General features: G+C 39.6%; 6 protein-coding genes and 1 pseudogene across 12 annotated transcripts; 5 read left to right on the top strand and 2 right to left on the bottom strand.

Moving 5' to 3' along the window:
* The first annotated feature begins 20,585 nt into the window (after nucleotides 1–20,585).
* LOC133527128 (uncharacterized) lies at nucleotides 20,586–24,170 on the top strand (annotated as a pseudogene).
* Nucleotides 24,171–44,583: 20,413 nt separating this feature from the next.
* On the bottom strand, nucleotides 44,584–58,571 carry LOC133526884 (E3 ubiquitin-protein ligase RNF126-like). Its single transcript, XM_061863721.1, has 7 exons — nucleotides 58,336–58,571; nucleotides 57,648–57,782; nucleotides 51,704–51,762; nucleotides 51,018–51,160; nucleotides 50,428–50,589; nucleotides 49,403–49,582; nucleotides 44,584–46,820 (listed from the first exon to the last, which is right to left on the bottom strand). The coding sequence occupies exons 1-7, from the start codon at nucleotides 58,417–58,419 to the stop codon at nucleotides 46,594–46,596; spliced, it is 990 nt and encodes a 329-aa protein (XP_061719705.1). The 5' UTR covers nucleotides 58,420–58,571; the 3' UTR covers nucleotides 44,584–46,593.
* A 387-nt stretch (nucleotides 58,572–58,958) lies between these two features.
* On the top strand, nucleotides 58,959–92,706 carry LOC133526881 (myotubularin-related protein 10-B). 2 transcript variants are annotated; one of them, XM_061863716.1, is made up of 14 exons: nucleotides 58,960–59,352; nucleotides 59,671–59,725; nucleotides 76,314–76,450; nucleotides 76,939–77,097; nucleotides 78,355–78,692; nucleotides 78,933–79,050; nucleotides 79,376–79,564; nucleotides 80,334–80,463; nucleotides 85,116–85,251; nucleotides 85,770–86,004; nucleotides 86,390–86,510; nucleotides 86,947–87,119; nucleotides 88,074–88,232; nucleotides 88,663–92,706. In XM_061863716.1, exons 1-14 carry the CDS (start codon nucleotides 59,293–59,295, stop codon nucleotides 88,723–88,725), a joined length of 2,073 nt encoding a protein of 690 aa, XP_061719700.1. In that variant the 5' UTR covers nucleotides 58,960–59,292; the 3' UTR covers nucleotides 88,726–92,706. The 2 variants fall into 2 exon arrangements, with proteins under 2 accessions (XP_061719701.1, XP_061719700.1); XM_061863717.1 differs by lacking the exons at nucleotides 86,947–87,119; nucleotides 88,074–88,232; nucleotides 88,663–92,706 and adding an exon at nucleotides 86,696–86,936 and having other exon boundaries at nucleotides 58,959–59,352; nucleotides 86,390–86,572.
* Nucleotides 80,628–82,483, top strand: LOC133526882 (lipase 1-like). The gene has a single exon (XM_061863718.1). The coding sequence runs from the start codon at nucleotides 81,149–81,151 to the stop codon at nucleotides 82,373–82,375; it is 1,227 nt and encodes a 408-aa protein (XP_061719702.1). The 5' UTR covers nucleotides 80,628–81,148; the 3' UTR covers nucleotides 82,376–82,483.
* Nucleotides 92,707–93,926: 1,220 nt separating the features above from the next.
* LOC133526883 (metaxin-1) lies at nucleotides 93,927–103,233 on the bottom strand. Of its 2 annotated transcripts, none has more exons than XM_061863719.1 (6): nucleotides 103,041–103,233; nucleotides 102,804–102,950; nucleotides 102,420–102,689; nucleotides 99,944–100,178; nucleotides 98,668–98,822; nucleotides 93,927–95,408 (listed from the first exon to the last, which is right to left on the bottom strand). In XM_061863719.1, exons 1-6 carry the CDS (start codon nucleotides 103,116–103,118, stop codon nucleotides 95,289–95,291), a joined length of 1,005 nt encoding a protein of 334 aa, XP_061719703.1. In that variant the 5' UTR covers nucleotides 103,119–103,233; the 3' UTR covers nucleotides 93,927–95,288. The 2 variants fall into 2 exon arrangements, with proteins under 2 accessions (XP_061719703.1, XP_061719704.1); XM_061863720.1 differs by lacking the exon at nucleotides 93,927–95,408 and adding an exon at nucleotides 96,358–97,849.
* Nucleotides 103,234–103,412: 179 nt separating this feature from the next.
* Nucleotides 103,413–104,392, top strand: LOC133526880 (B-cell receptor-associated protein 31-like). The gene has a single exon (XM_061863715.1). It carries the CDS (start codon nucleotides 103,603–103,605, stop codon nucleotides 104,209–104,211), a length of 609 nt encoding a protein of 202 aa, XP_061719699.1. The 5' UTR covers nucleotides 103,413–103,602; the 3' UTR covers nucleotides 104,212–104,392.
* A 5,008-nt stretch (nucleotides 104,393–109,400) lies between these two features.
* On the top strand, nucleotides 109,401–143,224 carry LOC133526879 (ral GTPase-activating protein subunit beta). 5 transcript variants are annotated; one of them, XM_061863710.1, is made up of 29 exons: nucleotides 109,401–109,740; nucleotides 112,695–112,865; nucleotides 113,560–113,797; nucleotides 115,142–115,171; nucleotides 116,748–116,982; nucleotides 117,365–117,525; nucleotides 118,262–118,404; nucleotides 118,738–118,855; nucleotides 122,477–122,614; nucleotides 123,612–123,707; nucleotides 124,800–124,928; nucleotides 125,227–125,304; nucleotides 127,272–127,437; nucleotides 127,732–127,941; nucleotides 128,533–128,741; nucleotides 130,464–130,541; nucleotides 131,710–131,844; nucleotides 132,887–133,108; nucleotides 134,032–134,138; nucleotides 134,405–134,570; nucleotides 135,031–135,208; nucleotides 137,783–137,912; nucleotides 138,491–138,592; nucleotides 139,325–139,524; nucleotides 139,651–139,798; nucleotides 140,792–140,916; nucleotides 141,628–141,806; nucleotides 141,968–142,054; nucleotides 142,990–143,224. In XM_061863710.1, the coding sequence occupies exons 1-29, from the start codon at nucleotides 109,705–109,707 to the stop codon at nucleotides 143,214–143,216; spliced, it is 4,242 nt and encodes a 1,413-aa protein (XP_061719694.1). In that variant the 5' UTR covers nucleotides 109,401–109,704; the 3' UTR covers nucleotides 143,217–143,224. The 5 variants fall into 5 exon arrangements, with proteins under 5 accessions (XP_061719694.1, XP_061719693.1, XP_061719696.1 ...); XM_061863709.1 differs by lacking the exon at nucleotides 142,990–143,224 and adding an exon at nucleotides 142,749–142,983 and having other exon boundaries at nucleotides 109,402–109,740; XM_061863712.1 differs by lacking the exons at nucleotides 130,464–130,541; nucleotides 142,990–143,224 and adding an exon at nucleotides 142,749–142,983 and having other exon boundaries at nucleotides 109,402–109,740.
* Nucleotides 143,225–144,179: the final 955 nt, after the last annotated feature.

The following is a 144,179-nucleotide window of genomic DNA, read 5'->3' as shown; positions in this document are numbered from 1 at the left end:
TATGATATAACGACACATTCTGAGAATAGGCGCATTGTTAGATACATTGTTATTAGGGACCATAGGCAAGGCATACTATTCTAGATTCCGTGTTCTATTATTGTTGGTATGAGGTTACTGTCGAGACTTAACCATATCAACGACGTCGCGGTGGGACGATAGTGTTTGTAAATTATATGCTGAAAGCAGGGCCGGATTTAGGGGAGGGCAACCGGGGCTACTGCCCCGGGCCTCCACAAAAGAGGGCCCCCCCACAATAGAGAATTCGGTAAATTTACCATTTTATTTGGAAAAAATTTGGGGCAAGGGGGCCTCCACTCCTTTATTGCCCGAGGCCTCCAGACCTCTAAATCCGGCATTGGCTGAAAGTCTATCTGTATACTTGGGAAGCGCTCGGCATATTTTATTTTTAGCGGAAAGATAGCGATACATTTGTTTATGTCACAAAAATAACCCACCCTCATCCATGTTTACACGAGTAGACATTTATACTTATACTTACCTCAGTATACTTGTGGTATATATTATACAATACAATACAAATACTCTTTATTGCACACCTCAAAACAGAAAACAATACAAAAAATACAGAAAATAAAGAAGAGGTAAAACAACATAGTGTTTTATTGCTAAAACGCTAGGTATTATATATGTATGATAAATTTATTAATGACGAATCAATTGTAATTATACCTACCGTCGAAATATACAAACCTACATTCGCAGGGAATTCTTCAAGCTTTGTATATAAACATAATATATATCTACTAGTCACGTTATATTTATAATTAAAAAATACACAACAAACACCAACGCAACATACCATAATCAAATCAAAATCAACATAATTATGACCGAATAAATAGCTATACAAAATTGAGACAATAGAGGAAACGGAAACAGTCGTAGTGGCGTATCGTGCTGATATTCATATTATTTCTCTCTCTCTTCATTTAAGAGCATGGCTCTTGTCGGTAGAGTAGACGCCAGTTTCCGCGGTCCTCGGCCAAGTTCTTTAGGTCCCTGTAAGACACGACATTTGCTTCTCTTTTTAGTTGCTGCGTGTAACTTGCTCGTGGTTTTCCTCTTCTACCTTCGATCTTGCCTTCAAAAATAGTTTTAAAGAAAGTGTCGGGTCTTATCAAGTGACCTATCATTTTGCCTCGTTTATTCTCTATGGTCCTTAGTAGGTTTTTCTTATCTCCAACAATTCATATTATATCATATGAAATATATATATAATAAAAACAAACAAAACGCAATATACTATAATCAAATCAGAATGACGATGACCTCATAAATAGCTATACAACATTAAAACAATAAAGGAAGCTACAGCTGTTGCTTCGTACCGGGCTACTACCTAAATGGCTCTCTTTGTTCGCCTTAATGAAACTTATTTAAAAAAAAAACAGTGATATGATAAGTTACAATGACCGTATTTCTAGACAGCGCAATCTACTATTTTTGCCAAAAACTTGTCTCAAACAAACAGCTAGAAGTTCGTTTTATATGTGCATAAAAATATTTAACAGGTTGCCAGCTGACATAAAAGACCTTCCAATCAACAAGTTTAAAAAAAAATATTTTTATGGCTTTGTGACATGTGTTTTTATTCCATACATGAATACTTTGATTATGAAATTGAACAGTTATAGAAATTTGAAATTGTAATAAATCTCTGCATGATTTTTCTAATGTTAATAATTAATCTGACATGTTATTTTTAATATTTTCATGTTATTTTATGTTATAGTGCGACTATACCTACTTCAAATTTGCATGCTACACTAAGCAGAGTATGGTTGAACTAAAATATATTATTGTACACCTTTGTAAACCCATATTCAGCAAATAAAATAAATACAAAATACTAATAGCATCATGTAACATAACATTATATAATAGTGTTTATACTATCGTGATATAATAGCGAGCTTAGGGTCGGCAACGCGAATGTAATATCTCTGGTGTTGCAGGCGTCCATAGGTTACGGTGACTGCTGCTTGCCACCAGGAGGGCCGTATGCTTGTTTGCCACCGACGTGGTATAAAAAAAAAGAGCTTTTCAGTCGAGTACCGTGTTTAGGCAACGAAACTTGCTGAGTTACCTAAGTAAGGTACGATATTGAAAAGCTTGATTATATCACTATTGTATACAATAGTCATCTAAAATAATACTTTTTTACTATAAAACCTAAATAATTAATGAAAATTGGTTAGTATAGCAAAAATTTTGTACAAAAGACATAAACTTCGCGTGACCCCCGTGCCCCTCGGCCCTTTAGTCGTTTCTATGGGAGCGCGGCGGCACGTTATTGGTCAATTTTTTATAGTTGACTATAGCGTATCGAAAAGAATCTTATAGTTGAGTTGGGAGCCCATACATTAAAAGTACGCAATAATAATTTGCTATACGAAATCTTAATTCATTACAGTCGACGAGTAGAAAAATATGTAAAACAAACGAAACGCAGTACTATAATCAAACAAAAATCATGATGATTTGTATAGCTATTTATGAGGTCATAAATAGCTATACAAAATAAAAACTGTAGAGAATGCTACATCCGTAACGGCGTAGCGGGCTACTATTCGCATTGTATAACTTAAAATTAAATACATATTAAAAACAAACGAAACGCAATACTATACTCAAATAAAATCAAGATAGCCTAATAAATAGCTATTCAAAATGAAAATTATAGAGGAAGCTTCAGTGGTGTCGGCGTAGCGGACTACTATTTACATTACATGAAAGAAATATTAAAAACAAACAAAACGCAGTAAATGAAAACTGTAGAGGAAGCTACAGCCGTAGCAGCGTAGCAGGCTACTATTCGCATTGTATAACATAACATTCAGCCCGTCTAATCTAACTTTGCACCGACTTGAACAGAATAAACTGAGGAAGTGCCATTTTAAACGTCATAAATTCGTAAAAATTTGACATAAATGATGACATGGCCACATTTTATCAATGTGAATTTCCCGTAGAGTAAGCATGATCCCACTCTATAAACCAAAGAAAATCTCGATGATCTTATGAATAGCTATTAAAATTAAAACAATAGAGGAAACTACAGCAAAAACCCAAACTTAATAAGTATTATTTTATCACAGAATTCTTGTGGTCTTCTCCAGTATCTGTCATAATTAGATCAAATCGTTGGTACCTCCCTTAAGATTGAATTGTCAGTCAACTTACATTTGTATATGAAATTTCAGCTAAATCGAATAATGGGAAGTAGATCTAATTTTGCTATAATTAAATCATAATCACGTTGACCTAATAAATTGCTATATGAAATGAAAGCAATAGAGGAAGGTACAGACGTAGCAGGCTAGCAGCGTAACAGACTGCTCTTCGAGCTTTAATTAGTTTTATGTTATTACTATATAACTTAAAATTAAATAAATATTAGAAATATACTATAATCAAATCAAGATGACCTAATAAATAGCAATATAAAATGATAGGAAGTTACAGCCGTAGCGGCGCAGCGGCGAACTTTAATTAGTTTTATGTTATTAGTATTTAACATAAAATTAAATAAATTTAATGCAATACAATACAAATATTCTTATATAATATTATATATAATATATAAATTGAATGCAATACAATACGAATATAAAAAGAACATAATGAATGACATACAAATTAAACACACAACTTAGACTATTGTAGACAACGGGCGGTAAATATTAGAAATATACTATAAAAAAATCAAGATGACCTAATAAATAGCTATATAAAAGTAAAACAATAGAGGAAGCTACAGCCGTAGCGGCGTAGCGGGGTTACGGCGCCGGGCGCGGTCGGCGACCCCTGGCCGTGAACGGGGTGGTGGGGGCCACGTGCGCCCCTCCCACATACAGGCTGCTCTGCGCCCGGACGAGATATATACATCGATTTGTTTTTGTAGAGAGCCTCGTTTGTATTTAAGTGGACGCTATTTTATAGTTACAAAAAATCAATAATATTTATTATTGATTAAATCACATTTACACGCAACGAATACGCTTTAATTCTTTAATAACTAATGCGATCATGAAATTACAGTAGGAGCTCGGTGATCCAGCACCGGACAATTTTCCCCCATTCCGAATAATTGAATGTGCCGGATTATGAATCTCTATCGAAATAAAATGTTTATATAGAAAACTTAGTTTAATCAATAATGGCAACATGTTTGGTCTCATTATTATTATTGTTAACATGTAAAACATTTTCAGTTGCGGAAGAGGAGAGGCGGCTATGTTACTGCCGGATTACAGAACGGGCCATCCAAACTGCTGGATTGGCAAGCGCCGGATTACCGAGCGTCTACGATATTTAGATTCGTTTATACGTAAAAAGTAGTTGCTATTTTAAAATTTAAATTACAGTAAACGGTCTGGTTCGAAAAATGAGATACGTTAAAGAAAGGATAATGATAAGTTCTGGTTTAGATAAGTTATCATTTAGATACAGAAGTAGCTCAATTCGGGCAATCAATGTCACTTTGACGTTAGAAATATCGTAGATAGATCTTATTGGGATCACAACGGAATCGAAATAAATGTCAATTTTGACGTGTCCTTTAGCTATCGATCTTTCCAATATCTTAAACGTGTCTTAACCATTCTTCGAATCGGGCCGTTAATTGGATTTTTTTAGCATCGATACCAAACTAAACTTCAAACACCGGTTCGTACCAAAGACTTTCTTAGAATTTATTGTCAAAATATCAATTAGTATTAGCCAATAGATTTAAAAACTAGAAAACAACATCAAAGGTACCATAACAGAAGACTAAATAAGTCTAGTTCAGAACTTCATTAAAAATATACTCAACTAAAATAACACAATACTTTCATTAGATCTCACTTTAACTACCTTCGGGGAGATTGTTTCCGCTGCGCACAAACTGTTTTTAATAAGCCCCTTTTCAGGGAAGTTCTATTCTTAGTAATTCCTGTTAAGGATGAAACAACCAACAGTTTTCACAGAAAATATTGCATTTACTTTGAAAGCAAATAATGAATAAACTTTTATCTGGCGAACAACAGTATTTGTTTGTGCCACGTGACTAACAATAAATCATACAGATCCTAATTTAAGTGAATAACCATGTTCTAATATAAGTAATCTAATCTACATTTATTTTATTAAAAAAAAAATAGATGTAATGAGCTGAAATTTAAACACGTATAAAAATAATAAGTCTATTTATAAATACTACCCCTTGAAACTTCTAATACTTATTTTTCAGTATAATTTAAAAATAGCATATACACACAAATTAAATCGGCACGAGACAAACCTTTGAGCCGGTTACTTAAGGAGCAGCCTGTACCACACGTACACAAACATCCCTGCACACATGCGCACCCACCCAGTTCCTGCAGCCGCCGGGCCTGCGTATATACGCCACACCTCCCTTATCACTACACGGCGGCACGCACACACCCAAACCCCCGGGAAAATTTGTGCAACTGTGTGCATTCGCGCCTAGTAAGAAAGGTAGTTGTGTGCGTGGAAAAACTGTGTTAATGTGAGACTTCCGTGTTTTACTGTATTTGTGTCACTTGCAGTGTGTGTGTGTGCTGAGGGTGTGTGCGAGGGTGCACTGACTCTGGTTCCGCTTCCGCAGGGTACAACGCCCTAGGCTTGATTTATGGGCAAAAGGTTTGCGTGTGACGCTATTATGGAAACGCTAGTAATCAGCCTAGTAATGATAGTCAAATAGTATTGATTTAATAAAGGGTGCAGTACAGGGTGGAACATATTTCTTCTATCGATTGTTTGCATTTAGGAACTACTAGGTACTTACGTCGCCCTATTTTCGTAAACTTATTCTATTTTGATCGTTCCATTTTTTGGTATAACAGATTATCAGAAACGCCCTTAAAATCTTGTCATTTAAAAAAATATTTGAATGTACATGCAGGTTTAATTATCAGCAAGTTTTTTCGTTGATTCTGAAAACACTAAAAAAAGCATGTTCATTATACAATTATGTTTGTAGCGTTTCTCTGCGAACCGTCGCCTTATTTATTTATTTAATCTTTATTGCACAAAAGAAAAACAATCTTATAGTACAAAAGGCGGACTTAATGCCACGAGGCATTCTCTACCAGTCAACCTTATCATACTAACCTATCCTAACTATTTTAAATCTACGCCAACAAAAGCAAAACAAAGCAAACAATATAAAGTGTAGCTCGATATCAAGCAAGTATACTTGCGTAAGCCCGCTGCAGCCTGCAGTGTTGCGGACGGTTGCGTCACCGCCGCGCCGCCCGCTGCCGCCGCCGCCGCCGCCGCCGCCGCCCGGGCAACGCTCCGAGCCCAAAACAACGTGGCGCGTGTTTCAGTACCGTGAAATGTGATGTTGATTTGATTTCAATGTGTAGGTATACGTCACACTATACACACTGTGGACATATATTGAATTAAACGAAATATACGTATATCATCAAGATTGTTGTCATTATACTAGTTCAATTAATACTATTTTAAGATACCCAGACCTGAGGCCTATAAAAAAAAACTAAGTGAATATCGGCGGGAGTGTTAGGTATTCGAACCTCTAGAATTTTTTTTTATATTAATATAGTGAAATTACGTTTATGCTGACTGGCCACAAAGCATTAGGTAGGTACATATGTTACCGACCAAGTGCCGTTATATACCTTTTTATAACTTCAATTGAGACCGTGCGAAGTGCATGGTGGGGGTAAGTAAAGCGATCCCAGCGCATAAGGTGGTAAAAATTAGAACTAACTGCGGATAGCGTCTTTAACATTTCGTACAAGTTATATGGCTCGAATGAAACTTTAATTGACGATTACTCCTGAAATATTCATTTAAATTGTATGGTGTAAGGGACCATTGTAATTTGCATGAAATGCTTAATATAACTAACGTATTTAATTTGATAATTATTAATACTGTATCCGTGTAAATAGCTTTGCAAATGCCACATACTATATGATCTTTCTCTAGAAGTTAAGAATGGGTATAGTAAATTATCCTTAAAAGATAGACATTCAACATCGCGGACTTTTTTGTAGACCCATGAAAGAGAGACAACCCCACCATACATTGTGTTGTTATAGCTCAAACGGGTTAGGAAGCGTTTTCGATTAAAGCTCCTAGCCAGCGTGATTTTTTCCGACAACATCGTTATATTTCAACCAATTTACACAAAACCTTAACCTTATAAGTTGTATACCTAAACCTTCCTCGAGGATCACTCGATGAAAATCCGTTCCGGACGTAAAATCCGAGCCGGCCATCTTAGCCCTACAGGTCACATTTATACTGGTCTGATTATAACATAGGAATAACTGCTCTAGTGCAACGATATTTCCGGCAACTACCTACTGAGGAAACCGGACGCGCTCCTGAAATATGATTTATTCATTATGTAAATACCACTACCTCGCGATTTTAAATTAAACAGATTTAAAGGAAACGAAGATGTAAAACATCCTTATTATCGTTAAATAAACAAAGTCGTCGTTCGTTATATAATCTACAAACAGATGAATTTGTAGATTATTCGTATCTTGTTAGTAATTTAAATTTATGAGTGGTTTCGATTAAAAAGTAACTTATTGGCGGTTGCCATTAAGTTATTATTAAGTTACATATAATTTAGAAATTGGCTACTTGATAGTTTTTTGTAAATAATGTCAATCGATCTAGGACTCATGGCATTTAAGTAACACAAAGGTCAGAAATGGTTAAAGTGTGACACTCTCACTCGACGATTGAAACGCCTCTAACAAAATGATACTATTGTAATTTGACGTCACATTACATTAGTCTGTCCAAAACGTATGGAAGATCATGAAAATTGCTGTAGTATTGCGTTTATGTATAAAGTTGATGTACAATTAATTTTTCAATAAAATGTAAGGAATCGAATGGTATCATTTTCTTTTTTCTTTTTGAAAGTTTCATTTTTTTATTGTTGTTGTATTTTTTATAATCTCAATATGTATTTTTAAATTTTTTTATACTACGTCGGTGGCAAACTGGCATACGGCCCGGCTGATGGTAAGCAGTCACCGTTGCGTATGTACGCCTGCAACTCCAGAGGAGCTACATGCACGTTGCCGAGCCTAACACTCCGCACCCTCGTTGAGCTCTGGCAACGTCACTCACCGGCAGGAACACAACACTATGCGTAGGGTCTAGAACACTAGACCCAAACCACCACCGCAGCCAAATAACAATTTGGCTACGGTTTTCTGTAAGGTGGAGGTACTTCCCCAGTTGGGCTCTGCTTTAGATCTGGAATGACATCCGCTGTGCTATGCCCTACCACACAAAGCGAGATGACATTCACAATGCCCATACCTCTCTTTTGGACGTAGTTTAAAGACGTACCCGGGTCCACTCACACTCACAAATTCAACTTGTTTTTATAATGGATGGCTCATTTTCTATCTTTTTAGCTAAAGATTGTTATAATATTCAACATGAGTCAAGTACCCAATGTCCTCATTGACGCTCAATGTACTGTTTGTTCAGAGGATGAATCAGGCTGAACAGCGCTTATTCCTGATACGACCGCATAATCAAATGCTAGTTAGTTTAGGCATTAAAGAACACTTTCATAGGTTTTGTAAAAATCTTCTTCTTCTTATGGGGCCATATCCTATCGGATGTCGGCGATCATCATGCGAAAGTTTTCTCTAATCTTTGCCGTTCTAGAAAGAGTGGCGGCGTTCTTGGTACCGGTCCAATCCCTAATATTTTTACTCCATGTTGTTCTAGGTCTTCTTTTACCTCTTTTACCTTCTATTTTACCTTCTATAATAATACTTTATCTACCCAAGATATTTTTAGCATTCTTCTATAAAGCCACATTTCAAAAGCATTTATTTTTTTGATTATCGACTTATTTAGAGCCATACATAAGAATCGACAGTACGTAACATTTGACTAACCTCCATCTCAATTTTATTCCTATGTCTTTATTTATGTATAGTTTATTCATTTTCATAAACGCACTTCTGGCCACCTCTATTCTTGTACGTATCTCTCCATTTCTGGGTCCCATCTCTCGTTGGTTAGGCCGTACCCGAGGTATTTGTACTTATTTACTCTCTCCACTGTGTTCCCGTTTATACTTACCTAGGTGTTCACTATCTACATGTTTTTTGCGATTTAGTAGGATATTCAGCTCATTCATGTTATTTATTGTTTGTTCGTTGTAAAAAATGGACGACAATTATTTTTCCATATAAAAAAATTCAGCAAGCAATGTATCACTTAGTTTAACTCAAGACTTCGCATTTAATTACGGCGACGTCACAATTGTCACAATCACAAGTGACCATGATATATGAAATACATTGCCGGTTTATAATTATAGAACATAATTTTTCAAAAGACTAAATTTAAAATATCTTTTAGAATTGTTTCTTAGCACTAAACCCTACGTCAAGTTTGCGGTTATATCAAAAATACACGCTGTATATTTTCTAGTACCCACATCACAAGCCTTAATTCGATTACTGTGGGACTACGCAGGTCTTTCTGTGTAAAATTGTCTAATAATATTTATTTATTTGTATAAAAAAAGTGAAGTTGTGTTTGTCTCTCCTTTACCAGCGTGTTGCCGTGACAAAATGGAGCAAGTATCAATATAAACCACTGGCACACATCGTGGCAATTCTTAAGCCCGTCACGTACTGTCAAAGTTTCCCGCCACTTTCCTCCCGCGACAAATTGGAAACTAATGAGAATAAATCATGTCACATATATATACCTATATACCTATGGCGGATTATGTGGTGCAGAATAATTATTTTTAAATAATAGGAATCCTGTGGGTAATTTAAAAATGATTCTACTGCCTGATAAAAAATAGTGTGCAATTTATTGGTACCAGATTTCTTGATCTCTCAAAAAGACCTGATCTTTGTTCCGAAGCTGGGGTATTTTTGATACAAACTCGAGATCAAATAGAGCTATCACCAAAAAACTAAATATTCTTAGAGTAGAATGAGTATTAAAATAATGTTGAATTTATTTAGGAATCTCTTTTTGGGAAGTGGTCTCAAAAAACAATTAGCAAAAGAGCAATGCCGCGGCAAAAAATGAAACTTTCGTGGGCAGACAGTGATGTCCATACTGTTTGACATAACCTACCTAGTATTGAATTGTCCTAGTCACTAGCCAATGTACTTAATTCTTAGGAATCTCTTTTTGGGAAGTGGTCTCAAAAAACAATTAGCAAAAGAGCAATGCCGCGGCAAAAAATGAAACTTTCGTGGGCAGACAGTGATGTCCATACTGTTTGACATAACCTGCCTAGTATTGAATTGTCCTAGTCACTAGCCAATGTACTTAATTCTAAGTTCTAATAATGTAAACGTCTTAGTGACCGACATACTAATATGCCAGGAAGATACCACCCTGCTGTCATCTCTTGCTTGTCAATGCCTTGAGTTTAATGATGACATTACTGGGGCAGTGAGGAACGTTCGGACTATTCGTCTACCTTACATTTACTACATAAAGTCCTTAGGTTCGTTAGGTGTTTATGACATAGGTAAGTAGGCGACTAGACTTATATTGATTGAGATATAGACCATGATATTTAGACGCAGTTACATGCATCTTTGTTCACAGGTAACTGAAGACAGCGGGTGGGTGTCAAAGTTGTGTAGACTGCGCTCAGTTTACCCTCTTTCGTGCGCGTCGTCTCTATAAGGTCAGTAAAAATCTAGTGAAACTAAACGAGAATCATTTAAAACTGTTAAGTAGGTGACATGAAACAATAATAAGGGTAAACCAGGCTACCCTGACCTGCTATACGTTCATATAAGATTCTATCACTGTTTTGTTAATATATCCTTTCTCTCCCCGTCGTCAGCTAATAAAGCGCCCCATAGTTCGCCGAGAAGGGGTATTAAATATTTAATTTCCCGTTTTTCAGCGGAGCGACGACTAGGCGCGCAAATTGATCTGTCTGTCCATCTGTCTATACTCTATACATTAACTTTGCACCGTCTATGTAGTACGAGAGATAGATGCATTCTCTGATGTGTCATCAAGTATTACAATAGACGAAATAATATCGTTGATTATTTTTAACAATCGTATTGTAGACGTTATTCGTTTTTATCTATTTTTTCTTTTGATCTGTAAATAACATTTCTTTATTAATTAATTTAATAAAATATTTATTTTTAAGAAATCACTCATCACAATAATGATTATGTACATACCTATACTGTCTACAATACAGGAAACTTAAGCGTACACCATTTCTACTTACAATTCTAAAGGGAAACTCGACATTTACGAGTAAGTATAGTAGTTATTAAGTACTTTTTATTAAGGTAAGGACAGGGTACAAATACGTCTCTCCCTTCACTTACATGATCTTATTGTGGCATACAGACAAAAACTCGCAAATATTATGAGGTTGGTTGGGTGCCATACTAAGTTTGCACTTTTGGGTTTTTCACGCATGTAGTTATTATCACTGACCTATCACACATAGACAGTTAGTGCTCATAAGGCTAATCTGCCAAAAGTGAAGCCGAAACTCGATCGATGTGTGCGTGCGACGCTCGTGTCTTACGCTCAGCGACACACACATATATATACAAAAATGGGTTGCCAGAGTTCATTTATTCCCCTTAAAGTAGATGGATTTTAACCACATCCTTATACTTGGCTATCAATCATTTGGGAGTGTGTATGTAGATATTAAATTTGTGGCAAAAGCTTTCAAGGTTTCTTTTAAGGACTTTGCACTGCAGGACTGTACTTTGTGAAATAATGTTTAAATAAAAAAACGTTTATTTTTTTTATTTTACAAATGTGCACAGATAATAGCTGGTAGAATTGACTTTGGAATAATGATTTTAAATGACAAATATTTAATGACGATCATTTGGATTTGATTTGGTTTGATTTTATTTGACTAAGTAATATTTTCTTCGGGTTGGTGTGGTGAAAAGTTTTGTGTTTCACTTGGGGCAAAATTTGTTTAACTCTCGTAACTTGAAACCCTCGCAACGCTCAAGATTCCATTTTTCGACATTTTGAATCTTTATTTAGCTCGAGTAGCAATATTAGCACGAGCGGTTAAACAACAACTTTTCCACTTGTAAAACAAATAACTATTTATCGTCAGTACTAGTAATTGTACCTGCAGGCCTAGCCAAGGTGGCAATCGCTATTGCTTCGAACAAAGAAACGCTTTGTGTCTCTCTATCAGTCTTCCATATAAGTGCGACAGTGACAGTTGCGTTTCGTTTTTACAGACCTTAACTGTAACACCTGTGTTCCACAAATAAAATTTACTTTACTTTCTCATCAAAATGGCGAGAGCATATTCGACTATGTTTAGTCGGTTTCCATATTGCATCGTTCCTATTTAATCTAATTTTTTCTGTCCATCTCGCAGACAGAAGCGGATCAGTCGGAAATCTAAAACGAATATCACACAAAATAAAAATATGAATTTAAACTGTAATTTTATAAAAGACAAAACATAATTTGAAATAAAAGGATGAAAAACTATAAAAGAATATTTTCTATAGTCATACAAGGAACTTAAAGTAAGCATATTAATTTTATCAATGTAATCGTCATGCCTCATTTGGAGGAAAAAAGATTCATATCACCTGGCAACATTTATAAGTAATGGCGGCTGACGAAAATTTGGATTATTGTATTTACAATTACGTAAAAATATCACATTAAACTGGATACTTACGCGTGAAATGTTATATCAGGCGGTTTGTTTTTATTCACTGATGTGTTGTAACACCAATTCACCGCACAAACAACCATCTTTCTTGTATTTTTTAATTTATAACCGGGAGGTGTACACAAACCAACTCGACCTTGAGTACTGCGAGGGCCGTTCGGATACGATGACACGAGGGCGACATAATGTCGTACTCGAAATGGCTTCACTAGGGATGTACAGACTAGGCATCTAGGCTAGTTATAAATCTATGGTTATTATAGTTACATGTCTCAATAAGTATTCAAATGTGTGCTCATTGTTACCATACTATGCGCACGCATTTAATGCGACATGTCATAATAACTATATGTAACTGGAACAAACGCAACGTTGACGCTGCGACGACGCTTGCGACGAAATAACGCAACGCACCAGTAGGGCCCCTCTCTAACTGAAATCTGTCTCTCAGACTATACGCTCCCGCGTTCTATACTCTATATCTATACCAACCGTATAGAGCGCGGTGCGCCAGACGGGGCATGTTTTGATTTATTTTCCGAGGGCTCTCAATAAAGGCTTTGAGTCTGATGGCTACAGCCGTGATAACGTTTCTGGATGCAGGCGGGAAACTTTGTCCGCATGCATTTGTTTTTAAAACGTGTGCTATGTATTGTCAAAAAGGAATATGATAGGGTATTTCTAGGATTCCGTACTTGAAAAGCATAAAACGGAACCCTTATAAGATCACTCATGCGTCTGTTTGTCCGTTTGTCTATTTGCTCCGAAACTACTGGACTAATTAAGTTGAAATTTGATACATAATATTGTATCTATGTCTATAACCCAAAGACGGACATGTAACTTTTGGGGGGCAAATGAGAAAATTCTCTCTATTAGAAGTTTCGAAAAAACACAAAAAATAGTTCTTTACCTATACAGATACAGATAAGAAGTCTACGATCAAGCGTGAGTCAGACTGAAGAAAAAACGGCTCACGTTCACTTGGGTTGAGGCCGTCAAAGAGGACGCATCGCAATGAACTGGTTAGGTCAGAGTACCTGCAAGTATCCCGATTGTTGTAGTAGTAATAGTTTAGAGTAACCATGCGAGAAGAAGTACTACAATACATAATTTACAACTAAAAAAGATTGAGCAACAGGACTACACTAAGTAGCCCTGTATTAAGTATTTAGGTGTGTTAAGACTTTAAGTAAGTGTGTTTGTGAAAGTTTCCGTCCCTGTTCTTTTATTTAAGATTTATTTTTTATGATTACGCCTCACAATTTATCCTATTTTTCTAGTAACAGGTTACGTAATTTTCTCTATTCTTTATTTATTTTCACGCTCAGATATCTTAGGTACAAATGATGTTGTTACGCAATCTAAAATTAAATGACACGAAGACCTCCAGACGTTTTGGTAAATTCTAGAATATTTTGTCTCAAATCTTTATTTTATTCCAATTCGGCATTTATTTTAAATCCATGTCGGGCAGCGATATACAGGCCAATTCCAACGTATAGGTACTGACATCAGAATGATATCTGAATCATGTTATTTAGCGACCTATCGTGCATTGCGCTCGTACTTGTCGGTGCATGTATCGGCGCGGGCGAGACGCAGGATAATAAATAACATGATTATGTATTCATAACAGTGTACGTTCGAATTGGCCTAATAGTTAATTCATTTCACAATTCACAATGCCGTTGACACTGACACTTATTAAACACGTTCCTTAAGATTTTATTTATTTTCAAAAGTTCCTTTGGAAAATCTTATTTATTTATTTTATCTTATCATATACCTTTATAATGAGCAATTCTTGTATATACATATATATATATTTCGGGGATCTCAGAAAGGGCTCTAACGATTTCGATGAAATTTGCTATATGGTGATTTTCGGGGGCGAAAGATCGATCTAGCTAGGTCTTAACTCTGGGAAAACGCGCATTTCTGAGTTTTTTATTTTCCGGGCAGAGCTCGGTCACCTGGATATAGTAATAATAATAATGTAGCAAAAAAATAGCTGAAACCTGGGCATTTTTGTTTAAATGTGTACCCCCAACTTGCATTTTCGATTTTAGAATTTTTATATTATTTCCACTCAGAATCACGAGCTCTTTCGATCCTAATACGAGAAAAAAAGTGGCCCCAAAATTTCATACAATATTTTTTTGGCTATTTTGTTACGGTCATGGAAGGTTGTATTGAAAACTGTAACCAAACGGACCAAATATTATGCGGACACTTTTTTTCTTAGTAAAAATAGAAATAGCTCGTGATTTTGAGTAGATACAATACAAACATTTCCAATTCTAACACGAAAAATGTTAGTACAACTTTGAATAGAAAAGCCCACCGAACAGCTAATTGTTTGGAATTAAGCCGATGTTTTTTTTCCCTTTACCCCTTACCTAATTCAAAACAGAGGTTCTCAATGTGGCGGGATGCTATTTTTTAAATATCGGCCACCTCATTCATTATGTTGGTCCCACGCGGGCTGTTAATATAACGATTAAAACATAATAAAACACTATCAATAAATACTGTACTATCACGTTGTACCTGTGGTTCTATATGACTTTATATGACAACCAGTGTGGTACCGGTATTAATCGGTGGTTTCGACACTACGATGGAACACACAACCGAAATAAATACCTACTTAGACTTACCATGGCTGACTTAGCAGTGCCTTATTCACTAACGACTGCGTAACTGAATCTATATTATATTGGTGCACACGCATATTGGAGTACGTACGCGTGGTACAGTCAGCATCAATAGTAGCGGATGAAACAACGCGCCAAAAGTATCTGATATTCGGGATAACTTTTCCAAATATAGATAAATCTCTCAAATTTACGTTCAAAAGTATGTCATTTATAGTCTTAATTGTTCTACATATAGAACTATCACTTTTTGTTAAGCTGTTACAGAATGGTAGATACTTTTGAAACCTTGTTTGATCCGCTACTTTTGATGCTGACTGTACCACCACGTCTGTGTCAAACTGGAGGTAGCCGTACAATTACCAAAATCGCGAGTCCCAATAAGTAAGATGAAAGATTGATGTGAAATGGATATTAATCAACCCTATTTCTACGAGGATCTTCACCCTTTAATGCATGTCATATAAAATCTTTTGTTTAATTTTGAACTTTAATAGCTATCAATAAAAGTTGAATATTGTAACTGCCATATTTTACGTATGCGGTAAGGGGTAGATCTGACATATCTATAAGTACGAGTACATATTAAATACCAGTACTAGAAAAACAACAAATCAAAGCAAAAGATTCGCATAGCCTAGCACAGACTGTGCCAGTTTTATTTTGAACATCATCATTTCATAGAAATTTCACAGACTGTTCTGTGCTATCAAAATCGCTGCATAGTTAGCTTGGTCTAGGTCTACATATAGGCGCGTGACATATCCAGTTGTTTGTCTTATCTACTGTTTTTTTGTTTGCTCAATCTTATTAAATCCAACCAAGCCTTACTCCATCGATCGACCAGGCAAGCAGCAATCACAAATAGATTTCCCATAATACCAGTGAGTCATAGTGCATCGGCCGCACCGTATACGCTCCAAAAGGACTTGTTGACTGTGGAAAAATCAGTACGCGTATAACCTTTTCGTGTGGTGTGTTTGGAGTGCGGGGGCAGACGACGAGCTAATATTTGATCTGCTACGAGCACCGATTCCGGGCCTAGGGTACAGTTGGAGCGAGGCGAATTTCTCATATATAAGTACCTGTTTTTGGTGATACTTTTATTTTGCCTGTGTAGAAATAAAAAATACGTGAGTATCGTGGAACACTCGGTTGGAACGAAGTCAAGAAAGGGTCATGATGGAAATTATCCTCATCCTCATTATTTCTCATTTTACACGTAGTGTACGCATAAAAAAAAACCTCAATTCGATGTACTTACAGTTTAGCCATTTGGCACACGCATGCTAGAGGTAACAACAAAATTTTTGACCCGCAGTTCCTAAAAAAAATCCCTTAGGAGGGGAGTGCTGAGTCATTATCCTTTTGTATGGGATTTTTACCGGATTCGAACCGGCGTATTTAGGTAACCGGGCTACCACTGGAGGGCTTCACCACTTTATCTTTAATATATGATATCCATTTCATGTGACTAGTTAAAAAAATACAAATGAAAATATTTGATATAATAATTTGATTTATACCCAAAGTTGTGTATGCCTATTTTTTTCTATAGACAGTCTCGCGATACCTAAGTAAATGTAACTTTCCCACAGTGTGGGATTTTCGATCAGATTTGACTATTTTCATTGTTTAATTCATCGCATTAGTCTCGTCAAATAAAAGCTTAGAATGAAACTCCAAAATTTCTATCATGCGTAGTTTTGGAGATAATCATAAACTTGAGAAATGTCCATAGAAAACATAGAAACGAAATTTCTTATTTTATGTGCATCTTTTTTGTGTCAATCTAATTTATATCTATTAGGGATATATTGAAGTATACATTTCATCAAAATAAAGTTAAAATTTCTTATTCTGGGTGGCGATATAATTTTTTTTAATATATTGAAAAACTTTTTTTTGCTCGATAATCCTACATTTCTAGCATTTTATTTCTAAACGAAACTGTTCTATGCTATAAAAGGCGGTACTGAAAAAAAAATTGAATTAAAATAACACAGGATTGCCGAGATATGCATTTTTAAATATTTGGGTCAGGGCTGTCACATAACTCCGGTGGTGTACCTAGGTGAATACCTACATAGTTACAATGTCTGGAAATACAATGATTTATAATGATCTTTATTGTTTTGATATTTAAGCATTTATTCAGTACATTAAGTATTTATAAGATAAATTGTTACACCACAACGGATGTGTTGTTATGTTACTAACCAACATAGTCTTGCCTAAAAGCCTTAACTCTACAGTAGAACGAACGGTCATATCAGCACTGTGTTATATCTCTGATGAAGTGAAGGATATCATGTGGTATTGGGAAGGGGTCCGCCCTCGTAAAGCAATTGCTGAAACCCAATACTTATACATTATATCTGGAGGAGCGGGGGTGAGGCGTCATGGTGCCGGTAAAGACCCATGACGCTGCTTTGCCCCGGCAGGAGCTGACCCAGGCCGGTGAATCCAGGAACAAATTCTGGCGTTATGACAGAGAGCACCACACGAGGAAAATCAATAAGCAAATTACAATCCTAGATCTTTTTCGGTGTGCGTTAGAGTCATCTGATTCTTATATTTCACATTTCTCCCTGAAAGACCGTTTAAGTAAACAAAAGCGTCAGGCTATTCCGACAAAAGTTTTGGCCATTTTAAAACCAATCGAACCAAATTCTTCCATTGCAACAGAGGAGTCAGATTTGTCGGAATTGGAGTTAAGCACGGATTTAATTCTCCCTACAGAAGAAATTCTACTTCATTCAGATGATGATGATAATGATGTTGACGACTGAAGACGATTCTCATTTAACTAGTTAATTCAAATTATCTGTTAAAAACTATATTACTGTATCATGTCTTAAAGTCAATCTTGACAACCCTATTTCCATAGAAATCGGTAAAAAACTTAGAAATGTTATAAATCCTAAATCCCGCAAGATTAGCTTTTGAAATTTTGAGTAATTATAGTTAACCATATTTTAAATACATTTAATAAAAAATAAAACGCTAATATCGGAAAATATAGGAGATATAAAAAAAATATTTGAAAACTTTAGTAACTTCTAACTTTTAACTGAATGGCACTAAAATGCTGGATTTTTCGTACAATTAATGAGTATCTCTTACTAAAACTCAGAAATAAAAATTGGAACTATATTGACGGTACTTTAGTAATTATGCCAATAAACATGTTTTCTTAAGATCATTGACCTAATCAACAAAAAAATATTGAGCATTAACTACGCAAGATAATCATTCGGGAGTTTTACACTGGGATGCAGGATATTATAATGCGTATTATAAAAATATAAAACGAGGGTGGTCAAAACTGATCGAAAATCCCACACTGTGTTTCCGTATCTAGTAGTATTTTCCTCACTGCCCTATTCAAATAAACATCTTGTACAATTTTAAGTACGTAAGTAGGCAACGATTCTCAGCATAGTGGTCGCCCGGCTTTAGACGAATTGCAATCTATCGTCATTCAAAGGGCCGACAACGCTTACAAAGCCCGTTTGCTTTCTAAACTTTTGCAGACGCGCCTTAGATATACCCTAGATATCGATATTCCCAGTCACACCTGTCCACGAAATACCTACTCTTACCTTCCTTAACAAGAAAGAGAGCGCACAGTGCAAGTGTTATTTTAAACGTCAAACGTTTCCTTAACACTTGCACGGGCTGGGCTATCAAAATCGCTGCCAACTTAGCGTGGTCTAACTCTATCTACATATTGAAACTTTTGCGGCTTAGGTTTACAATAGCACGAATAAATGGTTTATCTATCTACAAAAACACATTTTATAAAGCTACAGCTTACAGATTACAAATTTGCATTTTTCAGCGGCATCCCTGGGGAAAAGGCGGCCCAATTCGAACAATGCTTATAAAATGTCACAGCGATACGATACCGATCTGTCATTGTCAAAAGTGACATTTCTTCAACCAAAAACGTCACTTTTGGCACCGATCTGTCGGTGATCGCTGTGTCATTTTTTAGCATTGATCGAATTGGGCCGATGGTCATTGGTCAAGCTCGTGTCAAATGTTGCCGGTTTACACTTGTAAACTTTATAGGTTTATAATCTGGCTTTTCCAATTCTTCAGTTGGAAAAGGCGTGTAATTCAGAATTTGTAGGAGAGCTTGATTCTTCGCAGCATTTTCTATAACGAAATTGGGAACTGGGTCATGTTGTTTGTTAATACTCGATTAACAATACAGGTTCATTTATAAAATATACATATTAAATAGTAACTAACTTAATTGACCGACCGTGCGTTAGCGAAGGTCTCCGTTTGAGTTTAGACCAAAATCCTTTTGTGTGGTCAGATGTTCTCCTCTCCAAGTTTGTAAGCAAGTTATATACATTTTTATCCTTTGTTTTTACAAAAGTTATCCTAAACAATTTTATTTTAAACAAATAGCGGATTATTGGGGCCCTTAGGTACTCCGAAATATGTCTCGCGAGTAACTAAAATACATGAGTGACAAATTATGGCTTACGACAGTTTAAATTCGAAAGTATCATTTGCACTAAATAATACATCATTTATGCGAAATTTAGTTTTCTAAGTTACAGATGTGAACTTATGCCACATGCTTTGAAAAAATCCGCGAGTATGTTCTCACAGACTTTCATAGACTAACTTACTGCGCGCAGTAACCAATGATATTATAACTCAAGTTAGGTCATAGGTGTTCCAAAATTGAAACACTTACCTTGTACAAATTGTACAAGTTGCCTTTAGTGGTGCCTTGACAAGCAAGAAATGTGCACGTGCTAACGGGAGCTCGTTAGCACACCGAAAAGAAAGCTTATGTTTAACAACGAGTAAGACAAAAATGAATGGAATGCGAAAGTTAATCAAAAATAACAGATTATTTCGTTTATAAAAATAAATATGGAAATATTTTATGTGCTCCTTATGTATGAGTATAACCATTAGCAGTAACAGTAAATTTGGATATTTTTATTCTAGCATCTAGTTGTTTAATAATTAGCACAGTGTTAATTTTTACTACATATACCTCGCTGTAGTTAAGTGTTACATAAATTAAAAAAATGTGTGAAGTAGGTATTTTTGTTACCGGTTTAGTCATAACATGCATGTGACACCTAAAAATCGCACTTTGAAAATAAACCCACATACCTACCTACATCAATATCACCAAGCAAGCTGGATTATGACCCTATGGATCATGCACGGATCAGGTCAACACACTGCGTATCATTTTGGAACAGGCTACTGAATGGCAGAGGGATTCTAACATTTGTAGACTTCGAAAAAGCCTTTGATACGCTAAAGTGGGCTTGTCTCTGGAACCGATTGCGTGAAATTGGTTCACGCAGAAAGTCCCCCGAGAAAATCACCAACCTGATTAAGGCTATCTACAAGAATTACTCTTGTAGAGTGACGCACAATGGCCTCGTCTCGGAGGATATTCCAGTGAATGCGGCTGTGCGACAAGGGTGTCTTCTTTCTCCTCTCCTCTTCCTTGTTGTTCTCGATGGCATCATGCATCACACGATTGACAATAAGCGCCGCGGCATAGAGTGGGGACTCTCCAACGTCTTAGAAGATCTGGACTATGCCGATGACCTATGCCTGCTGAGCCACACACGCACTGATATGCAAGCCAAGCTGGACGACCTTCGAAGTGAGGCAATGAAGACGGAACTCAAAGTTAACACCCGGAATACCCAGGAGATGAGGTGCAGAGCGGCAAGTACCGTGCCGCTCCTTATTGGCACAGAGGCTATGGAACACGTCCATAAATTTACTTACCTCGGGAACGTCGTGTCGGAAACTGGAGGGACCGAAGAGGACATCGCTTCGAGAATATCCAAAGCAAGAGCAACCTTCGCACAGCTCCGCCCCGTATGGCAATCAAGTAAACTGACTCGGAGAGTCAAGCTCAGAATATTCCGATCAAACGTAAAAACCGTATTGCGGAATGGGTGCGAGACGTGGAAGGTCACAAAAGACATCTCGCGCCAGCTACAAGTCTGTGTTAACCGCTGCCTCCGCCGCATTCTCGGTATATACTAGCCCGAGAAAATCTCTAGTGCCAGCCTCTGAAGATGCTGCAATGAGATCCCGATCGACCAACAGATCAAGCGCCGGAAATGGAGTTGGATTGGGCATACACTCAGTGCCGGATTAACCATTAAGCAAAATAAGCACTTGCTTAGGGCACCACGTGTAGGGGGGCACCAAAATCGTAGGAAAAAAAAAACGGGCAGGCTGCATCAGCATCGCAGTCGTCGTACACGAAACAATTTTATGTGCAAGTACCCATCTAATAACGAAGGGTCGTAAGAGAGTGAGGACACGTAAGCACATCTCCAACCTTACGCGGAGGCCATCAAAGCTCATGGCCAAAAAATCTTACCGTCGGGCTTGTGGCCAACTGATTTTCTCAACGTAAATTACCGATTTTGTAGCGTATGTTCCCTTGCACACGAGATATATCGGCCAGGCCGAGTTGCTGCAGAGCCGCGACCTAATTGTCAAAGTGTAATAAAGGGCCCTGCGAAGGCCGAAAAATAAAAGAATCTTATCAAGTTGCGCTTTCGAGTTAAGGCAAAGGCCAAGCAGTAGGAGGACTGTGATTACGAGTACATAGGTTCGATTTCAAGCCACTCTTTTGCAGTTCGGCGGTATGTCTTATGCGACGCCAGGCCTATTACTTTATGCAAACTGCCTCACTTTCGCTTGGCCATGGATCCAAATCCATGCTGTCCTCTTTCGCAGCTGGGCTGCCTTGCTCACACCTCGCCATTGGTTGTATTATATGATAACGCGCCGCGATCGGACGCTGCGGACGTCCAGCTATTCATACCTCGCCATTGGTCAAATTCAAGCCTTGCTTTCTTCCAGCTCGATCTTTGGCCTCATCCGTAAGCGCCGATCGAACGGTCCGCGCATTCAGCCTTAGACTTTGCCTTTAAAAACACTGATTTAAACCTTCACGATTTAGGCCAATCAAATTAGATCCAAAAATAGCGTTTTGAGGAATTAATTCCCAGCAAGCTGGAAATTGTTTTAATACATTTATTTGATCCTAAATGCGTATAATCCGAGTTTGCTCTATCTCCTATGGATCCTTAGGAGATAATTTTTTCCTTTGGATTGCCAAACCACTCGATGTAGAAGGCACCCACTATCAATTACAATAGCACTTGGTGGATCCGACACTGGTAAGAAAGCGTTTTCGGATTATTAACAAGATTTTACCAAAAATAAAAAATGTTGACCTGTTTTTACAATTTACTACGAATACATATTAAGGTACCTTAAATCAATCAATCAATCAATATATTTTATTGCAAGAACATAGTTAAATTACATTTCGGATCCTCAGATATCAATTTTAATAATACTCGTAATTAGAACAAATTTTCGGTCGGCCGTACCGTTTTCGATTTATAAGCAAAAAAACTGAAAAAGAGGAAACATTTATGCACACCTCCTGGAATGGAGCAAACTCGGATTACACGTATTTTTAGGTCGAAAAAATGTAATTGTATTGGCCTAATTGTGACACATTATTATTTAAGAAAACGGGACTTAGTCGCGTTTGATTAAGTTCTAAAATTACCTCCAACGTCAAAATAATGATGTCGACTTTACACAGTCTTCTCCGAGACCATGGGGACAACGCCGTCCTTGAAACGTCGGGTCAGAGGTAATTTTAAAACTTACCCTGTTAAGTCCCATTTTCGTAAACAATAATTTGTTATTTAAGACATTTGTGGCCATTGGTAAATGGTCTGACAAGAACCAATGGCCAATGGTTAAACCCCTACTGAAGCTCGACCTTTGCCCTCACATTAATGAGCTTCGCAGGAAAGCTGTGCGGAGTACGGCCTATGTCTTACGTCTTCGCTTACACTTGGACAATGGTTGGCTTGGCCTCCGGACTTATGCGAAGAACGGTCTTCGAATTTCCTTCCACTTCACCTTACCTACTCTTGGAACATTACTGCTGCAGTACTGTCAATTTCCGTGATAAAATGATGTGACGGATTGATAATTCTATTCTCAGCAGTAATGCGGCAATAAACGTCACTCAATTTACCAAGAAAATAAAATGTAATCTTGGTGAGGGGGCACCATGGTCTAGAAATGCTTAGGGCACCAAAATGTCTTAATCCGGCACTGCATACACTCCGAAGGGATCCTGACCACATACCGAGGCAAGCCCTAGACTGGAATCTCCAAGGAAAGAGGAAACGTTGCCGTCCAAAGCAGACCTGGCGCCGGACTATAATTGCAGAGGCGAAGGCTATTGGGAAGACTTGGAGTGAACTCAAGCACGAAGCTAAAGACCGAGCCAGATGGCGGCGCACTGTGGACGCCCTCTGCCCCATCTAGCGGACAATAAGTCAAAATTCAAGACAATTATTAAGTAATTTAAATAATCAATTCACATCAACGATCCCAGATAATTTCTGTTTAACACACACACGGCCCGATTCGAAGAATGATTAAGACACGTTTAAGATCTCGGAAAGATCTTTAAAAGATCGATAACTAAACGACATGTCAAAATTGACATTTATTTCGATTCCGCTGTGATCCCAATAAGATCTATCTACGATATTTTTAACGTCAAAGTGACATTGGTTGCCCGAATTGAGCTGCTTCTGTCAATTATACGACAACATACAAACGATATCTTGATGAGAACTTATCTAAACCAGAACTTGTCGTTATCGTATTTCATTCTTCGAATCGGGCCGACAGACGTCTCCAGAATTGATCGGGAACCCTGCCTTACGCTTCTGTGCTCCTGGTACCTGAGCTTGTACGACAACATGATTCCGGTATGACATGCAAGTGACGCAAGCCTGTCATTACTTTTCGTTTTGTATGTTTTGTATTTGTTAAATATAACCAACACACCCACTTTGTCAGTACAAAAAACGCGCGAAATTTATTTTTTCTATGGGACATCATCCCTTTTTTAAATTTTCCGCCTTTTTTTACTGACAAGCTGGGTATGCCACATTATATAATACTTACAGTTACTTGACATGAATTCTTGAATAAAGTCTTCGGGTCTGTAAACCTTGGATTGCTGTCAAGGGGATCATTAAAAAGGAAGTGACTTTAAAATCACATACTTAATTTCCCGCCAATTTTCGTTGGTTAGAAAGACCATGAAAATCAGTTTAAATCCATAAAATAAAGTACGTACGAACCCATAAGAGTCACATCACTAATTGAAGTATGACTTCACTTATAAATGCATCGTGGCTGCATTTTTATATGTGAGTGAACTGAAATTGGCTCGAGGTCGATTGAATCGTTCACTAAAGAGTTTGAGGACAACGACTTACCTTGGCCAGTTGAACCCTCCACTTGCTTGCTGAAATTAGAAGTAATTTACAGACCTTAGTTTATTTCAGCCATTCTCAAAAAATATGTCTACCGAATGTGGAATAAAAGAAGAAGTATAATAAAACCAAAAATTATTAGTTTTATTAATTTTTTTTTAATCATAGAGAAATTTAGTGGACGAGCTAACATATCAATTTTATAAAATATTTTACAGTACATATGGTGCTACTTTACCGCACTAGTGCGAAAATTAGCATATTACGTCACTGTTTCGAACATTTAAAGGGCCATATGTACTGTAAAACGTTGTACGATACATGTGCGAATAGGTAATTCGCAACTCGTGTCGATTTAAAACACTCCCTTCGGTCGTGTTTTAATTTAGCGCCACTCCTTTCGAATTTCCTATTTTTCGCACTTGTATCGTAATGTACTATTGTTATCGTCCACGGCCGGAAGAAAACTCAAATAGCTCAAGTAATTACTAATTATATACTCGTATAATGTTTAATTTTGAACAGATAGGTATTTACAATTGTATTTTATAATTGTTGATGTTTTATTTTTATTGCTTGCAAATTGCATTTCGACGCGTAAAATTAAATGCTCTTGTGGGCTATTTCCATAGGATCCTATTTGCTATTTCCGTCGCTTCCGTTAATACCAAGTGTTTAATTGTATTACTCGCGTGTCATAGTGCCCTGGTACGTGGGTGACATGGGCGAGGGGCGTAATGGGGTCGAGGACTTTCACACCCTTGCTGCGTTAGGTACCCAACAGACCAAGGTAAACTAGGTTTAAAATTTTACAGGAAATAATCGGTTTAAGGTTTGTAAGTTTACAATTTTTTAACGTAAGTAATATTGGTACATTATTATTATTATAATCACATGTCGTCGTATCATCCGCTCGTGCGTTTCTCTCGCACCAATACGTGTACGAGAGAATAATATCTAAATGACAGTCAAAATGTAGTTAGTTACGTCCGAATTGGCCTCCAGCTCGTATTCCAAAACTTTTAAAGATGTAAAAAAGTTGTAGGGGTCGTGTTCTGATTAGTAATAAGTAGTAGAAAAAAAAGAATAATAATATAATTATATAATTTCCCTTTGTATGGAAATGGCCCCATAGAAAAAAATATTTTTTTCGCTTCAAAGAAAATTTACTTCTACTTTTTACACGATACCGAATTTGCCCTTAAACGGATCCCCACTACTTTTGTTACATCCTGTCACAGACCTATCATACGCTAACGCTTGTCATCTAGTTCTATGCATGCTGTATAGGTAGGAACGACCTCAGTGCTAGTGTCAATTACATCCATACTACATCAAGCCTGATATCAGGCTCGACGTCGGGCCTCAGCAAGAGTATTTTTCTGTTTCACCAAATATCAGCACATCGTTAACAATATTTGAAATGTAATAAATGGTTCATATGCAAAAATATCAAAGTATGAACATTTTTGGCAAATAAAGACAAAGTATTTTTTACATTTCAAATATTGTTAAGGATGTGCTGATATTCCGTGAAATCGATTATCAGGCCCCACATCGGTACTGATTTCAGGCCCGATATCGGGAAGTGTGGATGTATTTGGCCCATAGATGTGAGACCCAGTTAGCTGCAAAATTATCTCCAGTAGTTCACTTATTGTTTTCATTTAAGTACTCGTTCTACAGTGCAGTGCAGTTCTACAGCTGAACAATCATTTTTTTTGTACACAATTCGTTCGTTTTTAATTGTATAAATACATCTTGTTCATAATATTGAATTTCCATTATTAAAAGCACGGACCGTAATACCAATAAAAATATTTTTGCTTTATCCTAAAACAATACGAGTATGGGGACCAATAATCATTCGCCAGAATTAAAAGTTAAAAGCTAAAGCGCAGTAAGAGATCACGATTTTCATATATTTTTAGCCATTTTACTTTCCACAACACTCTCGGTAAAGTGAAAAGGGACAATGCTACTGCTAAATAAAACAAACAAGTTCACTTTTTAGGGTTCCGTAAGCAACTTAGGGAACATAATAGTCTGCATGTCTGTCCGTCTGTCCGACCGCGGCTTAGCTCACTGACCGGTTATGCTGCAATTCATGAATATAGAAATAGCTACGCTAACAAAGTATAAAATAATATAAACTCGGAAATAATAGGGTATCCCATACAAGTAAAGTGAGTATGAATTTTATTTCGCTTTTACAGTTTATTGTGTGTGTGTGTGTGTGTGTGTGTGTGTGTGTGTGTGTGTGTGTGTGTGTGTGTGTGTGTGTGTGTGTGTGTGTGTGTTTATTACGACCGGTCTGGCCTAGTGGGTAGTGGCCCTGCCTATGAAGCCGATGGTCCCGGGTTCAAATCCTGGTAAGGTATTTATTCGTGTGATGAACACGGATATTTGTTCCTGTGTCAAGGATGTTTTCTATGTATTTATGTATGTACCAAGACTATGGGATGTCAAGGGAAAGTACCTTAAATATTGTAGATAGGATATTTTGCTGAAAGAAGACTTTACGTTATTTTGAACAGTCAGTAATTCTGCATTTAAAGATTTTCTAAGAATTACTTGCTTCATCTGGGAATCGAACCGAGCGTATAGGGACAGACGCGTAACTACGGAACCCCACACTGAGCTTGATCCGACATGCTCTTGGCCGGTTTTATTTGTGGGGCTCTATTTTGCAGTCAGATTTTTAAACATAGCCTTACTTCTACTGCTGACTGCTAGATATACCTACAATTGTAGTACATTTATAATCGTTGATATCATCGAATAACTTTTTTTTATTTCCAGCCCGAAATAACTGTGTAAAATGTTAAAAATTGCGGAAGGCACCGATTCCAGCTATCAACGAAGAACAGGTACTTGAAACCGCTAAGTTTTTATAGCTATCATTATGCAGCGGATCCGCAGTGACAATCCTGCTTGTTTATTTAAAGCGAGCGCTACCCGAGCCCTGGCAGCCTGGTACCCAGCAAGGGTGCGCTATGGGGGAACCTGACCTACTTACCCGAGGGTGCTGCGCTGCCGACCACCATCGATCCAGCTTTCCCCTATGCCATCACGTAATCGCCGTTGATTTATAAGTGGACGTGTTCCAGAGAAACGACGTTTTATCTCGCAGATTATGTGTTATTTTGAATGTAATTAAAGACCGCTGTTACTGTTAAGAAGCGTAAAATTACACAGGAAAATGCGCAATATTTTTCCGTGTACATATCTAGATTGCCATATTAGACGTGTAAATTCTAAGATAAATTCCTATTACGAATTCGGCTAATATATATGTCGCTGAACAACATCGCCAAATTTTTAACAGCCAAACTCGGAGACAATTTTTATTAAACTTTATACCTGTACTACAAACAATCATTCTTTACTTATGTGAATAAACAATTTACGTACTTATTACATCCTTCAATAAGAAAGAGCGTGGTTCCAAAACATCGACAGTCAGACAGACAGGCAATGCCTACGGATTTGGTGAAGTTAATCGTTCTTAGTTGACTACGACACCCTAAAACGTGCCCCAATAAAAAAAAAACCCGCACTTATCACCCCAGATAAATTGAGCAACGTATAAATATACCTAAGCATAATTATGTTATTAAGTGTTCGTCGCAGCCGACGGGTTTGACAGGTGTCTAGCGGGGCCCTGACCTTCCGTTCCAAGGAATTTTGTTTTATTTGGACAGTAGGTAATCGTCGCAAACAGCAAGGGCGATGCCCCCCAACCAGGAAAGGCTTCAAATCACAAACAAAACATACTTTTAAGGGTTCCATACCAAAAAGGTAAAAAGGAACCTTTATGAAGCCCGGATTCAGAGATCTATAGGGCCCCTAGGCCCCTTTTCGATCTCAAAACCATTGCTAAGTTTGCCTGGGCCCCAAGGCCGACTGGTGCGATTCTGTCCGTCCGTCGGTCTGTCGCATCACTATATAACTCGAGAACTACTCAAGCTATCGATAGCTTGACTTAATACTGTGTAGACTGTGATTTCAAATTTGGAATGGTTACTAACAAAGCTAACCCAAACACATATAGTGTTATTTTTTTTAAATAAAACTACCTAAGAAAACCAACTACATATCTATACATATAATAAAGCTGAAGGGGGTCGAAAGTCTGTACATGGAAGATATTCGAAAAAAGTAGGCTGGGGATACTAAGAATCGTGAACAGAACACGTTCCAACAGTTTTTAGAATTTTTGTCTGTTTGTCTGTTTCTCTGTTTGTCTGTTTATTTGACCTCGCATCACGTGAAAACGGCTGAACGGATTTTGATGCAAACTTTACTAATCTGTCGAGAAAATGCCCGGCCAAGTTATAGGCTATAAAAATTCAACCCCTAAAAGGGGGGGTAGCCACTACACTCGATTGAGTTAAGTTTGCACCTGAATCTTATGGCGCTACTTAGGAAGGAGGTGCAAACTTTTACAACAAATATGTGCTACGAGTATCGAGTACCCTGCTAAACTAACAGATATGGTGCTGACATTAAGCCACCGAGGAAGGATTTTGCCAAATTAACTCTAAAGTTAGAAGAGGGGGGGTACGGATATCAATTCAATTTCAATTGTGTTGATGTAATAATACAACGACATTAAACGACAGTAAATTAATTGCCATGCATTGCACAGTGCCATCTTTTGGGAAACTGAGTAAAAATTTAGTAATCAAGTAAACTAATAATTTTTAAGAATAAAAAACCGACTTCAATGGGGTAGACCGGTGAAAGAACGATTATTGTTGATTTTTGATTTCATACAATTAAATTAAAAAGACAGCGTCCTACGCCTAATTATGTAGAAAAGGAGGTAACATGTTTTTTTTTGTCACTGCACCCAACTTGACACATTTCAGATTTGCCCTATGGTTGACTGGTAAGATACCCGCAATAGGGTATTCGACTGTATTTAAGATAAATTATTTCACACCATGCATGAAATAAAGCACCAGATAATTATTTAAAAAAACTAAATAGGATAGAAATATAAAAATGTATCTTGAAAACCTAACTGCTTGACAAACATGCACAGAAAACAAATTGCCAAACGTGAACTATGCATCGTTGAAGAGTTCCATTCTGTTCATCATGAACAGTTCCACTTCATCAAATGTCACTTCTATAAATGTAAATACTTGATTTATTGATGAAAATACAAAAATCACTATATGTATGCCTTTCACATTTGAAGAGTTCCCTCGATTCCTCATGGACCCCATCGTCAGAACTCGAACTTGACAAAAATTTGTCTTGAAAATCTAATTTACTTAACAAACACAGCGAAGAGGACAAATCGTCAAACGTGTACTGGGTATCGTTGAAGAGTTCCCTTCTGATCATCACCAGCAGTTCCACTTCATGAAATGTCACTTTTTTAAATGTAAATGCTAGATTTGTTAAAGAAAATACAAAAATCATTATATGTATGACTTTCATATTTGAAGAGTTCCCTCGATTCTCCTCCTTTTGAAATCTTGAAGTCGGTTAAAATGAGTTTACTTACATAGTTAAGTAGTGGCAAAATCAACACACATATCAACACGCGTATAACTGTATAATTATTTAAAAAAATATTTTCTCCCTCATGAATGTACCTGATGTATACCTAATCGTAATTTTATCGTATCCATATTCATACGTATCGCCTCTTTTAAGCACTTAATAATGGCTACGAAAGTGGGTACTATGAAAAAAAAAACTCTGATGTTTGCGGTGTAAATGTCAAACGATTTGGGACTCGCATTTTATACGCGTTAAAATGCCATAAGAACTAAAAACTGAAAATGCCTTCCCGAAAAAAAGCGAACCTTTCACGAAAGTCTCGCAACGCATTGAGGTTACGAAACTATAGCGACGATCGTGATTTTAGGCGTCGCCACAACTACCAGAGACGTTATGCAGGATCGTTCTATCCATTGAAAACCTCATTCGTAGCATGTACGGAGACCTGAGCCATTCTTGGGTTTGTGAGAGATCCATACTCACGCCCATAGAGGAACGGTCCATGCTCACGCAGAAAAATGAGCAGGCGTAAATCGAAGGTGAACATGCAGTATATAATTCCATTAACACTGTCTTGGATGAAGGCAATGTCACAACATACCCGGTAGAGTTCCTTAGTTCCTTAGCTCATTGAGTGCTTCAGGACTCCCAGCACACACATTTACCCTGAAAGTTGGAGTTCCAATCATGCTTCTTCGGAATTTGTCGCCTCCGAAATTATGCAACGGAACCCAGCTAAAAGTAGTGCAGCTGCAGCGAAACCTCATTGAGGTGCAGATCCTGACGGGGTGCGGCGCCGCAAAAGTCGTGTTCATCCCGCGCATCCCCCTTATCCTGAGCAATTTCCCGTTCCACTTCAAGCGCTTACAGTTCTCCGTGAGCGTCTGCTTCGCCATGAACATCAACAAGTCGAAGAGGCAGACGCTGCGCGCCGCTGGCGTGGACCTGCGCACGGGCTGCTTCTCGCACGGGCAGCTCTATGTGGCGTGCTCGCGCGTTACCAGCTGCACGGAGCTATTCGTGCTGATGCTCACCGGGTAGACTCGCAATGTGGTGTACAAATAAATATTGTAAAATATCAATGTTATGTAAATATACTATTACATACCTACTTATTAGTATGTAACTGTAGATATAATTATATGTATACATTTAGTTGTGCATACATAAACATAGCTGTAAACAAAATGTAAATACTCGGCCTCAAGTTTTTGATATCTACGAGTATTCTCCTTTCCTCTAATCCTACTTCTAACTAATAGGTATTACACCTAAATTCGATAGAGTTCGGAAGCATGGATTTCTATGGGTATATTTCTTACCTTTTCATGCTTAGACTGATTTGTATAGGTACAGTCAAAGACGTAAAAAAAATAATACAAAAGTGGAACTGTATTGTCCGATATACATATCTACTACTCTATGTCGTTTAAATCACGTCAAAAATTTGAATAAGGACGAATTTGAAAAAAATAACAATTGATTTTGGAGTGTAGTTTTATTAAGTGGTACCTAATTGTAAAATATTTAATCTAGACTACAGTCCTCTAGCGTATCCATCTGTCAACTTTACTTCAAGTTCCACCTCCAGGGGAGAGGCAGAGAAATTAGCGGTGAATGAGCCGGTTACTGACACAGACCGAATACCACGCGGGCGGAGCCGCGGGCACAGCTAGTATTCCAATATGCCTACTGTGTTCAACAAATTCAATACGTGATCAAAGAGCATATAATCACTACGTTTTACGTGATTAGGTAATAAGTATCAATACGTATAGTACGTTTGTTTTGGTTTTGTATAGGTTTCTTCTTCGTAAGTACAGTCACCTGCAATAATATGTTACACAATAAAGGCCGCAAATAATCTGACATTATCTTATTTGTAGAGCCGTATTATTGCGGCCTTTGAGGAGTAACATATTATTGCAGGTACTGTACGTCATTGAAATAAAATTTTAATATTTTAGTTTAATATTTGGTTTGGTCATTTAATACATTGTTTTACTATTATTCATGCGAAGACCGGTCTGGCCTAGTGACCCTGCCTATGAAGCCGATGGTCCCGGGTTCAAATCCTGGTAAGGGCATTTATTTGTGTGATGAGCACGGATATTTGTTCCCGAGTCATGGGTGTTTTCTATGTAAGTAATTATAAATATTTATAAATATTTATATATTATATATATCGTTGTCTAAGTACCCTCAACACAAGCCTTATTTTGCTTACTGTGGGACAGTCAATTTGTATAATAATGTCCTATAATATTTATTTATCTAAAAAAAGTCTCAAAATAAGGTTCTATAATAATATAATATTTACAGGTGTAAATATCTTCGTTTAGGTAAACGAAGATATTAGAGCTAGTCTTGAATGTAGTGACATGAAACTTAGCATTAACATTAAAGTAAAATTATTATACTGTTACTATCAAAATTAGCGAATCAAATAACGCGTCAAAAGTTCTACCATTCTGTAACAGCTAGCTTCACAAAAAAAGATAAGTAGAGAATAAATAAGTAGTGAATGTTGTATTACACTTTTTGATTCTTTAAAACGCCTTGAGTTCACTAAAGCCTAGAAACTTAACGTTAAGTAGAGTATATAGAGATATGTAAAACAATTTGACTGTAAAATATGCTTTTGAACGCGAATTCTAGAGATATATCTTTATTCGGAAAAGTTATACAGGGTGGTAGATACTTTTGGCGCGTTATTTCATCTGCTACTATTGATGCTAACAGTACTAGTTTTCTAGGAATTGTAATAAATAGAAAAAAAATATAGCGAATCATACATCAGAACTTCTAAACACTTTTTTATTTGTATTAATTTTTTTTGCTACTAAAACTAATATCAGACTATGATACACTACACATAGGTAAGTATGTTATTTAAATGTTCATGCTAAGTTTCATATTATTTCAGGCTTATCGTTTTAAAATGATAGTATAACTTCGATTGTACAGGCGTGGTTTTTCGGGGGAGAATTCATGACTCTTTATAGTTATAAACATCGTTCAACTTCTCTACTCTATATATAAGTAGTGAAGTGGCATACCATATGTTTAGTCTAGAAATAAAGTAAATAAAGTTATAAACATCACTGAAACCAATTTAAAACAATGCTGCAGTGCAATGAAAGGTGAGTGGTGTCCCTTTGCGATTGCGATAACACGTTACAGTTGTATAGGACACCATTCTTAAATTAAACTGAAAGGCGCCATTCATTTATTATGTAAGACGATTTAGAGGGGGGGGGGGGGGCTTAAATATGTCTTATTTTTTCTTACAAAGGGGTGTGAGGGGGTTTTCATAGTTCTTACGTAAGATCACAAAGATGCGAAAATGTTCAAATTTATATAAAATTATGACACCTAAAATAATATTTCCACACTATTATGCTATCAAACACGGTACAGAGTTAGCTTAGACGGACCCCAGTCCTTTGTAGGAACAAATAAACGACCCAAAAATATTTTTTGAAACATTAAGACAAACGAAACTTGTATTATTTTTTTCCTTTACATTCTTACGTAATATAGGGGGGAGGGGGTCGACCTATTCTATTTTTTCTTACATAGGGGTGGAAGGGGGTCAAAAACTGGCAAAAACCGTCTTACGTAATAAATGAATAGCCTAAATACAGAAGTCCTTCAGAACAAGTCCTTTCGATTTTGCTTTGAGCAAAGCAGTTTAAAGGTTTTAGGTCAAAGTGCAGTCGCAGGGGTATTTTAAATGTTTAATTAAACTTGTACTCTCAGGTCCAATCTAACAGATGCAATTCCCAAGCAAAATCATCACAGCTAAAGCATTCAAGCAAGGAATTAATATTCACAGTTTCGCAATAACTACGTTGTGCGCTTTTGACAAGGGTCATAGTCGAAAGGCAAAAGAAGAAAGGACCTTGTTTGCGTCGGTGATGCAAAATACATAGCGGATTCCTGGATTGGAAAGATTGTTTAGCAAGTTGGATTGGTTTGGTCTAGCGGGATCGTTTAAGTTACAGCGGCGGTTATGAGTAAAATTTACTAAAGTCGACGGTTAAGATAAAACCAAAGTCTAATGCAAAGTTTACGAAGTTTGGCTTTTGGATCAAGTAATAATCACTCAAACAATAAAATACAATTTTAAATTACATAAGTGTAAGGAAATTACGGTTAATTACGTAAATATGCCACTTTCACTGATAACAAAGGATGTTGTCGAGGTGCCGCCATTACAATTGCAAGTCAAACCATAACTCTTGCACTCCGCTGCCTTATTAATCAAGTCAATGTAAACAAAACCTCGCCGCTCGGTGATAAAGTTTACATTCCGCAGGTGTGTGCAAAAGCGATGAGAGTTTGCATAAGTTATGCGTTTGGCCCTGGATAAAGGCTAATGTTCGGGGCACAAAAGGAAACAAAAGCGATGTGTTTGACCGCGGCAGCAGGCCGGCCATTATGGCGGCTGCCCGAAAGCGCGTAAGTGCCCTGCGGCCGTGAATACACTTAAGCCGTTTTAAGGAGTGGCACTGCGGGCCAAGGTGCGCTCACAGCTGGCGGCGCACCTGCCATCTTTAACATTTCTTTAAGTTTTTTTCGCATGGAATTATTGGCCTATTTTTTACGACGCAAGCTGGCGGGCAGCTGACGCCTTTGTTAACCCGCGTGCGGTTGAGGTAGAAGCGCCTAGGATAATAACCTTCTTAAGGCAGCTGTCTTAGATTGAAAGCTTTGGCCCGGTGTGGGTGCCACGTGGCTATCTATTAAACTTTTTTCTATCATTCCGCTTTGATTATTTTTTAATCACCCATAAAACTTCCTTTATCGTCAAACGTATTTATTTTTACAGTGAAGAATCATTTGTGTCGTCAGCAAACGTAAACGAGACAAAAAGGACTTAAGCTCAGATTCTAATCATTCAAAGCTATATTAAAATCAATATTAGCAATATAAAAAAGTTTACAACTTACGCAACCGTAAATCTAGCTTATAAACTCATCGAGAAACAGACATCTATGATTCCTTCGTAAATGTTTAAATGACATAATTGCTTTAGCCAATAACTAGTCTGCGCGGAAAGAGAAGAGTCGTGGAATATAAAGGAACCGATACATGCTATGACTATGACTCTTCTCTTTCCGCACAGACTACATGAATGGTAGCAGGTGGTGTGTCAGATTTATTACATGCATGTTTACTCACTGATACGATGCTAAGATTATTTTGAGTGGTTCGGGCTCAGCTGCTTGTTGCGTTCTCAATGAGTGTGGCCGGCTTGTGAGGTTTTAGAAGTATACCTACTTACGCGCAGTGGCTTTCAGCGACGGTGGTGGAGTCCAAATCCACTACAATCACTGACCATTGGTACGATTATGATATATTACACCACAATACTATTATATTATCACAACTGAAAAATCTTTCGAAATAAGTACCTACACTGCCACTGACACGACTGTCAAACTCTCGTGAATCTCTATGAAAAAAGGCCGTTTATAATGGACACTTCCATTTTTAGGGTTCCGTAGTTAATGAATGAATATTTATTCGAATCAGAAAAAGCGTATCGAGAAATGGTAGGTAGTGCCTTTGCGCTTCGCTTTACTCGTCTTGGCGGAGGCACTCCCTGGCCTCCCGACATACAGTACCCCTAGTGTAAATATTTTCGACAGCGAAACGTGACGTACGCGTTTGCATTAAGTGTCATTTGTATGAGATTTTTGACTTTCCAAAACGTCCCGCTTGGCGCGCTGTTCAAAAACCCATACAAAATGAGACTTAACGCAAACGCGTACGTCACGTTTCGCTATCGACTAAATTTACACTAGGGGTACTGATGTCACTTTTTTGTTTTTCGATCGATCAAGTAAGAGTAAGAACCCTTAGTTTCGCCATGTCCGTCTGTCTGTCTCTCTGATTTACAGCCAGAGGTTAGCCCAGAAAACGATCTAATATTGAAACTAAAGTTGAAGAAATATCGTGCTTAGAATTTGGCAACTGGTGTAGAAACTGTAGATGGCGCTATAGGTACATCTGCATAGACTATGCGGTAACTCCATTCGTTGGCAGCACCATCATCTTTAACGATTCATTCTTGGACTACAATTCTTCTACACCTATTCAATAATTCAGTAGTAGGTAAGTAAAAAAGAGTAGGTACGTAAAGTAAGTAGGTAATTAACTTCAAATATGAGTTGAAGTTTAAGTCAAGCGAGGCAAGTACGCGCATGGAGCCCTTCCACCGACCGCCTTCGCTTTCTTTAATTTACACCCTCCGCGGTTCAAAGGAGTGCTGCTGTGCAAACCGTTGGGGTCCCCAGGGGCTCATTTTGCTAACTGAAGTCACTAGCCGAATATTATTAATAAGTGCGGTATTTTTTACACTACACGCTAAAACAGATGTATCCGAGCAAGTATTTCAATAGAAACTTATTGCGGTAACGTAAGTATCATTATCAACAGAAGGAGAATCACAGTTTATTTTCCTCATACAACACAATACCATAAACTCTGTTCTAATGAAATACGATAACGATAAGTTCTGGTTTAGATAAGTTCTCATTTAGATATCGTTTTTATGTCGTATAATTGATAGAACCACCTCGATTCGGGCAACCCATGTCACTTTGACGTTAGAAATATCGTAGATAGATCTTATTGGGATCATAATGGAATCGAAACAATTTTGACATGTCGTTTAGTTATCGTTCTTTTAAAGATCTTTCCAAGATCTTAAACATGTCTTAATCATTCTTCGAATCGGGCCGATATACCTACAATCTAATTTTAGAAGCCTAAACCGGCAACAGCGGCAACAAGCAGTCTTGGTGTTTTTTTAGGGTTCCGTACCCAAAGGGTAAATTCGGCAAAACTCTGCGAAGAGGGCGCCACTACCACATTCTTACCATGAAACACGAAAATCGAAATATCGTTATCTGCCTCTCTATCACTCTTGTATATTTGAGCAATAAAGAGGCCAGATACCGAAATTTCGATTTTCGCGTTTCGCGGTAGGCCTCTGTAAACAAACCGCTTTGATGCATCAATGTCATAGTGAAAACTTCTCAATAAACCGTTTAAGGCTTAGTATGTATAAGTTACAATATGGTTTATGTGATGTGATAGTGCTGTTCTCTGGCGGCAGAACATTGCAGCAATACTCCCTATTACTAAGAGTCAGCTGTCCGTCCGTCTGTCGCCATGCTGTATGTCATAAACCGTGAATATAAAAAAATATTTTTTGGATTTCAGTTCTAAGTATGGAGAACCCCCAAAATATATTGTTTTTTTTTTCTATTTTTGTGTGAAAATCTTAATGCGGTTCACATAATACATCTACTCTACTCACCAAGTTTCAACAGTACCTATAGTTCTTATAGTTTCGGAAAAAAGTGGCTGTGACATACGGACGGACAGACAGACAGACATGACGAATCCATAGGGCTTCCGTTTTTTGCCATTTGGCTACGGAACCCTAAAACAGAATAAAATAAATATTTAGGGAGCCCACACAACAAACGTGATTTTTTTGCCGTTTTTATAGATAATGGTACGGGACCCTTCGTGTGCGACTCCGACTCGCACTTGGCCGGCTTTTATTTCTCGTTTTTGGGTAAATATATTGATCTGTATCACTTTTATTTTTCTTTAGGGTTTAACTTGTCCTTCAGTCAGTTCTTCAATTTTACTAACCAATTTTATCACCAGTAGTGCATGAAACAACGCGCCAAAAGTATCGAGGCAGGTACAGTCAAGGTATTAAATATCGATACGGACAAAGTACCAAAAAAATGTATACACGACCTTATTGCCCATACATTAAAGTAGTGTGTACATATTTTTGGCACTTTGTCCGTGTCGCTATTTAATACCTTGACTGTATCTCGTATCTGATGCTACCCTCCAATACTTTTCTAAATAGAGATGCTACATCTATATCTGAAAAGTTCGCGTTCAAAGTATCTGCAATCGTTTAATTGTTGTATAGTAATTTCTCTTTTTGTAAGCTATCAGAGAATGGTAGACACTTTTGACGCTTAGGGCCACTGGCATTAACCAATGGTTAACCGGTTAAACCTGGAATTACCATGGTTAACGGTTTAACCGGTTAACCTCGGGTTAGTGGGATGGTGCAAGTGGCCCTTAGTGTGATATAAATGTAAGTAGATGCCAACTGTATGTTGGTAGTTGCCAAATAAATACCTGTAGTAGTAGGTACAGTCAGCATCAATAGTGGCAGATCAAACAACGAGCCCAAACTACTTCTATCCCTCAATAATATTTGAACATGCACTCTAACGCCTTAACAATAGAGTCGTGTTTAGTTGTTCGTGAGCACCTTGTTAGCTCCGATGTAATCACTACTACACCTTATAAAACAAAGTCCCCCGCCGCGTTTATCTGTTTATATGTATGTATGTTCGCTATAAACTCATTATAATTAGTTGTGTTGGAAGTGATAAGGACGATGGACCATAAATTCGACGAATACCAATATAACGAGAAAAAATGCGTAAAACTAAGCTAAAATGGCCCTTCTATCGTTAAAAAGAATTAGGAGGGCAATCCATTGCTTGTAGATACGGAAATAAAAGTTCCCCAAAAATGTTTTCATGATGATGACGATTGTTGGGTTTCAGTTGGAACCAATATATTGTGAGTTTTAATCTCATTACAATTATTTTTTAATATGCGAGAATGAACTCTGGTGTGGGTAAGTGCACACGAAAATCAGCGGTCAGCATGTTTTTTTAAGGCAACAGGCACGCGTTACCCGCGCGTGTCCGTGCATCTGTCCGCTCATTAAGTTTACATTTACCTGCAGGCCTTTCCGTTCCACTCTTTTAAATCATTTCGGCGGACTTCGAAATAATGGGATTAATTTTGTGTTTATTTTATATTTTTTATTAGAGCCGGTTGCACAAAACCTTATCTAAGTGCATTAAGCTTTGCTTGTATGAATGTTAGATATTTACGTAGATAGTATCTGACATTTACATTTTTTTCTTTTCCTTTTCATCTTGGCTAGGCCCCAGGATGACAGTTGCAGCATTTATCAGGCTCTTCTCTCACTCCTGCCTTCCTTCCTCATCTTCCCCTCCATAATATTTTTTATTGTTCGTCAGCATCATTGGTCCAAGCTAGCAAATAAGTATCTTCCTTGAATGTAGGTATGACACATTCACAGAGGATTTTGAGGTCTGGTGGTACAAATTCACTCGACTATGTTCCGCAGCAAATACGTATGTAAGGGTCGGCAACGCGCATGTAACACCTCTGGAGTTGCAGGCGTCCATAGGCTGCGGTGACTGCTTACAATCAGGCGGGCCGTATGCTTGTTTGCCACCGTCGTGGTATAAAAATGAAAATAAATAAATAAATATTATAGGACATTATTACACAAATTGACTAAGTCCCACAGTAAGCTCAATAAGGCTTGTGTTGAGGGTACTTAGACAACGATATATATAATATATAAATATTTATAAATACTTAAATACATAGAAAACACCCATGACTCGGGAACAAATATCCATACTCATCACACGAATAAACGCCCTTACCAGGATTTGAACCCGGGACTATCAGCTTCGTAGGTAGGGTCACTACCCACTAGGTCAAACCTGGCGTCCGTCCGTAACCGCAACCCGTCTCACGTGACGTAGTGAAAAAAAGGTTAAATGTTTGAAAACCTAACTTTTTTTGAGGTAAGTGCAATTTATTTGGGTTTAATGCGTATCTTGTAATGCGGACAGTTTGAAAATTATTTGACGAGCGTTTTTATAATGTTCGCTCGAAAAGTAAAAATATAAGCCTTTACCTTGCTACCAGCCCTTCTGCCATCCCCAGCCCAACGTCTTAAGTCTCGCCGCCCAGCACGCGTTACTAGCAGGGATTTTGACGTCAAACAGAGCTGGAAGTACGAGTGGAGAAAAAATTACTGCTGGAACTACCTTAGAAGCCCTATGGCTTGTAAGGTAGTTCCAGCGTAAGGACTTCTGTGGGATTTATATCCCACAGCGAAACTAGACGGTTTTGGCCTGCCACGGAAGCTCTGGTGTCGTGTAAACATACTGAGGTCAGGTCACGGACGCTGTAACTATTCTTTTCAATTATCCCTTCTCCATACCATATATATACACCCCCACTGACAGGTTTAAAACTTGGATTTTGTGATTGATCACTAAAGTCAACCAAGATAAGTTGGCAGCGATTTTGATAGCCCAGAGGTGCACGGGTTATTTTAAACGTCAAATTTCTATGGAATTATGACGTTTACTTGACACTTGCACCAACTGGGCTATCAAAATCGCTGCTAACTTATCTTGGTCTGACTCTAAAAGTTTTGATAGACTACAATAAAGTTCTACATATATGTCAAAAATCTTGCGCGGCAATAGGGAATATTACGCGAAACTCTGCGTAAGGGGCGCCACTAGCACAATCCATCACAATCTGAGGGTCTACCGCGAAACAAGAAAATCGAAATTTCTTTATCTATTCCTCTATCACTCTTGCTAATTCTAGCGACAAAGAGAAATAACTTAATTTCGATTTTCGCGTTTCCCGGTAAACAAACCGCCTTGATGCATCAATGTCATATTTTATTATCTTTGAAAACAGTTCAAGACACTACTGTGTATAAGTTACTCTATGGTTTTACTACAGGTGCTAGTGCTGCACTCTGGCGGCAGAACATTGCAGTAATACTCCCTATTATCAAGCTGCGCGCAATACAGATGAGTCGCTCGCGGATCGAATCCCCTTCTAAGGGTGCCTTTCGACCAGACCAGCTCCAGCTGCAGCTACGTTTCAAATGTATGAAAACATAGCATAGCACAGCATATCACATATCTGGTCGAAAGGCACCCTAAGGCTCACGGTCCTACCTACCTGTAGTACTTATTAAGGTCAATGAAATTTAAATCATGTAGTTACATTTGTCTTGTTTGAACAAAACAATATCAACTTTATTTGCCACTCTTTAGCTTCAAATTTCACTGGCAAATTTTGGATTTTATACTTGTATGGCTGGTGTCATTATCATACACGTGGGGTCATTTTTGAGCTTTAGTCAAACTGGTATAGTTATTCTAGTATTAGGAAAACTCGGTAGATGGGTGACCGAAGTAGTTTATTTTACATTGCCTCAAACTTGGTGCCGCATGCAGCACATACACAGCAGTCTCTCACAATTATTACAATTCTTCCGATTTCGGTATTTTCAGTAACAAACACGCGAATATCAACTTTATTGCAAAGAACTTTGTTTGCGTTTTCCAACGCGCTTCTTCTTAAATCTTCGGGTATATTTCGTTCAATCAGACAACTTCTCATTAGTTTCAAGGAAACCCGGTAATACTATAAGATTCATCCAGATCCAGTGAATATAAATAAATATTATGTGAAAAATATGCAACAACATGCCGTCAAGCGGCAACCAAAACTCACTCCCCCAAGTTCAGAGCCATAGTTAACTGTACAGTACCAAATCAAGGTTGTTTTTTTTTATACTATAAGTGAATTTTAGTTGTCACGATACGTTCGTTTTACGTATAATTGTGTATATTGTTCCTTTTTATTTAATTTCAACACTTCCTTGTCGGAATGTAGGTAATGCACGCTAGCAGCTAAAAAATTGGGCCTTCGCCAGATCTGGAGCCTATTTCTCGTACGTTACAAGTTCACAAGTCTACAAGCTTACATTTAAAATTTCATTGTACAAGTGTGTTTTAATTCTGTTTCTCGTAGGAATGATTACTACAAGTGCTACAAGGCGGCTGTCTAAAGTTAGAAAATAGGTTTGTTTACACTTTATTGAATTTAAGTGACAATCAATCTCATCAACTCGTCCTCAACAAAATGGCTGACTTGTGTTTTCGGAATATACAAGCGTATAATAATATTATTAGCCGGCCAGCCAGAGTGGAGTCGTTAGAGCTATAAGCTCCAGGGGTGGAAGTGAAAAATTGCATAAGACGCGAGTTGGCACAGTGGCTGCTCGCAGCCACTGGGTAGAAAGCGGCGTACACCTCTCGACACCCCTGAGCCGCTCACACCGGTGTTGCCCTCGAGCCATCCTAGATGTCGCTTTTTGTGGGGGCCCATCTTGGGGGGCGAGTCACCGTCTGCCGGAAATAAAATTGAATACCGTTTTATTAGGCAGGCGTCCGGTTTTTTTATCCCATAGCCCAGTATTTAGTCCATCGCTTTCACCCAATAGCCCAGTTCATTTTAGATTCCATCAACTCTCAAATAGTCCTTACACCCTGGCGGGTGCTGCCTCTGCGTGCGTCCCATGACACGGGCAAGGGCAACATCCGCTAGGTGTACCCCTTACATTTCATTAAAGTGTCAAAAGGGCCTCTACGTGTTGGCTTCGGCTCCGCGCACGCCTCCCAAAGGTCCGGAACACCATTGTTCCGTGATGGGAAAGACATTTAATAATACAAGTAGTAATGAAAAGCGTTTCTCAAAATTATCAATTACAAGTGTAAAATCAAACTCAGTTTCGTCAATCACTCTATGAATGTTTACAAGCTTCAGGGTGGGTCAGTTTTTTTTTTACAATACGGGTGAATTCGTTACAAAATTATTATGTTATTGGTCATTTACTGGTTCTTTCCCAATTATAATAATTTCATAGGAATGAGTTTACTGTTTTTTTTTTTGGAGAATAAAAGCTAAATTTAAATAATATTACTGATTTTAACGAAGTGCATTCAAAACTTACACGTTTGAGATCATAAAAATGCAATATCTTCATTTATTTATTAATCGATTTTTACCAAAAACGCATATTACCAGTTTATAGAGACTCCTCATTATTTCGTGATAAGTCACAAGCTACAAGTATAAAGTACAGCTTTTGAGAAACGAAATTACTATTTTAGTATATAATATCTACTAGTGTTTGTCAACTTGTGAAACAACAACACTTGTGAAAACTCTTTTATCCCCGCTCTTGTAACAATTATACATTTACGTGAAACGGAAACTTGTAAAAAATATTGAAATACAAGCGTTACCATAGATACACACTTGTATTACAAGACTTGTAACGTACGTGAAATAGGCCCCAGGACGCACCCTACCTAACGGCCCTATTCTAATTTTAATATACGTCAAAAAATAGTTCTAGATACGATATGGATCGGATCTGTCAGTGTCAAAAGTGACGTTTCCTCAAACAAAAACGATTCATGTCGTATTCAGATCAAATTTTAGACGTACATTAAAATTAGAATTACATATCCAGACAAAGTATAATTTCCCTGAAACTACTGAAAAGTATCCTCAAACAGATTAAAAATAATATAACTAATGATACAGGTTCATAGAGATGTTAAAATCACGCTTTCACGCAGTTTACAGCGCCAATGACAATTTTTTATTGTCCGTGAGTACAAATTCAAAACTCAAATGTGTTTTTATCCTCCAACAAAGGCATTGGGGATGACTCACGGCTTATGCAATCGACATCGGATACATCAGAGCAGCCAAGGACCTTAAAAATATGTGAACATCATTGACATATATCTAAGGAGGAAGGGCCTTCGGTACAGCGGTGTCACGCAAACGAATTCGAGCCAATCGTGCAGTCTAACGCCACGACGCGATTGGTTGATGACTTCGCATCATACTCGTAATTGCGACCAATCAAATTAGATTGCACGATTGGCTCGAATTCGTGAGCGACACCGCTGAACTAGCGCCATTCTTAGTGCCCGTCCTTACATATATCTCAATGATGAACATGAACTCTTACTTTTTAGATTAGATTAGGTCCTTGGCCGGTCCGACATGTCCGAATGCGACTGTAAGGGCCCTTTCCCACTAAAAATCCAGTGTTTTGGGGTACGGTTTTCTGCAGGATCCCGTTTTAATAGTATGCATGCAGTATCCCACAAACAGAATGCTCATGTGAACATTACTATATTAGCACGTATACTACAAAAACGGGATCCTGCAGAAAACCATACCCACAAAAGGCTGGATTTTCAGTGGGAAAGAGCCCGAACTTTCGTACTCGGGTTAATGTAAAATGCACACTTTGTTGTGTGGAAGGCAATAAGGTGCTAGTGGCATAAAGATACTATTGGAAATCGACCGTATTGACATCCGACAAAGCGGCATTTCTTGCCTAATAATAGTGACAATGTCTCGCATTGTACAGCGAGCTGCAAAAGTACATACTCACTTTATAAATGAATTCCGATCATAGAGTGGGTATGCACTTTTACAGCTGTGTAAATTTTCATCACACTCGTTCGTAAAAAAATATTCCACACAGATATTTCCACATTAGGGAATAATTATTTATATTTTTTCTGTGGGTTCATTCATTGTGTCACTAAAATGTGACGAAAATAGGTTTTGGCCTTTTATGCGTCAAAACACAAATTAACATAAGACCATTTGTGATTTTTGTTGTAATTAGATTTGCTTAAAACTAGTATTTTCCTCGCAAGTGTGATGAAAAACATCGCCTGTATCACGGGCGATAGTGAAATATTACCTACTCGTTAACAATTTTGTCTATATCGCCCTTATGTATTAACGTTCGGCGTTCAAAATGTAAGAATATATTAATAAAAGATACCCCACAAGCTCTGTGGACTACATTCTAACCCCTCATTCATAAAAGTTTACAAGCCTCAATTTATTCAATTACTTATGTTTTATCTCCTTCTTACAGTCAAATAATTTAATTTCAGTACCATTTTGCACCTTATCTCTGTGGCAATAAATATGAAAGTCACTAGGGACCTTATACTATTTTCACTGCGACAAGGTACAGTCACGTCTAATAATATAGATACGAACAAAGTGCCAAAAATATGTATACACGATATTATTGCCCATATATTAAGGTAGGTAGTGTATACATATTTTGGTACTTCGTTCGTATCGATATATTCAGAACGTGACCGTACGAAATGTTACTGAAATAAAATTCCACAAGCCAAAATTACAGATAAGACACACGATCAATTGGTAACTGGGGCTTGTAGCTTGTTTATGAACAACGCCATAAGTGTCTGGCACTCAAGGCAATGCAAGTATACCCATAAATTTATTATACGCAACAAAGGCTTACAATTACATTTATTTACAAAATTTACACGAAAATAACGCATTAAACAATTTGTTACAGCTGAAAGTCTATACACAAAGATAATTTTGCAGTTCTGCAGCTATATAAGAAACGGAACTTTTTCAAAGTCCACTCTGTTACTAGGTATTTAAATAATAACTGTGTTAATAATATTACCTCTATGAAGAGGTAAACATAAGTTTCCGATCGCACAACGGTATTAAGGCAGATAATCATAGTCCAGCATTCGTTAATTTAAATAACTTTAATTTTAACTATGAATCTTCTTTCATTTAATCCTAAAGTACCAGCAGCGGAGCGGTCGACGTAGGCCTGCGCGACATTTGTACTTTACTATTCTTTTTAGACTTTACCTCCTTGAACATTCTACATGATTTTCAATCTTAAACAAGAAGGGAAAGCATTAAAAAATAAAAGAGCAGAGAGTTCTCAAGGAGAGCGGCTAAATAAATAAATAATCGTCAGTTCACAATTTTTAAGAAATCTCCATTATAATTACAAGACATATGCAAATGTTCTGTAATTATAATGTGTTTCTGTTGTATATCTAGAGTGATATTAAAATTAGCCCTAGCCCTAGTGAGCTGACGTTTGCAGACGTGTATTTAATAGATTGTACAAAGAAAACATAACATACGAAGCTTATGTTTTGTTTATCAAATCTTTTCTCGTAATTTTTTGGTTATCGGTCTAAGCAAAGGTTTCCAATTTAGGTTGGGCAAAAAACATTTTCATCTACAGGTCGCATTTTTTGATTTGAACCATGGGGATTCACGTGGGCCACAGCTCACAGAGCCACTAGTAATTCAAAGTAGTTGTCTAATTCAGGTTTTTGTGTGAATTTCTTATAGTGACCTACTGCCTGAGGGCACCGCTGGATAAGGCTCAGTTTGATAGTATGTTGCAGTTTGCCGGTATTAGGCTGAGTCCATCAGTGTTTCGTCGCGATTATAAAGCGTACGTTTCTTTTGCGAGATTTTTCGTTAGGAGGCTCGCCAAGTAAAACGTATAATGAGTTTCTAGTTTTTAATATTATTTCAACGATTACGATTACAACTTTAACCACTTTTTTCGATTCGCTTTCACCTCCGACTGGACGTCAGAACTCTCTACTCTCAAAATAAAGCGAATATTTAGTCGGGTCCGTCTCCCGAACGTACCAGGGGAGCATCACACGCGCACAGGTGTCTGGTCGCCGGCGGCTCGGCGCGGGCCGCGCGGCCGCGGCGGCCCCTAGTCGAAGTCGATGTCCATGTTGTACATGTTGTCGCGCGACGCGTCCGTGGCGGCGGAGTTGAGCGACGACGTGGAGGTGGAGTCCCCGCGCGGGCCGGCCCACAGCCCGCCGGCCGTGACGGACGCGTCGGACGACGACGACGAGTCCGCCGCCGCGTCCCACGCCGCGCCCGGCGCCCGGCGCCGCGCCAGCCGCCGCAGCCGCACCGTCGGCATGCCGCCCACTGTCCACAAACCACCCGCTTACTTACATACCGATAACAATTTAAGCGATAAGGCTCTACACGCATCGAGCCGAGTTTCAGTTGCGACCGCAACTCGTAGCTTAGTCGACCTTAACACGCCCGAGACACCATGATGCTTCGATCGTGGAATGCACGTTTCGGCGCTGGTCAACCGGCAAACTCACGTGTAAAGCTCGGCCGGGGCGGCGTTAGGCCGGCTCCCGTTCCGCACAGAGTTTCAGAGCGGCGAACGTCGACATATAAGGAAAGTAGCACGTAGCTTGCACAGCTCTATACACACCGAGTCGAGTTTCAGTCGCAACCGCAACTCGTAGCCTAGTCGCCCGAAACAACATGATGCTTCGGGCCGTGAAATGCACGCTCTAAGGGCGAGTTGCACCAATCACACTCAGCGGCGTAGCGTAAACTAATCTGCCCACTGGGTACTCACTCGTGGAGGGCCCACTTCGCCCACGTTTAGCTACGCCACTGACCTCACTTCACAGGCTGATCAACGTCACCCACTGGGTACTCACTCGTGGAGCTGGGCCGGGGCGGCGGCGCGGGCGGCTCGCGCTCGGCGCCGGGCTCGGCCGGGGGCTCCTCCGTGCGGGGTGCTGGGTACTCACTCGTGGAGCTGGGCCGGGGCGGCGGCGCGGGCGGCTCGCGCTCGGCGCCGGGCTCGGCCGGGGGCTCCTCCGTGCGGGGTGCTGGGTACTCACTCGTGGAGCTGGGCCGGGGCGGCGGCGCGGGCGGCTCGCGCTCGGCGCCGGGCTCGGCCGGGGGCTCCTCCGTGCGGGGTGCTGGGTACTCACTCGTGGAGCTGGGCCGGGGCGGCGGCGCGGGCGGCTCGCGCTCGGCGCCGGGCTCGGCCGGGGGCTCCTCCGTGCGGGGTGCTGGGTACTCACTCGTGGAGCTGGGCCGGGGCGGCGGCGCGGGCGGCTCGCGCTCGGCGCCGGGCTCGGCCGGGGGCTCCTCCGTGCGGGGTGCTGGGTACTCACTCGTGGAGCTGGGCCGGGGCGGCGGCGCGGGCGGCTCGCGCTCGGCGCCGGGCTCGGCCGGGGGCTCCTCCGTGCGGGGTGCTGGGTACTCACTCGTGGAGCTGGGCCGGGGCGGCGGCGCGGGCGGCTCGCGCTCGGCGCCGGGCTCGGCCGGGGGCTCCTCCGTGCGGGGTGCTGGGTACTCACTCGTGGAGCTGGGCCGGGGCGGCGGCGCGGGCGGCTCGCGCTCGGCGCCGGGCTCGGCCGGGGGCTCCTCCGTGCGGGGTGCTGGGTACTCACTCGTGGAGCTGGGCCGGGGCGGCGGCGCGGGCGGCTCGCGCTCGGCGCCGGGCTCGGCCGGGGGCTCCTCCGTGCGGGGTGCTGGGTACTCACTCGTGGAGCTGGGCCGGGGCGGCGGCGCGGGCGGCTCGCGCTCGGCGCCGGGCTCGGCCGGGGGCTCCTCCGTGCGGGGTGCTGGGTACTCACTCGTGGAGCTGGGCCGGGGCGGCGGCGCGGGCGGCTCGCGCTCGGCGCCGGGCTCGGCCGGGGGCTCCTCCGTGCGGGGTGCTGGGTACTCACTCGTGGAGCTGGGCCGGGGCGGCGGCGCGGGCGGCTCGCGCTCGGCGCCGGGCTCGGCCGGGGGCTCCTCCGTGCGGGGTGCTGGGTACTCACTCGTGGAGCTGGGCCGGGGCGGCGGCGCGGGCGGCTCGCGCTCGGCGCCGGGCTCGGCCGGGGGCTCCTCCGTGCGGGGTGCTGGGTACTCACTCGTGGAGCTGGGCCGGGGCGGCGGCGCGGGCGGCTCGCGCTCGGCGCCGGGCTCGGCCGGGGGCTCCTCCGTGCGGGGTGCTGGGTACTCACTCGTGGAGCTGGGCCGGGGCGGCGGCGCGGGCGGCTCGCGCTCGGCGCCGGGCTCGGCCGGGGGCTCCTCCGTGCGGGGTGCTGGGTACTCACTCGTGGAGCTGGGCCGGGGCGGCGGCGCGGGCGGCTCGCGCTCGGCGCCGGGCTCAGCCGGGGGCTCCTCCGTGCGGGGTGCTGGGTACTCACTCGTGGAGCTGGGCCGGGGCGGCGGCGCGGGCGGCTCGCGCTCGGCGCCGGGCTCAGCCGGGGGCTCCTCCGTGCGGGGTGCTGGGTACTCACTCGTGGAGCTGGGCCGGGGCGGCGGCGCGGGCGGCTCGCGCTCGGCGCCGGGCTCAGCCGGGGGCTCCTCCGTGCGGGGTGCTGGGTACTCACTCGTGGAGCTGGGCCGGGGCGGCGGCGCGGGCGGCTCGCGCTCGGCGCCGGGCTCGGCCGGGGGCTCCTCCGTGCGGGGTGCTGGGTACTCACTCGTGGAGCTGGGCCGGGGCGGCGGCGCGGGCGGCTCGCGCTCGGCGCCGGGCTCAGCCGGGGGCTCCTCCGTGCGGGGTGCTGGGTACTCACTCGTGGAGCTGGGCCGGGGCGGCGGCGCGGGCGGCTCGCGCTCGGCGCCGGGCTCAGCCGGGGGCTCCTCCGTGCGGGGTGCTGGGTACTCACTCGTGGAGCTGGGCCGGGGCGGCGGCGCGGGCGGCTCGCGCTCGGCGCCGGGCTCGGCCGGGGGCTCCTCCGTGCGGGGTGCTGGGTACTCACTCGTGGAGCTGGGCCGGGGCGGCGGCGCGGGCGGCTCGCGCTCGGCGCCGGGCTCGGCCGGGGGCTCCTCCGTGAGCAGCGAGCGCCGGCAGATGGGGCACGTGGCGTGCAGCTGCAGCCACGGCTCTATGCACGTCGAGTGGAATATGTGCTCGCACTGCAGCTTAGACACCATCTCGCCTGGAAACAACACGGCATCATTTCAACAAATGTACTAATTATGAAACAGCAGACATCGTGTCAGCAGACCCAGTAATCGATCCGACAAAATCGTAGTAACTATTATACCATAAACAAAGTAATAATTACACGAAATCATTCCCACACCGAAAACCCCGATGATAATAGACGGGTCCACACAGAGCGAGCATACGCGCAATTTCCTCGCGCACAAAACGGCCAGTGTAGACGACCGGCCAATAAGTTACCGCAGCGCAGTTAATCTACCACTGTGTCAATAAACATACTCCTGATTTGACGGTTTTAGAACACATTTTGACCGTTGACGACCGGTTTGGCCTAGTGGGTAGCGACCCTGCCTACGAAGCTGATGGTCCCGGGTTCAAATCCTGGTAAGGGCATTTATTCGTGTGATGAGCATGGATATTTGTTCCTGAGTCATGGGTGTTTTCATCATACATATTTATATATTATATATATCGTTGTCTAAGTACCCTCAACACAAGCCTTATTGAGCTTACTGTGGGACTTAGTCAATTTGTGTAATAATGTCCTATAATATTTATTTATTTATTTATTTGCCACGACTTGCTATGTTGTATTCTAATTTTGGAGATTTTTTCTCTAACATATCGAAGATATCGGATGTATCAGCAAATTAAAAAGTACCAGGCATACAAATGTAATAAAGAATCTCACTCTACTGGTAGTTCTCCCAACACACTGAACAAGATGTATTTACCGTGGCTTGTTCTTCCATGACTGACCACACTGAGGTAAATAGCAGCGATCCCCCTTGACAATGATAAAAGTACCAGGCACACATAAATCACCAAGAGACTCACCCATCTGGAAGTTCTCCCAACACACTGAACATGATGTGTTGGCTGCGGCCTGTTCTTCTGTGACGGCCTCACTGGGTATGGCGGCGATTTGTTCCCGAGGCAGCGGCGGAGGCCCCGCGTTCTCGAGCTGTCCTAGTAACTGTGTCACCACCGCGTCTAAACCTGGGAAATGAAAATTATCATAATGTTTTAAGAAAACTGAACATGGTCATCGTAACTTAGAGGGCGTGCCATGCGAGGGGGAGCAACACAGTATTATTTTATTCGCACAAAATATCAATGTCAAATTTCAGTTTGGCACAAGACCCTCTAAAGCAAAGAACAATTGAGAACTGTAGAGGGTAGCACCTGCATTGGCGTAAAATGATAATTTAAAGTTTAAGCTGTTTATTTAGACCACAGTGTGGCATACACTTGACACGAACAGTCCGTACCTATGTGGACAATGTAATGATGTGGTCCTGTTGTGACGTCACCAGAGCTCCCGAGCTCATATAGGGTGATTTTGTTGAAATTTGTTAAGTAACCTACATATTCACCCCATAAGAGTACGGTCATACAATAAAATCACTATCAATTTTTTAACTCACCCTCGCCGCCGAAGACGTAGTCGCCGGGCGCGCCGACGAGCACGAACGGCGCGCCGGCGGTGACGGCGGCGCCGCCGAGCGGGCCGCTGCCGCTGATGGAGTACACCAGCTGTTCCAGGAGGGTCTCCGGCCGCCCGCCGCCGCTGCAACAACATAATGAGAATAAGGGTCTATTGCACCAAACCGTTTTTTTACAGTCAAAGCGTTCAAAACATTTAAGTAAGTAAGTAAGTAAATATTCTTTATTGCACCAACAATTATACATTTTACATACATGTAAAACTACAAATGAATTTTAAAGGAAAATAGAACCAGGTAACAACAGGCGGTCTTATCGCTAAAAAGCGATCTCTCATCATCATCATTCATCATTTAATTGTATGGGAATTTTTAAAGTTATCATGCCGAGTGACTTTGATAGGTCCGCTAATTTTGGTTGCTGCACTTGCCCAAAAAATTCGTAAAATGCGTCCATAATTGGCGAAATCGCTACAAAAGCGATTGCTTGGGTTTGCGGAAGGCTCCCTTACTGCTCGCGTGAAATAGATTTACAGGGCGCATGCAGTGCAGGCACTATAGCGCATTTGCCAGATTTGGACGCACCTATATATCATTTACACTCATCGCTGAACAATAAATCTCAATTAAATTATTTTTAATTTAGTTTTTATGTCTGTAACGCTTACCGGTGTCGCCCTCCTGACATAAGAAACGCCAAGTCGCTCAGCATCGGGTGGCTGGCACTCTGGAAATACAGCATACGAGAATATTAGTAACATATACATGTTTATATTCACTTTTTCAACTCTAATACAGTCAAAAGGTGGCCTTGTGTACCCCTCCACGAAAAAGAACAACCACATTAAGCTTGGGTTCAATGTCTCGTGGAGGAAAGAATTCAAAGACGTGCAGAGAACAGGACGTGCAGGCAATAATGAAAGCATGTATCCAAAAAAAAGTTACTTGTGAAATCTGTACGTGGCTCAAGACACAGTCGGTGAAGTAAGAACGCTAAGCATAAAGAATTACTCGCACAGTGGCATTGACCGCCGGCATTATGGGCAGGACAGCTATATAATTAGGTACGCGTATGCGATAGAGATAGGAAATGGCACTTTGAAATAAAGTGTGAAAGTTGCCCAAGAATGGTTTCTTTTTCTGAAATCTGCGGCGCACTTAATGGTGTTATTGTAACTCTAATTAATTACTTCCATTTTTTTTCCTTTGTTTTTGTCTTTGTCTCTCAACGCCCGGGAGTATGCTGCGAACGCTACTTTTGATTAATGTTAAATCAATATATTCCTAATCAATAGCTAAACGCAGCCGTTGGGCTCCAATAACAGCGCTCCTCATATACACGGTGCCCGTGAGCATTGCGAGATTTTAACAGTATATTCCTGATCATATTTAAGGTGGATATCTACGGATGTCCTGCCGACTAGCCACCAAAAGATGGCGTGATTGTGCACAATTTGCGGATTATCAATATTTTTTCCAAAACCCAAACATTTTCCTAAGACGTGTTGATACTTGCGTAAACAATAAAAAATATTACGTCTAAATCGAAACATATTTAAACTCAACAGTGTCAGATTTCATCAAACATCTCTGAAAACTGGATAATAGTGCAATTTCTTGTATTCACGCACACTACCATATCTCCTAAAATGTCCTATAAACTTTTATGGAATTCGCCTAATTTTAGAAAGTCACTTACAAAAAAAAACATATGTTATTGTTACTTAGTGCAAAACGCCTTTTTGATAAGGTCCGACCGAGAACGTTTTTCTTGTCTCGGCCGAGAACGATACCGAGACCGAGATTCAATGGGATTCTCGGTCGAGCCCGAGACCGAGACCGAAAATTTATAAAATATAAGAAAAATCACGAATATTGCACTAACAAAATTTTAATTATCAAAAACGACGATTTATCTGAATAAAAAGTTATTATAATTAATTCGTACTGTAGAATAACAATAATCAACATAAAACAGTTCTACATTGTAACCCAAAGAACGTAATTTTTCAGCGTTATGGCCCGTTAAATTGTGATAACACTCGTTGTTTAACTGGCTAGCATTGCCAAAACGTTGTTCGCTGGCCACATAAGCCACATTAAATGAAAATCAACCCATGACCCAACAACTCGCCGCGATTTTTGTCAAAATTGCATAGAACAGCATCCGCCAAGTTCGCACGAAATTATGTCCAATATTCCACAACAGTAATCTGCCACAGGTATCGTCTTGTTCCTACCTACTGCTTTGCTTTTTCCCTTAAACACAAATATAATTAATATCAAACTAATCAGTAACATCTTTCACTCATATCAAGTTAAATTAAGTTACCAATGATAACTCATTACATATTCTCGGTCTCGGCAAGAATCTCGGCCCATTTTGGCCGAGAACCGAGACCAAGATCTCGTCTCGATTTTTGGCCGAGAATGCCGATACCCAGACCGAAATCTCGGGCGAACCTTACTTTTTGATGGCGATGTTGCCACTATGGGACCTAGTCCTAATATCCTTATCGATAGGTGTCAAAAAGTGACAAGTAACACACAAAAACAAATACATACAAAAATAAGCAAAAAAAAAATTTGTTTTGTGAAATTGACCTAAACTCATGTAACATTTTTTACAACATTCCTTCTTTTGGCCTCAGAAATGCTTGGTTAAAATATCTCTGATTCCTCGTGGGCACCTTGTATTGTATCGCATCTAATTAGAACACCTAAATTTAAAACCATTTTTGTACTGATAAGAGATGTAACAGATATATTCATCGTCAGACATAATCCATGAAGATGTTTAGTCATGCATTATTGTATTGACAACACAATTCAAATAGATACATTGTACGTATGTGTAATACATACAACAGAATAGTAGAACAACAAACGTATCAGTTAATCAGTGACGTAGCCGTGATGCGAAATGATAAGCAAAAGCCAAGGTCGCGACAATAATTCCGTTTACGCCGTAGGTTTGTGGTGTGTCTTATACAATTTTAGTCTGTCTTCTGTCGTAGTTGTTGCTTTTACAGTGGCCATCAGATATATCGGAGCGGCCGAGGTGCTCACAAATATCTGAACACGCCTGTATTAACAAGAAGTTAGAGTGCATGTTCATATATTTTTGAGCACCTCGGCCACTCCTATATATGTGATGGCGAAAGTACTAGTTGTATTAAACACGCTTATCTGACCATCGGGCGGCGGCGCAAACTGAAAGTTTTTAGAATAGAGAAAACTGCAATAAATAAGTAATAAAGCCATCACTATTCATATTACGGCGCGCTTTAACTCTTTGTACGTGGTGCAAATTTTCATTAGGATATAATCACCCTGAAACGCACACGCTAACGCTAAAACCCTTTATGTAAGGCGATTTTGGGTCTTGAGCTTTCAAGACAGACCGCGGGCCAGGCGAAAATTTCGTCAGTCATCGCATCACAGGCGATAACTCGTACAGTGTCGTGTACGTCAACTGCCGCTCTGTTAGTGGATTGAAGATCGACAGCCACAACACGTTAATTATTCATAGACTTTGTATGACGGCAATGAAAGAAACAAAAAATGTTTGTAAATTTTGGGATTGGGACACTTTATCTCCTATTTGGATACTAAGTAAAAATAACAAAAAATTCCAAATAAAAAAGTGTAGCCGTAAAAGTGCATGGCGACTTTATCAATGAATTTAACTTTCAATAAAATAGCCCATATATGAGTATGTATCTGCATTATGTACGCATATATATCTTTGTCATGTCACGTGTTCCATTGTAGCATAGACTTCCAAGCCGATTTTGATGAATGAGGTGTCGATTGATTTTATAACGCTTACTCATCCATCCTCTCAAACTGTCTCATACATTGTGTAGACAACTAATAGACAATACTTGACGCTATGTCAAGGGTAATGAAACTAATGAATATTTAAGAACTTACCTACCAATCATTCTCGAACAATGCAAATCATATTAAAATCAATAACAGGAGTTTACCCTATTATGGGTAATTCTCGTTAGATAAGTCCAATGAAGTAGTTGCGAACGTCGTACAACCTTCATTGCATAGTAGTAGGTTCACAGTGGCTAAGTTAGTTTCTGAGAACGATGGAATAGTGGGTATAACCCACACACAGAACCGCTACTGTTTTTTTTACAATGTACTCAATTTAGTTTTAGTTTTTTTTTTTTTGAATCAAAAGAAGATTACAAAAAGCCTTAAACTACTAATCTGCCAAACTGCAGTACAATTTGTTGGCAGAAAAAAAAAAACTAAATCTACCCTCCATCAACTAGTAGGTATTGTAAATATTAATAACTATAGCCGCTTTTGCATACGTATGTATTTTGAAACCTTGGTATGTTAAAACTTAAACTTCAGAGTGGTTATCACATACTGTTATTGATCACAGGTCATTGTATTATGTAATTCAAGCTAACATTAACATTGAAAATTATAATAACTGCTAAGTTTAAGCTAGTTATTGGTTTAGTTTAGTCGCTGTAGAACCCTTGTCAATAAATGATTTTACACATATAAGCAAAACAAGCCTGTCCATAGACCCACCACAGAACATTCCCACAGAAATTGTCGTAGTAATCTTAACTTTTTTAAATATACGTGATGCTAATGACGTTTTTAATATGGAAAGGCTCCACACCGGGTCTGGGTTAAAGTGCAATAATAATAAATAATCTTTTTTCTCATTGATAAATCTTATTGCAAAAAGATAAGGTCGACTTTCGAACAATTAGGTCCATATTAACATGAGTCAGTCAAGTTATTCGCGTAACAGAGCGGCCGCTGCCCTCTCAAGGTCGCGTGTCCGTGACCAATATGTGGGCCCCATGTGTCAAACTACAATGCTCACCCATTCGGAGTGTCGTTCCGGACTTACGAAATCTAATTTTGAATACATCTATACAAAATGTGGGACATATCAAAAAGTCTAAAAAAATATTTTGTCTAAACCCTAACGTTAACTAGATTGTTTATGAGAATTATGAGTTTGACTTCAGTTTGTGAATAAAGTAAAATATATGGAACAGCTAGTTCTAGATCAAATAAATGTAATGAATTTTTCTCCATTGCTTAATTTTAATTTAGTTTGAGAGTTTCAATTTATTCTTCTTTCAATTAGAATATTTATGTCACTTATATGAATTATTTGGGATATAAATTTGTTGACAGCGGGGACAAATGGGAATGATTTATATGCAGTTTACAGCTTATTATACAGTTGAGTTCATAAATATATAAACAGTTTTTTACCTTAATCCATTGCTATAAGGTAAAAAAATTTACACATAATTATGAACTCTACTGTATAAACGGCATCAAAAGGTGCTTCATAAACTCTTTGCATTTTTAGGAATTTTCCACAAGCCTAATTCTTATTTCACTTTGCACTAGTTAGCTCATTGTCTGAACATAACATTTTAAAGAAACTTGACATATTTCATACACACAAGTGAGCCAAATTACTAGAAAATTGGGATTACTAAAAGTTAGAGCAGATCTGCATATTATATGTAGAATGTTTTGGGATGTCGTAAATATATACTAAAATACTAACTTCAAATAAAATTCTACTGTTATCTGGAACTTAGCCATTTATAAAGAGATTGAAGTGCAATAATGTAAGCGGACATAGTAAATTAGGACATGGAATGATCATTTATACCCCAATTTTAGTGCCAGATTACTGGGTATACCCGACCATCGAAGTGCTGGATTATAGAGATTTCACTGTAGTATGAACTTGACAGACAAGAATTTGGTTAAAATAACTGTTCTCAAATTGTTTTATCCATTTGTGAGCTATTATGTTAACTTCACGTATGCCACAATGTGGATCCATGTATGGGGAAACTATTTGAAAAAAATACTTGCTACACACACTAAGTTAAAAATTGTATACAAATCCAGTTCCTTCAGAAATTACAAAACTATTCAATGTGGCACAGAAAATGCAAACATGCATATGTATGATAGATAAGGAACTGCTGTTAGGTATTTATTTTTTGTTACTGATAACAAAAAGCATGGACCTGTTATAATGTGAAATGTTGTGGGTAAATTGGCAAGTGTAGGTATGTTTATATTTTCATGATTATAATGACTGTCATTTAATACAAACATTGTTTTTTTAATAAAAACATATTTCTAGAAAATACTTGGAATTCATGTGTCAATTAATTTCTTGTTTGAGAGCATAGAATTTATCAGATTTTAAAGGCCACATAAGAGTAGAAATCCTAATTTAATTTTTATAATAAGAATAATAACCCTATGATACTGTTTAAGAATAGGATTATCTGTTTGTAATAACTGTATTGCGAGGTAGTAATGTCTATATTTAGATTACTATCTCAGAACTCTGTGTAGTCAGAAGCAACCCTAGGGTGGTGCAACACGCCGCACTGCCGAATTTGGCAGTTCAGAAAGAATTGAGCACCTGACAGTTGAAACAAAATCAATACCTGCACCACTTAAAGAAATTGCTAGGGCCACCTCTGTGTACTAGTTATGTTTGCTTAATCTTAATTGCTAAGTTTACCTTGTAGACTTTGAGAAAGTCCTGCAAGGAAAATAATCAGTAATATTTGGTCATACTTGATGTGTATCATCTGAATCATCTAAATTGCTCATGTCTGCATCACTGAAGTCATCTCCGGAGAGTGCCGATCCCTCCGTCTCACTCTCAAGCTGTTCAATGAACCCACTCGCACAATACGGACATCTGTAATCCTGGAAAGCAAGATAGTTTTGTTGAAATAACAAAAAAGAAAACAGTAGCAGTTACCATAAACAACATTTACATTATTTTCGTTTTAATTCCATTCTGTCCAATATAATCCTATAACATTAAAAAAGAAAGCAGTAGCAGTTACCATGAACAACATTTACATTATTTTCGTTTTAATTCCATTCCGTCCAATATTAAGGTTTTAATTTAGCAGTTCTAATATGAAGAAATGTTCTGAATTTCCTTCTTTATCCATAAATAGTTTTTATTGAGTATTGACATTTTCATCATGATGTAATTTTTCCAATAATTATGATAACGATCGTGATAACTCAGGGCCTATAGAGACCAGTGGCTTAGTTTGTCTCAGCAGATGCAGGGATCTGCCAAGGATTTGCAGACGTTACTCATACAACCAAGTAGACTTTACCGACATAATAACAATCGGATATTCGTTCAATATGACCTTGGCCGGTACTGCTATAAGCCCCGGATGAGGCGGTGTGAATTTAGAACAAAATACAATGGTAAAAATAACTTTACTATTGATTTTACCTGCAAAACATCCTCAAATTCTATGTTACACCTGTGGCAAAAGAAGCGAGCGGGAGGTCTCCGCTCCACCACAGCGTCAGCCATTCCCTGGTTTGGTTCGCAGCTTTACAACCAGATAATAAACGATTTAATTGTATATCCTAGGACTGTGCTTTCAAATAATGAACAAAAATTTATCAATCGCCATTTTTCTGAGACATGCACAGTCCAACTTTTTTTGAATTGATGAAAAGTGATGGACTATAGAGGTTGGCTGAATATAGGCAAGAACATGATGTAAAAAAAAGTCATTTAATGTTCTGTGATGGCGCTATTGAGACATACGTAATTTGTATAAGAGTAAAAGAGAAAAATGATACATGTTGAAAAATATGCACTACTTTTTCATTTGCTTACATAATGCTTACATTTCTGGTCTATGGTGGTATAATCAAGAAAAATGTGATGATAAATATAAATAATTTGGTCAAGCATATATAAATAAAATGTCTCTCCTTGGAACGGTTCTCTTTAAAGATATTGTTATCAAATTACTTTATCTTTAATTTCTAGACAAATACAATGCGACAAATGACCACCCTTTCAATTTCGCATCTGGCAATTATTGAGTTATCTGTCGCTGTCGTTTCGTTTTCGTTGCATATTGGGGCATGGGAATGAGGATTCGGAGAAATATTATTTATCCCTGCTTACAATTAGGAAATTCCCCTTTGGGGATTAATTATTAGAGTTATTTTGATAATAATTATGTTTAGATTAATGTTTCGGCCAGCACTAAGGACTAGAAGGACTGTCGAAGTGTGAGTGAAGAGTGTTTCGGGTTGATTGTTATCAAATCTATGTGAATTCTACACAAATCATGTGAATTATTGTAAACACTGTCTTATTATAGCCAGAGGCGTTATGACCTGCGTTTGTGTGTGTGTCCAGTGAATAAACTATATTAAGTATTTAAAAATGAATGAGAAGAAAATTGAGAAAACCTTCAAGAGCTACATCAATGTGTCTCCATCAAAGGTAACATTTTCTACATAGGTACATAGAAAACAGTTTCGTTGGTATCCGATTTTAACCTCCCGCAGAGTTAAAACCCAACTCTTATTGTGTCTTTATATATCTTTATTTATTTAATTTGTGCTAATTATTGAAGTCAATATACATAATGGAAATGTTTAGTTTAACAAGTGTTTTTCATCAATAAGCTCGAGACTTTATATATTTATTCAATTATTTTTGTATATTTTCACAGTCCATTGTATTGTATATAAAATATACACATTGTGTAACATAGGTTTCATAAAATATAAAAGATATGAGTCTGAATTATTTTTGCAGAACAACGGAGACAGAAATGGATCAGTTCAAGAAGTAAAGCCCAAGCTGCTGAATGGTGAGTCTTATTGATTTTCTATCTATTATAATATCTTCTGATAAATCTAGTTTTTATGCTTAGTTGTTAGCTGTTCAAAGTTTATTCATTATAACATTATCCCATATAGACTCATCTAAATATTAATATGTTAAGGCAAAATACACAAATTGTAATACATATTTTCTTTATAATGTTTATTCTAAAATTCTAATTGACTTCCTATTGACATGAGACAATTGCAACAGAGCTTCTCTGAAAGCTAACAAGACCGGTATTCACCAATATATATCGGTGAATTATTATTCACCTGCTTAGGCTTGTTTTTACACAATTTTTATTTCTTTACTTACTAAGATGACTGCTTGATTTCTCAAAACAATCTGTTATTTTAGTTCAAAATTGGTTGGTGATTGGGTAGCAGAGTAGGTAATTAAATCTAGGATTAAAATAACTTATTTATATTGTAGTTAAAATTCAATCACAAATGATATCTTGTCTGTCTTAAATGAAAATTTAAATTTTTTAACTATTGGGAGTGTGCACGACTGTCACGCAACCTAGTGTCCGCAAGTCTAGGGGAAAACGTCAATTCACTACATCTTAGTAGTTTTTAGTTTTGGAGTAGTTTTACTCCAAAACTAAAAACTACTGAACGGATTTTCATACGACTTTCATCTATCAATAGAATGATTCTTGAGGAAGGCTTAAGTATATAACTTGTTAAGGTTTTGTGTAAATTGTTTGAAATATAACAATGTTGTCGGAAAAAATCACGCTGGCTAGGAGCTTTAATCGAAAACGCTGCCTAATCCGTTTGAGCTATAACAACACAATGTATGGTGGGGTTGTTTCTCATTCATAGGTCTACAAAAAAGTCCGCGATGTGAAATGTCTATCTTTTAAGGATAACTTACTATATCCATTCTTAACTTCTAGAAAAAGATCACGTAATATGTGGCATTTGCAAAGCTATTTACATGGATACATTATTAACAATTATCATAATAAATACGTTAGTTATATTAAGCATTTCATACAGATTACAATGGTCCCTTACACCATTCAATTTAAATGAATATTTCAGGAGTAATCGTAAATCAAAGTTTCATTTCGAGTCATATAATTGTACGAAATGTTAAAGACACTATCCGCAGTTAGTTCAAATTTTTACCACCTTATGCGCTGGGATCGCTTTACTTACCCCCACCATGCACTTCGCACGGTCCCAATATGACATTGATGTTTCAACAATATTGTCTTCCTTGATTGATATGGTCTGGAAATATAGATACGGAAGATAAAGTTCCAAAAATATGTATACACCTTAATATATGAGCAATAAGGTTGTGTATACATATTTTTGGGGCTTTGTATTTTCAGACATGACTGTACTATAATTTTTAGCAAACATTTATCTCATTTATATACAAATTTTGTCATCGGAAACCCTACTGACACATATAGAGCTACTTTCAAAAATATTTCCCACCATCCTGTGGCAGTCAGTACACAGTAAACATGGAAAAGTAATCAGTTTATAGTAAATAGTCTTGTAAGTTATGTTGTGTAATACTAACACTTTTATGGGTTTTTTGCCTGAAATAAAGGATTTAATAAAAAAATAAAAAAATAAAAATAGGAACAATCTTTACATTACCCTTTATCTGCTATACAGCTTATTCTGTAGCATATTCAGTTTCTGTACTCAGAGATATTTATAAAGAAATATTCAAAGTATAAACTAGTTTATTTGGACATCTAGATTTCGACAACTGGTTTGGCCTAGTGGGTAGTGACTCTGCCTACGAAGCCGATGGTCCCGGGTTCAAATCCTAGTAAGGCCATTTATTCATGTGATGAGCATGGATATTTGTTCCAGAGCCATGGTTGTTTTCTATGTATTTAAGTATTTATAAATATTTATATATTATATATATTGTTGTCTAAGTACACAACCCTCAACACAAGCCTTATTGAGCTTACTGTGGGACTTCGTCAATTTGTGTAATAATGTCCTATAATATTTATTTATTTATTATTATTATTTATGTATCTAGGGCAAATCCATCACTGTTGAGGATGGCGTATTGCAGTATTGTAACTTTATGTTATGATGCAAGTTGCTTATAGTGTAATCTGTTTCTTTGTCATAGTACTAACTAATTAGGTAAAAAGAAAGAGCTGGGAAATCTATTTATAACTCATTCGCATGTGCTAGGGGGCCAGATATTTTAGTTGCCTGCAATTACATAGAACAATCTTGAAATTCATCACTAAAAAATTGTAGGAAAATTTAGTTTTAGTAATAATACCCATGTCAATAAACTTGCGAATTCAACCACAAAACATTAAACTATAAACCAGTATTCAGAATAAAATAAAAACACCAACTTGTAGATACAAGCTCTTTTGTCATAATGTTTTCTTGCAACAGATCTCCATGTTTTATCCTTTCAATGGGATGATGATGTAAATGAATGATTCATACTGATATTAAAATTGCTATAATCAATCGAACCGTGATAATTTTACGCCTAACTGACCATTGGTAGCCCTTATCTCATTGTAATAAGGTCTGAGAATCAGTTATCTGTCAATGATAGTATAAATGTTATAGTAACTATTGACTTTTTATCATTATGCAGATTTGCAGACTAGAGTCACTAGATTTCCTGATTATTTTTACAGTACAGTACTTAACCACACTAGTGCGATAATTAGTACATTATGTAACTATGTCAAAAATTTAAAGGGCCATATATACTGTAAAACGTAGTACGATACATGTGCAAATAGGGGGTTAGTATCATATTGTCAGAAACGCAGTTCGTCTACAGGGTCAACTCACCTAAAAATCATTTGGGCAAATTGGCAGATAGTCTAAAACGTAAGCGGTCCATGAAGCAACTCGTCGCAAAATCATATTATTAACAAATCGTCTTACATGCATATAGTCTAAATAGCCGACAAAGCAATTCGTCTAAAATTTATGTGGTCTAAATAGCATGTCGCCCAAGAAGCAACTCGTCTTAAATCGGGTAAAAGTTATTTAAGTTAAGATTTTCGATTAATCTAACTTAGTTTTAATGGAATAACTAAATTAAATGTTCATTACTACTACTACAAACTATACTTAAGCTATTATATATATATTGTTTTGTCTGTGGTTACGCAGCAAAACTAATGTGAAGTTTTGCCAAGCCTAATAATACTTGTAAGTAGTAGGGTTCTAACCCTTACTAAATAGGTTTCAAATGGATTAAGTTAATATTATCTTACTCTTTTCTGTGCACCTCTTTGCAATGTCTCTGTTTAGCCCTATGGCACTAAGTCCGCCATTTGTACACTTTTGTTGTGCAATAAAGTTTAAATAAATAAATAATTTATTGTATTAAACGACTTGTACGAATCAAATTTAAGACGAGTTGCTTTATCGACCAATAACTTTTTTAACCTATTTGTGTATTGGTCTAGATGATCCTAAGGCAAGTAGCTAAAGTGACTGGTTACATATCGGACAAACCACTTATTTATCGGGTTGATTTTAGACGAGTTGCTTTATAGGCAGCTTACGTTTTTGACTATCTGCCAATTTGCCCAAATGATTTTTAGGTGAGTTGACCCTGTAGACGACCTGCGTTTCTGACAATATGATACTAACCCCAAATAGGTAACTCGCAACTCGTGTCGATGTAAAACACTCCCTTCGGTTTTGTTTTAATTTATCGCCCCGAACAAACATATAACAAACAAACATTGCAAGTTAAATAAAAGCTTGTACCTGACAACAACAAAGATTTATATCTAAATGCGTCGCGCTCGCTATACGCGTTAGCGTAAGCGGATGCAGGACGTGTCCAATACGCTTCCAATACTTACGTCAACTTCTCACTGGAAAATTGACCCCTTAAATGACGTCAAAGCTCAATGCTGTGTGGCTGCCAAAATGTGTACCTACTGTGATGATCAAAATCAACGCACAAACAAATGTTGCGTTCTGTGCCTGGGGCTTTTCCTCCGAAATACGAAGTCGTTTTGTTTAACTCTTTAATCGTTTTCTATGTAAATTTTTAAACCCAAATATAACGTACCTACAAATACATATAAAAAAATGCATACTTTCGAAAAATAGTAAACATGCAAGTATATTTTCTATAAACTCGTAAGACTCTAGAATGTCCAAAGACTAAAAAAAAAACCGCAAAGAAGGCGTAACAAATAATAAATTATAGGTACATATTCAACAAAGGCAACGGTTGTCGTCCACAGAACTCGATTCTCACTGGTTTGCCTTAATTGACCACAAAATCCTACAACTCTTAAGGATAAAGCAGGCCAATATACTCCGGCTTGCCTCGCTTTGCTTGCGAGAGTTGCGAGTATACATCACGCGCGGTCACGATGCAAACATACATATAAATTTATAAATATATATTACAGTTAATTAACATCACCTTCTTAATTTTGAGACTCCTTGGTTAGATCAGCGTTTCGGTGATGCAATTCCCGATAATGCGCTCATTGCGTATGCGTTACGTGCTCTTAACTGTATCGCCATCTATGGCCTTGTACTTCTTATTAGTAATGTGAACCTTATGTAGTCGCAGTAAGGTTGCCGAATGGTAAGTTAACTGTCGATGGGGCCGAGGTACAGGCCGCAGAAGTACGGGAAGCGTTCCAACATCCGTTTTGTCAGTTTATCGGGACTATGCAAGTGTGATGGGCGTTTTGAGACCAGGTAGGACATTTTTTATTCTGCCTAACGTCGTATAATCGTCTTAACTGTATCGCCAATGTCGCCACCTGGTCAGCTGTCGTCTGATTCGGCCGCGACAGCAAGGAAGGCGTCCCATTGACATACAGTTTATCCTCGAACCGTCATCTAGTTTTATTATCATCAGGTCATCAAAACTTTATTGGTGTGATGGGCGTGAGACCAGTAATAGGAGTGTTCTTTACCCTGATATGTATCTTATAATCCTCATTAACTAAATCGTCATCTGTTGTCACTGGTCATCTCGTTCCTCAGTTGTGGAAGTAGAGGAAACTTCTCATTCACTTGAGTTTTGTGATTTGTCAGTTTATCGGGACTGTGCAAGTGTATATAGCGTTTGGAAATCACGTATGGGGTCTTTTACTTTCGTCCATCCTCTTATACCCGCTGAGTACTTCAGCCTTGGAGCCAGGAGAAAAATCCTATTGCCATCCGTTTGGACTTTTGGACTCGAAGTCATTATAGAACCATAAGAGCGTTTCATATATATTTGCACGTTTTGTTGTGCAAGATATTATTATGTCCTTTATTTATCTCTTTTCTTAGGCTAGGCTTTTTACAATATGTATATAAAAGTAAAATATAAAAACACTTACGAAACAATACAAAAGATATAAACACATATTCGACGACCGGTTTGGCCTAGTGGGTAGTGACCCTGCCTACGAAGCTGATGGTCCCGGGTTCAAATCCTGGTAAGGGCATTTGTTCGTGTGATGAGCATTGATATTTGTTCCTGAGTCATGGGTGTTTTCTATGTATTTAAGTATTTATAAATATTTATATATTATATATATCGTTGTCTAAGTACCCTCAACACAAGCCTTATTGAGCTTACTGTGGGACTTAGTCAATTTGTGTAATATTGTCCTATTAAAAAAAATAATAATTAAAAAACCTAACCTAGGGTGGGTCGCCAGCAGCGAGGCAGGGCCCAAGCTTATATATATATATTTTATTATCCTATTTGTGTGTCCCACTGCTGGGCAAAGGCCTCCCCTCTAACTTTCCAATCCTCCCTGTGCTGAGCAAAATCCCGCCAATCCCGCTGAAACGCATCCAAGTCGTCCCGCCATCTCTTTCTCGGTCTGCCTCTGCCACGACTACACTGGGGATGCCAGCTAGTGGCTATTTGAACCCATCTGTCATCATTCATATTATATCATTGTACAAACTTGTACAAAGCCATCTATTGTAACTTTCGAAACTGTGGCTTAAATATTTTTGATTACTTTCCGCATAATTTAGTATTCCTTTCTCTGCTGCATGCATATACATATACATATGTACATTGTATTATAGCAACTATAAATAGAGAACACGACAATAATTTACTGTGTTAAAAGTTATCTAAAGTCGACGGACAATATTGTCCATAATCCGCAACACTGTTTACTCTTGGAGATGTTTTTGTTTGTTCAGAAATGAGTCAATGCAAACTTTTCACGGTCGCGGCTACTACGCAAGCGCCGAATGATAAAAGAAGTTAACGGTCCAGCGCGTTCGTGCCCCTGACGCTAAGAAATGTTAGACATGTAACCAGTAAAGACTGATAATCTCTTTACAAACTCGCGTGCTTCAAATCCGGTTAGATTTATTTAAAGTATATGAATTTCAAAAAGACAAAAACTACCACCGGTGCGTTAAGACGAAACAAGAGCTGAGCCCGAACAATAATTTGAGATTTTTAGGAAAGTAATGCCGTCGCGCTGACGGGGGCGGCGAGAAACTATCCCTGTGTGTGTGGTGCGCGCACACAGACGCGAACGCTATTTGCGCTCGCGCCGCCCTGTGTTGCCAGGCGTACGATAATTGTCGTACACGCACGATAATTTGGGCTCTGGTACGTCGTACGTTCCAAGGAGTATTATCGTACGCAAAAGTACGTTAATTTCAGCCCTTAGACAATGCCACCAAAAAAGTCTAGTTTTTGAAGCAAAGTATGACACTTGCGAAATAGGCTACAATTAGCACCTTTTTGTGCACCAATTAAATCGTGTTTTACTTACTTTTTGACGTTTTAAAGAGCGGGCCAAGATATCCAGAGTTTTCGCCAAGATTACCCACGTCAATTTGGTGCTCAAATACAGCTCGTATAATGATGATATCTAAAAATTACCTTGCCTTCATTTTTCAACAAGTTTTTTTCCCGTAGAAATATACCCTTTATTTGACAACTGGTTCAACATTCACAAGTCAAGTTAAGTACACATGCACTTATATAGTTTTATCACGAATATAACCATTTTGCTGCTAAAATTAATAGTGTTACTATATAACTGTTATACGAACACTGAATACTGTGGTGTGCGTTAACCCATTCATGGCCAAGACCCGTCGAGCGTACACAATACGCCGGGCCACCATACAAACCGTTTTTAGCTAAAACGTATGACTTAGCTTATGGGTCTCTGGCCTGGCGCGCACGGTAAATAAATCGCCGCTTATGAATCCGGCCAGTTGAACAACATTATGCAACATTTTTACTAACCAACTTTTTTCTGTGCCTATCAAAAAAAAGATGTAGGAATTAACATTTTTATTTTTTACATATTTAACTTGCTGTGTTTGTTGTTGTTTTATGGGTCAAATCTCGGAAGTTCAATTTGACCCATTTCCCTTGCCTTACCCCACACACAAAACAAAATATATTTTTTTAACTTATAAATATTTGTCACACACTATTATGATAATACAATATTAGTTAGTGGTGACTGTTTCAACTGCCTTGTTATTATTGAAATGAAAAAAAAATGGATATTAACATCATTGTTAGTAGATAATTGCCTAAGATATAATACAACGATCACCAAAATATTATGACATAAAAGTACAGTGGGAGAAAATCCTCGTTGCCTTACCCCTCACACAAAACAAAATATTATATCCAAACAGTAATCGGTTGTAAAATGGTACAATATCAAACAGCTTCAACACGAAATAAGCTTTAAAACCAGCCAATAAAGTTTATTTTAGCTTGCTACGGAAACATTTCTAGTTTTTACAAGCAGCGCCAGGCCACGATGACCCATACCCTGAGTCATGTCAATAACCTGTAAAATATACATATTTTTGGTATCTTTGAAATATGGATTCCAAAATAAAATTTCAGTATATTTGCTATATTGCACTCATAGTAAACCAAAATTGAATATTCTAGGCTCTATTTTCATTAAATAAACACATTTATAATTTTTTATCGTTATATACCTTATAGAAATGGTTGTTAATTTAGTGGATACGTACTTTATTACGTCAAATTACGTTTCGTTTATGTTTAAATCAGAATTTACTGGCCCTGCGGAACTGTTTGAGCATGACCCATATGCTGAGTCGCTGGCCCTGAATGGGTCGAATTTGCTTAAAAATGTGTGTCCAAAACCAAAAGTTCAAAGATACCCCTGGAGGCAAAATTGGCTAGTTTAACGGTTCCATAGTTAAAGAAATACATCGAATTTAAGTTTATCATACAAAATTTGTTTATACTCCATTTCGTTTGTTTTATAACCTGGAGCTATAGAAACTTATTACAGGACTAGATATACCTCATGTCATTGTATGTGTCAAGTTTCAATACAATCCAACACGTACTTTTAAAACGAGAACGCAACTCCGTTTGTATGGGAAGGTGACATTCGGCCGAGCTTGCTGCGGACTCTTTTAACTGAATAAAATATCCTTTTATCATTTTTATCATATCCAGTAAACATTTCGACAAACATTACAGTAAAAAAAATATCATCAACCTGTGTTGGACTGTTTAGTTTTTTTGGCTACTTGATACCAGTTTTGAATACCACGCCTCTCTTTGCGGCATAGTCAATTGGGCCGTTTTTGCCCATGTTTGAAGGGCCCTAACGCCTTAAAAAACAAAAATAACAAAAAAATCAAAACAGTCCGACACAGATATTGATAATATTAATCTGTGTTGAAAAAATCATTGCTCTAGCTTCAAAAACCACGGAGGAAACAGTCAAGTACGTTTGTATGGAGAAATGACCACTCCTGTTGGCTCTTAAGATAAAGCCTCTATCCCGAGGTCAGCATTTTTTCGCGCTTTTATTTCGCGCGTGACATTTACTATAACAAGAGGAGCTCAACTTTGGAGTTAATAAGTTTTTCTACAAGAACGATGCTTGGATCTAAGCAGTCTTTACAACTTACTTCTCTTTAGCACAGGTTTACTTATCTTTACCTACCAAACTGACTAGTGGTTAACACGAACGCGTTTATGTCCGGCAAACATAAGGTCAGTCGGGCCAATGGCAACCCTGGAACAGTCAACAGTCACCATCTAGGTATGATAACTTTCGTGACGAATCGCGAAAAAATGTCGCACTTTATACGAGTTGGGCTACCGATCAAAAGTTTAAGTTCGCTTTATAATTTGGTAGAGAGGTTAAGTCTAAAAGTGGGGGAATTTATAGGACTACAACTTACCCGTGCTAAATTTTGCAGAAATAAATTGGCTTATTAGAAAACACAATCCCCCTAAGTGGTTATACCCTCTAAGGATACCCTCTTGGTTAGAGAATGCCGATAACAGTCGAGCAACAGAATTAATATTTATAGTCCTATTTTATGTTCATGGGAAAGACGCAGCGCATAACCTTAACTCGTAATGAAAAAGTTTTTACCCATAACCGGTAGTAGAATCTCAAGAAGAACTATTCTATGCGTTGGTGGATGCATGGTATGGTGTCATAATATATTAGAAAATTAAAACACAATTATATTCAAACCTTTACCCGGTAATGTAAAATAAATAACCTTGTATAAAATGCCATCTGCTGATTGGCAACTAAATTTACGCGTCATGTTTATTTTTACTAAGTAAGTACGATTCTTCAACCTGGGGGGTTAACTGCGCTCGGGGATTCCTAAAATACAAATAACGTCTCATTAATAAGCCATATTGACCTACTTAAGAGCAATTCCTAGCTGAGCAACTTTTCAAATCTCGAATTTTTGAAGCTATGTTTCTGTCGCGCTGCGGTGGGCGGGAGCCGGAGCTATCTAAGTGTGAGTGCGCGCACACAGACGCGAGACTCGTGCGCTCGCTCATTGCGCGCCGTTCCGTCGACATCGCCCGCGAGCCAGACGGAATTTATTCTGCGCTGCCCGACGCAAGTTGTTTTTGTTGTTACCACGTAATATTGTTTTTCATTTTTATATTATACTGTATCTATTACGCCCTAATACCAAACACCCTATCACCTGTACTAAATGTATTTTACACCTATGATGACGAAATAATAAATGATTGATTGATTGATTGATATTAATTACCATATAGGTAAAAACTGCAAAAAAAATGATGTCTCAGCTTCGGTTGTCGTCATACAGTCAAGTGCAAAAATATGTATCGAAAGAATCGTCTCATAAATATGGTACTACGCTCTTATTACACTGGAATAAGATGCTATGGGACATATTTTTGAGTAAGATTTGTACACCCATATTTTTACACTTGACTGTACCTATCCGTATCAGTAAGTTGGGAGTGATCGTGGTGTGTTGTGGAATTTTGTAAGTAGGTATAAATATACCTATGGTTAAACTACAATCTATTTAACTTGTAGTACGATGGGGATAAACTTGGGCCGCCTTATTGAAAACGTATCGCAATGACAATCTGGGTAAAGTATGTTGGGATAATGCCGGACAATTTTGGGACCAATTGAGAGAACTCGTGAAAAAATGTTTTTTCGAGATCTCAACACGTGACAGATTCTTGAAGTACGTAGCGAATCGTTAAATAATAACCGTAGATTCGGCCTGAATTTTGGTAATCTTCAATATAGAACGGTTTTAGTTTTGTACCTGTGTAAAGATGAGACATACTTTTTTTTAGGGTAACGAGTGTTTTGCCATCAAGGGAGAACATTGGATGGTGAAAAAAAGTTGCTTCTAATGGAAAGAGAATAAGGTATCACAAAGAAATAGGTCCGGTGTCTACCCTTTTGTATCCGATCTTAACCCTGATACAAAAATTGGTAAAATTGTGGCTCTCAAACTTTGATACCTATGTCATAAGGCAATTTGATAAGTAAACAATGTGCTAAGAAACCTCTTATTGTAAGGTTTACCCGAAGTAATAAAAAAAAACCACTAAAATAATAGATACGTTGCGAAGTTTTGACAATTTAAGATTAAGTGAACTGTACAGGTTTAGGGAAAGTGTAAATGTATTGTTTATTGAATGGAATGTACTGGAAGATATTAAGTACTTAAGTAGGAGGGACAAAAATCAAAATAAAAAATAATCGAGCCCAGTCATTTTTAATGAAGGTCGCCAAAAAAAATAAGAATCAAACTTAGAAATCAAAAAGACTAAGTAGTTCTTTAAAAAGGTCAAGGTCACTGAGAGCCCATCTTGAAGTATGGAAAATAATTAAAATTGCGATTTTGTTGGTTTAATTTTGCAATTTTTTTGATAAAATGTAAGGATCGTATGTAAAGAGTAAAGTAAATATACTTATAGGAAAAGAGAGCCCTCTTTAAGGAAACGGAAGCATTTTAAGGAAACTAATTTCGAAGCCCTATCTCTATTTTGTATCCGAAACTAGCAATGTATGTATGCGTGCACATATACATATGCATCCGTATGTGTAGGTACTTTATTGCGAAAAATTGCTCATTTGCTATCTATTTTACTCGATTTTGTTATAAATTTCAACATGTTTCATCATCCCTATACAATATAAATACTCTTTATTACACACCTCAATAAAAGAAAACAATACAAAAGAAAACATACACATAAGCACAGGTAAACAACATGCGGTCTTGTCGCTAAAAGGCAACCTTTGGGTTGCGGAAATTAAAAAAATTACATTGTCAGTAACCGTCGCGCTGGTAGTGGTACTGGATAAAAATAATGGTACGAAAGTGCGATCAAGAAAACAATAAATGTGATAATTAAGGTCAGTAGGTAAATTGAAGAAAATTTAAAGTTTGATAATCACTGCTGTTTAAATAGGTAAAGATCTGATTGTTTCAGGTCCGATCTTTACCTGGAAGGGTCAAGATCGGATATCGGTCTACAGCAGTGCTAGGTCTGTTAACACAATTACAAAAACAAACACAGTTTCATCACAATACGCAAAATAAATTACAGAGCGAAGATCGGATAGAAGGAAGAATTCGCGAAATTTATCTTGCTCTCTGTGATTGCACATAGCACAAGCCCGACTCCCTGAGCGACGCGGGAACACTGGCAGTCGAGGCGCAATGAAATGGCGTCTTACACAATGTTGCCAACATTAAAAAATAAAGCCAAATTAGGGGGAAATGAATGTCCTACGTTCTTCACCCGCATCCGGTATTTACCCAACATACCTTAATCGTTGAACCGCCGCATTTCAAAATGGCCCTTATTTTGATATCGGCTAGCCGTAATGTAATACGGCGGATTATACAATACGACTGCGATACTTATATATAAATCCCCTCGTCAATGTAATTTCATTAAATTTGCTATCTAGTGGCAAACATCAAAGTAGTTATCTTTTACTTATTGTGACGCACAAGTGTGAGCAATGTAAAATACTATATTTCTAAAAAAAAATGCCTACTACGTAATAAAAGAAAATATGATTATTAAATTATAATACGAAAGGTGGTCAAATCGCAAAATGAAATAATTATATATGTATACGTTTTATTTAAAATAATGAAATAATTAGACCAGTTCCGAAAGTACCGGGAAATCCCGGTTCTGTAAAACAGTACCGGTTCTGCAATCCCTAATAAGGATGTTATGCCCATCACTATTCCTTCTGTGTACGTATATTTAGAAACTGTCTCCGCCTCCAATTCGTGCGATAAGGACAACTGCAGCTCGGACCGAAATTCACTCGCAAAAAACTCAAAAATCGAGGTTTCGCTCTCGACTGTTTCCTCCTCCAAAACGCAACTAAACATTATGAAATTTTGGAAATTGCAAGAGGAAGAAATAATCTATGCCGCTATGTTTTGATATTTTGGATATTTTTTGTCATATTTGTATACTGTGCCTTTTTTTACAGCCAATTCAATTGAGCCGTTTTTGTGATTTTCGAGGCGCTGTATCTTTCTTCAAAATAAAATAATCCAAAAAAGCAAAACATAGCGGCACAGATATTGATGATATTGATCTTATTTGAAAAAAACACTGCTCTAGGTTAAAAATCCAGGGAGGAATCAGTCGAGAGCGTTTGTATGGAAAAATCGCAACTAGGAATTCCTCTTAAGATTAACAACAAGCTTTTTTGAAATCCATTTTGCCGATAAGCTCGAAGACTTGGAGTTGGTTTAATGGTAAAAAAGCCGTATCTTATTCAAGAAAGGACCTAAGGTGGCTAGCAAATGGTAAATTCAACATGTTGCATATTCGCTCCTTGTGGTGCGTCCTAGTGGTGTGGGACATATTGCTTTTATAACACTTGGCAGCTGTGTGAAAATCGCTTACCTTCTTTCTAATACTAAAAAACGAACTATAGTTTGAAAATATCGTCATATTAAAGGTCCTATTTTCACCACGTCGTGCGTTTTTGACCCTTGTATTTGCCACTCCCCGAACTTCGCACATAGCCAACAGGCTTAAAAGATTGACATCTTCTGTAACATAGTCATCAATAAGGAAAGTAGGAATACTATCCTATCCATATGCTATCCAAATCATCATCACCTGTCACTTTCTCGAGTCAATTACAGTCGCCACCTCGGAGCGGCCAAAGTGCTCGCCTCTATTGTCAAGGCGTTAAGAGTAACGTATTCAGATATTTTTCAGCACCTCGGCCGCTTCGATATATCTGATGGCTACTAAGACTAACACTAACAGCAATACTGTTCATTGACCATTGGGCATTGACCTTTACGTCTATGCAATAGGGCTTGACGAAGTATCCATGATAGGGCCCATTAGGATTAGACTAGCGATAGTGGCGATTACATCGATCGTATCGCTACAAATTCGCAGTGTGCGGATAGTCGTAAGCCAGCATCATATATTTCTCACAGCGCCGCCTATTATGTTCGAAACAAAAGATTACACTTAAACAAATAATTAATTCTCTTTGTTGTAAATACGTAACTATGTGACTTCACTTTCCTTTTCTCAGATCCGTAATAATTATGGTAAATTTATTTTAGTTTTAAATTTATAGATCATTATCGCCAGTGTTGGGTAGACAACTCACCTAATCTTATTGTATTGTATTAGTGGGTTTAGTCTGTATGTACTCCATAGCAGAATGCGGATTTAAGACTCTATAAAAAATAGTAGATATACCTGAATCATTCTGTCAAAATATCGGTATTTGCTACTTAAGTTTTACACATATCTCACGAGAATGGTTTTCAAATTCATTCTTAATTAGCATTAGCTATAATGCTGATATAATAGGTATAAGGACATTTGGTATGTTATCCGTCCGTATATAAATATATGGTATCAGGGTATCACTTTTTATGGGAAATACAGAATGTACAGAAATTTCCTAGAATAAAAATGCGGTTACAAAAATGTTTATCCCTATAGGTATTTGTGTCATTTCATCGTCAAAACATTTAACCGAACATTCGCAAATGTACTGTATTTTCAATATAGGTAAGAATCATGATGGTATTGCTTTCATGACATTTTGAACACAGTTAACACTTTCAGTGCCAATTTCCAATATAAAATGAACACACCTAGCGTCTTCACGTGTGAGTGAATGTGTTAAAACCTGATTGCCATAAGGGCCCCGAATGGAATAACTTCACCCCATGGCGGAAGATTCGCTTACAAATGGCGAGTTCGATTAGCAACGCCGGATTAAAATGCCGGTGCGGTAAAAGACAACTTTTTCCCTGAACCACAATGGTCATATAGCCATAAGAACATGTATACAGAGATGTCCTACGAACCTACCTCAAATAAGTAGATAGTGAAGGGCAAAGTGGCCAAATACATCGCAACACATCTTTATTACTATAGAAGTAAAGATGTGTACCGATATACAGTGAAACTTGGTTAAGTGAGACCTGGATAAGTGAGAAACCTATATAACTGGGATTAGGATTTTAAGGCACATTTACCTCTATTATAGATGGAGAGTGTATTTTACCCTTTTTACTGAGAGCACTGAGACTATATTTGGCGGATTATATTTGCTCAGTTATGTTTTTAATTTGAGCTCCGTATCTGAGATAACGTCAATCTGCAACCTCTCTAACTGGAACTTTATTACAGATCAATTTCCGTATTTTTACTAACACTTAGCCTATCCACAAATTCAGCATTTGGTTAATTGTGCCTACGACCTCAAGTTTCATTTAGTTAGTTTAAGTAGTTAATACTATCGAAACGAAACCTTAAATATTAATAAAAGAAAGTAATAACAAATACTTTTTTTTTGTCTTTTTCAGTTCTAAGACGCAATGAAGTTCTTAATAAATTTAATTTTATAAAATCTACCTTTTGTAAAATCATTCAAAATAAATTCGAATAAAAATGTAAACAGACTTAAAAAATATTTAAGGACAAGGATTATTTTACCTTATTTATTTTAAAAGATTACAACTCATACATAATGTTTAACACGCCTAAATTTATTTATACCTGGCAAGCTGAGACCCTGGGTAAGTGGAAGTGGAATACCCTTACTATGTCTCTTTAAGTGAGACAAATTAGCTCGTCCTTCGATGCTCCACTTATGCAGGTTTCACTGTATTTTGCTTCTTTAACCGTTACTATCTATTTAGATGCTGACTGTACGCTCTAAAACGGAGGTGTCGACAGCCGTGACACAACATGACATGTCATTGTACTTTTATTGCATCTAATTAACCCGTCATCTTAATTGGCCCTACGCGTCGGATTACTCGGGGTTTTGTAGGCCCCCATTATAATGCGTAGGTCTTTGTTTAGTGAGATTAGCATAGTCACTCATTAGAATAAGGCTCTTTGTGTTGGCGCTGCGATTCATCTCGTGCTTGATGCGTCTGATTGCGATGTATATGACGTGTATGAAACCTCCGCCCGACGCTTTGTCACGCGACTATATTTTCTGTGTTTTGCGCATTTGTAAAATACCTTTATCTGATCTTTTAGTTCGAAATTCACTTCTGATCATACATGTATGAACTTAAAAAATCTAAAATCACTTATTGTCCGGCAACAACGACCCATAGATAATTAGATACATACCTTACAGACTAACCTACATAAAATAATTAATAAAATTATAATGTGAATAAAATATAATTTATTAGAGAAAGTAAGGACAGGTTATACGATTATAGTTCACTCAATAAAAAATCGAATTGAAAATGTAATAACGTCTTCAGCACACTAACTCCCTGTAGGTAACATACGGTACGGTATACACCGTATTGTCTCGTATATGTAATAGCATTTCCTAGTTCGTTAGATACTAAGAGCGTTTCGTTTTCGATTAGGTATTTATTCTGTGGTTTTAGTATATATTTTGCACTCATACAAATAGTAGGTACTTATATATATAATGTTTGTTTACCAGGTGCCGTTCGTAGTCGATGAATGCCACATGCCTTACTATCTAATCTTATCCTGAAAAAATGAGCATAGCTTCTGTCTCGTGTTGACTGTTGAAGTACTTTTACAGTACTTAAAATTATGTACATTAAAAATGCTGAAACTTTTTTACATGGCTTGGGTACGGTGACAGTTGTCATCTCGATACAATTTTGCGTCTTAATTATGTCACCGTACCCAGCTATGTAAAAATTGTATAACCCTCGTAGGAAAAAAACGCTTGTTATGCGTCTTCGCACACCAAATAAATTTATAAACTTGTATTTTACATCAAATTTTTTATTCGTCAGGTGAGCTGATAGTGGGCGCGGCGCACAGTGTGGTGCTCCTGGCGCCGCTCAGCGACCGCGACCACGGCCGCTTCGGCTCGCTGTTCGTCACCAACTACAAGCTTGCGTTTGTGCCACTAGAGAAGTCAGTCGACGATGTGAGTCCTTCCTTACTTTCCGACGGTCCTTACAGCGTCAGTGTACGATGCCTGGTATAGCTCTAGGGCTCTCCGAATTATTATGGTAGGAAACGATACGATAAAGTCCTTTAGTGAGGCCTTATTCCAGCAGTCTTGAGAGATGATTGTGAAAGTTACACAGGTATCTGAATACTTTGTGACTTATGTTTAACTTACACGCTATCAATCAATGATTACCGGTGCGTCTGCGTCTAACAACTTTAATTTAATGCGGTCTAAAAGTTCCATTCAGCTTCTTGCCGCACGTCTCCTGACCAATTTCTACCGTAGCCGTATCTAATTGGATTCGTTCGAGCACTTGCATTTAAGTTACGGATTCAAATAACTGTATTTATAAAATCTTCCCAAATGTACATGGGATAGATTGGCCTTTCATTGTGTTTTTTATTTAAAAGCAATTTAAGTGTAATCATCAGTGTATCTCAGATCTCAAATGTTAATACCAGGAATGCAGTCAACGCAACCACCTCCTCGGTCCGTACGAAGCGGCACTCACAAGCGTGGGCGCCGTGTGGCTCACGGACGGCGGGCCGGTGCGGCGGCGGCGGCTGCTACCCAAGGGAGACATGCCGGGGAAGGTTAAAGGACTACAAGTTATATGCAAGGTAAGAGTTTCTTTCCTGATACTTTTTCTTTCCTTTTCAAACCCACGATGAAAAACATTCGTTAACGTGTTGTGTGTACCGTGTAAATCGGCTCTTACTAGGTACTACAGATTGACCTACATATTTGTGGTGTAAACTCACCCTCACCAAATGTAGCTGCAATGTAATTTAGTTACGGTTCTAATAATCATACAGATTAAAAAACGCGAAAATGCATTTCATTTTTACGGCGTGGTTTTTGTTTTATATAATTCTGGTTGAAGGCATCGCTGAGAAGATTACGAGTATTTATGAAATAAAAAGACATGTAGAAAGGTTTTATATAAACAAGCAAGTTCAGTAACCCGATACAGCGATTTATCTAATCAGCTTAACTGTGCCAGCGCTGTATGGTTTCATTATCACGCGGTACGTTTGGCATCTCAAATAACTATGATTCACCCGATAACTTTTTGTATGATTTGGGAACTGTGTTGATTACGTTAAAAACAAAGAGTTATTAATCCAAAGATCATTGGTTAAAATACAAATATGAAGTTTATAATGACATATGTACGTATATTAACTTTATTGAATAGGTTGTTAGCAGTAACAGTTTATTCAATACCAGTAAGCTTCATCGTAGCCCCTGTATCCACTTTGTACCCTCTTGTTGAACTAGGATCAAACTCTGTTTGTTAAAAATAAACACATAACATTATTAAGAGGGAACTATACCACGTGATCGTCCATACAAAAAGAGTAAACGTTTTTCCACTTCTAAATATTTTCCATTCTCCATGATTTTTTTTAGTATGTTATTGACACAATAAAAAACTAGCTTTAATCCTTTTTATCAAAAGTTGCAAAACAATAAAAATAGACCTAGAATATATTATGCTCAAGCCATCGACATCAAAATCAAAGTGATTTGTTAAGATTTAGTGGAAAACGTTTTCGCCCGAAATGGAATTTCATAGAAAAAGTACCGTTATTTCGCTAGAATCGCAAAGCTATTCTTCCCGCTTAAAGAAGAAGTACAAATAGATAACACTGGCTTCTTTGCGAATATAGGCACTGGCACTGTTAGCAGAATTCTGTAAAATGTATACGTCCTACTTAGACAAATGCATGCTCATTGAAATAAAGGTATCTTAAAAATAAAATTAGCTCCATATAACCTCACATTTAACACAAATATGAATGAACAATAATAATGCTAAAGTAAAAAAATACCCTTTTTTGTTTTTTTACGATTTAACATTTTTTTTTTTTCAGAACATGAAAGTCCTCACATTCAGTTTTGCCAATTCGCCAATCGGCCACGGCCGCAAAGTCGCCATGGCGCTCATCCACCACGCCTTTCCAAAACGTCACGATCTACTCTTCGCCTTCGAGTACAAGGAACCTTACTACCCCACCCTGCCCTCCGACCTCAACATGTTCATTCGACCGGCGGACTGGAAGAGAGAGCTGGAGAGATGCGAATGTCCGCATTGGAGGATAACTTGCATTAACGGGACATCTGATGCTTTTATGTTGACTGCGGGCGAGACGCTGATTGTGCCTAGTTCTGTGCTGGACTATAATCTCATGGAGAGCGCGAGGCATTTCAGGTTTGAATTTTTTTAATATAGGCTATCTTCACCAACCTAACGTGCAGTGGGTCGTTACACTACTGTTCAGGTCTGCTATCAATATAGTAAAGTGTTATCGCAAGAATAAGGATGTATTTGCAATATATTTAGCATGTTAGTCCAATCGACACGTCATAACTTTGAATTCTTCGCAGTTTTCCAAGGCAAAGTTTTAAATATGATTGATAAGCTTTACCTTTATTTACTATTGTTGTTCAGATCAGGACGGGTGCCAGTGTGGGCATGGGGGCGGAGCGCGGGAGCCGCGCTGCTGAGGAGCGCAGAGTTACTGCCCACGGAGCAAGCTGCCACCGCTGAGAGCGTGCTGCTCGAACAGGTAACACACAATATGTTCAGTTATGCTATGTGGTATTCTCTTCTTTTTGTCACGAATAAACGCTGTCTATTCCATTCAATAAGGTGGGTGTGCAATTATGCATACTCCACGAGGCTGATACTGAGATCAATCCCTAAACAGCGAAATAAGTTATATGAAAATACAACCTGCAGTATTATAAAAAAAATTCCACGTCCCGTTTTGCTTGTAAGAATATGAATACCATTTTGAAGGTCCTTTTTAACTTAACAGCGTTCTTTCGGCTGATTTCACATTGAAATCAGATTTTTTTCTAAAGTGTTGATTTAAAATCATTGCTTTTCAGGTCCGACGCTCCCACCCCAAGCTGACCCCACCGCATGTGATATACCTATGCGGGAACAGCTTTCAACAGCCGAGCAACGCCGCGAGCCCGAACACTGCCTTAACTCCACTACCGACCTTAGGGGCGCTTCAGGCCTCATACAAGAAGCTAGTCGAGTTGTGCACGCCAACGACGTTAGGCGGATTCTGGGTGAGACTTTATACATATTTATATCATGTCATGGGTCATGAGTCATGGGTGTTTCCTATGTATTTAAGTATTTATAAATATTTATATATTATATATATCGTTGTCTATGTCTAAGTACCCTCAACACAAGCCTTATTGAGCTTACTGTGGGACTTAGTCAATTTGTGTAATAATGTCCTATAATATAATATATTATATACCCCTTGTACTTGACTGACTGCTACCAAAGTGATCTACCTATGCGGGAACAGTTTCCAACAGCCGAGCAACGCCGCGCGCTCGAACACTGCTTTAACTCCACTATACTACCGACCTTAGGGGCGCTTCAGGCCTCATAGAAGAAGCTAGGCGAGTTGTGTACGCCAACGACGCTAGGTGGATTTTGGTTAAGTTATGCACTCCTAGTAACTATCTTGACTGACCGTTCGCGTGGTCTATCTATACGGCAACAGCTCCTAACAATATAACGGCCCTACAGGCTTCACTCTGTTGCCGTCGTTAGGGGCGCTGCAGGCCTCATACAAGAAACTAGTCGAGTTCTGTACACTAACGTCGCTAGGCGGATTTTGGGTGTCTCTTTTGCTGTGCATTCCTAGAACTCCTATACAAAAGTTATCTACTCACACCTGGCTGGTGGCGCTGTCGCGGTGAAATATGCCCCTTAGCGAGTTATGTTACAAAGACCTTGATATTTTATTTTATGTTATTCGGAAAACCAACAGCTTACTATAATATTCTCTTTTCATCCTTATTGAATGTCTCTACACAGGTACAAGATTCACAATATTACTCCCTCATGGAGGCGAGCCGGTGGCTGCGTCATGTCGGCAGCTGCGTGGCGTTCGCGGACTCGGCGGCCAAGCACCTCGCCGACAACGTCACCGTCGTGCTGCAGGAGGGTAAGTCTTCTTTTTCTTTTGTCTATGGTTTAGTGCGTTTCATATTGAGCGGGATCAGAGGCTAGTAAATACAACGCCACGATCCTCACTGTTGTAGACTAACAGCAACACTCTTAGGCCTCGGACTGGACGCACGCGACAGGCATCCAACCATCGCTGGCGGCGCCTGCTTCGCTGCCGCGAGCGTGCGTCTGGTCCGCGCTAGTAACTGCGTATTAGTGGAACATATATTATTTTACAGAGAGAGTGAATACTAGTCAAAAGTGGCCGAACAAATAATTTAAATGTTTTTTCGCCTTACGCATTTTATGAAGATGTAGGTTTTTCAAATTCTCAATGGTGGTACTAGTTTCAAGTAATTAATGTAACATGATTTACACATATTACGATTTATTGAATAAATTAGGGTTTTTACATATCTCTGATCAACAATGTAAAATAAATTAATATCAATTAGCGCTATGACTCTTGAGTCTTTGGACATTTCTTCTCTAAATTCAAATAAATCTAGGATGAACATACTAATTTTCAAGGTAAACAAGTTGATTTTACAGTGTTTTGTTGCATGAATAATTACGTTTGTAATTTAACAGGAAGTAGTATTGTTTACATATACATTATTCAATTATTTTTTAACGCGTGACTAGTTTTTTGTTGTGTCGTTCGATTAGTATCAGTATCCATAATGTCGTGGACCGCGTTCAACGGCTTAGTGCTTTTCATATTTGTAGTACAGTCCCAAGCGGACTCGAACCTTTTACGCTCGCTAGCGAACATAACTTCACTCGCTAGCAATGATAAGGACTTCATCCACATCGCCTCTGAATACGGATATAAAGCTGAGAAACACGAAGTAACGACCGACGATGGATACATACTGACCGTGTTCAGAATACCGCCCGAGAGTATATGTTCCAAGAAACTCCCAATTCTGTTAATGCACGGCCTTCTCCTATCGTCTGAATGCTTCATAGTGTCCGGACAGAATGCTCCCGCATTCGTACTAGCTCGAGACTGCTACGACGTATGGGCCGGCAATGTACGCGGCAACCATCACTCCCGCAGACACGTGACTCTAGACCCCGACAGAGACTTCAAGTTTTGGAAGTTTTCAGTCGACGAAATGGGTTTTTACGACATTCCGGCCATAGTTGACTATGTTCTAGATGCGACGGACTCTAAAAAACTGATCTACATCGGCTATTCACAAGGCAGCACCACTTTCTTCATCATGAACTCCGAGAAACCGGAATATGCTAAAAAAATTAGTCTCTACATTGGTTTGGCACCTTCTACGACACAATATCACACGAAATCTGAACTTTACAGAACGGCAGTGGTATCTATAAAATCTTTTCAAAATGCTTTGGAAGCTACGGGTATTTGGGAGGTTTTCTCCCGCGGTCTTCCTGCCCAAATCACCTTAAACAGGTTATGCCGAATGAAGATACTGATAGAGTTAGTTTGTGATGTAGGATTATATATATTAGATTCCCCACATTCAGACTCTATTACCGCAGAAATTTTAAAACGAATAGTTGATTACGAGCCATCCGGTACGTCTATACATAACCTGGCCAGATACGGTCAGGCTATGAATGAAAGCAGGTTCATTAAATTCAACTACGGAGCTACAAACAATTTGAAGGCTTACGGGAGTCGTGAACCACCCGAATATGACTTGGGTAAGGTGACTATGCCGGCTGTGGTGTTCCACGGCAAGTCCGACCATCTCGTGGATACAATAGACATGGACTGGCTCGCGAGACAGCTGCCTAACCTGCTGGAGTATGTGACAGTGGAGGACCCCTTATGGAACCATTTCGATATGGCGTTCAGTCGATATTGGAAAGACATGATTTATGTTAGGATGAAAAAGTATTTAAATAAATTGACGACCGGTTTGGCCTAGTGGGTAGTGACCCTGCCTACGAAGCTGATGGTTCCGGGTTCAAATCCTGGTAAGGGCATTTATTCGTGTGATGAGCATGGATATTTGTTCCTGAGTCATGGGTGTTTTCTATATTTTATTTTATTTTATTTTAGTATATGGAAAACCAACAGCGCTATATATATCTAGAACTTCCAATAGAATTACAGAGCCAATTACAGGTTCTCACTTATAAAAATACAATAAATTATAGAAAGTTTTTGCCCATCTTAATTTACACATACAGTTCCTACAGCATAAGAACAGATCTATATATATATATATATATATATATATATATATGATTCATTTTTACAAAAAAAAAATTAAAAAAAGAAAAAGTAGTTAAATCCTGTGAGTACATATTCAACAATGCACCGAGCCTTGTCCTGCGCCAGAATTATTGTCACCCATGAAGTGTCTAATTAATTTATTTTTTATTACTGCTATGCTATCATTATATATGTCGATATCACAATTTGTAGAAACTTTATTTAAACTCATGCCTGCCCTGCATATGAAACTGTTTTTCCTATACCTAGTAGTAGCTTGGTAATTACTAATGGGTTTAAGTATTTATAAATATTTATATATTATATTATATATCGTTGTCTAAGTACCCTCAACACAAGTCTTATTGAGCTTACTGTGGGACTTAGTCAATTTGTGTAATAATGTCCTATAATATTTAATAATTTAAAAAAATTATGGTAATCATTATTGAGGATACGGAATAATCCCGTCATAGTTTTTATCTCAAAAATCATTCCTTAAGGGTGTGAAAAGGGAGGTGCAGGTTTTGTATGGGGAATCAATCACCGCTGAACCGATTTAGATGAAATCTACGTCTACACCTTTGATTTAGTTGAAAATGATACCAAACATGACTTAGAACCTAAACTTAAACAATTATTAACCTCAGACGTCGCCGTTGCCATCAACACTCTGGGTGACTCCACTTCTTGAATAAGCACAAATATTAATTCTGCCAAATGAAATCTTTTGTTCAGAGAACGCCGTATTTGACCTTTTTATGGTTTGTGCAGGTACGACTATTGTATGAAGCTGCAAGATAACAGTTGTGCCCTAGTGTTAGTGAGACGTTTATTAAGTTATAATTCAACGACATCAGTGGTTAGACTTAAGTTTTATAAGTTTAAGTGGAATAATTCGTACAAAGAATGTTCATTTGACAGTTGGAAAATGTGTTTTAATATTAAACCCTTTTTTTAATTTTGTCAGATTTTTTTATCATACTCAAAATATCGGCAATATCCCTGTACATATTCCATTACCATTCCGCGTTTATTATTCACACTATAAGTAAAATACATGAAATCCCGAGAAATTGTAAGGCACGCCATAGACATACCGCTTGAAGCAGTCGGACTGCTACAAGCGGTCCGACTATATCATACCAGGTTTTAAATTGATGTCTGGATGGCTCGCGCTCAAATATTCTTCTGTCTGAGTCTGAATGAGACGAATCTATCGTAGACAAACCTACATCACAAACTGACTCTGTTAATAAATTAATTTGGCACAATGTGTTCAAGATAAATTGAGTCAGTTGACCTCGAGAGAAAGTCTCCCACACCCACTTCTAGGGCCTTTTGAAATACAACTGATGCTGGAGCCAGATCGATGTAGACTTATTTTCTCTGCATATTCTGGTTTCTCAGAGATCATGATGAAGAAATCGCTGCTTCCTTGCGAAAAGCCTATGTAGATCAGCTTTTTCGAGACTGTCACTGTCAGAACGTAGTCAACCATGCCCGAAATATCATAAAATACCTACCGTTTCGTTGACTGAAAACTTCAAGTCTCTATCGGGGTCTAACATCACGTGTCTGCGGGAGTGATGCGTACATTGCCGGCCCATACGTCGTAGTAGTCTCGAGCTAGTACGAACGCGGGAGCATTCGTTCCTGAGACTACGAAGCACTCGGACGCAAGAAGAAGGCCGTGCATCAGCAGCAGTGGGGTTTTCTTGGTGCATTTGCACCCAGGCGGTATTCTGCACACCGTCAGTATGTATCTCTCGTCGGTCGTCACTTCGTGTTTTTCGGCATCATATGCGAAATCCTTATATTGCTAGCGAGCGACGTTATGTTCGCTATCGCGCGTACTAAGATGTTAGACTGCGGTTGGGACTCGACTATAAATACGAAAAGTAGTAAACATTTGAGCGTGCCGCAAAACATGTCTACTGACACTAATTGAACAACACAACTAAAAACACAGACATTGACGCGATCAACCAAAGTAATTGAAATGTTAAAAATGTGCATGTGCTACGTTACTGTTAGTAAAGTATTGTAGTTACTACACTACACACTTGGAGTGGTAGGCCGTCGACTCCCGACTGATTATGTCATTTCGTTTTCAATTTTAATTAATTGAAATAAAATCAAAATTCTAATAACTCAAAAACGACATATTCCACTTGAAGAGCTAATTAATTACATACGGTTGGTCAATACCTGCCTACCTTAATTGTTTTGTATCAATGAAATAAGCGTGCACTCGGCGTGCGCGATGAAATCAAATCATCCCCGTTCCTCTATTAAAAGCTATGTTATGTTGGTGTTTTTGAACTGAATTAATGACAGAAATGGTTGAATTCTTTAAATTACAAACAAATGATATGCGTTCTTGGATCGTGAGTACTTGTTTCTAAGAATGATAAATGTACTTTACCAATGTTATATTTTTTATCCAGGTGATGGCGTCGACTATTGTGCGGTGGTGTCGTGCCTAACGCAGTTGCTTCTGGACCCACACTTCCGAACTATATCGGGCTTCCAGTCGCTCATACAGAAAGAATGGGTGGCGCTAGGGCACCCGTTCTGCGACAGGTATGTTCACCAAACGTGGACTACTGCAGTGTATTGTGCCTGACGCTGCTAGACCCACACTTCCGTACCATGTCTGCTTCCAGTCGCTCATACAGAAGGAATGGTTGGCGCTGGGACACTCGTTCTGCAACGTGTATATGCACTTCAACACTCTCGCCAGACACTATAGAATCAAATGTGATCTATTGCACCACCAAAACGGCCAGAACCCTATTTTAAGAAAGTTACATCAAGTTACATTTTTACTACTCTTAAGATCAAACCGGTCATCGCTGGTAAGTAAGTCAGGCGTAGACACATCTTCTTTTACCTTTTAATCATCAAAACTTATCTTATCTTATTTTTCGATGTTAGTTGGTAATTTCACAGCAGATCACATCAGGATCCGATTTAGGGGATCCTGGACAAATTTTATTAATTTTGACAAGTTCCAGTTTCGTTGGAAGTATACTGATAATTTCAGTTTTGTCACAAATCAATATTTCCTATTTTCTATTAAACAGCAAATCTTTTCTCAGGTTCGGCCTGCCCCGGCCCGGGAACCCCAAAGACTCCAAAGACACAACCGCCGCCCAGACAGCACCGGTCTTCCTGCTCTTCCTGGACTGCACGTGGCAGCTGCTGCAGCAGTTCCCGGACAAGTTCCAGTTCTCGGAGACGTACCTCACCACGCTGTGGGACTGCGCGCACAACCACCTCTTCGACACGTTCCTATTCAACTGTCCGAGGGACCGCGAACTCGCCGTTGCCAAGGTACCCTTTCAAGCCGATTTAGCTGTCCAACAGCAGGTAATACGCCTCTTCACGACTTCCCATTAAGGTATAAATAACTTTATAACTTCAAGATAAGAACCACTCTTAAAAGAAGGATGGCTGCGATGTCTTCTTACCAGCATCATGCGGGTTTTGTTTGTCCACCGACTTCTAAAAGGCTTTTGTCACCCTTGACCTGTTTGAATATTATACCTATTGTTTAGTACTAAAATTACAATTGGATTGAGCAGACGGGAGCAAAATAGCCAATAGACTGAATTTTGTATATCTTTAAAAATGTCCATCTGAAGATCGTTATTCACCGACATTGCTTTACAATAGTTGCTAGTGCGTTTAAATTTCTAAATATTCTCGTTTATTTCAGAATTTCGTCCAAAGGCCAGTTTGGGATTGGGGCGAGCAGTTCTCCGAGAAGGACAAAGCGTTGTTCTACAATCCTCTCTACATGTCCGATAAACCAGTGATGACGCCAAAACAAAGGATATGTGAGTCCCCTGAAGCTTGTATTACAAAAAAGTAGTAAAACTGGCTTAATCTTTTGTCTTGAGTTAACCTTTTGACCGCCAAAGACGTCATACGACGCACGCGGCTAATGCCCAATATCAACCTTCATGCATACCAGCAAGGTTCACGATTACGCGCCGCGTACGATAGGCGTGGCGTTCAAAAGGTTAAAATGCATTCATATAGAACTTGTAAAATATGGTTTTACGTAGACAATGACGACACTACTATTATACATTACCATTGAGTTTCACAGATAGCGGGGCAGCAAGCATTCATACACTCAATCGAATTTTATGAACGCCCACTCGTCATACTGTCTGCTGACGTCGACCACGGCCTTAAATTTAAATATAGTCAATCATCAGCAATAAATTTGGTTATTAATGAGACTTGAATGTGTATTTTTTGTTTCAGCAACCACATCAATGCCCGGTAAACCGTTGGAGCTACAGCGACTAGAACCTTGCACGTCGGTAGCCGGCATGGAACTGTGGTCACAGTGCTACGAACGTTGGCTGCTTCCTTTGGACGCGCCGTACGCCGGCCCCGTGCAGTACCACGTGTTCAACTATTCTGTTCTCGGCGAGGTGAGTGCTACGAGTGTGTGTGCTACGTCTCTAGCTCTGCTGTAGCATGGAACTCTGGACACAGTGCTACGAGCGCTGGCCTCTACCATTTGATGCGTCGTACTCCGGCCCCGTGCAGTAAGTACCACGTGTTCAACTATTCTGTTTTCGGCGAGATGAGTGCCACGAGTGTGTGCTACATAGCTGTAGCATGGAACTCTGGTCGCAGTGCTACGAGCTCTGGCCTCTACCATTGGACGCGCCGCACGCCGGCCCCGTGTAGTACCACGTGTTCAACTATTCTGTTTTCGGCGAGATGAGTGCCACGAGTGTGTGCTACATAGCTGTAGCATGGAACTCTGGTCGCAGTGCTACGAGCTCTGGCCTCTACCATTGGACGCGCCGCACGCCGGCCCCGTGTAGTACCACGTGTTCAACTATTCTGTTTTCGGCGAGATGAGTGCCACGAGTGTGTGCTACATAGCTGTAGCATGGAACTCTGGTCGCAGTGCTACGAGCTCTGGCCTCTACCATTGGACGCGCCGCACGCCGGCCACGTGTTCAATTATTCTGTTCTTAGCGAGGTAAGTGCGCACTTGTTTCTTTTACCGAGTTAGGCCTTGCGTAATACGCCACTTACAACACTAGGTTCTACCGAAATGTTTATCAACTGGATAACAAGGCCTTTCAGCTCAATTCTTAACTAAATTGGACTGGACAGGGGCTATAATATGACTTAAATCCGACCAGTCCGCCATTTGAAGAGGCGCAGATAACTTCACTAGCAAGAAACTGGTCGATTTTTTACTATTTTATCCCCACAAGGATTATAAGGAAGGAGGGCTAAAATAATTTGTTTTGTCAGAAAAGACCATAGTAGATTCGGAACGTGGATTGGCAGTTTAGTAAAACTGAGCTTATAGTGACTTTTTGAAGACCGTGCGAATTTAATTATAACAGATCAAATGTTTACAGATACAACGACTAAACGAGAAGCTGTCTTCCCTGTCGATAATGAGCAACCGGCAGTCCAACGGCGACTGGGACGAGCCTACACGGCCCGCCGCCGTCTCGCGTTTCTTTCCCTTCAGCGTGGCGCGCGGCAATTCGCGTAGCACACTCGACTGCATGCAGGTAACTACTTGTTACTTCTGGCCTCCTGGTACTCTTGCAATTACTCCTGGCAATTTGATAGGATTCTGGTTCACATAGTGTTTACCTGGGACGTTACTTTTGGACTCCTAATAACCGTATGTTGCTACCCACGACACTAAACTATTTTAAACAAACAAAATAAAAATTGTGGTTCTACTAGAATCAGTAGACTTGTCGCGGTGCACTCGTGCTAAGCCTACTGATAGTACCTATTGATACATTCAATACCTTATTCCAATTGTTTTTATATTTGTAAGACGAACTGCATTAGAGTACTTCAAGCATGCAACGTGTCTTTTAATGACTGACAATTACCAGTTTATTCAACTTTATTCTGTATCCTATAAAATATAAAAGAAATGATGCCAACAAATCCAAACATTGCTAACAACATTGTTATATTAAACAGGTGAGCCTCATCGACGCCTCACAGCTCCTGGACTCCCAGTCTCTTCTGAATGCCCCAGACTAATTCCCCAAATTGTTACTAGAAAATGTGCTTTATGTATACATTTCCACGATTGCGGAATAAATACGCGAAAGATAGAGAATGTCATTATGCAATATGAACTTATTCAACGTAATGTCTTTTATGTTGGCTACTGGTTTTGAACCTTAACAGAATGTGCGTAAGGTTATTTATATTGATTCGGTCAAAGTGCCAAAATTGTGCCTAAAACTTGTGTCATGTTACTCATGTTGTGGCACTTCGTCCGTATCGTTATTAATGGTATATTACTTGTTGAAAACTAAACAGTAAAATGACGTTTACCCATAACGTAGAATTATAGAAAACATTTTCCAGTATATACTTAGTATGTATAAAAGGCGCCATTTCATTTAGTATTTTTTATATTTTGTCATCGAGAAGCGGCTCCAAAAAATTGCATGTTGCAAACATATAAAATTTATCGTAGTTATGTAAATAACAACAATTTTTTTTTTCAATACACAAAGCTACATAACGAATTAATGAGTAAGGTTTAAGTTAGTTCCTTTCTGCAGAACTACAATCAAATATGCTTTTATTGAACAAGCAGTATGTTTTTATAAAAACAATTTTATTACAATTTTTTTGCAGAATATAAATATAATTTAACGAAATATATGTTTATTTTTTTATTTAGCAATGACGTACATAATTAAAGCAAGGAGTGTATATAGTCTTAGAGTTATAATATTAATAAATGTAAATTAGTGAAACTGTCATATCGGTACAGAGCAAATTCTAACAAATAATGTTCTTAGGTATAGTTTCTATAAATATAGCGAGTGTGAATTATTTTTTTAAGTTATCTTAAGCTATGATTTGATTATACCTATTATAATATTCCATTGAACAAAATAGTGATATTTTTATAATTGTGAAATGGTAAATTGTGTAGCCATTATTTTTTTTTATTTAAAGATAGATACATAATAAAAGAGACTTATTGAGTGTATTTAAATAAAGCCAAAAGTGGCTTCTAAGTATTTCGGTCGTTATTATGCATACTATTTTAGCGCTACAAGAAAAAAACAAAAAAGTGTATTGGTATAACTTCGAAAATGAGGTCATTTTGAAAATAACCACAGCCGGTTAAAATTTTGAAAATGAAACGATAACACTTCGCGCCTACATTTTTGAAATTTGCCACTTTTTTCTACTGATGAAAATGGCTTGACAGAGTATAGAAGCATTTCCTGTTAAAGCTACTAAGTAAACCTTGTTAAGCGATGCAGATGCCTGTTTCCAAAGTAATAGTGCTTCTGATTTAGTAGATACGACCCGCGCCGGCTTCGCATGGGTATACCTTAACTAATTATACACCTAAACCAGTAGTTGGCAAACTATCTTCATGGGTGGCCCCCCTGTTTAAAACAATTAAGAGGGCCAAAATTGCAGCAAAAATGTTGATTTGCGATTATCGTGGGCCAATGCCATATATTCATTATTTCATACGACCAGCGGCGGAACAGATAAAATCCTGCGGGTCGTACTTTGCCCACCACAGACCTAAACCTTCCTCAAGAATAGATAGATAATTGATAGAAGAAAACCGCATGAAAATCCGTTTAGTAGTTTTTGAGTTTTATCGCGAACATACAGACAGACAAGCGGGGGATTTTGTTTCATAATGTGTATAAATATTAGTGATTTTCAAAATGCCCCGTTTTCGACGTTATTCCAATACACCTTACTAATAGTGTTTTAATTTTGGGTTCCATCGGACCTGAGTTAAGTAAATGCTTTATTTACATTTAAAAAAATCAAATTAAATAATTATTTAATTCACACATGAATTAGTGTTATTTGGCCTTTACGGCTTAAATTTGCAAGATTCGGTCAAGGCTTTTATCACTATTTTTGAAAGCATGTGTACAATTATTAGAGAAAATTAGCGTCGAAGAGTTATAAGAAAATAATCTTTAAAAAATACGTACAATTATTTCATTAGTCTCGGATATTTCATTTTAATATATTTGTTACCATTAAAATGTATTGTATTGTAACCTATTTGTGGAAACCAAAATAATCATAAAGTAATGTACACTTTCGTTGTGAATACGGCAGCTACCGTGTGTTTCTCGACGATATGAAGAATTTTAAATTATAAAGGTTTGTTTTCTGTACCTAAACCAATATTTCTTTAGTATTCTTATTTTCTGTATAAAACTACTTGGAAGTTTTCGTCTAAAGTTATCCGTAAAAAATACGCATTTCACACATATTTTTGTTTATTTACTAACAATATTCTCAGAAGCCTTTTTAAACATTTTCATAAAAAAAGTAACAATCAGGTTTAAGTGTCCGAACAAGCTCGGTTCTCCATACAAATGTAGTTACGCTCTCATTTTAATACGACTAGCTAGATTGTTCTGAAACTTTGTACTTACAATAGGATAAGGTATATCTATGCCTGTAATTAGTTTATGTAGCGTCAGATACCATAGTTAAAAAATACAGCGAATTGAAGTTTTTCATACAAAACTTGTGTTTGCTCTATTTCGTTTGGTTCATAAACTGGACCTATATAAACTAATTACAGGCATAGATATACCACATGTCATTGTATGTGCAAAGTTTCATTACGATTCACGACGATACTTGTATAGGAAGGTGAAATTCGGCCGAAATTGCTGCGGATTCGTAGTTATCTACTTAGACTTACTATACACAAATAATTTATTACTATACCATTGAAAATATCATAACGGTTTTATTTGATGGAGACCGACTTGATCATAAATTCATAATATGGTCGGTTGAGAATTCCATTTTGACTCGATAAATGACAAAAGGTGACGTAGCTACTAGGGAATGCTCCCCGTACTGAGTTTGTATGACGAGAACCGGGAATTCCCGGTTCTGGTACCGGGAGCACTCCTTAGTAGCTACCATACTGCCCTGCTAAGCTAAAATAGCAGTATTATAAATAAAAATTGAATTGAAATATTCATTTTCACCACACCAGCTCGTAAAGGTTCTCTTGATTGTTCAAAAACTGATGAGAAAGTTGCATTTTATCCACATGTTTAGAAAAGTAACGCCTACGTACCTGGTTCAATCTTGGAATCTTTCGCTTGCTCGGGTATCAATATTAGCACGAGCGGTTAAACAACAACTTTGCCCCCTTGTTAGACAAATAACAATTTCAAGTTTTGAGATACCACCTTCCCTCCCATGTCAACAAAATTTACTTATGTATTATATAATATATTATTTACTATAGTAATAATGGCAGCTCTTGGACTGATGATGACTTCCTCTAGGATCGAGCGTGGGAGCCACGGGCTTATAGATATATCAGGTAGAAAATAGGATAGCATCATGGACTTATTAAACAAGAAGTCCAACAACATCTATACAAAGTCGCGTTCCTCCAATATTCAGCTTTTTGCCAGATGGCGTCACTAACTCAGCAGGACCCCGTTCCGTTCATTTTCCAAATGACTTAATTTCCGTTCAATAGATGGCGCTGAATATTGAAAAAAAAACGATTGTACCATAGATAAATTAAGTACCTTAAAAGTAGCATACATATTATGAAATATATCTTAAAAAATGCGATACATTTCGCAACCCCGCTGTATAAGGTTCCCGCTGTAATGTTCTTTATAAGAACGATTTTATCTGAGAGCCTACCGTGAACACCGAAGTTCGCAATTTTCGGCCATCTTTCTCTGTCACTCTAATTAAGTCTTAACAGGAGTAAAAGAGAAAGATGCCCGCAATTTGCGATTGCGAAGTTCGATTTTCGCGGTTATAGCCCGTTTTGCCTTGACCGTAGGATTGTCTTTGACTTAACGAAACCATGCAATGGTTTCAGCGATCGCTCCTCGAGTCTAACTTGGCTATATTTGCACTGAAATTGACTATAATTCCATTTAATTTCCTTCTTACACTTTGATTTATAATGTTCCTGTGTTTGCTATTCCTCGTTATTTTAGGCATTAGAAAACACCAAGTAGGTACACTCTCTTCTTGACCTCGTCTTTTTATTTAAAAACGCTCTAAAATAAATAGTAATTATTACTCTTGGAGGATTTAACAACTGGAGACGCCTTCTGTCTGTAATTTTCCGTACAAAACAGTCTGCCGATTTTTGCGGAGGAGGGGCACTTCAAATGTATGTACGTTACGTACAAATAGCCATGTCAGATAAACGTCAGTCCATACGATACATATTACCATTGGCCGAGGTTTTCGACAGAGGGGTAAGCTCTTAAAGGCGACTCCAGTTGTTAAATCCTTCAAGCTATTACTTATGTAACCAAAATAATGTAAATGAACATAGTGTAACTCTACTCAAGGGCCCGAGCGTTTTTTGACAATTTAGTTTTCATTATATAGAGAGAAATTAAATTTACTGCAAATCAATTATGGCCAACGAATGTCGACGTTATAAAGAATGGATCGTTATATCGAGTGACGTTATATGGAGTTTACACTAAGCTATATAATTGTTACATATTGGCTGTGACTTATTTTTCAATAAAGAGACACGTCAAGATCGCGTTGTATTTTCCTTTCAGATTGATTTACGTTCGAAAAAATCGATGTACACGTACAAATTAAGATACGGACTTCGAAAAAAGTACATTTTGTGGTCCAGGGTTTCTAACCGCCAAGTTAGAAATAGAATTAACATAGAAAATAGCTTGTTGACTTGTTATCTGAGTGTATAATTGTATATTTTGTAGCATAGTAAGTTTTACGTAAAATATTGATGTAATTAATAATTCTATCGTCTGTTATTTAATAAAAACAATATCAATAATCATTGGAAAGTGTGTATAACAGCAGTTATTGTACACAGTACGAAAGATGTGATTATAATAATGATGTAGTCAGTATCGAATATTTTCATTGCACTTCTAAACTCTTACGTCTTATTGGTGTTTAGTTTAACGAGGTAAAAAGAAAATACTTTATTGTCGTCTACCGCAAAGGTTTGATTTGAACCCTCCTTAAATAGAGCCTAAAGTGCCCAAACTTTGAATTATTCAACTGGTTTTAAAGATATTTTTATGTGCTTAAGCGCTTCACACACCTTACTTAGTTAAGTAACTGACGTCAGGGCCTTAAATACATTAGACACGGTACAGTCAGCGTCAAATACTTTGTAGCAACCAAAGTAGCCAAATAGTTCGGTACACCATATATTTATATTTAGTATGGTGTACCGAACTATTTGGCCACTTTGACTGCTACAAAGTATTTGACGCTGACTGTACACCTATCTACATCTCACTTTCTTACTCTACGTATTGCTGCGTCCCTGTCGTAAGTGTGTGAAGTGTGAAGATGTTTAGATGATATTCGATACTCTACACAAGTTTTTGGAAGGACCAATTTGTAATGTCGGCATAAACGGTAAAGTTGTGATGAAGATACTCTTGTTGCGCATGTCTGCCCGCCATGGTGAAACGGTGCCATTTCGTGGTCGGCCGCGGTCGACAGTTCCTCCCAGTGCAAATTGTAAGGCGTACTGCGCTCGAGGGTACCTTACGCGATTGGAGATGGAAATAAAGAGATATTGTATGATTTTACTTGTTTTCTTTTCCTATACCTGTGGCTGTTACCTTGTCTAGAATTTTTAAATTCCTAAATTATAGCTTTATAATATTTTCAATACCTACTGCTAAACAGATCCAGATCAGATCGGCTCTAAGTCCGCATATTCTGCAAAAACTATTCAAAGTTCATTCAGAATCAATATAAGTAAAGTTGTCTACCTAATATCTTCGTATAACTTTAGTCAACAACACTAATCGTCATATTCTACGAGTTTTTATTAACATTTTATAAACGACTTCGATTCTTAAAAGGAGACACGTCTACTACGAAACAATAGTCCTACTCCTAATGAACGTGAAACATTACAAACCTTTTGCCCCAGCTTCACATTCATGCTCATAACTGGTTATGCCACCCCACTGGGCGACACTCCTCCTTTCGGCCGTTCTCGGCTCCGTACGACTCGGCATTGCTCCGAGCAATTATTAGGGTTGGCACAACGTGACGTCCTTTTGCGTGCACGACCACAGATAAGATAATGACTTGAATTTTGACAACCCTAAATAGCCGAAATGAATAGTGCCATACATAAGAAAGGGACAGCATGATTCGTCCCTGCACCGTTGTCAAACTTCAGTTTTGTAAGTGTCATTTACAGTACATATGGTGCTACTTTACCGCACTAGTGCGAAAATTAGTATATCACGTAACTGTGTAAAGCATTTAAAGGGCCATATGTACTGTAAAACATTGTACGATACATGTGCGAATAGGTAATTCGCAACTCGTGACGATTTAAAACACTCCCTTCGGTCGTGTTTTAATTTATCGCCGCTCGTTTCGAATTTCCTATCGCACTTGTATCGTAATGTACTATTTCTGTACGGTAGTCCTATTATTTATTCTGTGACATAACATATGAAAACCATCAATTCGTAGTAGACGTTAGAGCTTAACATAATTCAGTGTGGGACAGTGTGCAGCACTTGTTACTGGCACTGTTATATGGGGACAGAGAGCTTGCTTAGTCTAATTTACGGTGGTTTCACATCATCGATGGTTCTGGGCTTCAGTTGCGCTTTATCGAGCCGCTTCTTGAGCACACGCGCGCGGTGCAGCAGCCGCGTGCGCCGCCAGCTCCAGCCCGCGAGTCGCTGCCACAATACAGATCACTTAAGGCCTGTGCATACCGGATGCGTGTGCGTAAACATGCGTGTTGTACTATGTATACAGATCCTTATGAGACACGCCACATCACTTGCGTGACGTGTGCGTGCACGGCTCCAACAAACACACGCTACGCACACGCAGCCGGTGTGCTCTGGCATTTACACTAGATGAAACATGAAAGGCTCGCGGTCACCAAATAAAAACGTAACATGAAAAATGCTATTATATTTAAAAACCTTTAGCCGCCCAGACATCAAAACTTTCCAGTAGAACTTTCCAGCACAAATGCAATTTTGATTTGTCAAAATTAAGATTCAAATTAGAATGGACCTTGAAAGACCCTTTTATATACCTCTGGGCGGCTGGAGCATATGAATATATGAACCCAGAGTATAACTAAGTAGGTTGGTTTATTCTGTACATCGATGAGAGCATCTATCTAACAACTTTTCATCATATCATATGTAACGTTCCATAGGTAAAGGTACCTTATGGCGGTTGGCGCTTACGTCGCTCTCAGCACCGCATTAGTAATGGAGAGTCGTTAATAATAGCATATAATTTTCAAACAAAGCAAACTCTACTGTTTTTTTTATTTACACTTATAAAGCCCGACCAGAAATATATGATCATTGTCAAGAGGGCGCTGTTATTCTCATGTTTAGTTCCAATGAAATTCCGCAATATGGCGCGTGATCATATATTACTGGTCAGGCTTTAGTTGGAATTTCACTGGCAAATTTGGATATTTTGTTTAATGGCCAATAGAACATAGATACGATACTCTCTGAATCTAAGTAGATTTTGTTGTATAGATTTATTGCGATTGCAAAGTAATTTTCTTCTATTTATGGAGTGTAGGTTGGTTCAAATTGGAAAGCAATGATTTATGCGTGTTATTCAGATGTTTAAAGGGCGAATACAAACACCAAGTCAACAGAGCATGTACTTTATTCATGCGTTATCAAATAAGTTAACAACCAACAATATAATTATCATTCAAATTACAATATCTAAAGTTTTGTCTACACAAAGCACTCAATTCATACGTAATACATGCCTCAATCAGGGAATGAATGTGCTAAAAGTCAATGCAATAAAATTGTAGTGAGGTATGAAAATTGCAGAAACACTAATTGGTTTGTAACTTTAAATTACAAACCAAGACACATTGAAAGAAAAGTGTACCACCATTTTGTAATGAATATATTTTAAAGTCTAGGTACTAAATGACTAATTTATGGTCAAATATACCCGTTAATAAAAAAACAAATTGTGATTGTACTACCGACCACTCGATCGTGGTCACAACATTCATTGTACTTTAGATGTATGAGAATATGCATTTAAATATATTAAAAAATACACATCAAACGTGAACCATAATTTCAACGGTATAATAAAATGTCAGTTAAATAATTGAGGCATGTACCATAACACAGCACTATAACTATTATAAATGCATTGTTAGATATGTCACCATTAAAATATTTTTGATCCAAGCAAGACACAGCTTTAAACAACAAAATAAAAATATGCACTGTAATGTCACCTCCATTAAAATCAATGTTAAATTTTTAATTAATTACACGATAATTTAGAATAAAACAAATGATTATAGGAACTAAAGTGACTTGACTTCCATTACCCATTTGACTTTTAACATAAAGATCCATTTTAATAATCATCAGTATCATCACATCATATAACCCATTATCTCAATTATTGCTTTGCAGAATCGTTGACGAAATAAAATCGAGACTATTAGATAGCTCAAAAACTTAAGAAGTGCTTTTAGTCCGTAGAAATAACAAGAAAGTTCGTAACTAAAGAAATACTTATTATAATAATATCCCCAATAGCATACAAAGGCACGGCACGTGTCTTCTGTGCCCTTGAGTTGCCAGTGGGTTTCAATTTTTGCATGAAGAAAAAAAAATGTCTTCTTTTACCCATTTAACCCTCTTTTTTGGGCGTACAGCTAACTCGCACGGACTTTTTAATTGAACGAAGAGCACTTGTTAAGTTTTTAACTTATATCCTACCAAGCCAGCTTTGTAAGTAGGAAGAGGCGGTAAATTTGATCACTTAAGCTATACTCTGACACACTCACTTTGTCAGTAGAAAAAGGCGCGAAATTCAATTTTTTTATGGGAAGTCAACTATTCGCGCCTACTTTTTTAAATTTAACGGCTTTTTCTACTGACAAAGTGGGTGAGCCAGAGTATTTTCCCGCGCCTTTGTTTACTGACAAAGTTATCTTGCCGGGGTATATAGTAATATACAAGTTAGCAGCGGGCCGGAGCCGGGAGCCGGGAGCGGGCCAGCGCGGGCGGCGCTAGCGCTCCCACGCGCGTCAGTTGTCGTCTTCGTCATTCTCAAACATCTCGCTGTAGTCTTGGGAGTGTTCGAAATCTTTCAGATCCTGAACAAAAAACAGCCAATTTAGCCTTGTGTTAGATACATGAGAATGAATAAGAATACAACTCAGTTGTGTATATTTTTAAGCAAGCGAGCAAAGTGAGAAGTAATATTCATGCGAACACACTATTGAAAGCCAAGAAACAACTTTTACAACAACTAGATAACATTTTGTTAGTATTGGCTAAAAAGTAATTTAATAAAGAGCATTAACCGCTGTTATCTATTAATAATAATAATAATAATTCAGCCTATATACGTCCCACTGCTGGGCACAGGCCTCCTCTCATGTGCGTGAGGGCTCGGGCTATAGTCCCCACGCTAGCCCATTGCGGATTGGGGACTTCACATACACCTTTGAATTTCTTCGCAGATGTATGCAGGTTTCCTCACGATGTTTTCCTTTACCGAAAAGCTAGTGGTAAATATCAAATGATATTTCGTACATAAGTTCCGAAAAACTCATTGGTACGAGCCAGGATTTGAACCCGCGACCTCCGGATTGAAAGTCGGACGTCATATCCACTCGGCCACCACCGCTTGTTATCTATTATGTTTGCATTATAGCTTTTTGCCTTCATACGCACAGTTTTCATACTGTCACTCACCCATGAAGCAAATCAAGAACAGGCTATATGCCTATGCCTAGCGGGCACTAAAATAATTTCAATCAAGATTTGATTGATGGAACGACCGGACTACCTCACTCGCTATGATCTAAAAATGTTTAGGCTATAACATTTTTTAATCTGGCACTGCTCTTTACTAATTTACATCTCTCTGGTATGGTAAGTAAATAGCTTGTATACATAGATGACCTACCTGGAACATGCCATTGGCCACGGCGTAGCCCGTCATGGCGATGGCGGCGAACAGCGCCGCAAGCAGCTTGTTGCGGGTCTGGTGCGGGAAGTTGGCTGCCTCGCGGTCGGACTGCGTGCCTGTTGACTGCTGCTTTGCGTTTTGTCTGTTGTATTCTGAAAATTAATTTAATATTATAACCTGTATATTCAGTGTGAAGATAAATTTGAGTAGAATTCTAAGTTGTAATTTATAGTATAAAATACACATGATTAGCCGGCTCACACAGAGCGAGCATCCGCGCGAGGCAATTTCCTCACGCACAAACCAGCCACGTGCGCTTTCATCGCCCGAGCGCGCCGCCTCGGCCGAGGCACGTCTACACTGGCCGGTTTGTGCGTGAGGAAATTGCCTCGCGCGTACGTGCTCGCTGGCTCGCTCTGTGTGGACCCGCCTATTTCCTAACTTAGCAAGTTAGCACTTAGCACAACCTAAAGAGAGTCGGTATTTAAAACACTACTTTCGTGAACATTTGGTAATTTGACGAATACCAAATAGACTTCACATAGACAGTTATTTACGATACAAGTGCGGAAAGTAGGAAATTCGCAGGTGGCGATAAATCAAAACACGACCGAAAGGAGAGTTTAAATCGACACGAGTTGCGAATTACCTATTCGCAAGTGCATTGTAAAACGTTTTACAGTACATGTGGCCCTTTAAATTTCTGACATAGGCACGCACGGAAAGTGCTTATACCCGCACTAGTGCAGGAAAGTAGCACCATATGTACTGTAAAAGTGCGAAAAACAGAAAATTTGCAACGAGTGGCGACAAATTAAAACACGACCGAAGGGAGTATTTTAAATCAACATAAGTTGCGAACTACCTATTCGCACATGTATCGTACAACGTTTTACGGTACATTTGCCCTTTAAATTTTCGATATAGTTACGTAATGCGCTAATTATCGTGCACTAGTGCAGTGAAGTAGCAACATACGAGTATGTCGGTACTGTAATTTTTTGTCCCTGAAAGTATCTTTATCTCATGAGTTTATTTTAATTATTTTACTTTAGCTTTTGAACTTTAATGAAATATCATAATGATGACATACCAACTTATGTCAGTGGTTAACGGATAATCAAATCTAACAACCCACGCTCACATATCTGATTGAGCTGATTCACCATGTCTATAAAAGTTTTTGAGAATTGTCTTGATGCATATGTAAAGGCTGCTAATCTATTGCAAATTTGCCCTAGTCATAGATGAGATTCCCTTAATTACCACTTACCATCAGTGACCTGTCTAAAGTTCTTCTGATTAATCCTCGCAACAAACCTCGTGAGGTTAGCAATGCCTTTAACATGGTTAGCCAGCGTTGCATTAGGGAAGGGAGCCTTGACTAGAGGAGCGAGGTAAGCAAACACAGTGGCATCAAATGAGGAGGGCCGGTTACCAAAGAAATATTCACTCTCTCCGAGCCTGTCTGACAGGGTTTTAAGGCACTTTTCTGCTTCACTGTATATCTGGAATTGTTAAGTCAAATTTAAGTGAAAATTCAGACTTGGCCATAGAGTTCATCAGGTGTGAATTGAACAGGGTTTAAATAGCCATAACACTTATTCACTTATTCGTTTTTATTTTGTTTATAGGGTTTCATAATATTGTTGTTTGACTTTGAGATAACAATATGGTTTGTAAAGTGTCACCACAAAATACAATTGTTCTAGCCAGTGAAATTGGTTGAATCTATTGATTTTGTAACTCAAATACAAGCAACTTCCTCTTTCACACAAATTTACCTCTCAGCATGCTAGATGCTTTATTGATTTAAATAAAGCTTTCGATTTTATTGACCATTCAATTCTCCTGAATAAATTACGTTGTACGCATAAGAGCGAACGCTAATGAATGGATCAAAAGCTATTTAGAGGAGAGATTGCAGTGTACAGAAACGGATAGAGTTATTTGTAAAAATAAAAAGTTACCAAAAGGTTTCGGTCTACATTCTTGGTAAAAGGTACTGGAGTTCCTCAAGGTAGTATCCTCGGCCCTTTACTGTTTTTAATTGCAATTAACGACTTTCCTAGCTGTATTAGGCCGGACTGTATTATATTTGCCGATTATACTACCCTAGTAATAAAAGGAAACAAAAATCTTCTTGAGGCTAATGTAAACAAAACCTTAACAGACATTGCCTAGTTACAAAAGAAATATGTAAATTGCAAATCAACATAGATAAGACAAAAGCAATGAAATTAATATGCTGAAAAGCCATTAGCTTTAGACATTAAATATGATAACACCAAAATAGAGTTAGTAGACAATAGGCTAGATGAATTTTTTTTATGAATGGTATCAATCGTTCAGGTTCGTTTTTAGAATCAAATGTCTATATGGGGCTCATTGCATTAAAGCAATACAAAAGTCAGAAATGATAGTCAAAGTCCGACAGTTGTACTTCACTCGCGAAACGCTCCCAACAAAATGATAAGCAAACATGACGTCACGGTCACTGAGAGCCCATCTTGAAATATGAAAAACATTAAAATTGTGATTTTGTCGGTGAAATATTGCGTTTATGTATATATTTGCGATACAATATTTTTTTGGATAAAATGTAAGGAATCGAATGGTACCCTTATTTTATTCCTTTTTGGAAATAAAAATAAAACCTTTAATTTTGAAACTTTCAGGTCCTAAATTTTTTTATCATTTCCATATATTATTTTAATAACCACATTATTGTGATAAATTGCTCATTTGCTATCTATTTTACTAGATTTCGTTATAAAATTCAAAATGTTTCATCATCCCTATTGTACATTTTTATTAGGATTTAATATTGACAAGCATTTAAATTTGTAAGAAGACCATATTTGTAAGAAGTTGAACAAGTTTGTCTTTGCTCTAAAACAACTGAGGCAAACAGTCATTAGAAGTGGTGATGTTGCCATATCATGGATATGTATCATCAGTGCTAGGCTATGGTTAAGTTCTTTGGGGAAATTCCATAGATATAGAGTGAGCCTTTATATTACAAAAAAGGTGTATCCGAGCTTTAGTTTATGGAAGGCCACTGTTCAGGTAATTTAAAATATTGCCACTCCCGTGTCAACATATAAAGGAAGCCTGCCTATTTGTTAAGGAGAACCCTAACTATTTTATATACCATTGTGAGACAAGTACGGAACACACGAGGGCACAATACAAAAATCTAGTATTCTAGTACATCATCCTCCTTGTTGCTGTTACAATTATAAGAAAAACTGCTATAACATGTGCATAACCCTATGTAACAATTTACCTGATATTCATTTTCTAATTTAATTTAAATTATAAAATGAATCATTTAAAATTACATTGACAAATTGGTTGCAAGAAAAGTATTATAATATTAAGGAGTACTTGGATAAATATAATTAGGTATAATAAGTATTTAGTAAGTAAGCAATGCTCTCAGCAGCACATTGCATGTTGTACTTGCATGTACTATTTGCATGCAGGTTGAATACGATTTCTTGTACCGTGTTCATGCAAATAAATAAATTTGAATTTTAATCTAGTCATCTGGCCTGTTTATTACTAGTTTTCAAATTGGATCTAGTTTAGCAAATGAGAACTAACCCTACAAAAAAAATTGAACCATAGTATCAAAACAAAGTAAAAATGTGAATTGAGACTTAGTGTGGTTGTTGGTTTTCGTTTGAAGAACTATATCCAAGTCAAGAAATCAGATTTGATGAACATACTGAAATTAAACTTACCGTTTTTTCTATTTCTCTAAGGTCTGTATGCTCTCCATAAAGAGCATCAATCATCTCTTTAGCTGCTGTTTGGTATCTGGAGGGATAGTAAAAGTTGAAGGGAATTCTCAAAGCCTTAGCATATGTGGGCCGAGTCAAATCTGCATAGTTCTTCTCATCCACCCACCACGCAAACTGGTATGCAGGGTAGAGTTTCTCACTCAGGTACTGGGTAAAGGCACTGGCTTCGGCTGCTTGCTTGGTGTTTAAGTGGACATCTGTGCTGTAATGCTGATGAAATATTGATCAATAAAACTGTCTTACCTATTAACTATTTGAAGTTCAGTTCAAAATATATGGTTATTCATATTAAGTATAGCACTTTAAAGAAGCTCCGTCACTTACCAAGGTCTTTAAATGATCAACAACTTCTTCAAAATTAGTAAGGACGGTGCGCCCATCGCGCATGACTGGAAGCCTGCCTTTGGGTGTGAAAAATGGATTGTTTGATTCCCGCACTTTTACTGGCACTCCAATAAATTTCATATAGGTCTGTGGGTGAAGAGAAATTAAAATATTACACATACACCGGTATTCGCGAGACGGAGGTTATATTATAAAATTATTGTGAAGAATACTTACTAAAACTTTAAGACATTCTGAATCAATCGAAGCCAGACCCCATTCCCCTCTCCATATATCCAATTCTATACTTGCCATTATTTTCTGTAAATAATCTATTCAAAAACTATTTTTTGGAAATTTTGCTAACATTCAATAAACTTTTTTTTGTACTGCCACTACTGCCATAGAATTCTCGATTACATATAGACTATTCATAGACATAAAAGACTATTGAAATGTCATAGTACGTCATAGACAATAGAAATTGTGAGCCATGCAGTGCTGGAGAGTGTGATATCCTCATTTACAACTACATCAGGTGGTATATAAGAGATTTAATTAGAGAGCAAATGAAAAAGGAACGAGTCAATTGTCAAGTCTTGTCAAATGTCAAGAAAATGTTGTCTATGGTTGTTATTGAAATGATTACATGCTATTTTTGTGTTTGAGTTATTTTTCTATTTTCAGTCGATATTGTGAGATATTCCAATTTATAAAGGAGTTTGACTCATTCTTTAAAGTGTACCAATTTAATTATCGTGCCTGTTTCATTCCAAACGAAATTACTAAAACTTAAAACATGTCTATTCAGTGGACATTTATCGCCGGCTATCTGTACTTCGAAGTTGCAATAGTCGCAATAATGATGCTTCCCATCGCCAGTCCGCGACGATGGCAGCAGTTCTTCAGATCGCGACTGTTCGCCATGTTCCGCGAGCATGCCGCATTTTACTTCTACGTTTTACTCGGCGTACTGAGTTTGTTCCTCATGGATGCGGTCCGTGAGATGAGGAAATACTCACATACGGATAGCCACGTGCATCTCTCAACCGAAATGAAAGGCAATGTAAAACTCTTTAGAGCTCAGCGAAACTTTTACATCACTGGATTTGCCATTTTCTTGGCATTTGTCATAAGGCGCCTTGTTACTATGATATTAATACAAGCTGAGCTGTTAGAGAAATCAGAAAGGATTATTAGAGAAGCTGAAACTGCTAAGGACCTTGCCAAGACTACTGTATTGACACAAGCTCTGCAGTCCGCTGGGGATTCTAACAATGTGGAAAATTTGGAAAGGCTGTTGCTGGATGAGCAAAACAGAGTCAAAGAATTGGAGGAGGAAGTAACATCATTGAAAGAACAGCTGAATGAAGCGAAATGTAAATTGGCTGAAAAGAAGTCGGAATAAGTCTGTGATTGTTTTGGTGTGGAAAATGGAGATTAATGTTAACCATATGCCTAACTCTAGGTGTATTCACATTAGTGTCCCCCACTCAACAACCGCTGCCATAGACTGTGCCCAGTGGGGACAAATGGGAATACACCTAGCTTTAATATTTGATTAGAGGTTTTTAAGGAAAATAATTTAAGGTGGTTCGATTTTCATACAAAAAACAATCGCTATTTATTAATTAATTACACAATATTATTACATAAATAGTTGCGCATCTATTTACTTTCGAATATTCATTTGCGCTAAATTAATAGAAAAACTTTGTTTCATACAGAAACATGCAATAATCAACGTTATATTTTTATAAATTTTACTCATGTGTGTGTGACAAATGTCGTGTACAAATACATTGCGGCGTTGCCACTCCATGCTTCGGACGGCCATCGGCGCGACGTTGCGATGTTTGACGCGTTTTTAGCTGACTCTGTCGACACTGACACTCAGTGTGACAAGGCATACGATATAATTTGGGCCCCGGTATGACATAATGTTCCATAGAGCATTATCGTACACTAAAGTACTATAATTTCAGCCCTTGGATGATGCCACCTTAAAAGTCTAGTAATTTGAAGCAAAATATGACACTTTCTCTCAGAAATAGGCTAAAATTAGTATATTTTGGGTGTTCGGCTCCTTGGTGTAAGTTTAAAGTTTAAAATGTCTCAATTTCCTGTATACCGTTTGAGTCTATCCCAAAAATACACAAACATAAACAGATTTTTTGCGCAATTTAGACGAAAATTGTCTTTTTTTTATTATTAATTGGAAATTTAAGCTTATTTTTTACATTTTTAGGGGCTGCCTTTTTGATTGGCGTACGATATTTTTTTCAACGGTACAATAATATTGACACTCAAGTACGATAATTCTCTTCCGCTCGCCTGGCAACACTGCTGAAACTTGACAGGACCTGGGGGCCTACCGCGAAAACCTAAATTCGCAAATTGCGGGGATCTTTCTCTTTTCTTCTCGAACTAAGACGTAATTAGAGTGACAGAGAAAAATGCCCGAAATTGACGAATTTCGATTTTCCCGGTAGCCGCCCCGGTGCTTGACGTACTTGATAGAAAACAACGCTGCCGCATGTTCTGAATTGTGATTTTATGTGTTTTTGGATTGAAAATGATAGCGACGTTATGGCTCCTCTACATGATGGCCCAGCGAAGGCCAGTCCAAGGGACGCATTTATGCGTTAGAGGGAGCAAGTGATATTGCCATCTCACTTTACCGCATAGCTGCGTCCCTTGGACTGGCCTACGCTGGGCCATCGTGTAGAGGAGCCCTTACAAAAGTTACGTCAAGTTACAAAAAACATCGATATTCTGGTCCGCGAAAAACCAGGAAAAGTGTAACTGTAATTGGAGTCTACAAAAATGACCAATTCATAGAAAATATGACCTAGAAACTAGTTAATTTTTATAAAACTCAATTTTGCCCGAGATTGTACTTAGGCGAATACCTAAGGGAGCTAAGTGTATTGATCTTGAATAATTAGTTGGCTAATATATGACTCCAACATGATATGGACATTTACATCATAACTATTATACCTAGTTGGTTACTAAGTTCTGTTACTCGATTTCTTTCTTTCTTCCTAGCGTTGTCCCAGCATATTGCCACGGCTCAATGGAGCCTGGGGTCCGCTTTGACAACTAATCCCAAGATTTGGCGTAGGCACTAGTTTTTACGAAAGCCACTGCCATCTGACCTTCCAACCCAGAGGATAAAACTAAGCCTTGTTGGGATTAGTCCAGTTTCCTCACGATGTTTTCCTTCACCGAAAAGCGACTGGTAAATATCAAATGATATCTGTTCTGAAGTTCTGTTACTCGATTTGCAACCTCTTTATTTCCGTTAAAACAAATGCTACCGATAAAATAAAAAATGACATAATGTGGTGGATTTGTGAGCTATAATTATATACCACACATAACGCTTATCTCGTCGTATCTATAATGAATTGGGGCCTAAAAGAGAATCGTATTCCAATTTTTTGAAACGCTTGTATTACTTTCTATATTAACTAAAAGTTGCCTTAAAATTCAGCTTTTATACTAAAAACGGCTTTAAATATGTTAAATTAACAAAATATATTTTGACAGATGCTTTCGCGTCCAAAACGCTCTTTGAAAATTGTGTGACGTCACAGTTTATGGTTTGACACATAACTACATACACACGTAGAAGATACGAACTGTCAACTGATATTTGTCATTTGTTGTTAATCGCCTAACTGTCAACAGTGTCAATCCGAGAGTTGTGACGTCATCAGAATCTTCAATGACGTTTCGAGTTTGGTCACGTGACGTGTGCCAAAAGATATTTTAAATTCAATATTTACAAAAATATGGTCATTACAGGTCCCCTAAAAGTAGTTTAACATGTTCTTATAATCCAAAAGAATTTATTGGGATACAATTATGCCCTAAGATTTGTAGATGGAAACAACCCTATTGCGTTGCACAAATGTGGGCACCCGCTAAACATGATTTTGGGTGTGTCATACTCAGGGCTAACACAGATTCATTTCTGTGAAAAAGGTGTGAAAACCGGAAACTGGAAACCGTTCTCGAACCAATAGTGAAGCCCTTAAGCCACACCCTATTTCAAAACCAGCCATGGATCTTTGAACAGGACTCAGCTCCTGCACATAAGGCAAAAACAACTCAAGCCTGGTTTCGAAGGAACAAAATTGACTTTATTGTCCACGAAGACTGGCCGTCCTCCAGCCCGGACCTTACCCCCTGGATTATGCCATATGGCAGGTTATTGAGGAGAAAGCCTGTGCTAAACCCCACACAAATCTTAACTCCCTCAAGCGGGCCATAGTTAAGACAGTGACGGAATTAGACATGACAATCGTGCGTGCCGCTATTGATGACTGGCCTCGTCGTTTGAGGGCCTGTGTCAAAGCCAGAGGAGGCGATTTTGAATGATATTGTCATATGTAATTCCTGATTTTGTGTACTTCATTTTAATATATACTTTATTAAACTTTCGTTGGTATATTTTATGTAGATAAAGATTATTGCAGTAACAGAATTTAATAACCAACTAGGTAGAAAACAATGCAATACATAAACACATAAATTGGATATGATGTGATCCGTTGAATGAAATTGACAATAAATAAAATAAATAAATAATTTTCTATCCCTAGGCATTGTGTGAAACTTCTAGTTGTGTCAAAATATCGGGAAATCAATAATATAAACAAACATGGTAAATATCTCATTTCTTTCTATAATGGTTCTAATAGAAGGCCATGCAATTTTGTAACTCACTGTAATTTAATTAAATGTATCGTAAAAAAAAGGTTTTAATTCTACTGTAAAATAGTACCTACTTTTTTAAAGGCTCGGCAGTAAGGGAAAACAGCGTTTTTTTTTTTTTAAAAATACCGGAAAATCTGACTTACAAATTTGGACTTTCTTAGGTTCATTCTACTTAGAATCTTCTCCACCCTAGCATTAAAAAAGATATCCTAAAATATCCATACCATTACGTCACATTTTAGTGTGAAAGAAATTTTAGTGTAAAACTAAAATTTCAATACAAATTTTCGGGTTTTTATAGCACGAGGATTGATTATGCTAGTGATTCTGAGTTGGAAGAACCCAAAAATATCATGATGTGTGAGAATCAGATTTTTAATATTTTTATGGAAAAACGCTCATATTTCTCATAAAATAATTTATTAATAATAGGTACTTGATAATACTGATAAAAAAAAAATTAATGAGTCTCGAACCCACATCCTCTTGCATGTATTTCCACGTACATACCGCAACGATATTGAAGCCTAATCACGCTGTGCCAAATTGTCTACTACAAGGATCCCAGTACGACTGTTTGAATGTGTGAGTGATAGTTAGAAATAGAGTCGAGAAACATTCTCTCGACATTAAGGGGTAGTTTTTGTACAATGAAGTGTTCAATGTTTGTTTTAATAGTTCAATATTTATTTAAAGAGTGCGCTAAACATAATTTACAGTATAGAAATACCAAAGACTACTCCACAAAAAAATTAAAACTCAAAATTTGCAATTGTGGCGCCATCTAGTGAGGTTTAAGCTTTGGGTAACCTAGTCGAACCACCTTAAATAAAAAACCTAGTCATACTATCTGAAAAAAAAAAACATTTCCAAAAAACAAAACAGAGATATTAAGAACATAGTTCCAGCCAGTTAATGCATTGTTAAATTATAAATCACATTTTATTACCCTCTAGGCAAATATACTAAAAAAGTCTATAAATATTGAAACATTTAAAACTGTAAAATAAACTCCTATATTCACTTGGTATTAATAGATTATAATTAAGTGTTCTGCTCTCTTGGCTTATTTCTGAAAACGGTTTTCAATAAATCATTCTTTTAATAACATTGTTTTTTTTTTACATTCAGAAAAATATGTGTGCAATAATCACAAACAAACAAAATATTTAAGTGCTCATTTAAAAAATAACTGCTAGAGTTATTACAAAGGGTCCCCAGTCCCCATTAGAAACCGACGTGACAAGGACAACCTGCTAGAGTGAGATAACAATACCTAATTTTTTTTACTTTTTTACTCTAATATAGTATAGCAAACCAAATTTGTCCATAAATAAGAACCAAAAAACTATGGCTTATAAAATAAATAAGATTAAAAAAAAAAGAACCAAAAAAACCATAATCCCTTTCTTTTGGTTGCTAGTACTAAGCGTAAGTCAAAGAAAGTATTCTCTCTGTTTATGTTTGAAATGAGATAGTCCCTTGTCAGTAGAAAATAAAAACAGTTTTTTCTTGGGAAGTCAACTCTACGCCTACATATTTTTATTTTGCCGCCTTTTTCTTCTGACTAAGCGGGTGTGCCAGAGTATAAAATAATAAAGCCTCATTATTTATCTATGGAATACCGTATGGCGTTCTCGTCGATCTCCCAAACGCAGGAAAACGCCAACCGCTCTTCGCCGCCGTTTGTACCGTATATTGCCTCAGCTCTGCAGCGAAATGTTATTTAAACGTCATAATTTTATAGAAGTTTCACTTATAAATTAACACTTGACCGTCTGTGTTATAAACATTGCTGCATAGTTATCTTGGTCTACGTTTGGACGATTTTGAATTGACAAAGGTGTGATACCTCTTATAATTGGATCTCCTATCTTATCTGTGGTAAATCAACCTAATGTCAAAAAGCTTGACATTGACGTGTTGAGTTGACATATACTGTAGCAGAAAAAAAGGGTGAAAACTTGGGAAAATCTAGAAATTTACTCGATATACTGACTTTCTACTTGTGTAGAATACGGAAATTTTTAAACTAATACTATTGTAAAGCATTATCTGAGTGTATCAGTCACAATATAGTTTGAATTGTGTTTTGTTATTGTTTACGAAGCAGCTCGCTGCGCGTTGACTTGGAGACGAACGGGACAGCGGACGGCACCGTTATACCTTATTTATGAATGTGGGAATCTTCAATAGAGTCAACCATAAGGTGAGTAACCTTTCCTGTGCCTTAATAATAGAAGTTTTAATTTGCATACTATGTGCTCAAACAGGTGTGTAAGGTGGCCTTTGGAGTTTTGATTGATTAGTTACTAAACGCCCTGAAACTGTCTTGTATTGAATGTCCTTCTCCTCAAGTGAACTTATGTAAGTTTATGTTTAGGAGATATTCTTTGACTATGGTCCCTTCAAAAATATAGCCAATGCAAACATTAGAAGTTCAAGTTTCTAAAGATGAAATATGTTAGTGAATGAATATTTCATGCTGCAAAAAATATATCCAAATTATTTATAAAGTCGCCGTGGTAAATGCCTCTGATCCCATGATACCCACAATATAACCTAGTGTGAAGTCACTAATGAAACTGTTTAAAAGTATATGAATTATTTTAGTTAATAAATATATTTTATAGATATATGAAAGCCATGAAGTTATTAGAAATACCACTTGGCTTCATAGTATTGGTTTGACTGGAATTGGAAAATAAAAACTATATGCTTCAAGAAGAAAAAGAAAAATAAAATTAGTTTGTTAAAACTAAGCATCATCCTCCATCCATATATACATATATTACTAAATTACAATATGTTTGTCCTGATATGGTATGAAATAAAGTAGAGAAATTATTATACATGGGGGTTTTAAAAGCAGGAATGCTTTAGTGTATTTATAACTTTGTTTATTGTAAAATAATTACCTAATTATTAAAGATAGCTGCTCAGCTCCAAATGTGCTTAGAAATGTTATAGTACATTGTGCAACAAGGGGGGTAATTGTAACTTTGGAAGCGAGGGTGGTAATTCCTGACAGCCGCAGGCTGGACGGAATTAAAGATCTGAGTTTGCAATATTCTTACCCTCGGAGTTACACACAATGTTTTTCATCACACTTTAACCAACTAGTTTTTAAGTAAAATAATACTTAAATATGGCAACATATCAAACATTTGTCCGCCATATCATATTTGGCATTCAGCCACAATTGAAAATTTTGTAAAAATATTTTAAATGGCTATTAAATTAATCAAATGAAATATACATAAACAATAATATTAAATGTACCTATTTTTTCTATAGTGTAAAAAATTCCTGCACCAAAAACCTTTAGCTTATGACAACATGCAGGGCTTATATAGTAAGTTTCTAAAGCTTGTAGGAAATATTGGTTTAAAAGATGCATAGAGTCGATTTTGATAGGTCAGTCTCTGCAAGTATAATTACCAAATTATACTTTACATCAAGAAATCAATACATAGAGTCAGACCAAGATAAGTTGGCAGCAATTTTAGCAGCCCAGATAGTGCAAGTGTAATTTTAAATGTCAAACTTCTATGAAATTATGATGTTACTGTGAAATTGTGTTGATGTTGTTGACTTGCAGAGGCTGACCTATCAAAATCGACTCTATGTATCTTTTAAACCAATATTTCCTACAAGCTTTAGAAACTTACTATATAAGCCCTGCATTTTGTCATAACCTGCATGTTGTGTAATGAATAAATAATAATAATAACATCTACATCTTACTAATTTCTAAATTTATTTAAACAAGTAATTTACACATTATAACATTACAACATTACATACACAAAAATCACTATGTCAAAACTTTAAATCTAAAACCAAAACGCATGCACATAAAAGATAAAAAAAGCAAACAAAAACACTAAAACTAACAAAATCACTTAATTAACTAGTGTTCCAGTTTTTATTAACTCATGGACACATGTCACAATTAGGCTGCAAATAGTGCTAATGACAATTAATCTCATTATATTCCGCAACTCACTCATACATATTATCAACATGAAATTCAATTTGTTTGCCAGATGGCTTAGCTAGGTAGACTTAATGAATTATGTTTAAATAGAGAATGTGTGTCAGTTTGTTGTTGTTTTATTTTGTGAAGGTTGCTGCATTACAACTGAATTAAATTGTGTATATATTGATCTGTGCTACTAAAAGTGTCTTTTATCACCACACTTTTGAGTGTCAAAGCTGGGTGCCTTTTTTTAACCTATTACTTTTACAATAAATGTGATAGTGCCACTTATTTTATGAACATTTTTACAACACAAATGGTAAGGGGCAATCTTCATGAATTGTTGTTTTAATTTCTAGATTATCAAGATTAAACTTTTTATTATTAGCCTAACATGTGTCCCACTGCTGGGCAAAGGCCTCCATTATACTTTTATAAATTTGATATTGTTTAAACCTTTATAGACACTTAGATATTATATGGCAAAAATGACCACCCTATAACATTTTTGTTTTGTATATTTTCTTATGCGGAATTTTTAGGACTTAAAGGAGACAATGAAGTCATGTTTTTTTTAAATTCTTGTCCATTAAATTGTTAAGTAAAATTTTAATGCTTTAAGAAATATAGCCAAATTATTTATTGAGTAAGTATAGTTGAAGAAATATAATTTGCACCGATGAATGTTATTGCTAATGGCTCTTTTGCCAATAGGGTAGTAAAACAATTAGCATCTGGCTTTGCTTAAAGTATACTTTAGCTAAACAATCTTGATCCCAGTTACTTTTATACAGTATTTTAATTTCTAAATTTTCCTAGTATTCCAACTTTTGAATGCATAGTCTATTATTAAAAATAAATAAAAGATTTATGTAAAGGATCATTAATTTAAATTCAAAGCAAATATGATTTGTTTCGAGAAAAAGTTTCACTTACCTAATAACGTGTCGATATTATTCCAGAAACACAAACTATCATAACTAGTTATTTCCACTATATGAATGGAACATGCGGCAAAGCACTTCATACCACTTTTGTCCTTTTGTATTCCTAAAGACAAGTAAAGATAAAGTTTTATGATCAATGGGTGCGATATATATTTCGTCAACAATAATAGATATGCAAATTTTAAGAGTGGCACTATTTAGTGTTACGCTTCTGTATTGTTATTTTTCCCGCAGAACAAGGATTCAGGCGGCATGTACGCCGAGTGGAGCTCGCTGCCTCTCGAGGGCGGCGGGCACGGCGTGCTCGGCGCGGTGGGTGCGGCCGGCGCGGGCCGCGACGTGGTGTTGGCAGTGGTCCGCCAGCTCACCTCGCACGAGCCCAGCCCGCTCACCACCGACGCCGAGGTAACAAGGATCCAAGAGACTTCTGGGCCATAGGCAGCAACGCTGAATGATAAGCAATGACCAAATCCTGTAGTGCCTGTAGTTCTTTCAACTGCGTGGCCTGCGTGCAACTTACGAGGTCTGGGTATACTACAAGCAATACTGCAAACTTACAAGTATGTGGTTTATATATGACAAAGTATAGAAACGAGAATTACCAAACAGCCTCCAAGTTCATCAACGATTTGATTGCTATACCTGGAAGGGTAAAATTATATGTTTAAGAACTTTTGTTAGATGTAATATGCTAATATGTAACCGCGGCCAGCAGCAGAACGTTCCTCTTTGTCTCTTGCCATAAGGACGCCTTGACAGGTTATTCGTATAAAGATACAAGCAAATCTCGTCCTTATGATATGCAACAAAGTGGGACGTTATGCTGGCCACGGTCAAATATATACAACTTAGAATATTATACCATTTCAATTAACTACCTGGTTTTGTGTTGCAGTTATAATAATAATGTGGAGGCCCACATTAGCTTGAAATCAACCCACGGTACCCAAATTGTATTGCTGTTGTAACAGCAGTGTAACCTCCACACTTTTGTTTTTACCTACCGAATGACGACGATTAACAAATCAACATTGTTACCCTTATTTACCAACAAAATGACAGGCATACAGTAGGTAAATGACCGTTAACCCATCCTCAGGTGGAATGGGTCCTCGAAGTGATCCGCTTCGGGCTCTCCCTGCCGCTGCACGAGCACGAGGCCCTCCGCGACTGCGTGCGCGTGTGCTGCTCGTGGCTGTCGCCGCTGCTGCCGCCCGCGCCGCCGGCGCAGCCCCCGCCGCCCGCGGTGCCCCCGCCGGTCGCCGCGGCGCCCAAACGATACGCGAGGAAGATATTAAGGCACTTGCATAATCTATTCGTGCCGAGGCCTAATGAGAGTGAGTAAGATATTTTTATATGAGTTTATGACATTAACGTAACGTTACTGTCTGTTTATCTCTGTGTGATAAAATCTAAAATGATTGGATCAATTTTCATGTAATATTACGAGTTTTACTAATGTTTAGTATTAAATAGTATTAATCATAATGTCGGGACGAATATTTGGGTGTTATGAGCTGTGAGTTTGAATATTTTTTATTTGCAGGTGGTCCCTAAATTGAAATTAATAGTACTTCTTAAAGTTTCACAATATCATTTGAACAAGTTTAAACTCCATGTATATATTCCTTGACATGAACTTTATGAGGGCTATGATTTAACTTGTAAATATGTATTTGTAAATATCAGATTAACATCTCTTGATATATCGAAACTACATATTCTTAATTTGAAAACAATTGTGTCGAAGTCTAGTCAAAGATCCCACTCTGTTGCTTACCATAGGGACGAGATGTTTGTTTGTACGTATCTATACGAATAACCTGTAAAAGCGTCCTTATAGCAAGTGACAAAGTGAGACATTTTGCTTGGAAACGACACAATTTAACACACGTTCTGCTTCAAAAATATAATAAAACTAAAGGTGCTATTTTGTATTCACCATGGGCAGTAATCTGACAGATTTTACAGGTGTATTCTTGTCCGCATTTAGAGACTAAAATTTCATACAAATTTTCCTAAAATTGATCTTGTTTTAAAGATAATGACAATTCTTGTGAAATTTTGTTTCTGTAACAACTTAGTAAAACGCCTCTTTCGCTGCCACTATATAACTTGGTTCTTGGTTTAGACATACCTACTGAGAGACATTAACGTTTTAAAGGAAACTCGCAATTTTTATTGTGACTAAACAATAACAACTTTATTAAGCTATTCGTTGTAATGATCTTTTCGCCGCATACATAAAAAGAAATCGTGAAGATGAAAGGTAAAAGAAGATGTCGCGTGCAGAATGCGAAATTTCTTTTACGGCAAAAAAAAAAGATGAAAATGCCAAAAACTCGTAACATCTTTTACTCCTTAGGACCTCAGGAATGCGTGGTTAAAATCGGTCGGGTTACTCTAGCCCACGGTGAATGATTTGTATAAAATTACTTGACAAAATCAACTCATTTGTTTTCTGGCCTTCAGCACAGAGTACTTAACACCAGTGCAGATATGCCACTCTCATCACAATACAGTTCATTATAAAGCGAGTGTCAAAACATTAGTCTTAGGCCGACAACAACACAACGGCCCGCTAAAACGGATTCGGTAACATGTTATTGAGAGTGGCGTATCTGGGCTACGTTTTGTTTGTACATTGGTTTTTTAATGCACCCATTGCTCTTTCTTTCAAGCACTCACATTCATATATCAGACGGAACTGGGTGAGTAACAGTAACGCCTGGTTTTCGCACGCTTTCCTTACTAATTAGTGTTTCGATCACTAATCCTAACTTGCTAATGTTATATTACTAATGGAAAATTAACCTTTTTGTCTGTATCCTCGAGAAAGTTACTTAATTTAAGCTAAGGAGTGCACCCTTGAAATTAACGGACTTAAAAAAACGCCTTGTAGATATTTTGCTACATTTAGACTAGTTATTTTAAGGCTGTATAATATATACAGGGTGGAAAATAATTAAGGGGCCCTGGAGGGAAAGTGCCTGAAAACTTTAACATAGGTCGTTTTACTTAAAGGGAACATTGTTATATTTTTTTTAAAGACACAAAACGGCATTCATAGATTTTCTTACAATTATCTCGTATGTGTAAAATATTCTTGTTTACTAAATATTTAATTTTATGGATATTTTGTACGACAGACGAGTGTAAGACTTAATGTTTCTTGGAGAAATTTTAACATTTACTGTTTCGGTTAGCGGAATAAAATAACGAGTGTTTATTTTTTTTAATTTTTACTCGGTTTGGTTCCCGGGCGAGAAAAAAATATTCCGTTTTGTTTCTCTTTACAAATAAGAGAGTGTTTCCTTTAAGTAAAATGAGCTAACTTAAGGTTTTAAGGCGTGTCTCCTCCGGCCCTTTATTTTTTTCCTCACTATATATATATACGCGAATAATTCACCTATGGCAGCTGCCATTCATCAAATAAGCCATAACCGCTTGCACTCATTTCTTCTCTATCAATAAGGTAAAAAATTGCCAATTGCCCAATATAGAGGGCGCTAAGGTGAAAAGGTTCCCTTGTCAGTTAAACAACGGTGATCTTTCAAGCACTTCAATATGATTCGAAGGCCTTCGGAGGTCTTCGGATTTAGATTTGACAACAGAAGTACAAAAACAGAAATTCCTTTTTTGAATACAAGACAACATAAATAAATAAAATAAATATTGGACATTCTTACAAAAATCGACTAAGCTCGAAAAGGCTTGTGTTGTGGGTACTGTAGATACATATATAATATACACACTCTTAATACGTGGAAAACATCCACGGAACAAATATCTGTGCTCAACACACAAATAAATGCCCTTACCGGGATTCAAATCCAGAACCATCGGCTTAATACCGATTTCTGCTTTAATACCGAGAGAAAAAAAAATCCTAACACATTACAGTCTATCATGTCATGCTCTTGATCTGTCAATGGAATATTTTCACAAGACCCCCATATTTGTCGTGCTTTAGCTTTTAGTTTTTAATGGTGCAGTGCGTTCAGTCGGCAAAGTTTTTGAAGATCCTAATTCGGTTGCCAACAAATATGAATAGGAATCTTGAAGCCCTTCTCTAGTAATTTATATCGATTCTATACCTCAGTAAACAGCTATCGCTCGATAGATATTTACATTACAAAATAGCTATTTTATGTTGCAATAACAAAACATATCCTCGAGCCCGGGCACGCACGGCCGCCCACGCATGGCGAGGTGCGTCCGGAGGACTTGAACTCACTGTATCGACCTAACCTCATCGACCTTGCTTACGCTTGCTTCGCTTTGCAGGCGGCGACCTCATCGGCAAGCAGGCCGTGCTCTGCCACCGGGTGCTCCGTCTCGCTCGCACCGTAGCCGGCTCAGCCGACCTGGGAGCCGCCGAGTGGAAGTCTCTTTTACTCCTACTGCTGGCCGCGGCGCGGGCGTTGCTGTCCCCGCCCGCCCCGCACCACTCCTCGGCTGATCAGTTGTGCAGACGAGTGCTGGCGGTGTTGCTAGAGGTGTGGCTGCTGGCGTGTCACAGGTGCGTGAACTATATATCTGTCTCACTTTAACTCGCTGCTAGTGACTATGGCATCTCTTTTATTTCTACTGCTTGCTCGGCTGATCAATTATGCAGACGAGTGTTATACTTGCCGCAATACTAAGTGGCGAGTCAGGTGAAAATGCCATCTCTTTCACTCTTGGTTGGTCTTGCGTGTCACAGCCGCGTGCAGCATTACAGACAGCAGACACAAGTGGGAGTCTATAATTAACATCTTGAGTCCCACGGACCGCGTCCACCATGGCAATCAAAATACAGTTCTTAATATAAAAACTTGTGGTATTTTTTAGCTGCCAAGTTAAGATCCCTGGGAGTCAAAGATATAACAAGACCTAATTTAACCATTATTTATATATTGCAGATGTTTCCCGTCACCCCCGCTATGGCGCACGCTCCGCGAGCAGTGCATCCGCTGGCGGCATCGGGCCCCGCTGACGGAGCAATGGACGAGAGTCTCGCTCTGCCTGACGGCAAGGCTGCTAGGGCATATGTACGGCCCAACGTTCCCCAAGATGCCTATAAGTAAGCTAACAATTTTATTACAAGTAATCCACTTTTCAAGCTGACATTTGACAATTTATTAATCATTAACTACAAAAGGTATCGCTGTCTTCAAGAGCAGTCAAAGTCGGGGGCTTTACATTTACACGTCTTACACATCAAATGATTTTTTGGTTTAAACAAATTACAATAAAAAACACATATTCCAAATCTTTTAAAGTTTACAAGGTGATATATTTCAATTAGTTTAGAAGCAACTCTAAGCCAAATTTATGATGTTGTCAGCACTGTAGACAAGATAGGAAAGCGACGATATATGATTTTTTTATGATAGAGGAGGCAAACGAGCAGACGGATCACCTGATGGTAAGCGATTACCTCCGCCCTGGACACCTGCAACACCAGAGGACTGGAGAGGAATGTTGACGAATCAGAACAGTGGACCATATGACAATAATGACAAGATAAGAAAGTGACGAAATAGGATTGTGGACTAAGCGATCCTGAGCCCGTTGGTCCACAACATCCTAAATTTTGTTGTTTATCCTCTAACAAGTCTACCGCTCTACTACACAAGATAAATTGGTAGTTATATTTGAATCTATGGTATTAAAGTAGTCTGTTTGTATTAGTATAGGTAATTTGTACTAGTATTAGGACCGTGGGACGCTAGAGATTATTGTTCGCTAAAACAAAATCGACATATAACATTTGAAACAACATTCGTGTCCCTCAACATAGTTTTATGTATGTTTAGGCGAAGAAGACGCCAACCTGATCCCGCCAGACATGTCCGCCGAAGCCGTCATGCAGTCCTGGTACCGCATACTGCACACCATCGGCAACCCGGTGGACCTGTGCCGGCCACATGTCATCAGCCAGACTCCGGACTTCCTGCAGGTATGAGCAAGTCCATTCAAAATACTAAAATGGGTCCTGCTTATAACAATTCTTTCATAAATTAGCACACTGTGCGGTTTGAAAGGTTTTCCCTGCCGCGAACCCTTAAAAAAAGCAGTGTACTTGTGTCTAAAGGTGACATGGGATACCTCTGGTCTGGAGTTGCAGTTATCTATAGGTTATGGTAATCGCTTACATCAGGCGATCCGCATGCTCGTTTGCCACCGCCATGGTAAAAAAAGTTACTACCTTTCACCGTTATTTGTGCAACATTGCGCACTCATGATACCAGGTACACAGAAAACAAAAGCCCATAATAACATTATATTACAGTACTCAGTGCTCGAGGAGGGCGCGCGCGACCCGTCGCAGCACCCGTGCCTGCAGGCGCTGCCGGCGATCTTCCACAACGCCATGCGAGGGCTCGCTGCGCATGTTGACGCGTTCCTTGGTATGTATGCTGCCCTGGTACTTACAGCAACCTTAACTGGCCAAATAATGCTTGCCGTCAGGTTTACAAATGGTCAGTTTACTGTTCTGACATTGTAATGTAGACTATACTCAAAACAAACATGATGAGCATCACTAAATAAATAAAAAATAAAAAAAAAATCAGACAAAATGCGCCATTTACTTTTCACATATCGTCAGGTGACAAGCAAAACTTACTAATTACTAACATCAACCTTATTTTAGTAGTAATATGGTTCATTATGGCACAAAACTGACCCTTGTATATTGTATGAAAAAGAGGGAGTATTACTACTGCAATGTTGTGTTGCTGTTATACTTTGGCAAGCCAACTTGACAGTAGAGAAAGGTACGAAAACAAATTTGTATGGAAAAACCCTTCACGCCTATATTTTGCAAATTTGCCACTTTTTCTACTGACAAGTTGGCTTGCCAGAGTATAGTACTCCTTTTTTCGAGAACAATCTATTTACTTGCCTTCAATTTATTTGTGATTCTAAAGCCCCATTTAGACGTTTCAAGAACTTGCATGTCATTTTCGTTACATTGCGGTTGTTACAATATTTAAAGAAAAACAGTTCATTTCGATTATACGGTAATTGGTCGAGCGACTGAATTCATTGTACTGTAGTTAGCAATGTATCCAATATTGCATGCAAGTTTTTGTATCGTCTAAATGGGACTTAAATCTTTGTGTAATTGTATGATCTGGATTTGGGTGATGGGACGACGCTGTGTAAAGGGGCCCGCTGATTATTAGTTCGCCAATCGATATCGGCCTGACAGTTATTCGCAAAAGCTGACAATCGCGATATCGTCCGGCGAACTGGTAATCAGTGGGCCCGTTTGGTGTTATGGTTTTGATGTCAGCAAAATTTGCTAAGCATGCCTGGAGATCTAACCAAGATGATAATCGCTTGTCGACAAACGCTAATCAAGAAGTAAAAATGTATTGTGATGACAGTTGCGAAGCAAAAGTCACCTTATCATTTCCATACATTATTACAGATGCAGTGGGTTTTTGAAAAGTCGTAGCACTTTTTTAAGCTCATAATACGGTTGACAAAAAATATGAATAGCATGTTGAAACCTTTCTCTAGTAATTCATGTGCCATTGAACATTTGTAACTATTTTTGCATAAAAGCTATTAAAATGTAAATTGTTTCTAACAATTAGTAATGTTATTTTTAAACGAAATCATCGATTACTTTTTTTGTTAAAAAATAACACTTCAATAACAATTTCATCTGCGATCCCGTGCACGCACGGCAGTCCGCTCAGTGCTCAGCGATCTACGTTCGGAGAAAGACCTAAGGGGCCAAGATGCCAATCGCTTGCGGCGTATAGTCAACGAAACGGTAAGTTTCTGTCACTCTTCTATATTAATGCGACAGAGAAACATTAGCGTTTCGTTCTTGACAGCTTGGCTAGGCTTCTGAACTCACTGCACCTTAAGTTTCGGTTGGCGTTTCGCTATAGAGCATTGTCACTTGGCTAGCCCCCCTAGGCCCAGGTGTTCAAAATATTCTAAGCACTACATTTATGTTAAGGGAGTTACGTGTGCAGATCAGTTAGATCACCTGATCCACTTAGTTACTTTTGCTTACTGTATGTGGGTTTGTTTGTTGATTTCTTGTGTATTGTTTTTTTTTGGGGATTCTTGTGTACATTGTCACGATTTTAAAGCTGGTGCTCTGTTGGTTAATCCACTACATATATTCAAGGTAGCTCTGTAATGTTATAAACACAAAATGCCTTATGAAGTCTCGAAATTAAGAGTGAGGTGAATCACACACAGGTAAAAACCGGGCAAGTGCGAGTCGGACTCGCGCACGAAGGGTTCCGTACCATTATTTATAAAAAACTGGACAAGTGCGAGTCGGACTCGCCCACCGAGGGTTCCGTACTTTTTAGTATTTGTAAAATTTCAACTGTCTAGCTATCACGGTTCATGAGATACAGCCTGGTGACAGACGGACGGACGGACGGACGGTCAGCGGAGTCTTTGTAATAGGGTCCCTTTGGGTACGGTTCATGAGATACAGCCTGGTGACAGACAGATGGACGGACGGACGGACAGCGAAGTCTCAGTTTGACCCTTTGGGTACGGAACCCTAAAATATGGAGACAAAAATGTTATATGTATAATGAAATGACGCCGAAAGTTTCATGTCTATACACAATTCTTGTTGTCTGTGTGTGTATCCTCTCTCTACGATTTAATACCTATACTTTTGCAGCTACCCGTTTTACTTTAGTTTTATACGGAATTTATATTTATTAGAAAGGCACATACAAATAAAGCATTACTATGTAGACCTCCGTACTGTACTAACATACATACATTGACACTGACATATTCGCTAACTACTGCGTAACTTACTTTCTATGCATCTCGCTCGTACTGGCATATTAGTGCGAGCGAAATGTATAGAAAGTACCTAAGTTACGCAAACGTTAGGAAATATGTCATTTTCTAATTCGTGGTAAACTTAGCATCGATTTTGAAACTAAACAATGTTACGCTAAACGTTCATATTTTATTGGAATTTTTAAATGCCTCCTAGCTTAGTGACCCGGGTTCGAATCCCAGCGTTGTGTCCACTTAAAATAACACTTGCACAGTATGTGCTGTCAAAATCGCTGCCGAGTTAGCTTGGTCTGACTTTAATAAATTCGTCATGAATAACCAAAGCTTGATAACGATGCGATATGCGATGGGTCATACATGTTTCCACCCACAAGGCGTATTTGAAATGTGTCCTGGCATGGTGCAACGCATATAATTAACCGGAATGACCCTCAGTGATGCAATGTGTCATGCATGTTGCGGGGAAAATATAACTGTTAAAAACGGGAAGATGTACAAAAAGACATACGTACGGGGGCCATTTTTAAATTTCGAGCGCTCGATTTCGTGGCGCTCGAGTTACACTACACAATTATTCAGATTTGGAAACTCTTATGTTATTTCTACTCAGAACGATCTTCCCTCGGTGCTTGGTTCCAAAGATATGACCCGTATCGTTATCTGCTACTGATTGTACTCTACTTTCGCTCTTTCGAGTACCAAAAGTAAAGAAAATGTAGTATTATGCTTTTCTAGTCTTCAAGTTCAGTTCAAAACATTACCAAGATTTCTACATTTTCATTGCGCGGTTTACCCTTGTTTTATAGAATTTCATTTCACCAAAAGAAATAAGTAAGCTTACAGTGCCCACTCCATACGTCGATAGAAACCCATTGACTTTTATGATTAACTTTTAAGCGAGTTTTAAAACTTATTAATTTACCATACAACTTTTTATTTATAAAGTAAGGAAACTTATGTATGGAATGAGCTCTAAGCTTAGGTACTTTTTTCTCTCTGAAAATGCTAATATTTCGTAGAGTTATCATTTCGTTGAATTCACTCGGATACTATTATATTTTAGACCAAACCTGCACGATGATCAAAGCTAATAACAGGGCCTAACAGGTAAAAAAATCGGTGAAACGAAACTTTACGAAACAAATTATCTTAAACAAAATGAACCATCATCCATTTTGTGCATCAGCGTGAGTAGGGTTTTGTGAGGTATAGCCGGGTATTGGGCACAGGGCGGGGCTCGGAGCGGTGGTGGGAAGCGGGTGTCAGCGGCTCCAGCGTCGTGGAGGAGGGGGACACGCCCCCCGCACACCGCCGCCTCGCCAAGTCCTACAGCGTGGCTGGCAAGGCTAGGGACAAGACTGAGAAAGGTATATACTGCTATAACTGTTGTACATTAGGACACAGACACGGAGCGAGAGCGACAGTGGAGTTGAGGAGCGCGACACGCCCCCCACGCAGGACTCTCGCGCGTCTCGTCAGGTCAGGACCTACAGCGGGGGTAGGCGGCAGGGACAGGGACGAGGTATACCTTTCTTGATCGTGCACTGCAGTGGCCAGGCGACCATCATCATATCAGAAAAAAGACTTTCTTCCCTGAATATATCTAGCAAATACTAATTCTCAAGTTATAATTTTACAAGCTCCAGATTGGTAAGAACCAAGCACTAGTCAAAAGACGTCTCGCCAAGTCGCCATTGTCATATCAAGCGTGTGACAATCGCATGTATGGCCAGTTCCAGTGGTTACTTGTAAAATTATAAAATAGAGCCTTTATTAGTAAGGTAAGTGTGTATTACATACTTAGTTTTTTTGGTTTTGCACAAATGAGTTTAAAGTTTTGGTTGTGAACGTAGTGTGTTGTATATTGTTTGGTTTGCACATTCCGGGTTCACGTAGTTCATAGACTTTTGCTTTATTGTATAAATGTAAATTGAATTAAATTAGAATCCATATGCCATTTTACCCTGCAACTCTTTTTTTTACGAATAGGTACACTTTAACGCTTAAGACGGATTTTCGTGGATCCTTCAGAATAAAGAGCGATTAATAGTACGAGTAGAAAGAACATAAATAACTAAGAAATATCCTTGCTTCGAATTTAAAACCTGAAGTACATGTCGCTGTAAGGTCCCATACATTGTGCGGTAACTGTGTCTATTAAAGTTTAACGTTTGACTATTCAGTTATCACTAAACATTGCGGTGTACCTACTCGTATAGCAATATCTATGTCGGCAATCAAATCCGGGAAGACGATTTTCTCTTCTGCATACTCTTTACTTTAGAATCTTCTTAAGCTGGTTTCGCTGTAGTCAGATTGACAGATGTATTGTAATGGTTGTTATTATAACTAACTTGTGTGTAGGTACTCCCCGGTCATCTCTAATCGGACTGACGGCGGGAGGCAGCAGGCCTGCTAGCGTCGCGCCTACGACGCCACCTAATTCTATCGTCTCGCAAGGTATGTTACCCTGGTACCTTTGCCATTATTAGTAGTAAGTAGTAATATGCCAACTAAGGAGATAAGAAGAAAAATCAACTTTCAGGGTTTCATAACTTCTTTATTTGGAGTAATTATTAATCGACTTTTATACTAAAGTCACTGAACACAGTCATCATCTTATTGAACAGGAATAAACTAGTTTACAAAATGACGGCCTAAATCTGATATTTTATATTCTTTATCTCGTTTTGCTGGCATTGTTTTACTTTAAGAATACAAATGTCGTTGCAAAAAGGTCAGATTTCTGAACTGTCGACTGTATTACAAATTGTTGTTTACCCGCTCGTGATAATATTGATACCCGAGCAAGCGAAAGCAATGAAATCTTGAGCGTTACGAGGGTTTCAAGGCACGAGGGTCAAACAAATTTTGCCTCCGAGTGAAACACAAAATTTTTCACCACACCAACGTGAAGAAAATACTAACTATGAAATACCAAAAAATCAAACCAAATCAAATCCAAATGAACGTAATAAAAATGTTATCATTCAAAATCATCATTTGAAAGTCAATTCTACCAGCTAACATAAGGAAACAACTGAAAATTTGCCCTACATGTGGATAAAATGCACACTTTCTCATTAAAAATATTTTCACCACACCAACTGTTAAAGTCCCTCTTGATTGTTCAAAAACGAATGAGAAAGTTGCATTTTATCCACATGTGGGGCAAAGTAATCAGGTGCAAATTTTAAGTAGTTTCTTTATGTTAGCTGGTAGAATTGACTTTGAAATGATGATTAAGAATGTTTTTTTTTATTAAGTTAATTTCGATTAGATTGTTTTTTTTATTTTTTATTTCATAGTTAGTATTTTCCTTACGTTGGTGTGGTGAAAAAATGTGTATTTCATGCACTCGGAGACAAAGTTTGTTAAACTTTTCTCCCTTGAAACCCTCGTAACGCTCAAGATTCCATTTCTAGAACCACTTGCTACGCTCGTGCTTCAATTTTGGAATCTTTCGCTTGCTCGGGTATCAATATTAGCACGAGCGGTTAAACAACAACAATGTAAAACAAATAACTATTATACACGGTGACTTTTTTCCAGTGTGTGATTCGGAGAAGCCGCCCCTAACTCCACTGCGTCCGAAGGTGAACTCTATCTTCCATTTGTTCGGCGAGTGGGTGTTTGAAGCGGCGCTCATCGGGACCACGCCTTCCTACAACAACAATCAACGTAATTTGTTAATTAATTATAAACATGTTGCAAATATGTTCAGTACATACATGCCACTATGTTTGTACCGAACATATTTGCATAAAAGCATCTAGGTTGCAATACACATTGAACTCATTTTCTAATAAAAGTAGTACCTATAGAATTTTAGGTCACTTACAAGCTTTTGTGGAAAGTTGATGGACGGACGGACACTAAGAAACGGACGGTCACTGAGGGATGCTGTCTCTCGCAATTGAGATTATATATTTTTATTCGGTCAAATACATAAATAATTTAAAAAAATGTTTGTTTTCAGAGCGAGCTGACGGCACTCCGCCGCCGCCATCATTGTCGGATGCCACGAGCAAGCTCAATATGGCAGCTTACCAACCAGGTAAACGAAATAAATACGGGCAAAAACCTTCAAATCTCATCCTAAGGTTTTTTATAACAACTGTTAGAGGTATGGGCAATATGAATATCATCTCGCTTTGTGTGCTAGGTTGTACTAAGGTGCGCTGTGCTGTGGCACAGCGGATGTCATTCCAGATCTAAAGCAGAGCCCCACTGGGGAAGTACCTCCACCTTACAGAAAACCGCAATCAAATAACACTAGACCTTACTCATAGTATTGTGTTCCTGTCGCTGAGTAAGGTTACCACAGCTCAACGAGGGTGCGGAGTGTTAGGGTCGGCAAGGCACATGTAACTCTTCTGGAGTTGCATGCGTCCATAGGCTACGGAGGCTGCTTACCATCAGGCGGGCGGTATGCTTGTTTGCCACCGATGTAGTAAAAAAAATAAAGTGATTGTTTATGGCTGTCCACCCCTATTCGCATCTGACAATATAACTATCACTCGTGTTTCATAGAAATATTGCTGAGTACTTGTAAAAAATTCTTACAAATTAATTTCATTAGTTTTACAATTTATTTATTTAGTCGTATGGCATATTTCAATTCTTGGTCGCTTTACAAATTTACAAATTAATATCTAAGGTCTTCACCCAATGGGCTGCGTTTTCGCTTAGCTTAAGTAACTCCAGAGGATCTCCCTTGTACTTTCTTTTTGGACACTCATGGACAATGTGGTAAATGGACTGTACAGGTGCTCCACAGTCGCACTTCGGTGTATCTCGCCACCCACACTTAAACATAAATTCTCCGGATCGCCCGCTTTCAGTGCGAAGTCTATTTAGTTGGCACCATTGCCGTCTCGGAGCCGAAAAGCCCTGCGGTTTGCTGGTAGGATCGTAGCTGGCATGGGATGCCCTGGGCAAGTTAGCAATCCAGTCCTCCCTCCATTTATCCTTGATGTTAAAACTGCTTTCTTTAAGTTCCTGTGCCGTATTGGCCGGTGGACGTCGGGATTTTAAGCGTAGCCTAGGCGGACAGAAAAAATCAGAAAAGACGGGTAGCTTTGGATTTGAGGCAATTTTGTTTGCTTCCTTTAGCAGGGCTTGTTGTCTCCTGAGATGAGGCGGGGCAATGTGGCTCAGAGCCGGCAGCCATTGTGTCGGAGTGGACTGTATGGTACCGGTTATGCACCGCATGGTTTTTCGGAGCTGGACATCGACCTTCTCCACATGTGCACTATTGAGCCATACGGGTGCGCAATATTCACCAGCGGAATAAACTAGGCTGAGTCCCGTCGTACGAAGCACGTCAGCGCTGGCTCCCCAAGTAGTTCCAGTCAGCTTGTGCAGAATATTATTACGGGTTCCTAGTTTTTTGCTCAACTTACAGAGATGGGAACAGTATGTAAGAGAGCGGTCTAAGGTTACGCCGAGATATTTTGGCTGTGGATTGTACACAAGGGTTTTACCGTCAAAGTTTACTGAGGGGGTGTATGAGGCCAGTCTGTTATTTAGGTGGAATGTGGAAATCTCTGTCTTGCTAGCATTTGGTACCAATCTCCACCTTTTAAAGTACAAGTTAAGTAATTGCAAATCTGTGGTGAGTTGCGTTTCGGACGATTCAAAAGTGCTGTGCTGGTGGGTTAAAGCAATGTCATCAGCATAGACAAATTTTCTGGACGCTGTTTCTGGGAGGTCATGGGTGTACAGATTAAACAGCAGTGGCGCCAGTGTGGATCCCTGTGGTAGGCCGTTGTGTAGTTTTCTAGGACGACTCTGCTTATCTCCTAGATGGACGACAAATTCCCTATTACATAACATACTGATTATTAGGCTGGTGATTCTTCGACAGGGGACAGCTTTCATTAATTTGTAGTGTAGGCCATGCCGCCATACCGTGTCGTAAGCTGCAGATAAATCCACGATAAGTTTTACAATTGTTACATCCAAAAGTACCGTGAGCGCATAACGATAAAGAAGAATTCTAACCTACATATATTTTTGCAGGTCGCGCCGAAGCCCTAGGAGCCCTATGCCGCGTACTTTGCTCCAAGCAGTGTCGCGAAGAAGTTTCAGCACAGTACCTAGCCCGCTGCTACGCCGCCATCCACCGCGGACTGAGAGACCCGCCTACTGCGCCTGCTGTAGTACTCAATGCTCCTGATATATTCAGGTAAACAAGTTTGATGCTTAATGCTTGACTCATAGAGTCTAATTTTTATTGAAGTCCACATATTCCACTATAGTGCTAAATGAGTTTGAGGGCCTACTGCGAAAAACGAAAATCGATATTTCGTTATTTGCCACTCTATCGCTCTTGCATATTCAAACGATATAACAAATATACAAATACGATTTTCACGGTAGGGCCACTGAGCTTTTCAAGTGATTTGTTATTTAACTTTCATTCTTATTTCTTAAGACATAAAATCGCTATTCATAAAGTAACTTCATATTTCCTTTACAGATTGGACCTGGACGGCGTACTAGTATTAGTCCCCGACTTTATCACAGCTCTGGAGCACATCTTAACAGAGCGAGAGCCGAAACTAGAGTGCGGTTCCATAGACAAGCGAGAGCTGCGCAAGGCAGCCATCAGTGCGTTGTTGTCTTTGGTCGCCTTTCCTCACCATTATAAGGGGCTGCCGGTTCCGGAGTTCCCTGGATGCAATGAGTAGTAAGTAAAACTCTTACATAGTTATGTTATACTGGTACTCGTTGCATCATGAAGGCAGAATACGATAATATTTTGAATCTATGTCGACGGCTGATCGTAAAATCAGGCAGATCATGAAATTCCTAGGCATATCGTGAATTGTGAAAATCATTCCGGGCTCCTATTTCTGGGCAGTTTGCCCTTCGGGCATCTGAAGCAACATAACGAACCTTTCCCACCTATATTTTGATTTAATGTGTTCCATATCGTCAAAACATTACGATAACGTAGTTACAAAAGTTACATTTCTAAATAAATAAAACATGTCACATTAAAATTAAATATAAATAAAATTACATTTACGATCGGCCGCCGACTGTGACATCCAAGCGAGTCGCATCTTAGGTGTCGGTAGCAGAGTAGAGGTGAACGGTTTCGCACAACGATTGCAATAAAAGTAATTGCAAAAACGTAGCGAACAAACGAATGAGTTGATCTTGAAAAAGCTCTTTGGTCAATTTTGCAGTTGTGTGCGTAACCTCAACTTTGACAACGATACGTATACAATTCTGAACCATATCACCATCAAACACGACACACTTTCCCTTACAGCGCCGGCATGACACTAGGCGACTACGCCCGCGGCAAGATCTCCCTAATCTGCGTTACTGCAGTCCAAGTTGAGACCTCAGACGCACTAGCAGTGCCTTTACTGAGCGCTTTGTACCTGTGTGTGAGGCATAACGCGCAGGCATCGACGGCGAGCAAGGCGCATAGCGCGCCGCCTGGCTCGACTATGTCGCATAGCACTGATTACAAAGGTAAGGGCTAACTATGTGTTATGTGGTCCTGGTACTTTTGAGGACATTCTTCTATGAACGTATAGATAACGAAATTCCTTCTCATATGAACATTTGCTATTCAATTTGTGGTGGTATTATATGAGAATATAAACTTTAATGCCATCTGGAGAAAATATTATTTTGATTTAAGATTTTGTTTTTGAGTTTGACACACTATTTTCTTATGAATAAAAAAAACGTCAAAATTTAAATTTATATTAAAATTTATTCAATGAAACTTAAATTATATCCAGTACACATGTTCTTTTTATGTTGCTCTTATATTGAATCTTATCAATCAATCACTATCAGTCTTGTAAATACATAAAGAGCTACCCTACCTTTTAGCTATGCCTCCACGCTATATTATCATCTTACATTTTTCTGCTACTTACACCTCAAGCTACACTTTAAATCCAAGTAAACATTGAGGAAGATACTTTTTTTTAAAACACCAATATTCTAACATTGTTTACTGACCGTTCGATTCAAGTTGGCCGTTACCTCCCCCCGCACCACGCCGCAATTCAGGCCGGCGTAGTACTATAACATGACTGTGACGTCATTATGCAACGGCCATCTCGAAGGGAATGGGTAGTATTTAACAATGTTTTTAGCCAGTTATTGAGTCAGAAATATATACCTATTATTAAAAAAAAAACGCGAATGGAACTCATAAAAATCACAAACATTTAATCCTTGTATTTTTTACAACTCTCTGCAACAAGTAGATTACGTTTTACTTTACAGTTTTTCTCTAAGTGAGATTTGCAGCATAGTTGGATGGGTTAGACCTGGCTAAAAACATACACTGATGACCCGAGGAAACCGACAGATTGTAACTAGATGTCTTTTATACGATATAAAATCAGAAAATGGTACAATTCAAGTTTTGAATTTCGGTTTAAAGAATTTATTTCTCAGAAGATTTTTTTACAATTCACTTACATGAGAATTAGGAGTAAATAAGTTAACATTGTACGGGTGAGCGTATGCATGCGTGTTTACATTCACACAATACAAACAAGTGCCTTAAATTACCTTAAAATATATACATATTTGTTAATTATATGAAATGAAACATTATAAAAAGACACGCAATGCAAACCACCATTTATTTGATCTAGAGTCTAGATTCTGACCTGCGAGTGGTGTCACAAAATAATTTTTAATTATTAGTAACAATTTTGCTATTAATAATATTAAATAAGCTGTTGGGTTTCTCGCCCGGCGCCCTAGGTTAGGTTTTTTATAATGTATTTATAAGTATTTTGTATTGTTTTTGTATGTGTTTTTGTATTTTACTTTTATACAGTGGCGGGGCAAGACCAAAATTTTATATGGGCAAGGTACTTTTAACGAGGCCCTCTGGTGCCGCAAGAAATAACGAACATTTTTACGGTGTGTCCGAGATATAGGTACTAGTACGCGAGGCCGTAGGCGGTGGCCCACGTCGCCCACGCCTAACGCCGCCTCTGCTTTTATATTCATGTTATAAATAACCTAATCTAAGATGTATTGAATCAAAAATAAAAATAAGCTGTTATATTCATTTCATTAAATAAAGTTACATTGACTATTTTTTTGTAAAAAAAAAATGAGCTTAGCTAGTAACTGTCGGATTCCTCGAGCCAGTTTTTCACATACATATTTTATTTTACGTTGCCACCGTTGTGTTGTGACCACCGTCCACTCCGCTAGCGCGCTCCGACGGCGGCGCGGCGGAGCCCTCGCTGGACGACCTCGTCACCGACCTGGACCCGGCGTCGCCGCTTTTCGGTAACCTCCTTTTACTGCATGTGTTAAGGGGCAATGTTTGATTGTACAGATACGCTACTATTCTCTAAACACGCTAAGAATACGCATAGTGTAAATTATATCCGCAAACTAAATTTTGTCAGATGAAATAGATGGCGATGTATAGTTCGTGTCATCCACAATGACGCGCAGATTTGTCAAATCTAACCTTTAATAACATGATATTACGAGTTAAGGCACGCGTCTTCGTGAATGACACGTTCTAGATGGTTTTATAAATAAGGCAATTGCACTGTCAAACGTTAGCGCATGACAACCTAGTTAGAGTATAGTTACCGCAAAACGTACTGCACATTACTGTCAGTGTGATAACTACAATATTTGGCTCTACGGGTCGTATTATATCTTTGTCTAAACTATGAACAAAGAATACGTACTTAGTCCCTAATTTCCATTCACATATTCGAGAGACTTCGCCTAGCTGCCAAACAAATAAAATAATGCTATTATCAATATCATTATCTGTATAATCAAACGTCGGTCCTAAAGTAACGAACTTTTCTTGACAAGTCTCGTGAACATTAATTACATTTTGTGTATATTTTTTTGTTGTTACCATTGCTTGCTTGTTATTGATATGATAAATTACGATCTTCTAAGTTATACTGCATAATCTATTAGGTTACGCGTAGAATGATTTAAATGCCGTGTGTTCACTTATAATTAACGTATAGTAATAGTTTGAATGCAACTTGGTGTTTCTTTGAGTGAATATGTCGAATTTATTTTAACCTTAATAACATTTTCACGTACCTAGTTACTATCATAACCTTACCTAGATTGACTTAAAGTTGTAAAAGATTAAATTAATTACGTAACTAAATATATAATGATGGTAAATAAAAACAAACAATTTGAAACGCATGTATCTGTTACAGATAGATAATCCCGCTGTTATGAAGAGACCTGCGCCTAAGTAGGCCCATCATTTTTTTCTTATATTTAATACGAACTTGCAGTTTTGTCTATGGTAGTAGCGAAAGCGAACCCATTCACACTAATATGATTATTAAAATTTGAAAGTAGGCAAGATTAAGAACCGAGCCTTCTTAGGCACAGGTATCTTACATGAAATGTATGTTTCCTGTGTGATACTGATATCAATTCGTAATTTTTATCCGAATGTCAGGTGCGGCACTGGTGGTGCGTGCCACGTACTTAGTGTGCCACCGCCTCATCTCCTCGTGGAAGGGAGACTTGCAGGTGTCGCTGGCCGCGTTGGAACTGCTCTCTGGCCTGGCTAAGCTGCACTCTGCTAAACCAGGTACGTTCTGAACAAGACTGTAAGCGTACTTAGTTAATGATTGTAGATTTTAACACAAATAGGGTGTATGAACCGTAGAGGGCAGCACCGGAGCCTCTATATATTGGCGCGAAGTGTAAATGTCAAATTTAAGCTTCCAATGCCACAAGATGGCAGAACCTACACCTGTAATGCACAAGAAAATATTCGTGAACTGCAGAGGGCAGCACTTGCTCTGGTGCGCAGCCTCAATGTCACAGTCAATGTATAGTTCGTTTCTAATTCAGGCCATTAGATGGCAGTCCCTCTGACACGCACGGCCCCTTTTCTACATATTGATGTACATCAATAATTTCAATTCAGTGGCGACCCAGTTTTGATCCATCCTAAAGCCCCGACTTTTTTAATTTACATAAAAAGCATGATAAAGTAACAGTAGTGTTATATAATATAAGAAAATACATGTTGTTTGAAATATAAACAGTTTTCTATGTTTTCACGCTCACTAGATTTTGTGATCGGTAAGTGATGAACTCTATATGTCATTGAAAGCTTCAAATTACACAAACATAGTAAGACGACGAATCATTCTGAATATTTTAGCCGCTTTAACATCTGATAGAGAGGCGGCTTATATTTTGCAGTACTTTGCGTGTCTTTGGGCCTGTTTCACAATGTCCTAGTAAAGTATAAGGTAGCTAATAAACAAATAAATTAACTGCCAGATAAAAATATATTACGTTGTAAAGGTATTTATCTACCAGTTAAATGAATAAATGAAAATTTATTCACAAGAACATGTGGTACATTAGATATCATTAAGTATAAATAAATATAGTGTAGTAGTTAAGCTTATTTGAAAATTGCGAAACGCCAACTATGACTTTATTTTAAGTGGCAAGAAGCTAATTCAGAACTTTACTTGGACATTGTGAAGGGCCTGTGCCCTTAGGATTGGTTGCACCTATCCGTCTACCATTTTATTGTATGTGAAGTTTCATGGTTTACAACTGGGCCTCAGTGTTCCTTTGACTAACTAAACATATGTTGAACGTAACGTCAGAAGCGATAGAGCGCAAGCGCGCCGTCCGCTGGATCTGCGACTACATCAGCATCCAATGCAGCCGCCCCCCTCCCGCGCACTCGCGTGACCTGCACTCGTGCGTGGTGGCCGCGTACTCCTGCCTGGCCTCCTGGCTGTGCCCCGCGCTGCTGGCCGACCCGGACTGCCTGGCCGCGCTCATGGAGGTGGTGGAGCTGGGCATCTCGGGCACCAAGAGCCAGGGTGAGTGAATTACTCAATTAATCATTATTTATTTGTCAATAGTGGGTTTACAACGATACAAGTGCAAAAATTGGAAATTCGAAACGAGTGGCAATAAATTAAAACACGACCGAAGGGAGTGTTTTAAATCGACACGAGTTGCGAATAACTTATTCGCACATGTATCGTACAACGTTTTACAGTACATATGGCCTTTTAAATGTTCGACACAGTAACGTAATATGCTATTTTTCGCACTAGTGCGGTAAAGTAGCACCATATGCACTGTAAAACTATTTACAATATGTAACTTATGAGCTACGCATCGTTTATTTTTTACGCTTAATTACTTACTACTACACTAGTGCCTGGAGACACTAAAGACTGAGAATGTCAGAGGAGCTTAGCCAGAGTGAGCTGTGAGGTAAAGACTTCATTCTAGTGGAATTATGACGTAGCTGTGTACTGTCCAGTCGCAATTGTCATGCATAGGGACGAGAGAATAAGTGAAATAACCGAATGAGGAGTAAATACTGATTTACTGGTGTTCGATTTATCTTATTCCTGTGTCATTGCTGGAAAACACTGGTGTCTGCGACTATTAGCTGTGAGTGACTTGAGTTTCATACATACCTGGTGTAGGCTTCCTGCCAACCTTTACTTTTAAGCGTTTTAGAAACCCTGTCTATATTGTTGCTAACATATCAATATCAGACATAGCAGGACCTCATCGACGATTGTCGAAAGTTTACCAAAATAATAAAAATAATATACAACTTAAGGCTGGTTTCCACCAACAGAATCACTGCATGCTGAGTGAGTAAAAAAGATGAAGTGATTCTATTAGTTTTTAACAAACACATCCCACGCTACGCGTCTTCGTACATCTGACGGATGCAGCCTAAGGGAAATAAAACAATTGAAAATCAATCATGTTATTCTAGGCAAATCTGGCGAGCAACCAAAGATGAAGGATGAGAAGGAACTGAAACCTGTTTCTATGAGAGTGCGCGACGCAGCGGAATCCTTACTGATGCTCATTTTGGAACAGGTAAGATAAACTATGTACCAAAGACTTAGTGATAGTAAAAAAGATTGACTTTGCACCTCTAGTTTGACAGCTGGAATAGATGGCGATGTACTGCGCCATGTCTTACGAGTATGGTCACTGGATTCTCAAGCGTTAACTTTTTACGACAAAACTTACCGCATAATGTATCACTCTGAGATTCAAAGGTCAAATTTGTCTGAAGTCATCTCATATAGATCCTGACAAAGTTCATGACAAATCCTGATCCTGACATACAATTTATTTAGGTGGGATCGGAATCACCGGGAACCGGTTGGTGCCGATTGGACGAGCGGTGGTTATCTGCGCTGGGGCACGGTCGCCTGCGGCATTACGTCGCCGATGGCAATATTCTTCTGTCGTTGTTAGAAGAACCGCTAGCCAACAGCCAGGAACCGCAACCTACCCTTATCGGTAAGAATCTGGAGATAATAAATAATTCAATAGCCCAATATTTAGTCCATTGCTTTCACCCAATAGCCTAGTTACCCTAGTTCATTTTAGATTCCTTCAACTCTCAATAGCCCTTATACCCCCTGGCGGGTGCTGCCTCTGCGTAAGTCCCATGAAATTGACCATTTTTTCAAAATTAATTTAAAAACATACTGTTTGTAGAAGCATAAGTTTGGGAGTCCCTCACGGTTACTGAATTTAGTCTTTACTAATAGTATTATTGTTTTATTTTTATTTGTTCTTGGTAATTAATTATGTCTAAAATATTAATTTTCTCTTATAATTACCCCTGACACTACGTATTACTTAAGCATGCTAATCACACTGACACTTCAACATCATGACTAGTTTTATAAACACCACCACTATACCACCACCACCTCTATCAGTATGTGTCTGTATTATGTATTTTTGACCGAAGTGATCATCCGCTGCGGCTGGGGCCGCTTCGCGTGGTCCATGAGCAACCGCGGTGCCCCTCGCTCAGGCGCTCGTGGCGGCGGCGCGGCGTGCGCGCGGCCCGTCGACATCCTGGAGCCGCCCCCGCGCGCGCCGCCCGTCTGCCGCCCGCTGCCCCCAGCGCCGCCGCCGTGCGCCGTGTGAGTACAGTACACCAGGTCACACGCGGCCGTCGACATCCTGGAGCCGCCCCCGCGCGCGCCGCCCGTCTGCCGCCCGCTGCCCCCAGCGCCGCCGCCGTGCGCCGTGTGAGTACAGTACACCAGGTCACACGCGGCCGTCGACATCCTGGAGCCGCCCCCGCGCGCGCCGCCCGTCTGCCGCCCGCTGCCCCCAGCGCCGCCGCCGTGCGCCGTGTGAGTACAGTACACCAGGTCACACGCGGCCGTCGACATCCTGGAGCCGCCCCCGCGCGCGCCGCCCGTCTGCCGCCCGCTGCCCCCAGCGCCGCCGCCGTGCGCCGTGTGAGTACAGTACACCAGGTCACACGCGGCCGTCGACATCCTGGAGCCGCCCCCGCGCGCGCCGCCCGTCTGCCGCCCGCTGCCCCCAGCACCGCCGCCGTGCGCCGTGTGAGTACAGTACACCAGGTCACACGCGGCCGTCGACATCCTGGAGCCGCCCCCGCGCGCGCCGCCCGTCTGCCGCCCGCTGCCCCCAGCGCCGCCGCCGTGCGCCGTGTGAGTACAGTACACCAGGTCACACGCGGCCGTCGACATCCTGGAGCCGCCCCCGCGCGCGCCGCCCGTCTGCCGCCCGCTGCCCCCAGCGCCGCCGCCGTGCGCCGTGTGAGTACAGTACACCAGGTCACACGCGGCCGTCGACATCCTGGAGCCGCCCCCGCGCGCGCCGCCCGTCTGCCGCCCGCTGCCCCCAGCGCCGCCGCCGTGCGCCGTGTGAGTACAGTACACCAGGTCACACGCGGCCGTCGACATCCTGGAGCCGCCCCCGCGCGCGCCGCCCGTCTGCCGCCCGCTGCCCCCAGCGCCGCCGCCGTGCGCCGTGTGAGTACAGTACACCAGGTCACACGCGGCCGTCGACATCCTGGAGCCGCCCCCGCGCGCGCCGCCCGTCTGCCGCCCGCTGCCCCCAGCGCCGCCGCCGTGCGCCGTGTGAGTACAGTACACCAGGTCACACGCGGCCGTCGACATCCTGGAGCCGCCCCCGCGCGCGCCGCCCGTCTGCCGCCCGCTGCCCCCAGCGCCGCCGCCGTGCGCCGTGTGAGTACAGTACACCAGGTCACACGCGGCCGTCGACATCCTGGAGCCGCCCCCGCGCGCGCCGCCCGTCTGCCGCCCGCTGCCCCCAGCGCCGCCGCCGTGCGCCGTGTGAGTACAGTACACCAGGTCACACGCGGCCGTCGACATCCTGGAGCCGCCCCCGCGCGCGCCGCCCGTCTGCCGCCCGCTGCCCCCAGCGCCGCCGCCGTGCGCCGTGTGAGTACAGTACACCAGGTCACACGCGGCCGTCGACATCCTGGAGCCGCCCCCGCGCGCGCCGCCCGTCTGCCGCCCGCTGCCCCCAGCGCCGCCGCCGTGCGCCGTGTGAGTACAGTACACCAGGTCACACGCGGCCGTCGACATCCTGGAGCCGCCCCCGCGCGCGCCGCCCGTCTGCCGCCCGCTGCCCCCAGCGCCGCCGCCGTGCGCCGTGTGAGTACAGTACACCAGGTCACACGCGGCCGTCGACATCCTGGAGCCGCCCCCGCGCGCGCCGCCCGTCTGCCGCCCGCTGCCCCCAGCGCCGCCGCCGTGCGCCGTGTGAGTACAGTACACCAGGTCACACGCGGCCGTCGACATCCTGGAGCCGCCCCCGCGCGCGCCGCCCGTCTGCCGCCCGCTGCCCCCAGCGCCGCCGCCGTGCGCCGTGTGAGTACAGTACACCAGGTCACACGCGGCCGTCGACATCCTGGAGCCGCCCCCGCGCGCGCCGCCCGTCTGCCGCCCGCTGCCCCCAGCGCCGCCGCCGTGCGCCGTGTGAGTACAGTACACCAGGTCACACGCGGCCGTCGACATCCTGGAGCCGCCCCCGCGCGCGCCGCCCGTCTGCCGCCCGCTGCCCCCAGCGCCGCCGCCGTGCGCCGTGTGAGCGCAGGTCACTCATTGGTGGACCTTCTGTCTTCGTGATAAGACCGTTTTTCCATTGTCCGATCCGATATCGGATCCACATGTTGGGCCGCGGGGTGTATTTAGGCGCGCCGTCCCTGCTTCCGCGGCACGTACGAGTATAAGCACACAAACAATAATTGTCGGTCCGACAGCTGACAGAGCGTCCTACATGTCTGAAATTAGTCCTGAAGACGGGCAATGAGGTGCGCGAATAACGTGACAATAAATCGCAGCAATGCAAATATTTAGGTACTGTCAAATCACAGATACGAGTATGTTTACATTTTTCGTCTTATTTCAAAGGCCTCCTAAGGTGCAAAAGTGTAATCATATCTTAGACGTCGACTGTACCATCGTATACAAATTAGTTAATCGGACGGACCTTATTGGACGGACAACAAGGGTAAGGTTTAGGTGTGTTGAGTTTGTTTTGCGGACCTGACAAAAAATCTTAGCCTGGTATTTTTATGCTTTTACCTATATACTTCCGCTATGAGTCTGTTTTACACCAATGAATGGTCGTCTATATTTTTTTGTCTTAATAATCCCTTAAAAATGCTTGTCTAAATTATTTAGAGGGTATATATTTCCCATTTTTTGGTACAGTGACAGTGCATTCCCAAGCCTGGAAGCGGTGTTGCGCCAACTGAACGACCCGGAGGCGCCCACGCTATTCAAGCTGTTGGAACAACAGGCCGCCGTCGAGAAACGTGTTCAGGAGAGCGAAAATAACGCGGTAAGTTACTTACTCTTTTTAATGCCACGACAGTTACACAAATACAGTCAGCCTGATTGATATCTATTGCCAACGCTTGTGACTTCAACGGCATTACATGTGTGTTGCCGATTCTTTAAAAACTTGTAAGTACTCTTCTTTTTTAAAGTGCCATACTGTCGTTTATTGATGAAATTTCTACAGGGCGTTTAAATTACTCACGTTCGCAAAACTTGCACTGACTGTTTAGGTGGCGGCTATTTAGGTTTTAGGTTATTTTGATTGATTGGTTCTTACATGAATTCAAGAGTTACGTTTTTAATTAGCCCAGCAGTGGGACACTAAATCAGGCTAATCAACAAAAAACCTTTTTAATTACTTTGTGCTAAACCGATGCCCAGGCCGAAATGATTTTTTACATTTCGTCAAGTCAAGGGCTTATCTTTTCTTAACGCAAACTATCAAAGAACTTAGAATAACAAAATGGCAGGCAGTTTAAATGAATGAATTTGTAGTATCTCAAGTTAACTGTCTATCAGCCGTGTTATTTTTATGTTTTTGCAATACAAAGAATGCCTACTGGACAATTATTTATACAGGTGCCAGAAGAGTGCGTACCGCCGGAGCCCGTGACGGAGTTCCAGACGGCGCGATTATTCTTGTCGCACTTCGGCTATCTCAACATCGGCGGGGAGAGAAAGGTAACGAAAGCATATTCTGTATACGTTCTATCAGCCATCAGAGATATTTGCATTATTTTAACTTACATGTGTCACTAAGCTTAGGAGTTGGAGCGAATACCGTCATGCTTTAATTTAGGGGTCTCCAAACTTTTAGACCTGAAGGCCTTTGCTTCCTTTTCGGGGGCCGAATCTATTTTATTTTATTTGCAATACTTATAAGTATTACTTACTAGGACTTAATTAGAAGTCATTATAAACATAATCAATAAAAAATTATACTTGCTTTGATAGCTCGGGAAAAACATCTCAGCACTTGTCTTGTACAAAACGAAATCGAAATAACTTGCCCATTCAATTTTTTGCATCATTTAATGTTACGTCAATTCGGGGACGTGTGTCAATAGACTTCGTTTTCCCGATAAGGGCTATGGTAATTCATTCTGCTACTACATAAATATGTGCGCATTTATCTACTTCCGAATATTAGTTTGCGCTAAATTGATAGAGAAACTTTGTTTCATACAGAAATCATGCAAACAACGTTATTTTGGTGTTACATTGATAAAACGTATAACGTTTTTTTCCGTGATTTCTGAATGAAACAAAGTTTTTCTATCAATTTAGCGGCAATTTCTATTCGAAAGTAGGTAGATGCGCACATATTTATGAAGTTATAGTGTGTAATGACTTAATAAAGGCAATTGTTTCTTGGATGGAAAGCGAACCACCTTAACCCGATTGTATGAGTAGGGCCTGGGCCCGCGGCTAGTGGCGCTGGACGACGCGGCGCCGGGGTTCGCGGCGGCGCTGCGGCGCGTGGACGCGAGCGGCGCGCGCACCGCGCTCACCGTGCACGTGCTGCTCGCGCGCGCCGGCCAGCGCGCCGCCGCCCACATCGTGGCCAACGCGCGCAGCCCGCCGCCCGCTGCCTTCGCCAGGATGCTGCGCGGGTACGCTCATCTTACCTGATGCTATCTTATTTAAACTTTACACTACCCAACTAATCACGGGGCTTAAAACTCTTGCAGGCGAATTTGAATGATATCTTCAGCTTTAACAATTGTCCCTGCCTCTAGGCTAGGCAAACCAGTACGCGTCCGCGGCCACCCGGGCTGGACGGGCCACGTGGCCACGAGCTACGACGCGCAGCCCGAGTACTTGTCCGCCCCACCGCCCGCCCCCGCCGAGGACAAGACTCCTTCCATCTACGACGGCAGGGAGCAGGTAACTTCGAGTTTTTATAAATATACTCGTATGTTGCAGCTCAAATACTCATAGTGTGCATTCCTTTAAGGAGACAATACTAGAATTCATTTGCAATATAACCGATTGGATGTCAAGCATAAATTTTTGTAAGATTTCTAAAATGTTGAGCATAGAGATAGGTGACAGAAAGGTTTATGACTTTCGCGGTATGTGGATTTATCTGAGTATTGAGTATGCCTATAGGAATGTTGACACATGTTGAATTTTATAATAAAATCTAGTAAAATAGATAGCAAATGAGCAATTTATCGCAATAATGTGGTTATTAAAATAATATATGGAAATGATAAAAAAGTAATAGGACCTGAAAGTTTCAAAATTACAGGTTTTATAATTTCCGAAAAGGAATAAAGTAAGGGTATCATTCAATTCGTTACATTTTGTCCAAAAAAATATTTTACAGCAAATATATACATAAACGCAATATTTCACCGACAAAATCGCAATTTTAATGTTTTTCATACTTCAAGATGGGCTCTCAGTGACCGTGACGTCACGTTTGCTTATCGTTTTGTTGGGAGCGTTTCGCGAGTGAAGTACGACTGTCGGACTTTGACTATCATTTCTGACTTTTGTATTGCTTTAATGCAATGGCTCCCATATAGACATTTGATTCTAAAAACGAACCTGAACGATTGATACCATTAATAATAAAAAATCATCTAGCCTATTACCTGTGTCTTCTCTTCCAGCGTTTTAACTTCTGAGTTGATTTTTAAAATTTCATAAATCGTTTGTTTTAGTAATTAATCCTCCTTAGTGTATAATCCTCGAATGACGTAAATGAACTAATTACTCGACTTCTGAGAAGGCTCTTATGATGTGGATGATGATGGTACCCATTAAACACATCGTGGCCTCCAGCTCCGCCCAGCCAATGCTCTTTAGGAAAATAATATAGTAATAATAATATTGAGTTTGTTCGTGTTATAATTGCGCTTTGTGTTGCAGGTACTTTACTGGTCCGACTCCAGCAACGAGATCGCGTTCGTGGTGCCGTCAGGGCACGAGGTGGTCGACACGGATGACAAGAGTGACGTAAAATCTGATACCGACGGCAACTGTCTGTCGGCCAGGTGAGTACATTATAACATTACCCACCATGCACTATCAGGCCAATTCTAACAATATAATGTGATACTGATTTAACATGGATCTGACATCATTCCTTTTGATAACAGAAGTAGCTGCCTTTGGGGCAATCAATGTCACTTTGACGTTAGATATGATTTGGTTATCAGGCTGATATCTAACAGATATCTGACAAGAGGAATTGCGCATTATGTCAACCTTCAACCAAAAACGTCAATTTTAACACTGACAGATCAATATCATATTGGAATGAGATCTGATAACTAAACTCGAATTGGCCCGATGTATGTCCGTGTGATTCGTGCGTGGTTATTATTGATAAGAATGAATAACCTACGGGTAATGGGCCGTGTAAGATCAGATCAATCCCGGCTCGATGAACGTAGAATCCGGGCTAGGTTAAAATACCTGACGAAGGGATATGTTACGATATAATCCATCACTTAATTGATTTTTTGCTTGTTATCTGTAGTGTGATACTGATAAATTCTGAATCGGGAAAAAAGTCTAAAATAAGTAATTTTTATATCAACCAACAATTATATATAGCAACCGTTCCTCAACCTACTTACGGTACTTACTTACGGTACGGTGTCAAGCAATGTCAAAATATATAGCAATTTCTATAAATCGAATTAATTCATAAACGTGCGAAAAGTGGATATTTTAACCCAAATCCACCATCTTTTGACCAGGAGTTCAGAAAAGGCGGCAGGCTCGTGCTGGGACGTGTCGAGCAACAGCTCAGGCGCGCCGTCTTACGAGCGAAGCATCAGCGAGTCCGACAAGGCGGAGCGAGGCCGTTCCAGTCTCAACGAGAAAGTGCGTGCGCTGTCGCTCGACCTTGACAAGCAACCAGGCGCACAGCTGACGGGTAAAAATATACAATTATAATTAAAATAATATCTAAGAACAATAATAGCTTAAACCCATATTAGACAGTTGCATCTTTGGTTGGGACAACCGTTCAGTGGGCAGATTTTACAAAAATGTTGCCAGGTGGTTTTAAACAATTATTCATCAACTTTGTTTCAGGAAGCGGTAGGCGTAATCGTGACTTCACGACGAAGATTCTGGTTATCTGGTTGGAAGATTTTGAAGATCATCTGAATCTACCAATCGGTAAGACAATTTACGTAAATTTGGACTTAGAAATTGAATTTAATACAAATTAGAATATCGAAATCCCAGGAATTACATTTGACCACCCTGGAACGCCGAACTGACAAACGTACTTGTACCCGTCAGATGCCCAGTGCCGGATTCGTCCCATCCCCCTCAAACGCCGGATATGCTCGCGTACGCCCGTTGTCTGCCGCGACTTAAACTGCATTAAAATGCATGTCATATAAAACTCTATTTGTAAGTGTTTAGATCTCAAAATTGTAAAAAATATGATGGAATAAATTTGGTGACTGATAAGGCACAAGGCTGTTGAGACAGTTTGTACAGATCAGGGACTAGGCAGTTAACGGGTACAATAAGTTAAGACCCTCCGGCAATTGACAGGACTTGTCCGGATCAGGCACTAGGCGTCCCAAGGGTTAATTAATGCCTTTATATTTTGATAAAAGAATAAACGCCAACGAAAACACAAATTAAGCTAACTAGTTTATAAACAATACGTGTTCTCTCGCCCTTACATGGCGACCCTGTTTTATAATTGTATTGTTCTGTTCGATCCTAATAGAAGAAAAAAACATAATTTAAGATAATGGGCATTTTTTAAAGAAATGGTCTAATACGGAATTTTCACCCTTACATGGCGACTCTGCTGTACCTATGTCGACTATGATTGTGTTGGCAATGTCCACAGACGATCTGCTCCGCTACTGCGAGACGGGCCTCCCGTGGCGGCGGCACGAGGCGCACTGCGTGTGCGTGTCGCCGCGGCGCTCGGGGCTGCTGCTCGTGCACACGGTGCCGCGCGCGGCGGGCGTGCTGTGCGACGGCGCGCTGGTGGCGCCCTCGCTGCTGCCCGCGTGCCTGCGCCGCGCCGCGCGCTACCTGGCGCGCCCCATCCGCCTCAACACCGACCTGTGAGTTACATTCCACAGACGAGCTGCTCCGCTACTGCGAGACGGGCCTCCCGTGGCGGCGGCACGAGGCGCACTGCGTGTGCGTGTCGCCGCGGCGCTCGGGGCTGCTGCTCGTGCACACGGTGCCGCGCGCGGCGGGCGTGCTGTGCGACGGCGCGCTGGTGGCGCCCTCGCTGCTGCCCGCGTGCCTGCGCCGCGCCGCGCGCTACCTGGCGCGCCCCATCCGCCTCAACACCGACCTGTGAGTTACATTCCACAGACGAGCTGCTCCGCTACTGCGAGACGGGCCTCCCGTGGCGGCGGCACGAGGCGCACTGCGTGTGCGTGTCGCCGCGGCGCTCGGGGCTGCTGCTCGTGCACACGGTGCCGCGCGCGGCGGGCGTGCTGTGCGACGGCGCGCTGGTGGCGCCCTCGCTGCTGCCCGCGTGCCTGCGCCGCGCCGCGCGCTACCTGGCGCGCCCCATCCGCCTCAACACCGACCTGTGAGTTACATTCCACAGACGAGCTGCTCCGCTACTGCGAGACGGGCCTCCCGTGGCGGCGGCACGAGGCGCACTGCGTGTGCGTGTCGCCGCGGCGCTCGGGGCTGCTGCTCGTGCACACGGTGCCGCGCGCGGCGGGCGTGCTGTGCGACGGCGCGCTGGTGGCGCCCTCGCTGCTGCCCGCGTGCCTGCGCCGCGCCGCGCGCTACCTGGCGCGCCCCATCCGCCTCAACACCGACCTGTGAGTTACATTCCACAGACGAGCTGCTCCGCTACTGCGAGACGGGCCTCCCGTGGCGGCGGCACGAGGCGCACTGCGTGTGCGTGTCGCCGCGGCGCTCGGGGCTGCTGCTCGTGCACACGGTGCCGCGCGCGGCGGGCGTGCTGTGCGACGGCGCGCTGGTGGCGCCCTCGCTGCTGCCCGCGTGCCTGCGCCGCGCCGCGCGCTACCTGGCGCGCCCCATCCGCCTCAACACCGACCTGTGAGTTACATTCCACAGACGAGCTGCTCCGCTACTGCGAGACGGGCCTCCCGTGGCGGCGGCACGAGGCGCACTGCGTGTGCGTGTCGCCGCGGCGCTCGGGGCTGCTGCTCGTGCACACGGTGCCGCGCGCGGCGGGCGTGCTGTGCGACGGCGCGCTGGTGGCGCCCTCGCTGCTGCCCGCGTGCCTGCGCCGCGCCGCGCGCTACCTGGCGCGCCCCATCCGCCTCAACACCGACCTGTG

The sequence above is a fragment of the Cydia pomonella genome, chromosome 17, assembly GCF_033807575.1.
Source record: "Cydia pomonella isolate Wapato2018A chromosome 17, ilCydPomo1, whole genome shotgun sequence".
NCBI classification, from domain to species: Eukaryota; Metazoa; Arthropoda; class Insecta; order Lepidoptera; family Tortricidae; genus Cydia; species Cydia pomonella.
The sequence above is the reverse complement of the archived record's forward strand: the minus strand, read 5'-3'. Positions and strand labels throughout refer to the sequence as shown.

Bases quoted from the DNA above. Each gene is read 5' to 3' on its own strand.
- LOC133526884 (XM_061863721.1), bottom strand. From the start codon at position 58,419: ATGGCTGACGCTGTGGTGGAGCGGAGACCTCCCGCTCGCTTCTTTTGC. The intron at 57,783-58,335 runs GTAAAATCAATA...CTTGCTTTCCAG, and splicing joins AATTTGAGGATGTTTTGCAG to GATTACAGATGTCCGTATTG. The intron at 49,583-50,427 runs GTGAGTCTCTTG...TGTTGTTTCCAG, and splicing joins TTGGGAGAACTTCCAGATGG to GCGAGATGGTGTCTAAGCTG.
- LOC133526881 (XM_061863716.1), top strand. From the start codon at position 59,293: ATGAATGAGAAGAAAATTGAGAAAACCTTCAAGAGCTACATCAATGTG. The intron at 76,451-76,938 runs GTGAGTCCTTCC...TGTTAATACCAG, and splicing joins TAGAGAAGTCAGTCGACGAT to GAATGCAGTCAACGCAACCA. The intron at 80,464-85,115 runs GTAAGTCTTCTT...TTTTTTATCCAG, and splicing joins CACCGTCGTGCTGCAGGAGG to GTGATGGCGTCGACTATTGT.
- LOC133526882 (XM_061863718.1), top strand. From the start codon at position 81,149: ATGTCGTGGACCGCGTTCAACGGCTTAGTGCTTTTCATATTTGTAGTA.
- LOC133526883 (XM_061863719.1), bottom strand. From the start codon at position 103,118: ATGGCAAGTATAGAATTGGATATATGGAGAGGGGAATGGGGTCTGGCT. The intron at 102,951-103,040 runs GTAAGTATTCTT...CTTCACCCACAG, and splicing joins CAGAATGTCTTAAAGTTTTA to ACCTATATGAAATTTATTGG. The intron at 100,179-102,419 runs GTAAGTTTAATT...TAACAATTCCAG, and splicing joins TTAGAGAAATAGAAAAAACG to ATATACAGTGAAGCAGAAAA.
- LOC133526880 (XM_061863715.1), top strand. From the start codon at position 103,603: ATGTCTATTCAGTGGACATTTATCGCCGGCTATCTGTACTTCGAAGTT.
- LOC133526879 (XM_061863710.1), top strand. From the start codon at position 109,705: ATGAATGTGGGAATCTTCAATAGAGTCAACCATAAG. The intron at 125,305-127,271 runs GTAAACGAAATA...ATATTTTTGCAG, and splicing joins TATGGCAGCTTACCAACCAG to GTCGCGCCGAAGCCCTAGGA. The intron at 138,593-139,324 runs GTAACGAAAGCA...TTGTATGAGTAG, and splicing joins ACATCGGCGGGGAGAGAAAG to GGCCTGGGCCCGCGGCTAGT.